The following is a 111,263-nucleotide window of genomic DNA, read 5'->3' on the forward strand; positions in this document are numbered from 1 at the left end:
GTGGTGCAAGGAACCGGTAAAGCTGTTACCCCAGAAAATCTTTATTATTGGAAAGGTGGATATACACAGAGGAGGAGAGACAGAGAGGAAGATCTTCTGTCTGATGGAAGGGGCTGCCGGGATACTAGCACCCGGCACATCCAAGGTGAGGACCACTACACTATCGTGTCGGGCTCTCACCTGCTCTTCTTAAGCACAGGTGATAATCCTGTCTGGTCACCTCCCAGTAGCAGCTCTTATGCACACCAGTGCATTCTTGATCCAGCCTGACTTGGTCTACTTCCTCTTTGATCAGCTAACACACATTCTGGCTCTTATTATTGGGTGCTACAGCCCAAACCTGCCTGGCCCACCCCCATACTCAGCTCTCACATGACTCAGTGGGTGCTAAGACCTGGTCCAGTCTGGCATACCCCGGACTCATTCCACATCTATGCCAAGGGATACCACAGCCTTGTCCAGCCCAGATCACCACTCCCATTCCAGCTCCTGTGCTCACCAGTGGGAACCACAAACCAGCTAGGACACCATTAACTCCTTACCAGGCTTACTCCCACCCACAGATTTTGAACATACCCATAGTTGCTCTAACCCAGACCAATATATAACCCATTCTGTGGCTCAGACTTTGTTATCAGATGATGCAGCCTGGTCTGGCCTGACCTACCCATAGGTTAAACTCTCACTGGAGAGTACTGCTGTTTAGCCATGCCCAGTCTGTCCACATTTCAAGATTCCATGCAAACCAGTAGTTATGAAAGCCTTACCCAGCATGGCCTACACCTGATTCTGACACCTGCGTATGTCAGTCTGCTATGGATGAGCCATGGTGCGACTCTTCCTCCACTTACCCCTCCTCCCCAGCCAACAAACATACTTATCTACAAGTGGAGTAGCCTTTCCTGAACTGACCAACCTCCAGTCTTGACTCACGTACTTACCAGTGGCAGATATGCATCACCAGCGGGAGCTATGGTGCACCGGGGGAGTTCCCCAAGTTCCCCACCAGGGCATGCCCATAGACATGTAAGATACCAGGTAGAAGGATGAGATTGGTATGGGTGCTGTGGGAGTGCCACTGCTGGGCCGCTCCACCTGCTGGCTAGCATAAAAGCTGGGACTGGGGACAGACCAGGGTAGGCAGGGCTAAGTGGTCATATACACTGGTGCATGCATGAAGCAGAGTAAGTACAGGTTGGTCAGGCTTTACCCATAGCATCAGCTCACACATGCTGGGACTGGGAACAAGCTCTGTCAACCAAGACTGCAGAACTAGTCTTGGTGAACTAGACTGCAACACTATTGCTATGTATGAAAGCTGAATAGGATGTGGGATGAACTGGACCAGCACAAACCAGCATGTGCTTGTATTTCTCCTCATTGCTGAAACCAGTGAAGTGGACACCTGCTCATATGACATGGGGGATTTCACAGTTAATTGCGGCCTGCCAAGGAAATCTAGTAAATAGCAGAGGATGGAAAACAGAACAAATTGTACAACTCTCCCAGCCAAATACTTCAAAAATAGACAAGTGTGACTGATCAAAATAGATGCAAAAATTTTCATCATTATACACGTAGTATCAATCCTACGAAACATCAACAAAGTGGCACATAATAAATGACCAGGATGCATCTAGCCTGTGCATGTAGGAAATGGGCCTATAAATGCAAATCATAATGCAAACATTTTACACAAATAGGATGAAGGATACTCACCATTAAAATCAGTCTACTAGATGTAGAAAGTTTTAAATAATATTCTATATTCATGGGCCTGGTGTGACAGCTCAGTGGCTAAAATCCTTACCTTGCATGTTTTAGGATCCCATTTGGGAGCTAGTTCCTATCCTGGGTGCTCCATTTCCCATTTATTTCCCTGCTTGTGGCCTCGGAAAGCAGTCAAGAATGGCTCAAAGCCTTGGAACCCTGGACCCTATGGGAGACCCAGAAGAAGCTCCTGGCTCCTGATCGGCTCACCTCCAAAAGTTGTGGCCACTTGCAGAGGCGAATCATCAGGCAGAAGATCTTCTTCTCTCCCTTTCCCCTCTCTGCATATCTGACTTTCAAATAAAATAAATCTTTTTTAAAAAGAAAAATTTACACTAGTGTCTGGGCGAGTGGAGACTCTGAGGTGGATTGTGTCAGCGGACTTTGGAAGGACTTCTTCAACCTTGGAGAAACAAAATCAACATCTCAGATCTATCAAAACCACTTGAGGGACCAGCATCCTGGCCTAGCGACTAGTATGGGTGCCGGTTCTGGTCCTGGCAGCTCCACTTCCCATCTAGCTCCCTCCCTGCTTGTGGCCTGGGAAAGTAGTCGAGGACGGCCCAAAGCCTTGGGACCCTGCACCCGCCTGGGAGACCTGGAGGAAATTCCTGGCTCCTGGCTTCAGCTCGGCACAGCACCAGCTGTTGCGCTCACTTGGGGAGTGAATTATCAAACGGAAGATCTTCTCTGTCTCTCCTCCTTTCTGTATGTCTGACTTTGTAATAAAATAAATCTTTTTTAAAAAATCCAGAAATAGTATGGTAAACAAATTCTATAAAAATCACTACCATTCAGGTCCAATCTAATGCACATTCCTCTTGTACTTTTTCTTTTTTATTGTAATTTTTCATGATACAGGTCAATAGGCACAGGGATTCACACCTCCATCTCCAACCTCAGTTTCTTCCCATTTTATTTATAGCGTGCTCCTTCAGCAAGAGCCACAAGACCAACTTTCTGTTACTTGAGTGCATCATGACAGTGGAGGTATGACCAAGGGTAGATAGTCCAGTATCCTATTATCAAGGTATATTTAACAGTTTCATTGAGAATCTTCTTATTCAGAATAGAGATGCATACTGCTACATGTCTTCATTTAAGGAGGAGTCTCTAAACACTTCATGTTGGAAAGGTAGAGAAGAGGCGAGACAGAGAGGAAAAGATCTCCCACCCTCAGATTCATTGCCCAGCAGGCTACAACAGCTGGAGTTGAGCCAGTCAGAAGTCAAGAGCCAAGAATTTCTTCCTGGTCTTCCATACAGGTGCAGGGTCACAGGGTCTCAGCATCCTCCACTGCTTTTCCCAGGCCACATGCAGGGAGTTGATCAGAAGTGGAGCACTTGGGACATGAACCAGCACTGGGATGCCACACTTGGAGGTGGAGGGTCAGCCAGCTGAGCCATTGCGCCTGCCCTATTTCATTCTTTGTAATGGCAGAATCATTTCTCACGGAGTAATTAATGTACTGGCTTCAGTAACCTGCTTAACCAACAAAACTTGACATACTTCAGTTGCTGAAAATATTATTATGGCCAAAGAATAACATCGTAACAGCAAACCTGTTAAATTTAAACTGAAAATTACTTTCTAAACCAGCAAAAATGTTTCCATATGTTTAAATATAAGGGTATAGTTAGGAATTTAAGGAGGTGATACAAAAACAGTAATATCGATGTGAAAATAACCTATTTGACATATACTCTATTTTACATGGCAACAACAACAACAAAAAAGAAGAGGCAGTACATAAAACTAAACCCTTTGTGTATCAAATGACATTCTAAATAAGGTGAAAATAAAGTCAATTTCATAGGAGAAATACTTGCAAATGAATTGATAAAAACATAAATATTGAAATTCTACAACTTCAAAGCAAGAAAGATTAAAAAACAAGGTTTAGGCTTAACAAGGTAAAGGCTTAACTGGCTAATCTTCTACATATCCCATATTGGTGACAATTCATGTCCTGACTGCTTCCCATCCAACTTCCTGCTTGTGGCCTGGGAAGGCACTAGAGGATGACCCAAAGCCTTGGGAGCCTGTATCCTCGTGGGAGACTCAGCAGAATCTCCTGGTTTCAGATCAGATCACGTTGTAGCCACTGAGGTCATTTTGGGAGTGAACCAGCAGACGCAAGATTCTATTCTTTATATCTCCTCCTCACTGTAAGTCTGCCTTTCCAGTAAAAACACACAAATCTAAATAAACAAAAACAAGGCTCAAATACATTTATATAGAATTTATATACATATTATATACATGAGTTTCGCATTTTGTTACAGTAAGTTAAGCTGCCGCTTCCCTTTGTCAGCTATGTATGAATCCCGTATTGTAGTAATATTTTAAAGTTTTATTCTTTCCAATTTTAGTATATGTGCTGCTGAAGTGAGCACAGTTTTATTCTTTCTTATCCAACCCTCTGACAAATTACCTGGAAAGGCAACAGAAGATGGGTCACATATAATGGGGTCCCTGACACATATGGAGACCACCAGGATGAAATTCCTAGCTTCTGGTTTGGGCCTGCTACCGATTTTGCTATTGCAGTCACTGGGGAGTGAACAAGCAGACAGAACAGTCTCTCAATTTCTTTCTCTGTTGCTCTTTCAAATATATAGTAAACCTGTTTTTAAAAAGACTGCTGTGGCAAGCTTTGTTTTGTAGCATGTTCAGCCATCACATTTAGCTTCATGCTTCAGTGATGCCAGTTAAGGTACCCTAAGCCCATTTCAGAAGGCGTGGGTTCAATTCCTAGCTCGGGCTCCTGATTCTAACTTCTAACCAGGCACTTCACCTGAGAATCCCACCCCCAACCTCCCAGCCCCTTCCACAACTCTGCCCGCTTACCAATCATTCTTAGGCAATCACCTATGACAGTCTCAGACGCCAATCCTCGGGGGCCTGCCCTCAGTCCCTCCCAACCCCCGGCCCCTACGCCTTGCAGGCTCACCTGGGTGGCATAGAGGCCCCCAGGCGCGGCTCTGTCTCCCTCTCCTCCTTCTGGCTCCCCCTTTCCTCCCCTTTTTCCTGACTGCTCCTCCGCCACCTCCATTCCGTTCCTGTCCTGCTGGAAGAAACCTCCTAAAGATACTTGTTGCGTCTGGTGTTTCCGGCTCACAGTAAAGAACAAGGCTGCGGGAATTAGCTGTGCGTAATAACATAAAAACCAGAACTTTAACTTTTAAAACAGCTAACGGTAACTATGTACTCTGACAGTATGATTAACGTAGACGGAGCACAAGTATTAAAATTATGCAGAAATACCGTTCATGATACCAGTGTAATGACACCTGGCAAAGCAATATTCATTTTACAATAACCAAATTTTAGGTCAGAATTTTGCAAGAGTTACACGATAGAATATTAAGCAATCTTCAAAACACATTATGCAAAATTTGATGCCCCTAAACAGAGCATCAAATTACACTGGGAAAAAAATGACAGAAAAAAACAGAACATCTATAGTATAAAGTAAAAATGAATACAACATAAATCCAAAGTGCAAGAATCAATTCTGACGTAGCCCTTCAATACCAACCATCTAATTAAACAACTATAAATATGTGGAGATGGGAGGAGGTGAAACCTTATAAAAGCTGACAGGATAAACCCATTCAAATTACTAATGGGATAACGTGCCAGCTTGGGAGGGGTTGTATTTCAAAGAAGCCTCTTACTTTTCTCCTTGGGGCCCTTTCTTTGACCAAGCGGTCCCTGTGTCAACTCCGGCCTCTGCCAAGGTCATCGCCAAGATGAGGCTTCTCCACCTTCCCCAAAGCTCCGAGCCAAACAAAACCTTCTCCGAAAGAACACACAACTCAGCAACACTGCCCCTCGCACGCCCCGGGACACACACACGGACACGCCGTGCCGGGAGCGCTGCCTGGGGAGCCCCGTGGCCCAGCCCGACGCAGCCACGCCTGCACCTGCGGGAACCGAGGCGCAGAGCACCCAGAGCGCACAGCTTCCCCGAGCAGGAACACCGCACAGGAAGCCCCGCCGCCACGCCAACCTCCCCGCGCCGGCGGAGCGGACACGCACCGCACGCACACAGCTGCCCGCACAGCACTCTGCCCTCAGCCGGCGCCCTCCCGGCCGCAGGGGACTCTCCACACACACACTCACCGCCGTCGGACTGCAGCGCGGCCGGGGAACTGCTCAGGGCTCCCTCGGCGTGGGCGTTCTAGAACACTCGCCGGCGGCCGGACCTCAAGAAATGTGGCCACGAGGGGACACAAGATCCCGCGGGATTGCACGGCGTTACTCTGACCCTTCTGATTGGCCGATTTGTCCAGCCAGTAAAAGCAAGACTTCCCAGATGACACAGCCAATCGGAATCGCCTCTGGGATGGGGCGGTCACTTGGTTTGTCCAGGCAAGGGGAGGCTGAGCTGAGGAAACTCTCCCTGCTGTGGTCTGCCGTGCCCAGCAGGTGGCGATGTTCACCAACTGAAGATCCCACTGCCAGAGCATCTTCCTCCCCCACTGATTCTGCTGAGAACTTTCTTCATGAGCTAACGGTTTACACAACCAACAGTGATTTCCTGGTTTAATCCAATTATATATATATGTTAATTTGAAGAAATATTTGCGATAATTGGGCTGGGAACCATGTATCAGTGGCTAAATCCTTGCCTTACAAGCACCTGGATACAATATGGGCGCTTGTTTGTGTCCCAGCTGCTCCACATCCTGTCCAGCTCCCTGTCTGTGGTCTGTGAAAGGAGCATTTGATGGCCAATCTCTGGGATCCTGCAGCTGCATGGGAGATCTAGAAGTGGTTCCTGGCTCCTGGCTTCAAATGGGCTCATCTCTAACTTTGCACCCATTTTAGAATGAGGCTATATATGGAATATGATTCTCTCTGTCTCTCCTCTGTAATCTGCCTTTCCAGTAACTTCTTCCCATTCTGCCCATCCAAGGGCATGCTCTTCCTTGGTTCCCCCCCCGCCTTTTTTAACCCCTAAAGAGCAGCAATTATGCATTGTAGAGGAAGAGTCTATCAGAATGTAAATCCCATCTTCCTGAACCTGCTCCAGGAAAGCCAGAGTCAAAAATGAACTTCAATCCCCATCTCTAAGATATTGTTATGGCCAAAGCATAGATGGGGCCTTGTAAGAATGGGTGGGGGTGGGGGGAGGTTGCTGCCAGTCACACCCTTCTGATGGGTCTTCTTGTTCTGAACAAGGAACTAAATGGGATTATTGCCCATTGTGAATTAGTTCCATTCCTCACACTTTAATTGTCCCCCTCCCTGAGCTGTTGCAAAAAGACACCACTTGCATCCTTTTCTTGAGTCTTTCCTCTCTTCAAGCACATGTAGGGAGCTGGAGGGGAAGTGGAACTGCCAGGATAAGAACTGGCACCCATATAGAATCCTAGCATGTTCAATACGAAGACTTCAGCCACTAAGTCACAGCGCTAGGCCTATTTTATCTTTTAACAAATATTTTCTTTTGCCTCCCCCAAATTCTTCCACACCTGAACCCTTCCCATGTTAACCAGAAGCCCCCATGGTTGTTCATGCTTTTCACCTATATTAATAATATTAAAAGTAAAATTGGAAATTAAAAGAGAGGGGTGCCCAACTGAGTCTGAAGACAGAGGCACAGGTCCTGAACTCTCCCAGCAGTGTGGCCGTTGCTGGAGGGACCCAGGCTGAGCCAGACTCAATTCATGGATTCCTAGCTCTGGGCACAGCTGCCAGGTGGTGGGCAAATGCTGAGTTTGTGTAAGGCCTGAGAAATTCCTCCTCTCACAGCAATTACATTTTGGGCAGATGCAGGACCCTGGCTCCATCCACCACCACCATCCTGGTGGGAGGAGCCCAGGTGAGTCAAGCTGGAGGTACAGGTTTTTGACTCTCCAGATGCTTGGAAACTAGTGGACTTTGCCCGGCAATGTGCTCTGGCATCTTGGTGTTGTGGGCTTACAGGGAGTCTGGGAGATGACACACATGGGCATTACCAAGGACCTTAACGTTCAGGTCAAGGTGAGGATTGACTTCTCTAGAACTTTCATGATCAAGGCTGCTCTATTTGAAGGGCTACAGCATTAAATCTATCAGAGAATATCAGAAAACGGATGCAGGGTCCCAAGGCTTTGGGCCATCCTTGACTGCTTTCCCAGGCCACAGGCAGGGAGCTTGATGGGAAGTGGGGCTGCTGGGATTAAAACTGATGCCCATACAGGATCCTGGCGCATTCAAGACGAGTACTTTAGCTGGTCAAGAAATTGACAAATACTTAAGTGAATCATGTCTGGTCATAGAACTGCAGGGTGATATTTGGGTTCAACCGTGTGGTACTGTGGCTGGGAACAAGCCTGGCTGGGGAGCTAAAGGAACATCCCACCTGGGATGGACTTCCCATCACTGATCACAAGTGCCAGAATTGGTGCATTGTCCTGGGTTGAACATGGTTTCAATCTCCCTCAGCCTGGTGTGGCATGGGTCAGTGGAGGGGCAGGCTGGACCAGGGGTCTCAGTTCCCGCTTAACTATATGAGAGCTGTTTCTGGGTATGGACCAGGTGGGGATCCAGTGGGGCCAGAGTCTCCTGGTCCAGGTTCTAGGGCCTACCTACATATTTGATGTAAGGGCCATGATCCTGAGGGTGCAGAGTCTAGCAGGGCCTGATGTCCTGGCCCCAGTCCTGGCCCCAGTCCTTGCGCCAACCTATGCATTGGGTGCTGAATCCATGAGCTCCAGGTGTGTGGGGCTCACAGGGTCCTGGATCTCCTGGTCCAGGTCACCAAGCCCACCTGAATGGTAGGGGCTGGGTCCATGAGTGCCCAGGGTAGTGGGTCTGGCAGGTCCCAAGTTGCATGGTCCAAAGTGATGGGCCTTCTTGAGAGGTAGTTGTTGAACCCATGAGCCCTGAGGGTCTGGGGTCTGCCATGGCCCAATCACCTGGCTCACATCCATGAGCCCACGCAGGAGTTCGGTCCTCCTCAGTGTGGAGGATGGAGTGCTGGATAGCAGACCATGGTGCACATTGAGGACATGGTAGCTCATTAGGGTCTGCAAAGGACATCTGGTACAATGGCAGAGAATGGAGAACAGAACATGGACAACTACCCCAGTCAAACAAGGACAGCAAATACCAGGGCAATTGGAGGCTGTGAGGTCAATGGTATCAGCCAATGGACATTGGAAGGGATTCCTCACCCATCGATCAGTGAGATAGACAGCGTTTTGAAAATATCGCATCCATACGGGTAGTATGGAAGTCAGTATGCAAAGTGCTAGGAGAATTTAAAATAAACCTGCCATATGACCCAGCAATCCTACTCCTAGGAATATATATAAAGAAAATGAAATTTGCACATGAGAAAGGGATCTGTAAACGAATATATATAGCAGCACAATGTACAATGGCAAAGACACAGATACAAATGAGACACCCATCTAAATAGTGTGTAAAAGACTTGTGTTACATTTACTGCATGGGATATGACTCAGCCATTAAAAATAATGAAATTCTACCATTTGCAAATAAATAGTCCTAATTACAAACCATTTTGCTCAAATAAGTGAAACCCAAAAGGACAAATATTGATACAAGACAACCTTCATGCAAATTATAAGATCAATAACCCCTTCAAAACTGTTTGTGCTTCAACCCATGTGTTTTAATATTTTTGTTTTTAGTTTCATTTTGTCAAAATGGTTTTTTTTTCTTATCAAATTGTTCACTGACCTGTAGATCACACAGCAGTATCAATTTCTCTAATGTTTTTTGTTTTCTTTTTCATTTCTTCATTGACACAGTAGCGTGTTATTTAACTCCATGGTGCTCTAAATATTTTGAACTTTTCTTCTGGTGTTGACTTTTGTTTTATAGCTTCTCATTTAAGGGAATGAATAGTAACTGTGTAATAGAGCCTATCAATTGGAGATGTGAAGTTATAGTGCAGTTTGTATCTCTACTTCCAAATCAAAGATGGAACCCCAATGAAATGGATTGGTATCTGTTACAACAGGATCCTGGACTGTTGGCCTTTGTCCCCACAATGTCAGGATACACTGAAACAGCGAAATATGCTCTTAGGAATGCTTATGATGGACAATATTAGCATGGGGGAGGGCATCTGAGACAATCCCAGAGCCTATGGAACTATACCGTAAAATCAAAAATAAAGCAGAATGAAAAAAGTGCTAAATAAAATTAATTTAAAACACATGCAAAAAACACAGAAAAGGTTTTTCCAGTCTTCACATTCCTGAGATTTCATCCCTGTGTAAACTTTTATGATTGCTTACTTCCGATTGCTGGCAAAATACTGCCCCCCTCTACACCCACGAGAGTTCACCCCTGTGTGAACTTTTTGATGAGCAATCAGAGATGACTTAACACAAAAGCCCAATCCACACTCTTTACATTTAAAAGGTGTTTCCCCTGTATGAATTCTCTGATGTCTAATGAGAGATGGCAAATCATAAAAGGCTCTTCCACACTCTTTACATTTACAAGGTTTCTCACCTGTGTGAATTCTTTGGTGAGTAATAAGAGTGGACTTGACATAAAAGGCACTTCCACACTCTTTACATTCAAAAGGTTTCACCCCTGTGTGGATTATCATATGTTTTCTTACTTGTGACTGCTGATAAAATGCTTTCCCACACTCTTTACACTTAAAAGGTTTCTCCCCTGTGTGAATTCTCTGATGTGCACTGAGAGATGACATGTCATAAAAGGATTTTCCACATTCTTCACATTCATGAGATTTCTTCCCTGTGTGAATTTTCAGATGCTGGCTTACTTGTGATTGCTGGCAAAATGCTTTTCCGCACACTTTACATTTAAAAGGTTTCTCCCCTGTGTGGATTCTTTCATGTCTAATGAGACATGACTTATCACAAAAGGCTTTCCCACACTCTTTACATTTAAACGGTTTCTCCCCTTTGTGATATCTCATATGTATGATTAACTGTGACTGCTGGCAAAACGTTTTTCCACACTCCTTACATTTAAACGGTTTCTCCCCCGTGTGAATTCTCTGGTGTGAAATCAGAGATGATTTATAATGGAAGGCTTTCCCACACTCCTCACATTCATGAGATTTCTTCCCTCTGTGAATTATCAAATGTTTGCTTAGTGCTGGTTGGTGAAAAAATGCTTTTCCACACTCTTTACATTTAAAAGGCTTCTCCCCTGTGTGAATTCTCTGATGTTTAATGAGAGATGAATTATCACAAAAGGCTTTCCCACACTCTTTACATTTAAAAGGTTTCTCCCCTGTGTGAATTCTTTCATGCCTAATGAGACATGACTTATCACAAAAGGCTTTCCCACACTCTTTACATTTAAAAGGTTTCTCCCCTGTGTGAGTTTTCAGATGCCTGCTTAGTTGTGACTGCTGACAAAATGCTTTTCTACATTCTTTACATGTGAAAGGTTTCTCCCCTGTGTGAATTCTCTGATGTCTAATGAGAGATGACTTATATTCAAAGACTTTCCCACACTCTTTGCATTCATGCGATTTTTTGCCTCTGTGAATTTTCAGATGTTTGCCTAGGTGTGATTGCTGGCAAATTCCTTCTCTGCACTCTTTACATTTAAAGGGTTTCTTCCCTGTGTGAATTCTCGGTTGTACAATGAAAGATGACCTCTGGTGAAATGCTTTTGCATGATGTGTAATGAGAGCTGACTTGTCACAAAAGGCTTTCCCACAATCCTTCCATTCATAAGGTTTCTCCTTTCTGTGATTTCTCTGCTGTTGATTGAGGCTTGAGTTGGTGTTTACAACTTTCCTGAGGTTGATTTGACTTTCCTGATTTCCATGCAGTTCATCCTTTTTGTGGGCATCTGAAATGAAGGGTAGAAGCAACTACATCCCTGAATCACATCTCAGTATTTCTTTTCAATTGCTCATGCAGAATCAGTGAAATTTCTTGTTTCTCCAGATGAATCAGATTTTAACACATGAGCGAAAATATGTTCACATCACATTCTTTTTCACTAGTTTTTAATATACTTTTCTGACTACTTAATATTTTACATAACTTGAAATTCTGTATTTTAGGTGGGTGGGGGGAATAAAACAGGACAAAGGATGGTGTACAGAAAGTGAAATCAATGCCCAAGATATCCATACAGCACCAGTTTTGAGTCTTCTCTACTATGCTTCCAGTATAACTTCCAACTAATGGACCTTGGGAGTTAGAAGATAGTTCAAGAGCTTGAGTTCACGTGACAGCCATGAAAGCTCAATATGTGTTTTCATTTTTTTTTTAAAGATTTATTTTATGTTTATTGGAAAGACGGATATACAGAGAGGAGAGACAGAGAGGAAGATCTTCCATCCGATGATTCACTCCCCAAGTGAGCACAACGGCTGATGCTATGCTGATCCAAAAGCCAGGAGCCTCTTCCGGGTCTCCCACGCGGGTGCAGGGTCCCAAAGCTTTGGGTCGTCCTCGACTGTTCTCCCGGGCCACAAGCAGGGAGCTGGATGGGAAGTGGGGTTGCCAGGATTAGAACCGGTGCCCATATGGGATCCCGGGCGTGCAAGGCGAGGACCTTAACCACTTGCGCCACTGTGCCGGGCCCAATATGTGTTTTCATTTTTAAAATTTCATTTTGGTCTAATTCTAACTGTTGATGGCTTCTGAAGAATACATCTGTGGGGGAGGTGGCCAGTGCAATATCATACTGATCCCATATGGTCCCAGTTGCTCCACTGCCCATCCAATTTACTGCTCATAGTCTAGAAAGCAATGGAATGTGGCCAACTCCTTGGGATTCTCCAGCCATGTGGGAGACCCAGAAGAAGCTTCTGGCTCCTGGCTTCAGATCTGCCCAGCTTCAGCCACTGTGGAAGTGAACCAGCAGATGGAAGCTCTTGCTCTCTGTCTCTCCTTCTCTCTGTAAGTCTATATTCCCAATTATACATCCTTTAACAAGGGCTGCAGAATGCCTGTGTCCGATCATGACATGAGCTATCCTTAGAGATAAGACCTAAAATGCAAGAGCTTTTCTGCCCAGCATGTGCTGACTTACCTGAGACTTGTTTGTTGACAGGTTTTTCCACTGTCCATGGCACTGCTCCTTGTTCCAAGATCACACCAGGCTTGCTAATGTAGTATCCTAGTAATGGGACGTTGTGAAATCAATAACTTGGGGACTTAACCTCTTGGTCCCGCAGGAAGGCCGGTATGAATCACTTCCTGCAGCATAGAACTCACATTCTTCATAGCCTCACACACTAGTTCTATCAGGCACTAGATTGTAGGAACTTCTTTCTTTTATCAACAGAATTTCACTCACCCAAGGAGAGCAGATTGCTATAGGTCTCAAGCATCACATCCCTGTACAGGGTCCTCTGAGCAGTGTCCATGATCTTCCATTCCTCCTGGGTGAAGTTCACAACCAGGTCTTCAAATGACACCAGCATCTATAACAGAACATTTCTCTTCAGCTCTGCATCACTAAACATACAGCGTACATTCTTCCGTGTTTACTTAGTTCATATTTTCTATAGATGTAGTTTACTTTGCACTCTATTAGGGAACACAGGGGAAAAATCAAAATGAAAATATCTCGTGCTCCATTCAATTTCCAATAGCAAAACTACAATAGATTTCATCTTATTATTTAAAACTGATCCTTTTCTAGAAAGATTCTGAAATGTGTAATCTGTCAACACAAACAAGACCTAAACAACCCGCTAGATGAGAGACACATGTTTCATATTCACTAGAATAAGAAAATTCTTTAATGATCTGTGAAAACAATTTGATGACACATTCTAATGGATTTTAAAATCTGATTAATATTAATGGAATTCAATTTTCTTATTCCAACTTGGAAAAATAAACACTTGGTAATACTGTTTAAACCAAACTTATATAAAAATTTCCATACTTATATTAGAATTAAATATGTATCTAACAATGCTTATTTTTCTTTGAAAATGCACCTAATAGAATCATTTCTGCTTTCTCTTTCTTACATTTCATGCAATATGTTTCAAATTAAACTGGAATTTTAATTTTATATAACAAATTATAAACTCAGTTGGGAGATAACTACAGTCTGACTCAAAACTAACATCTTCTTTGCACACGCAGTTGCCCCCCCGGACCCAGTCATAGGCTGCCAACTGTGCAGAGAAAATGTGTAAGTTAAACCGTTAGCTATCATCAATCAAGTTGCTTCTGTATATATTTATATATGTATTTTTAAAAAAGATTATTTTAATTTTTATTGGAAAGTCAGACATACAGAGAGGAGGAGAAACAGAGAAAAATCTACCATCCACTGACTCATTCCACAATTGGCCACAATGGCCAGAGCTGCTCTGATCCGAAGCTAGGAGCCTAGAGCCTCTTCAGGTCTCCCACACAGGTGCAGGGTCCCAAGGGTATGGGCCGCTCTCAATTGCTTTCCCAAGCCACAAGCAGGGAGCTGCATGGGAAGCAGGGCCGCTGTGATTTGAACCAGCAGTCATATGGGATCCTGGCGCATGCAAGGTGAGGACTTCAACTGCTAGGCTACTGCACCAGGCTATATATAGATAGACAGATACACAGCAGATACATAGATATAGATATACACACACATATACTTGTTTGGCTAGCACTTTAATAGCTCTACATCATACTCTCTCTTTCTCTACCTCCAAAGTAACTAAACAAATCACACATTTTACAAATGCTAATTATAAAAAGTTGAATTCAATACTATAGTTACAAGTGAAAAATAAACTCCTCAATAAAAAAGAAATAACTGGGCCCGGCGCGGTGGTGCAAGTGGTTAAGGTCCTCGCCTTGCACGCCCGGGATCCCATATGGGCGCCGGTTCTAATCCCAGCAGCCCCGCTTCCCATCCAGCTCCCTGCCTGTGGCCTGGGAAAGCAGTCGAGGACGGCCCAAAGCTTTGGGAACCTGCACCCGCGTGGGAGACCCGGAAGAGGCTCCTGGCTTCGGATCGGCATAGTATCGACCCGTTGCGCTCACTTGGGGAGTGAATCATTGGACGGAAGATCTTCCTCTCTGTCTCTCCTCTCTGTATATCCATCTTTCCAATAAAAAAATAATAAAAATAAATCTTTAAAAAAAAAAGAAGTAACTGATATTCTGATATATTAACAGAAAAAGAAAAAACAAAACAGCAACATTGTGGGATTGGATTATTGTGCACGGCCTTTGTTTAGACTCTTGAGGAATAGTAGGGTTTGTTTTGTTCTGATGATTTCCTAGCTTCCGTGTGTCAATCTCTTTATCAATTGGAGTATTAAGCCTTATATTCTGAAATGAAGTTAAAGTATGCTATTACAAAAACTACAGCTGCCAAAAAGGAGAGTGGGTAGCAAATACAGGCAGGAGACAAAGTAGAAGCAGGAAGTATCACTGGACTAAAATACATATTTTGTTACGTGTGAAATTTGTCCAGTTTCATCAGAATAGATTATATATCTGAATAGCATGAAACAAAGTACACACAACTAAAGAAGAAACTCGAAAAAGATTCCAAGTCTTACAAAATGTGTACTCACTTTGTAGTAACAGAGAATGTAAACTGATAAAAAAGAATACATCAATTGTAAATACAAAACACAAACTATATACATCACTCTGGAACCATGATGAAATGTATACCGAAGCATATATCAAACGTAAGAGCATCAGGATAGTGAAGCAGGATAATCTTCCAGATGTAGTGCTAACATGGCTCATATCTTGGCTGCTCCATTTCTGATCCAGCCTCCCTGTTTATGGTCGAAGGCAGCAGCAGGGAACGGCTCAAGTCTTTGAGACACTGAATTCATGTGGGAAATCTGGAGACAGCTCCTATCACCTAGCTTTGGATCAGCTCGGCTCTGGCCATTGCAGTCATCTGAGAACGGACCTAAGCAAAAACTGTAATATGGGTAACGAAAGAAAATATTGAGAAAACCTCTAAAATTAAAAACTTGTAGGGCCTGGCACGATAGCGTAGTGGTTAAGGTCCTCGCCTTGCAGGCACCAGGGATCCCATATGGGCACCAGCAGCCCTGCTTCCCATCCAGCTCCCTGCTTGTGGCCTGGGAAAACAGCTGAGGATGACCCAAAGCTTTGGGACCCTGCACCCGTGTGGGAGACCTAGAGAAAGTTCCTGGCTCCTGGCTTTGGATTGGCTCAGCTCTAGCCGTTGCGACTGCCTGGGGACTTTCATATTAATGAGCAGATCTAAAAAAAAAAAAAAAAAAAAAAAAAAGAACCTGCATGTGGAGCTGGCATTTCAAACTACCACCTGATCCACCTCCAATCCAGCTCTCTGCTAACTGGAAAACAGTGGACGATGGCCCAGTAATTGGGTGGGAGACTTCTCTGGGAGACCAAGATAAGCACCTGGTTTCTCTCACTGTCCAACCCTGTTGGGTCCAACATTGGACCACTGTGACATCTGGAGAACAAACCAGGAAATGGTAAGGCACGTTCCTTTCGTTTTTGGCACTCAGCCTTTAAAATCAATGAATGAGAAAATGAATCATGAATGAATCATCTTTTAACAAAACCTGTATCAGTTTCTATTCTCCACACATTCCTGTCACAGCTCACGAGCGTAATACAGGCTCCCATATGCTATTGGGAAACACATATTTTATATTTCAGGATTCCAAAAAAATAAAGCCAAAAACTGAAAACTTACTAATTCATTTTTTGTAAGTCTTACCACTTCAAAATGTTGAGTGTTTATTTCCAGGTTGGTACTAAACCACTTAATTATATCACAAGACCAATAAAGACCATTTCAGATTTGATATTACATAAGAATCAACAAATTCTAAGTACCAATTTGAATCAGGCAAAGACAAAACAAGCAAACAAACAAAAAAGCTTGGTTATGGCATCAGAAAACGTGGGGAGATGGTTTCCATCAGGTTTGAGAGCACTAATGTCTTACTCATGACAATTTTAATATACACCTGTTTTTCCATTGTAACTAAAACACCCACATAAAGCTTCTAAAAAGAATGTGAAACAAGTTCAGAAATCAATAACTTACTGTCTGCGTGTTCATTTCCTCTAGCCTTTGAAACATGGAGCAGACTTCAAGGTTATACCTGGAAGAGAAAAGGAGAGTTATTGGTCTGGTTTATTCCTAGTCACCACTGCGCTAGCAATGTCATGATAGAAATGGTTACAGGAGGGCCAGACACGGTAGCCTAGCAGTTAAAGTCCTTTCCTTGTATACGCTGGATCCCATACGGGCTCCAGTTCTATTCCCGGTGCCCCGCTTCCCATCCAGCTCCCTGCTTGTGGCCTGGGAAAGCAGTCGAGGATGGCCCAAAGCCTTGGGACCCTGCACCCGTGTGGGAGATTTGGAAGAGGCTCTGAGCTCGTTGCTTCGGATTGGCACAGCTCCGGCATTGATGCCACCTGGGGAGTGAATCAGGTAATGGAAGAGCTTCCTCTCTGTCTCTCCTCCTCTCTATCTGAATTTCCAGTAAGAATAAGTAAAACTTAAAAAAAAAATGCCAATTTGTATTCTAGCTGCTCCACTTGTTATCCAGATCCCCAATAATGGCCTGAGAAAAGCTACAGAGGATGACACATGTTTGGGCCCCTGCCAGCCACAGGGAAAACCCAAGTGAAGCTCCTGTCCTTGAAGTCAGCCTTGCTCAGTGCTGGCTATTGGGCCATCTGAGGAGTGTTACACACATGACAAATGCCTTGATTTACTCATTAACATTTTATATATTTTGGATGATCATTATTGTGTGTTAACCACAACCCAGTTTTCTCAAAACATATAACTATGCAGTCTCCTAGTAATATTAATATAGTCAGAATACAAGTATTAAATATATGCAGAAATACAGTTCATGATAACATGAGTCTAATTAAACCTGGAAAGCAATATTCATTTTAGAATAATCAATTCTGAGCCAGGCGCAGTAGCCTAGCAGCTAAAGTCCTCGCCTTGCATGCACTGGGATCCTAAATGGGCGCCGGTTCTAATCCTAGTAGCCCTGCTTCCATCCAGCTCCATGCCTGTGGCCTGGGAAAGCAGTCGAGGACAGCCCAACGCTTTGGGACCCTGCACTCACACAGGAGACCCAGAAAAAGCTCCTGGCTCCTACTTCAGATTGGCTCAGCTCCGGCCATTGCAGCCGTTGCAGCCACTTGGGGAGTGAATCATCAGACGGAAGATCTTCCTCTCTGTCTCTCCTCCTCTCTGTATATCTTTCCAAAAAAAAAAAAAAACTGTAAAAAAAAAGTCAATTATTATATAGAAATTTGTAAGAGTTATACAGTGAGATATGAAGCAAATTTTCAAAACACATAATACTAAATTTGGTGCCCCTAAACAGAGCATCAAACTATGTTAGAAAAAAAAATGACAGTAGAAATACAGAATACCTGTAGTACCCAGCAACCATGAATGCAAGATAAATATCCAATCAATGGTAACTGGTACTCAGCAATAAGAAATCACAGGTATATAATTAACACTGGAGGGAGAAAAGAAGGTCCCAAAATAAATATGCATGCATGAAAAAGGAGACAGTTAATCTCAATAACCCCTACTAACTTAGAATTTACCCTAACCTGTGCACAATATTACACCCTTTGTAATACATTCACTGTGCATTTTGACTAGCCTAACAAAAATCAAGACAGTTATTGTAATGAATATCAACAAGTAGAATTGCAGTGTATGTATGTGATGAGACAGCCCAAAGCAACAGCACATATTGGAGAAGAATGAGAAAAATAAAACATCTATTCAGCATACTATAATGGCACAAAATCCTTATATTACTGGGCAAGTTGTCTCATATGGGTGCTGGTTCTAATCCCAGCAGCCCCGCTTCCCATACAGCTCCCAGCTTTTAGCATGGAAGGGCGGTCAAGGATGGCCCAAAACCTTGGGACCCTGCACCCGCGTGGGAGACCCAAATGAGGCTCCTGGCTCTTGGCTTTGGATCAGCTCAGCTCTGACTGTTGGGGCCACTTGGAGAGTGAATCAATGGTTGGAGGACCTTCTTCTCTGTATATCTGACTTTGCAATAAAAATAAATAAATCTTTAAAAAAATTTTTTTAAAAAGCAATGATTCCCACAAAGAAGGTAGGAGGAGGCTGTTGGAAGCAGCCTGCTGACCCACGAGTCCACAGGGACCCCGCACTCAGGCCAGCCATGGTCCCAGACCTGGGAGAGCACTCCTCCTGCGGATACACAGCACTCCTGGATACGCCTAAGGAAAACCTACTCAGCTAGAAAATCGAGTTCTGGGAGAGCCATGCCAACTACTTTCCCCTCCACAACGTCTGGAAAACCTCCCCCGTCCGGGGTCTTAATCTCACTCAACAACGTCAGCTTGAGGCTCTGCTCTGGGGTGTCTTCCTCAGTCCCCACTTCCAGCCAAAACTGCGAGACTGAGCTGAACACCAACCAACTCTCCAACAAGCATGAGCTACAACACAATTCAATTCTGTCACGCGTAGTCAGCAGACACCTTGCAAATTCAGGGCTCATCCCACAGCGCAGTGTCCTGCAGGTGCCAGGCCAACGCATGCATGTGTCCATGTTCTGGTCCCCTGCCCCTTTCTTTACTCATTCAGGAATCCCACCCAGCGTGAGCTCATTAGCAGACCTTCCCTGTGGTTGAAACAGGCAACTGGTGCCACTCCCACCGCACAGGAAATCCCACATTACACTAAACCAATTCTGTGGACACAAAATGAAAGTGCTGCATGCTCAAGTTGTATCTGCTATTCAGTGTCAGTTCCCTTTAGCTGCTGAAAAAGCTAAGAAAATCCAAAGTGCACGAATCATTCCTGACTTATCCCTTCAACACCAACCATCTAATTAAGCAACTACAAATATGTTTCCCACAACTTTTATGTGGCTGAATATCCAATGATTTTTGCAGGAAAGCAATTGGCAGCATAAATTTTGGTGGAATGTTGGGTTTTGCAGCGTAGGATGTAGACATTTATGTGTTCACTGCCAGGGTTAACTGCAAGTCATGGGTAAATTTAACTCCAACTGAGAGATATGTAGAGATAGGAGGAGGTGAGACCTTATAAAAGCTGACAGGATGAACCCATTCACATGGCCAATGGGTTCAACTCCAGCTTCTGAGGGGTCGTATTTCAAAGAAGGCTCTTCCTTCCCTCTTTTGCCCCCTCTCTGACCACGCACTCCCTGGAACTGTTAGTGTTAGTAGAATGTTAGAATGTTAGCGTTTGGGCAGTGTTAGGCCCCTTCGTGCCAAAAACCTGCCACTTTCCTAGGTCAGGATGCATCCGGCCCATGGGAAAACTCCACTTTAGCGATAAATGTGTCCTGCGTTCCTCTGTGGCCTTTGAACAGTGTCCACAAGCTTTATCTATACACCTGGGTGCAGGAGGACAGGGGCGCAATTATCCGGTCCCAGGAACAAAAGGAGCCATAAAGATAGTGTGTCTGGGAATGGGGTGGACTGTTTGCACCTGCAAGCCCTGACGATGACGCGTCTGAAGTTTGTTACTCTTCAAGCTGATTGCTGCGTTTGGATTTGAGCGGACTGCGTTGCGTGTGTAACGGCCGGCCTACATCATCACTGGCTCTTTCTAGTTCGGGGTCCGACCTCTCCTTGGCTGCCCTGCGTGCCCCAAGAACGGTCTGACCCCAGCATGCTGGCACAACAAAATCTGCCTGCTTTTGCATTACCACTGAGACTCTTGGTCGTTTCATGGGAATTGGTTGAACCGGACCTAACAGAACAACTCCGGCCTCTGCCAAGGCCATCGCCAAGATGCTGCTTCTCCACCTTCCCCAAAGCCCCGAGCCAAACAAAACCTTCTCCGAAAGAACACACAACTCAACAACACTGCCCCTCGCACACCCCGGGACACACACACACACACACACGGACACGCCGTGCCGGGAGCGCTGCCTGGGGAGCCCCGTGGCCCAGCCCGACGCAGCCACGCCTGCACCTGCGGGAACCGAGGCGCAGAGCACCCAGAGCGCACAGCTTCCCCAGCAGGAACACCGCACAGGAAGCCCCGCCGCCACGCCAACCTCCCCGCGCCGGCGGAGCGGACACGCACCGCACGCACACAGCTGCCCGCACAGCACTCTGCCCTCAGCCGGCGCCCTCCCGGCCGCAGGGGACTCTCCACACACACACTCACCGCCGTCGGACTGCAGCGCGGCCGGGGAACTGCTCAGGGCTCCCTCGGCGTGGGCGTTCTAGAACACTCGCCGGCGGCCGGACCTCAGGAAATGAGGGTGACCACGAGGAAAAAGAAGATCCCACGGGATTGTACAGCATTACACTAGCTCTTCTGATTGGCCGATTTGCCTTGTCAGTAAAAGCACGTCCCAGATGACACAGCCAATCCGAATCGCCTCAGGGATGGGGCGGTCACTTGGTTTGTCCAGGCAAGGGGAGGCTGAGCTGAGGAAACTCTCCCTGCTGTGGTCTGCCGTGCCCAGCAGGTGGCGATGTTCACCAACTGAAGATCCCACTGCCAGAGCATCTTCCCTGCAGTGGATCTGCCAGCTTTTTTTCCCCCTTATTTATTTTTATTGGAAATTTAGATATACAGAGAGGAGGAGAGACAAAGAGGAAAATCTTCTGTCCGCTAATTTACTCCTCAAATGGCCACAACAGCCCAAGCTAAGCTGATCTGAAGTTTGGAGCCAGGAGTCTCTTCTGGGTCTCCCATGTGGGTGCAGGGTCCCAAAGCTTTGGGCCATCCTCTAGCTGGATGAGTGTACAGATGGAGTCGACCCTTCCACCTGGTGGGGACCTTTACCCTGGTGGAGTACCTGGCTCAAGGCTTCAGCCTGGCCCAGACCTGGTTACTGTGACCACTGGGGGAGTGAACCAGTGCACAGCAGATCTCTCCTTCCCTCTCTCTCTTACTCTGCCTTTCAAATACACATACACACAAAAAATTAGAAATCTAGTTTTTCATAATATACACTATTCCATAAACTTTTCAAAATTCTGTATTTTATGTGGACGTTATGGCAATGCTTTCCTGATCCACTTTATGTATCTGTGAATGAGACAGGGAAGGAGACAAAAAAAATGTTCCCATCTGCTGATTGGCTCCCAAATGCCCACACTGGTTGGGGCTGGGGCTAGACCAAAAGCCAGCAATGCAATCCCAGTTTCCCATGGGGGTGGCAATAACAACTCCATGACCCATCATGTCACAGTCGGGAGTTGGTGTTGGCAATAGAATCCAGTTGCTAGGCGTGGGATACTGTTGCCTTAACTGACATCCTAACTACTGGGCAGTCATCCCTTGCCCGCTAAACCACCCCGAAATGTGACAACATGACAACTGCAACAATCACAAACCAGGCACTTAGCACGAGATGTGGGCATCCCAAGCAGTGTCTTCATTCGTGCCCATTACACAGTCCTCAACAAGCTTTCATTTTAGATACCTGTTGGTGTAACACTCACCTGGAGTATTCTTTTTTCTCATGGCTGAAATTAAATCTTGTTTTTCTCTTCTCTTAGTCAAATTTTAATTTTTATTTATTTAAAAATTTACTTATGTTTATTGGAAGGGCAGATTTACAGATAGAGCAGATTTTCCCATCTTCTGGTTCTTTCCCCCAAATGGCTGCAATGGCTGGAGCCGAGCTGATCCAGAGCCAGGAACCAGAACCTTCTTCCAGGTCTCCCTCGCAGGTGCAGGGTCCCAAGGCTTTGGGCCGTCCTCCACTGCTTTCCCAGGCCACAAGCAGGGAGCTGGATGGGAGGTGGACAACTGGAACACAATCCAGGGCCCATAGTGGACACCCCTATTCATTTTTCACTTCACAGATTTTTTTTTTTAAGAGAGAAAGACAGAAATTTTTCCAGCCACCGGTTCAGTCCCTAAACGGCCTCAGTGCCTACAGCTGAGCTACAGCTGGGAGCCAGGAACTTCTTCATGTCAGGAGCCCTAGGCCTTGGCCCATCCTCATTTGCTTCCCCTGGTGAAGAGCAAGGAGCTCAATCAGCAATGGACCAGCAGTGACTAGGAACAGCGTGAACATGGGCTGCTGGTGATGCACATGCAGGGTTAGAGTGCTGTGCCACCATGCATGCCCTGTGCTATTACTTCTATCACTTAGAAGCACAGATCATATCCAATCACTCAATATTTATAAACTTAAGACCTTTTAATTTGAAAGTCATAGTTACAGCAAGGTGTGGGAGAGAAAGAAAAATGAGGAGAGAGAAGAGAAAGGGAGAGATCTTCCATCCAATAGTTTGCTCCTCAGACAGCCACAATGGACAGGCAGGGAGGGGCTGTCCAGGGCTGGAGCCAGGAGCTTCCCCAGGTCTTACACATAGGTGGCAGGGCCCCAATACTAGACGATCAGGGAAATACCCAGTGGAAAGTGGACGAGCCTCTAGGAAAGGTGATTTGGATGGATTGGGGGTGTCCTTGGAGCCCCCTCACTGAATCCTGGAACCTGCTGCATCTTGTCACATGATGTCCGACCACCCTCACTCACTTCAGCACTGTGAGGTCAGCAAACCCCTTTTCCTTGCATCTGCGTGGCCATGCCACAGCAGGTGGGTGAGGTCTGGGAAGTGGAGGGAGGACTTGTCCTCTTCCCAGCGGAGAATGGCTCAGGTGCCCTCATCCTGCACTTGACCTCTACCTGCCATGGCAGTGGGCTGGTCCCACAGCTGTGCCACCTTCTGCCCAGACAGGATACTGTCCAGGTTCCCTGCTGCATGGCAGTGGGACAGGGGACAGTGAGAAGCGACCATCTGGCTGTGGAGAAGTGAGACAACATGCTGGGAACAGGCGATCCAGCCTGAACCCAATGGGACTCGGCTGCAGGCCTTGCAGGGCGGTGCAGGGGAGGGAAGGAGGAGTGAGGGCGCTGCCCTCCTGGGTCTCTGCCCCGGCAGAAGCTGTGCAAGGAAGTATGGCACAAGGAAGTGCCTTGCTGCTGGTCATGAGGGGCGGGGTGGGGGGTCCACACAGGTCTGGAGCAGGCAGACAGGCAGCAGGTGGGGCCTGCAGGTGGCAGGCAGCTCCAGCAAAGACCCTCGGATGCAGAGACCACAGAGCTGCCCCCCAGTCCTTCTTTCAACAGGAATGTGAACCTCATTCCAACAGTGAACCCATCCACCTCCCACACAGGCACCCAGGCCTGGCCCTTCCTCCCCCTGCCCTCTATGCAAAGCCACTGGGCTGCCCTCCTGGCAGCTTGCTCAGGGCTCCCAACACTTGTCAGTTCTCTGTCAAACCCTAGGCCTTGGCCTCCCCACTCACCTCCCCACCCCTTCTGTTCCGGGCTTCCTGTGATTGCCATCTCTAAAGCCTGGTTATCAGCTTAAAACACCGAGGACTTACACACCTTAAAGTGGAACGTTGCATGAAGAAGTGAAGAGATTCTCCCAAAATCTTGGCCCTCAGGAAGAGCCAGCAGGTGAAGACTCAGTGGGACTCCATGGCTCCCCACGGTGCACCCCACATCTGCAGGGCAACTCCACAGGGGAGGTCCTGCTGTGGCTGGGCCCCAGCACTGGGAGAAAGGACCCAGGCATTCCAGGGGTGCGGTTGCACCCTCAGCACAGGGGTGCTGGTGGCTCGTGGGGCACCCCAATGTCACACAGGTTCTCATGGTTGGGGGGCCTCCCAGCACCCTCTCGCTTCTTGGAGCCTCTGCTGAGACAACAAGCTTGGCTGGGGGAAAGGGGACACTTCCCAATGGCAGATGAGCCCCCCCAGGACCCTGGATGGACACACGGTGGAGGCAAGACACCCAAGGGCCAGTGAGGAGAGAGCAGAACCTGGGCACCAGGGTTTAGAACTTGTGGTTTATTGGCACCTGGGCACGGAGGGCCCTTCTACCCTGGAGTGGGGGACACGGGGCATGACTTCCCCACCGCACCTCACAGGAGACCCCCTCGGATGCGTGCCCATAAACCCTTGGCAAGGCTGGTGGCGGGTATAAGAATGGCAAAGCTGGGCACATTTGGCAAAGCTGTAGGAGCCTTGGTGGGCGGCACAGGGCTACGGGCGCTTCCCCCATTGGGGCGAGAGGCAGCAGGAATATATCAGAAGGAGAAAAAAAAAAAAAAAGCTTATTTGAGTTAGGCTGCCCTGGGAACTCCCAGGGCTGGGGATCCAGGCTCAGGAATGGTCAGGGCTGTCCTGTCAGCCCTGAGAACACTGCTGAGGTAGCCGGGGCACACTGTAAATGGGGGAGGGGAGGCAGGAGGAAACAAGGGCAGGGGCTTGGCATCACTCCCAGGGGACCTCACACCCTGCTGGCCTTCTCCCAGACTTTGTCCCTTCCCTTGAGACACCCACTTGCTATCCTGGGTCCTGAGGGCCAGGTCTGACTGTGGGATTCCTGGGGTGAGGTTGACCCCGTCTTGCCTTCCCTGGGAGCTGTTCTAGAGGTTTGGGGTCTGCAGCCGGAGTACCTGCAATGGCGGGGGCGGGGTTTAACTGCTCTGGGTTCTGTGTGCCACAGAAGGCGCCTGCGATCTGCAGCTCTGTTCTCTTCCAATTCACTTCCTTTTCAGAATGGACGTTAATACTTTATAAACCCTCCCCCTGGGCGGTGGGGGAGGGCCCACCACACTGGCACCGCCCCCTCCCCCCTTTGACAGTGCCCGGTTCACAGGGAATGTGTAACTCCTGAATCCCAGCAGACTTGGGGGGATACCACAGGTGCTCCTCCCACCCCAACCACTGCAGGCCTCACCAAAGGGAAACTGAGACCCAGCGAGAAAACTTGCTCAGCTCTCAAATGAGCCAGTTCGAGAAGGGATTCAGAATATTCCAGAGCAGCATCCCTGGCTGGGGGGCGAGGAGCTTTCCGGCTTTGCCACAGAGGCTGGCCAGCTGGCTGTGGGGAGCAAGGCCACTGGCAGCTTTCCTGGCAAAGCCCAGGAAGGTACAAATCCAGTCTCAGTGACCCAAACTCCTGACAGCATCAAACAGGAAAAGGTTATTAGCAAAAGAAAAAACAGGAGCCCACAGCTTCTTCTCTGACAAGCCATGCCCCAGCTAGGCGTGGCAAGCGAGTGGGGAGTCCCTGTGCTTCCCCCTGCCCTGGCTTCCAGGAGGCAGCAGGGTCCTTAGGTTGGTCTTCATGGGTGGCCAACCGTCTTCTGAACGGAAGATACTTTCCACCAGGAGACACGGAGCCAAGCACTGGGCACCAGCCTGCATCCCTGCTGTGGGGCCTGCGGTGAGCATCACATGCCTTTGATGGCAGCTTTGACCCTGCAGGGAGGGCTGGGCTCCTAAGCCCCTGCCCTTGTGTGAATTCACTGCCTGCAGGTGCTCCCTGCTGGCTTCCAGGGGGCTTCGCGGCCACACCTTCCCTGCACTGCCAGCCTCTCTATCAGCTATGCCACTCAAGGCCCTGCTCCTTAATTCTGCCTTCTCCCAACCTCACCTGTTCAGCATTGCCACTTGTAGCACCTGTGAGCTCCAAGGCATCTGAGGACTGTCACTTGTGAACCTCAGGGACAGCAGGCTCCCATGGCAGCAGGGCAGGGAAGGGCAGGGGCACGGGCGGCCTCTGCCAGCTGCCAGGGCAGGAGCAGGAGTATGGTCTGTCCCCTTGACACTTCCTGACCAACTGAGGCAGGCGGCTGCTGGGTTTACCAGGGCCTCTTGAATTAATGATGCCAGCGGGATTACAAGCACACAAGCCACTCTGGGACCCTCCTGACTCACAGCAGCCAGGTCCCCTGGATGGGTGAGCAGAGGCCATGGCCTCGTGGTGCCTGTCACTCCTCTTCACAAGGCTCCTGACAAAGAGCCACCTAGCCCAAAGGTCTCTAACCCAAACCAGGCCCCCCTATTGACACAAATACGGCTACAGTAGGGACCGTGCCCACAGCTGTGCCAGTCCCCTTGAGGCTGTGTAAGGCACTTGAGTGGCTCATTAACACCCCCTGGAAAAAGTCTATGTCAATCCTGAACCGTTCAGTAATACTGCCAAAAACAATTTTTTTTTTAAAGTTCATACTTAAGTTTTCTAAGGAATAAAAATAAAAGCTAAAAACTCTGCTTAAATTATATGACACAACAGGGTAACGTTGGCACTGAGAAAATATGGATGAAACCTGAAATACTGCTTCTAAATGAGATGCTTCCCTGGAGAGGGCAGAGAGAGAGAAAAAAAAGAAACCCAAACCAAAGACATTATATCTTCGTAGGTTTCCAGCTTCATGCTCCCCAGGAAGGCCTGGCACCTCACGGGTGGCTGTGGAGCAAGCAGGCGGCATGGCCACCGCAGCTACACCCAGCATGCCTTCTCTCCACTGGAAGCTGCTCGCTGCTCTCCCCCTTGGGGGAGCTGGCATGGCCACCCAGGACCCGCTGGCACAGCTCAGACGAGCCCCTCCCCAGCAGTAGCCACAGTCCCGAGGCACTGCATCCCTCCACCCCCACTCCAGCCTGACCCTAGGGTTCCAGTGCCACACCCACCTGCGGTCTGGCTGCTGCTGGCTGCCTAGGCACCTGGGGGAGCTGGGCCCGAGGAGGTAGCCAGCTTCCTGGGCTGCCTCCACCTGCCTGCCATCAGCACAGGCTGAAGCAAACATCCCAAGTGCAGGGGGTGGGGAGAACACTGCAGGCAGGCACCTCCTGTTCAATGCCACCTGTGGGTTCCTAAGGCCTCTGGGGTGGGGACGGGGGACAATCACAAGGATCGGGGAGGGTGGCGGGCCAGGGGGGTTGGGGCACGGATCACACCTAGCTTCGCTGTAGTGTGCTGGGCTCGGGTGAGTCCTGGCTTCCGTCGGCCTGAGAGGCCCCACCCTCCAGCAGCTCGAGGGGGTCCCTGAGGAAGACCACCATGACCGTGATGTTGTCGTGGGAGCCCCGATCCCGGGCAGCAGCTACTAGCTCCTCGGCCACGTGCAGCCCGCTGCCCTGTTGCCTGACCAAGTGGCCCTGGACGAGGCCAGCGACTTCCTGGTGGGGGACGACGTCGAAGAAGCCGTCGCAGGCGAGCACCAGGTAGTCCTCGGAGCCCGTCAGCTCCCGGGAGGCTGCGTCTGCCTCTCCAGACACATAGGGCTTCTGGAAGACATCCCCTGGGCATGGGACACAAGGGCCGGCTGTCAGAGGGCTGGGCAGTCCATTGTTGCTGCCCCACCTGCCTGGGCCCAGGGCCTCCCTCGTGGTCACCATCCTGATGCCACTCCCTTCTACAAGTGTTCCGTGCTGGCCCTGCCTACCTCCCTGCCCTGCTGCAGCCCTTGCAATGGCAATGGTGGCAGAGGGGGTTGTGGGGCAGGTACAGCACTGGCCAAGGAATACGCGGCATCTCAGGAGGGTGGGGTGCAGGTGCCCCATGTCCCAGGAATTAACCAGGGAAGGAACAGCTTGGGACCCCCTGCAGAGGAGAAGGGTGCAGGTGCTGAGCTTTCAGGCCGAGACCCAGGGGTGTCAGGAAAGTGGGACAGTGGAGGAGCCCTTTTTGACATTCTGCACACCCCACCTCCCTGCACCACTCACCTGAGGGCTGAGGTCGCCCTCGCCCGACCCCTGACCATCCTGTACCCTGCTCACCGATGGCCCTGGAGACAGCCAGTGTCCCATTGACTCTCCAGCAGTCCATGTGTGACACGAAGCCACCCAGCGCTTCGATGCGTGCCCTCTCGTCCTGTGGCGGGGGGGGAGGGGGAGAGGACCAGGGTCAGAGGCCGGGGAAACCTGACGATGGAGAGGCTGTGCTGGCTGCTGGGCTGGACTTCAAGCACCAGCAGATTCCGAGACACACCAGAGTCGGGTCTCGTCCCACAGGGTGAGAGGATGGGAATAATCCAAGTATCTGGTCAGGTGTTGTAGGCGTGGCCAAAGAAAATGGTGGTGTGAGCCTCAATGGATGGCCTAGGACTACCAGGTGATGCGTGGGTCCCTGAGCAGAAGGAGCGGAGCCATGCACTCAGGTGGGGCGCTCTGTGGCTCCCTCGTCACTCTCGGGGAGGACAGCCCCTACCCTGAAAGTTACTGGGATGGAGGTGGGTGCAGTAACTTAGTGACTAAAGTCCTTCATCTTGCATGTGCCAAGATCTCCCACGGATGCTGCATTGTGTTCCAGCTGTTCCACTTCCCATCCAGCTCCCTGCTTGTGGCCTGGAAAAGCAGCGGAGGACGGCCCAAATCCTTGGGCCCCTGCACACTTGTGGGAGCTCCTGGATTTGGCTCATTACCAGCTGTTGTGGCCATCTTGGGGGGTACAACAGCGGAGACCTCTCTCTGCATATCTTTAAAAAAGTTACTGGGGGCCTGGCATGGTAACCTAGTGGCTAAAGTCCTCACCTTGCCATGCACTGGGATCCCATATGGGTGCCAGTGAGTGTCCCAGGAGCCTCACTTCCCATCCAGTTCCCTGCTTGTGGCCTGGGAAAGCAGTCAAGGACAGCCCAAACACTTGGACCCCTGTACCCACATGGGAGACCCAGAAGGAGCTCCTGGCTCCTGATCAGCTCAACTCTGGCTGCTGCAGCCACCTGAGGAGTGAATGAGTAGATGGAAGATCTTTCTGTCTCTCTATAAATCTGATTTTCCAATTAAAAAAAAAAATGTATGACATGTGTGGTCTTTATGGAGGCCAACATTGTGGCATGGCAGGTTAAGCCACTGCCTGCCAGGCTGGTATCCTGTATCAGCACACTGGCTGGAGTCCCTGCTACTCAGCTTCTGATCCAGCTCCTTGCTCATACAGCCTGGGAGGCAACAGATGAGTTAGGCCCTTTGGCCCTGACACCCAAGTGGGAGAAGAGAGGGAAGATCTCTCCCTTTTCCCACCACCCTCTGTCTCTGTTTTTTAAGATAAATAATAAATTGTTAGAAAAAAAAAAAGGAAAGAAAGAAAACAAAAGAGAAACCTATCTGGTCCTATAGCTCGCTGCATGGGAACCCGTGCCTGGAGAACTGGGGGTGCTGCACCCCACTTCTTCACACCCCCCAGGTCACCTGTCTGGGCAACCCCACCCTCCAGTTTCACCCTTGGCCCAGTGTGCTTAGGACCGACAGCAGCCAGGTGTGAGGGCTCTGGCGCTCCAGCGACCAGGCTGTCCTGGAGATGCTGGGCGCTGCCAGGGTCCTCGGCTGAGCCTCCTGAGTGTGCGCTTCCCTGCACACACATGTCACACACATGTCACACTCAGGCATGTTTACATACACACGCTCACACACGGGCATGTCCACACACACTGGCTCACACACGGGCATGTCCACACACACTGGCTCACACACGGGCATGTCCACACACATTGCTCACACAGGTATGTTCACACTGCACATGCATGCTCATGCTCATGCTCTGGCATGTTCACACACTGCTCACATGTGTTCACACACAGGCATGGTCATACACACTGCACACACATGCTCACACTCGAGCATGCCCACACACACAGGGGGCAGACACTGGAGGCCAGCAGATCAATGAAAGACTTCAGCTGGAAGTAACCCCAACCTCCTTAAGGGGTCTCTTTCTAGGGGCTTCACTGGGGGCTGTGGGTTATCACGAGCCTGTCTCCATCTGTCTCTCCCATCAACTCTTGCCCTGGGAAGCGTGGGGTCTCCCTCAGGGGGACACCAAATAAGGGCACTTGAACGTGCCAAGTTGCAGAGCCGCCCTTCTGAAAGCCCCTAGACAGACAGCCATGGGGACGGGGCTCAGCTGCAGTCTCAGACGACCGCATAGTGTGGAGGCCCTGCAGACGGCTAGCCAGGTGCACCTCACCCATGTAGGCTGTCCAGCCCCAGAACCTACAGCAGTGGCCCTGAAGCTGGATTGCTTCGTCAGGTCTCGTCCTCTGCCCTGGTCCTGTGCCAGGGTGGAGCGGGGCATTCCTGCTCTCCCTGTGTTGCTCCCAGAGTGTGCGTGCACCAGTCATGGGGGCCTCACCCCATCCCCACGATTGGTGTGTCACCTCCTGTCTCCTTTACTTTCACCCCTTCATCGTCCTCCCCTACCTGGAAGAATTTCTCCCAGATTAGCCACTGCCAGTGCCCTGCCCTGCGCTGCCCAGCGCCACCACCCCTCCAGCACCAGCTTCAGTGGACAACCCCAGCACTGCCTTCTGCATGGCCAGACTGCCTCCATGGACAGCCCTAAGTTCAGTTCCGGGTCACTCTGGAATTGAGGATCTTTACTGGCCCCTCCCCTCCCTGCCTACTTTTTACCACCCAGCCTTCTAGGAAATCCTTTTAGAAACTTCTAGAGCTTTCTTAGGGGAGGTCCTCCTGGTCCAAGGCAGCTCTAGTTCCTCCTGCCATAGGGGCAGAAGGTCAGGGCTTGTTCAATCTGCCCTCTTCCCTAGGGCTCTATGCTTGCCCTCTACCCTGGCCTGCTGAGCTCATTCCTGCCTTCTGGAGTGGGCTCTGAGCCTCGTTCCCATCCATCCCTGTCTGTCGTAGCGTCTCTAGCACACCTCCCACACCCTGCAACCCACTAGCCACCTTGCTCTGCCACCACGCTGAGAACAGAAAATTGCTGGGAGGTGGGGGTTGGGTCCTAATTTAGGATGTGGCTAGCTCAGCACCCTGTCCCCGAGTGCGTGCTGCACCCCCAGCTGCCGTGAGAAACAGGACAATACGGACCCCACTGAAGCTGTCAGAACAGACGTGGCAGGGCCTGTGCTTGTTGGGGAGTCTTTGCTCAGACCTCACTTTCCTCTCTCAGGGAGGATGCCAGGCTGTGCTCAGTATGCCAGGGCAAGGGACAGACGGGCTGGTGGGGCCAGCAGGGCCTGGAAGAGGGGCTGGCAGGGGCAGAGTGTAGCCTCTGCACCAGTGTGAGCCACTAACACACAACACTCGCATGTGGCTCTCTTGCGCAGGCACCGACCTCAGCATTCCACAAGCACAGGGCTCTCCCAACCGTACCCCAACCTCATGGGCCTCATTTGATGGCCAGAGACCTAGAGCTTGCAAGGGTGTGGGTGGCGAGGCCCCCAGTCTCTGCTCTTGGCCATAGCGCCAGCACACAGGACTCCATCAGGATTTGGAACAGGGCCCCTCTTGATGCTGGAGCAGACACAGTAGACTGGACCAAGGTGGCCCAAATAGGAATGCCATCCTCGTATCTAGGTGAGGAACCTGAGTTGCAAACCCAGGTGTGACCTCACAGTCCCAGAGTGGCCTCTGCTGCACAGAGACAGGCTCCTCCAGACCCCTGTGGCCACAGCTCTGGGTCCATGACCCACACTCAGATCAGCCATTGTGTGTGTGTGTGTGTGTGTCCATCCACACTCAGATCAGCCACTCCATGTGTGTCCATCCACGCTCAGATCAGCCACTCCATGCGTGTGTCCATCCACGCTCAGACGAGCCACTCTGTGTGTGTGTGTGTGTGTGTGTGTGTGTGTCCTCCACCAGTGCTTCAGCCACCAGTCAGGGCAGAGCGCCCAGCTCTCCCTGCTCTCCTCCCCTCTCCCACCCAGCTTGGGCCTGCATCACCATGATCCACGGTGTTCTTGGGCCTGGGAGATCACAAGCTTACCTCTCGCTCGGGCTTGTGCGGTTCCATCAGCTTCACCACCTGCCCTTGCTGCACCAGGAGCACCTGGGAGTCCCCAAGCCAGGCCACATGCAGCGTCGTGCCCGCGATGAGTGCACACACGCCGGTGGAGCCGCTCTGCAGCCGCTGCAGACAAAGGACCATGTGGTGTGAGGCAGCCCTCCACACCAGGTGAAGACCTCAGGCAGCACGGGGCTGCCAGGACCCATGTGGCATATGGGAAGGGCAGGGGAACATACATCAAAGCAATGCAGTGTGAAAGGCTGCACCCTGCAGGAGCCCCTTTGTGTCACACCCTGCAAGGGGACTGGCACTGTGGCAGCGAGGGTTAAGCCACCACCACAGGGGTACCAGTTTGAGTCCCAGCTGCCTTACTTCCAATTCAGCTCCCTGCTAATGTACCTAAGACAGCAGAAGAAGATGGTTCGAGTCCATGGATCCTTGCACTCACATGGGAGATTCAGAAGAAGCTCCTGGCTCCTGACTTTAGCCTGGATCATTGTGGCCATTTTGGGGAGTGAACCAGCAGATGGAAGATCTCTCTCCCTCCCTCTCTTCATAATTCTTTCAAATACAATGAAATCTTAAAAAAAAAAAAAAAAACTCCAGAGGAGACAGCACTGTGGTGTGGCACACCGAGCCTCTGCCAGGGATGACAGCATCCTGTATGGGTGCCAGTTCAAAACTTGGGCTGCTCTGCTTCTGATCTAGCTCTTCAGTGAGCCTGGGAAGGCAGTGAAAGATGACCCATATCCCTGAATGCCTACCATCCATGTAGGAGACTCAGAGGAAACTCCAGGCTCCTGCCTTCAACCTAGTCCAATCCTAGTGGCTGCAGCCATTTGGGGAGTGAACAGTGTACGGCAAACTCTTCTCTATAGCTCTTTCAAATAAATAATTGATTAAAGGGGGGGTAAAAAACTATAAGGAGAAAGGGATAAACTCAGTCGTACACCTGCTTCAAAGAATCCTCTCTCTACCCGCCAGGGGCAGCCCTGAGCCCAAGGGCCTTTCTCATGTCTTGGGGTGATACAGGGGCCTGGCAGGGAGGGGCGTCACCTCCAGGTGCTGGACGGACAGGTTCCTGACCGGATGCAGAGGCCATCTCTGCTGGTCCCCATAATGCTCTGTGCTCAGAGGAGGTAACGGTGCCATGTCTCTGTCCGGGCATCTCCTCACCTGCGAACTGAGCCCCAGTTCCCCAGTGTGCAGAATGTCCAGTGCCGAGCGGCCACCTCCGAGGGCTGCCAGGAGCCTTGGGTGAAGGGCAGCCTGTGGGGACTGTGCCCCGAACAGCAAGGGGAGGTGGGTGATCGTGTCAGTGATGTTTTTTTATTTTTCAAATTGTCCTGCAGCTGCTCTTGTTTTGACAGCTTCTGGCCTTGCAGGTCCTTGCTGGTCTCCCAGGTCCAGGGCCAATGCCACCCCAAGGGTGGACCTTTCCCGGGGCAGCTGGCAAGCCGCGTGGAGTTCAAGCCTTGGACATTCCTCTATCCTTCACAGGTAGGCCAAGGTTTCACTGCACCTGTGGCTCAGGGCCCATTGAGGTTCTTGAACCCACCCACTGTGGAGTGGGCTGAGGCTCACCTGCTTGTGGCCTTTCCAGAAGTCATAGACAGCGCCAGCTCCGTGGCCTGTGCCCTCCTTGCTGCCCTGGGTGCTGTCCTTGGTGGCCTCCGTGTGCCCCATCCTTGGGGAACTGTCAGCAGCAAACTCTTCTTCCGCCAAGGCCTTTGTCCCCCTGTCACCCTTTCTTATCAGTTCTCACCAAGACACGGTGCTGGGGACCTCCGTCCGCAAAGCTGCCCTTCCCTAGGTGGCCCCAGCACTCTGGGCAGGGGTGAGGAGTCCCAGTGTGCAACAGCCATTTCTGGCACCACTGCCCACCTCTGTGGAGGCTGGACCCTCCTCCAGCTGTGCCCAGCACCTGTTCCAGATTCTCACCTCTCGCTTAGCTTTCCAGAGAAACATCTCATCGGTGCATCGGAAGGCTTCCCGCAGGGCTCTGGCTGGGTCTGTGGACAGCTCCCGTCGGCGGGCAGCATTGGCGTGCACGTGGACGGCAGCGTACCTCGCGGCATCCACGCCACCATGTCCGTCAAACACGGCGAAGTAGGCACGCTCCACAGCATCCTGGTGGGGGGGATGCAGTGGGAATCACGGGCTGCTGTTGGCCTTGCATCTGTCAGGGGCTGGCTATCTGCCTCCCTCACCTCCCCACCTCGTCCTGTTCTCCCCCAGCCAGCAGCTGTTGCCTGGGACGGTGACAATGCTGGGCTCTGGGTGTTTGTCAGCTGGAACTCACACCTTAAGCCCCCAAGGTTAAGGCTATTCGGAAGAAGGATCGTCAGGGGCCCATTTGGGGAAGGATGGGTCAGAGGGAGTGGTTTTGCTCTAGAGCTTTCTCTCTCTGGCAGCTTTATTGCTCTTGTCACGGGTCAGCCCTGTGACCCTCACGAGATGTCATCCGTTGTCACAGGCACCCAGCAGCCAGCACTGGGAGAAATCCCCGACACACATCCATCACCCAGTCTCAGACGCACTTCCACAACACCAGGAGACACAGCTTTGGGTTGGAGGAATCAGTGGGCCCTTGCCAGTGCAGAGGACACCTAAGAGGATGGATGTTAGAAGGCCAATCCTCAGGAGCCTTGGCCCACCCGAGCCACTACGAGCATAAAACAAGGTGTGAGAGAGGCCCCAAGTGGCCCCGTGTTCTGGAGATCGAGCAGGATTTAGCAATTGGAGCCTGCAGGACTGTGGTACCTGGGGGTCTCCTCTTGTCACAGACTGAGACCACAACCGTAGCCTTTCCTCATTCTTTTGTGAGGAAGGTAAGCTGGTAGCAGGTAGCTGCCTGGGGTCCACAGACACCGGGAGGTGCTTGACAGCCACGGTCAAATCTCTTCCTGTCCCAGCCGTGGCCAGCGGCCCTGGCCCCCAGCCAGTGGAATACTCACCGACAAACCAAAGAGCTGGTTGAAGGCAGGGAGGGACACGTGCCGGTCCTCCATCTTGCGGCGAGTGTTACGGATTGCGTGGATGGAGACCAGCCACTGCCGCTGTGGCAGCCGAGCAGTTGGTGGCACCTGCTTCTGCCACTGGCTGCAGACTGCCCAGAGCGTGTTGAAGAAGCTTCGGGCCAGGCCTTTGGCATCTAGCACTGTTGGGCGATGGAGGAACTGTTAGGGGAAGTAGCTACCAAGTCACCGGGCATCCTGCCCACTGCCCCCGGCATTAGCCCCTCTGCCAGCTACCTGTCCTGGCTAACCACACCTGACAGCCTGCTGTCAATAACCAGAAATATCTGACTGGCCAAGTTATCGCCCAATCTCCTTTCCTATAACTGAGTGAGTTCACTCATGGGGACACATCTTCCACAAAATTATCTACAAAGGAAATTTAACAGCAAATCCCAGAATCCTTCACAACTGCTCATCCAAAGATAAATCACTAATGATGATCATTTTCTCAACAAAGAACTAAGCTGCTATTAAAAAATTTTACTTTCAGGCCCGGTACAATAGCCTAGTGGCTAAATTCCTCTCCTTGCATGTGCCGGGATCACATATGGATTCTGGTTCATATCCTGACTGCTTCACTTCCCATCCAGCTCCCTGCTTGTGGCCTGGGAAAGCAGTGGAGGGCGGCCCAAAGCCTTGGGACCCTGCACATGTGTGGGAGACCTGGAGGAAGTTCCTGGCTCCCAGGCCACAAGCAGGAAGCTGGATGGGAAGTGGAAGTGCCGGGATTAAAACCGGTGCCCATATGGGATCCTAGAGCGTTCAAGGCAAGGACTTTAGCCGCTAGGCCACCGCGCCGGCCCCTAGTATACATTTTTGAAGTGACACAATTCTGGCAATGGAGGAGACTGGCAGCTGCCAATGGTTACAAAACAGTGTAAGGGGTGGCGTGGGGAGTGCTGCGGTGGTAGCAGGAGGGGAACGTGGGGCGCGTCTGTGCTGAGGGCACAGCTCTGTATCCTGATGTTGTGAAGATCTCGGTTCTGGTATTGTCTTAGCTCTCTGTAACTCTGCCTTTCAAGTAAGTAAATCTTAAAAAAAAAGTGGGGGAGGGCAGGCTCAAAGGACATCTCCGGGATGCTGCCTTCAAGGACTGCACTGCCACACGCAAAGCCCTCTTGGGACTCCTGCTGGTCTGAGTGCAGGCAGGCCTGGGCTGCTCACCTAGGAGTGGCAGTCAAGAGGAAGCAACAACACTCAGGGCAGATTCTCGGGCTCACGGGTCACACCAAGCGACAGGGGATGTGGGAGAAGGAAGAGATCCTGGCTGGGGCTGGTGGCTGTGACACAAAGGGAGACGGTCCAAGGCCAGAGTGGAAGAGAGAGGTATGAGCTGGCACGGGCCTGGGAGCACAGAGGCCTTGGGGAGCCTGAGTCCAGGAAAGGGTGCAGGCACCGATGAGGCTACCGCCGCCACACCCAGCACAGGGATCCAGGCCGGCATTTGGCAAGAACTGGGTGACGGGCAGGCCTGGAGCTAGACAGCTGAGGTCACAGAAGGGGCCACAGAGCTGGCGGGGGGCTGGGATTACAGAGGGGGCCTGCGACCGACGTGGAAGGGGCCAGCTCTGAACAGGTGGCTCCATGTGCACTAGACCCAGGTTCCCCACCAACCTTTGCAAACACAGGTACCTTCTAATCCTCATCCTATCCCTCACCCCTTCGCCCGCTCGCCCCAAGAATGCAGGGAGGCGCCCCAGCCTGCTCCCTGACCCGAGGCTGTGCTGTTGTTTTCCATCGGTGGCGTGTTTTGACCTGAACAGGCCGCAGACTCCCCATGCAGTTCTGGCTGCCGGCTCCTGGAGCTCCATGATGATAACTATCACCCAGGAGGTGCTGGCAGCTGGCCACCCAGAGGCTGCAGGCATTTCTCTGCCCTCTGGCGGCGGCGACTCTCATAGTGCCCGTCCTATGTGGTTTGGGCAAGAATGGCTTCAGAGACCAGAGACTTTATCCCCCTACCTATTTTTCTGTGTTCTTGTTCCCACGGCAGGGAGGACGTGATCCGTGTGGGCCACTAGCCCAGGCCTGTGTGCAAGCATCTCTCAAGCCCTTCCTTCCTTTCCTCCCAGGCCTGCAGGGCTGCTCTGGTGCCAGGCTGGCACTTCCCCATCCCCACCAGCAGGTGTCGCTGCACACCAGCCAGCCCTGCCAGGCTGGGCGCAGTGGGAAGTGAGAGCTCTCCTTTTGTGTGACCCTGGGAATGGCAGCAGCTGCTACCGGCAGGAAACCAGACTGGCTCTGCCGGGAACAATGGCTGCCTGACACGGGACAACCGCTGGAATGGAGGAAGGGAAGGGCCCAGCACTCACTAATGTTGGAAGCTCTGTGGAGCCTTTTCTTTCCCTCATCTTGTCCCATCAAATACACCTGCTAATTCTAGGGAATGAAGCCGAGGAAGGGAAAATTGGCCAAGATGCCCACTTATTCAGAGAGGTTTTGTCCGGAGAGAGAAATTTCCAGCTGGGTGGGCCTGGGCTGCTGTCTGCCACTCTCCCTGTCCATTTTGGTCCAACAGGAATCAACCTTTAGGTGACAGACAGTGAAGAGGAATCACCAGGAAAACAAAGGCATGCAGAATAAAAGCTGCCTTGTTTTAATGGCTCGGTGTCTGCCGATGGCTCTGGAGGCCTCCCCTTCCCCACAGCACCTGCAGTACCCTGCGGGGGTCCGGTGCTCTGCTGCCAACTCCTTCGGTGCCCTTCTAAGCAGCCTTCAGTGGGGTCACCTGAGAGGAAATAAAACTTACAGGTCACAGCAGCCTTCTCCTGCTCTTCCTCCTCATCCTCCTCCTCTTCTTCTTCCTCTTGCTGTCTGGGCAACTTCTGAAATTCAGAAAGGTCTGTCTGAAGAAACTGGGCAAGCGCCTCGTGGGTCAGGGATGCAGCAAGCGGCAGCGGAGCATTCCTGGGGGGTTGGAAAATGAGAAGTGAGGCCAGGGGCCCAGTTCCCCACCGAGGCACACCCCCTCCCTGCTAGCCCTGAGTCTTCTCCACAGGGGCTGTGGCTTCCCATGCCCTGCTGAGGGGCCCACTACAAGTAGGACAGCCCTCTATCCTTGGGGCATTGCAGGGAGATATTCACACAACACGCCAGAGGCTGCTGGGGGAGGAGGCACTGTAGGGACGTGAGCTATGGCCTTGCCCTGGTGGCCCTGGTAGTGGCTGGGCACCAACCTTCCTAACTACCAAGCTGAGGCTGCACGCGGGGCTCCCTATACCAAGGAAGTCAGCGGGAGGGTGCACCAAAGGGACCCCAGCCCAGAATTCCTCAGCCAAAGGCCTAACTCTCGGTGCCTCTGGGTGGGATCCTTGTAGGCAGAATTCACTTGGATGAGGTCATGCTGGAGCAGGGTGGAGAAGGGTATTCCAATGAGATGAATGAGCTCACAGGAAAAGTGGACACACGTGCACACGGAAGAGGCTATGGGAACGGAAGCTGACATCCTGGGATGGGGCTGCAGGCCCAGGGCAGTCTGTCTGCAGACCAGCAGAGAGCCGGGTCCTGTGGCCCTGGGTTTGTCTCCAGAACGGTGTGGCAGGATGCTCCTGTGTCTGGCCTGCCTGTCTCCAGCTCCCCTAAGGGGGCATGGGACCTGGGTTGCGCCTTGGAAGAACAAAAACTAAACTCGAGTTGGGGAGGCACAGTGAAGCCATTGCTTGAAATACCCACGTCCCAAGTTGGGGTGCCTGGTGGGAACCGGCTCCCCCGCTTCTGATCCCGTAAGGGAGGCAGCAGATGATGGCCCAATGACACATGGAGTTTGAGCTCCTGGTTCAGTCAGGCCCAACTCTCGACTGTCATGGGCATTTGGGGATTGAACCAGCGATGGAAGGCCTCTCCCTGCCTGTCACATCAACCAACCTTATACATAAGAGCTGTGTTTAATTAGGAGGGGGTGTGGCTGTGTACAGCTCACGGGGCCACTGGGTTCCCACACCTCTTGAACACGAGTATGGCTGGCGGGCTGAAGGTCAATCCGGAGGGGACCACAGTCCGGGGAGGTGCAGGCAGGCAAGGGGGCTGTAGTGACGGACAGGAGAAGCAGAGCAATATTGGAGGAGGCTGACTGGGGCAGGGCAGGGCAGTCCCCAAGAATCTGCTCTAAGGGGATGCCGTGCCACAAGTAAACCTGGTAGAACACAGCAGAACTGGAGAACTAGAGAGGGGACCAGGGTGAGCACCAGGTACCACTGGAGTCAGGTCACCCGGCAGGTGGCCAAACTGTGGGCTGGAGAAGGGGGAGGCTAGGAAGTGGCTAAAGGGCATGACCCTGAAGTTAGCCTCTGCAGGGGAGGGTGAGCCCTGAAGACCCAGTTCTGCTAAACTGCCACCTTGATGAGCTGCCTGGAAAAAAAAAAATCACAGGGGAAGCTGAAGAGGGGAGAGGATGCAGGGGGCTGAAGGCAGGGACAGGAGTGCAAAGCCTTGGTCACGGGTCTCGGCAGGCCGTGAGGTGCCAGGAGAGATGGGTTTGGGTGAGGCGAGAAGGGGAGACTGCTGGATAGAGGAAGGCAGTGAGATGGTATCCATCCTGTGTCAAATGGGCCCTGGCACCACACCCCAAGGAACCCCCCCCTCCCTAGGCTGCCGCTCCAGGGGAAGCATTCCTTGGCTCTCTGGGCAGGTGGATAGCTCTGCCTGGGGCCCCAAAGGCTTCTGCCACATACACTAGACCCCTGGATCTGGCCTTCACGCCGGGGTCCCTGGAAGCTGCAGGATGTCCATTTGTGGCCCCTCTGTGTCTGTCCCCAAGGATGGGGGTGGCAGGCTTGTGGGTGGCTGGCTGACCCCTCTGAGCTGGCACTCTCAGCTTTCACCATCTGGCTAACTGGCAGGCCCATGGGTCACACTCCTTTGGGGGGCTGGGCACCTTAGGCATCCACTGCTGCTCTCAGCAATCTGCCAGGATGAATTCCTGATTTTTTTGTTTGTTTTTAATTTAATTCAGAAACAGCAGAGGGTGACTCACTGGAGAAGCTTCTGGAACTGCCTTGGAAAAACCCACCACTCCAACTTCAGAGATGAGTCGCTCTGCCCAACCACTGGGGGGAGGAAGGGGCCTGAGCCCTGGGTCCTGCTGAGGTCATGTGTCAGCTTCCTTTTGGCATGGCTGCCCATGGGGGCAGGGCAGCAGCTTCCGGCCAGTGGGACCCAGACAATGGATGGCTGCGAGCCACACGTATCCCTTTCCTGGACCCTGCAGCCCCTCCTCCGATGGTCCCGCCCCTATCCTGTGGATCCTGGAGATAAAGTGGGGAACAAGCCGGTTGGAGCTCTGAAACACCAGCAGAGGACGTCCCCCAGCATGGTCTCAGGGACAGCAGTCTAGACTAACAACGAGAATGAAAACCGCATACATACAATCGCAGGGAAAGCCGTGTTCGATGGTGGGGCCTATGGACAGGACACAAACCACCAACGGGGCTGGCTCTGGGACGCGGTAAGCTAAGCCACTGCCTGCAATGCCAGCATCCCTCTTTAGGTCCCGGCTGCTCCACTTTCGATCCACTTCCCAGCCAATGCACCTGGGAAAGCAGTCAGGCCTGGACCGATGCCTTGGGACCAACCTGAAAGATCTAAAAGAAGCTCCGAGTTTCAGCTCAGCTCAGCTCTGGCCGCTGCAGCCATTTGGGGAGTGAACTAGTGAATCAAAGATTCTCTGTCTTTCCTCTCTCTGTAATTCTGTTTTTCAAGTCCAATATCTTTGAAAAAAAAAAGAAGATCCTCTCCCCACAACAGAGTTCAAGTGCGAAGCCAGCGGGGGCCCAGGATGGGGCCCATGTGGGAACTAGTCTTTGCCGGCCTAAGCAGCTATGGTTGATGAGGTCATCCCTCCTGCAGCGGGTCGGCCCCTCCAGGCATCCTGTACGAGAGCAGTGGTGACTCAGACAGACTAGGGGCCTGGCATGCAGGCAGCCTGTGAGATGGGAGCCAAGGAATGCTGAGACACCCATGCCAACTGCCAGGGCAAGCCCTGAGATGGGGCGTCCTCATGGCCTTCCCTCCAGAGAGCAGACGACACGGCCTCCTGACTCGGAGAGGGCACATTTCTGTTGTTTTCAGTCCCCACTGGATGGCACCTCAGAAAGCAAGCTGGCAGCATTACCTGAGGTCTCACCTCCTGTAGTCAGCCCTGGCTACAAACCATGCTGCCCTGGGGGCCAGCATAGTGGCTCAACAGGCATTAGCACCAAGCACCAAGTTCCTATGTGGGTGCCAGTTCATGTCCCAGCTGCTCCACTTCCCATCCAGCTCCCTGCTTGTGGCCTGAGAAAGTAGTCGAGGACAGCACAAAGCCTTGGGACCTTGCACCCACTTGGGAGACCCGCAAGGAAGTTCCTGGCTCCTAGTTTTGGATCAGCTCAGCTCCAGCCGTTGCAGCCACTTGGGAAGTGAATCAACCAACAAAAGATCTTTATGTCTCTCCTTCTCTCCTAGTAGCTAAAGTCCTCGCCTTGAACGCGCCAGGATCCCATATGGGCACCAGTTCTAATTCCGGCAGCTCCACTTCCCATCCAGCTCCCTACTTGTGGCCTGGAAGCAGTCGAGGACGGCCCAAAGCTTTGGAACCTGCACCTGTGTGGGAGACCCAGAAGAAGTTCCTGGATCCTGGCTTCGGCTCGGCATAGCATCGGCCGTTGTGCTCACTTAGGGAGTGAATCAGTGGACGGAAGATCTTCCTCTCTGTCTCTCCTCCTCTCTGTATATCTGACTTTGCAATAAATAAATAAAGCTTTTAAAAAAAACTAATAAAAAAAAAAAGACCCAAATTGGGTTAAAAAAAAAATCATGTTACCCTGTTCTACTGTGACCTGGATGTGTGGAATCTGTCCCCTGGCCCAGTCCATCTATTGTGTATACACTACCTGCCCGTCAGTGGTTAAAGTCTGATTTCAGCCATCCAATCAGCTGCTGTGCTACCGTAACCCCTGTTCACAGTGGCCATCATTTTTGCTTTTTGGTGGATTCTTCTACTGTTCTCTTAATAGTTCTGGTGCTAGTTCTTTTTTTGTTTGTTTGTTTTTTAATACTTATTTTTATTGGGATGTCAGATTTACAGAGAGAAGGAGAGACAGACCGACCTTCCACCCACTGGCTCACTTCCCAAGTGGCTGCAATGGCTGAAGCTAAGATGATAAGGAGCCAGGAGCTTCTTCCAGTCTCCCACACAGGTATGGGATCCAAAGTCTTTGGGCCGTTCTCAACTGCTTTTCTAGACTAAAAGCAGGGAGCTGGATGGGAAGCAGAGCCACCAGGACACAAACTGCCACTCATACGGGATCCTAGTGCTGCAAGGCAAGGACTTCAGCCACCAGGCTACTGTGCTGGGCCCCAGTATTAGATCTTACTCAGCTCTGTTTATCTTACAAGCTACCTTTTACCAATGTATATAGATGACAAGCATGGTATCTGTATAAAGTTATTATAAGGATCAGTAGTAGCCATGGTTCCAGCCCTCATAGACAAAGAGGGTGGGAGATTACGAGACAGGGCTGTCCCTTTGGTGCCACCCCAGGAATCTGGCAGCCATGCACAGTGTTGGATGTGTGTGGGAGTAGACATAACACCCTGCACGTTACCCAGGGCCTACCTGCTGACCAGGAAGCCCAGCGCCAGCTCTGCCAGCTCGCCCTCCACCTCGTCCTGGCTCAGCGTCGTCCCCGGGACCTTCCACGGCAAAGGGCTCTCGGGGCTCAGCGGGGTGGGGAAGTCACGGAGGAGCTGGTCCAGGAAGCTGGGGATCTCCTCTGTGCTGCAGGCCGGCGGGCTGCTTCTCTGCGGGGCTCCTGAGGCCATGGCCAGAACATCCCGGGCTACGGGGCTTGCAGCCAGGGCCTGGGGCCAGAGGATCTCCCCCTCCAGTCAGTCTTGGCTCTGTGGAGACACAGAGGAGGCTATGAGGCCACAGGATGTAGATGTTTGGTGCCTTCTCCCCTGCAAGCCTGGCATGTCAGGTGCTCCTAGCCCACCCAGTCTGCAGTGGAGGGCACAAGGAAGCAGAGCGATGCCCAGAAGCTGGTATGTCCTGGCCTGGGTCCCAGTGCCCAGAGACGCAGCTACAGAGGACACACGCAGTGAAGACACCCCAAAAGAGAAACAACAGAGGAGTGTTCCCCGACAAGGCCGCACAGTATAGCCAGAGGCAGGCGGCAAGGGACATGGCGCAGAGGGAAAGCAGCCAACCTGATTCCGGGACCCGGCAACCAAGGAGGGTTTGCAAGGTGAGGAAGCAATGCCAGCAGACCTGAGGGCCTGGGAGTCGTGGCCAGAGAAGAGGAGGAACATCTGCTGGGGCGACAGTGGTAGGGTTAGGGCAGGGAAAGGCTGCTGCCCCCCGCCCAGAAGGTCTGTGGAGGGTGTTCTGTAGACAGACCAGAGTGGGAGCAGGCAGCAGTTCTGCAGAGGCCCCAGACCCAGGGTTGACCAGGGGCCCCCAGACCCAGGTTGACCAGATGCCTGTGTGTTCTCCTGCAGCAAGGGGTGGAGTCTGTGAGCTCAGAATGGCTCATGCTCCCACCGCCCAGCCTGGCAGTACCCACAAGAGAGGTCCAACTTTGGCTGCTGTGGCTGCAGACCCCAGGACCTAGCAGCCAGATCTCCCTCCTGGGAAAACTCACTATTGTTAGGCCCCTTGTGGCGAGGTCAAACTAAGAACCCTGAGGCTTGGTGTGGCATGGCCTTCATCTGGCAGGCAGTAGGGGGTGTCTCAGGACGGAAGATGTGTGGGACCTGGGGCAGGGTCTAGAGCCTGGGTTCACCCCCACTCCTTACCCACCCCGGGACAGGCCAGCAGCTACACAGTGCCTGAGGGCCTTTAAGCCTGCCCGCCTCCCAGGTCCACGAGTCAATGATCTCCTTAGTCAGAACACAGCACCCCAGCCCCAAACGTCAGGGCCTTTCTCCGACCTCCATGACCTGCCTCAGGCTACCCACTTCTCACCATGCACGCATGGGCCATCATGGGCTCAGCTCTGCCCTTCTTTCTCCCAGCAGGCGCTCTGCAGGCAGGAGTGTGGCCAGCTACTCCACATCAGACCCTGCTACACAGCTGCGATCCCCTCTGGGCTCTGGAAAGCACCCCACCCACTCACCACCCCCTGACAAAGTGACCGCTGGATGGGAGGTTCCGGGGAACACCCCAAATTCTAGGTGGCAGAATCTGGGCACCAGCAGCACCAGCAGCCTGCTCCCTTTCTGGGTCCTTCTGGGAGCAGATCCCTGTGCAGAGAAGGCAAAAGAGCACCTAAGAAGCTTCCAGCATCACCAGGTTGAGGAGTTCCGGGCTGGACCTCCAAACCCAGCGGGGTGGAGGGCTGAGGGAGGTGTGAAGTTGAAGGGGTGAAGCTGCTGGTGGGGGGTGTGGGGCCTGAGTTTGTCCAGCGCTATTCACTGAGGAAAACTCTTCCGGATGCACCAGGATGAAAGCCCAAGAGGCACGGAGAGGGAGGTCCCCCCGCCAAGTCAGATGTCTCACCTGGGACAGCCATGGGGCATAAGGGATAAGTAGAAAAAAATAAATAAAACCCACAAAACCTCTCCCTTCTTCTAGCAACAGGAACCCAATGTTTATTTCAGCATACAAATAATACAGAAATACGGGCAACTTGGGACTGGCAGTAGCATGGCAAGTAAAACCTCTGGGCTTCCAGCATTACATATAGGTGCCAGTTTGAGTCTTGGATGCCCCGCTTCTGATCCAGCTCCCAGCTAATGCACCTGGGAGAAACAGCAGGAAGATGGCCCAAGGGCTTGGGTCCCTGCCACCCCGTGGGAGAGCCAGCTGAAGCTCATGGCTGCCGCCTGGTTCAGCCCTGGATGTTGTGGCCCTCTTGGAGAGTGAATCAGTGGAGGAATGGTCTCTGTTTCCTCTGTAACTCTGACCTTCATATACATACATATATATATATTTTATTATTATATAAATATAATATATTTACATACTACAAATATATAATATTTGTGTGGGAGACTCGGAAGGAAGTTCCTGGCTCCTGGCTTCAGATCGGTGCAGCACCAGCCGTTGCTCTCACTTGGGGAGTGAATCATCGGACGTAAGATCTTCCTCTCTATCTCTCCTCCTCTCTCTATATCTGACTTTATAATAAAAATAAATCTTTAAAAAATTTAAAAAAAATAAAGAAGATTTATTTATTTTTATTGCAAAGTCAGATATACAGAGAGGAAGATCTTCCGTCCGATGATTCACTCCCCAAGTGACTGCACTGGCAGGAGCTAAGTTGATGAGGAGCCAGGAGCCAGGAACTTCTTCTAGATCTTCCACATGGATGCAGGATCCCAATGCTGTAGGCTGGCCTCAACAGATTTTCCAGACCACAAGCCGGGAGCTGGATGGGAAGTGGAGCTGCTGGGATTAGAACCGACGCCCATGTGGGATCCCAGTGCATTCAAGGCGAGGATTCACCAGCTAGGCCACTTTGCTGGGCCCTATTTTTTAAAAGAAAGAAACTGCGGCACTCTGACGGACAAGGAAATAAAGACAGACTCTGCTGCTGCCCTCCACATCTACTCACAAGCGAATCCAACGGAGGGAAGTTGGGTTTGTGTAGGAGACGGCCAGTCAAAAAACTCAATGTGGAAGTGGGGAGGGCAGCGGCCTTCTAAGCACAAAGCTAAGACCCTGTGGGCGGGAGCAGTGACAGCCAGCTGGGGGTGGGAGCTGCGGGGACGGCGACTGAGAAGGGAGGGCAGGCCGTGCATACTCAGCAATGACAACAGGGGCCCCAGAAAACTCTCCCAGTGTGCTGGGGCAGGGCTGGGAGCAGAGCCCACAGCCAAGTCCCTCCTGTGCCCGCAGAGCTGCTCTCGCCTGCTGAGGCAGAAAACAGGAGAGCCAGCACCCAACCGAGCTACCCTTCCAGGAAGCACGAGGCCGGGCCTTGGTACCCTGTCACCTGGGGCACTGCTACCTTGGGCCGTGCTAATTTGCGTGCGTTTGATGAGGACCCAAAAGGAAAACACACCCCCTACCAACCAGCATCCCCCCCTTACTTAGAGGATACTCCATGTTCAGGTGCCAAGCCCCATCTGGACCGCAGCTGGCAAATGATGTCTGCTCATCAGACATCCAGGAAGGAAGGCACCTCTGCTTCCAGCTCCAGGCCTCCTTGGGATGCTGTTTCAGGTGCCCCGGGCACTCCTCACACCCCCAGCCTGTAGCTGAAAGCCTGCACAAGAAATTGGGAATGGGGTAGGGCAGGCAAGGACCAGCCTGGCTACTTCTCGGGGCTGTGCCAGCCAGCTCTCCAGGGCAGAGGAACCCCAGCCATAGCCTTCCTCCCCTGGGACCCTTCTCGCCTTGGTCTCTTTCAGGAAGTGCCTGAATCTGACCACAGTGTGACATGGATTACCTAGAAGGAAAGGCAAAGTCAGTGGTGGTGGGGGGGAGCAGGACGCGGAAGGGGCAGGGGCTGCTTCGGTTCAAGGACTCGAGCTGCCTCCTTGTTCTCCACGCCCTCTTCTAAACCTTCCCCCCCCCCACCACATTTCAAATGCAGGGCTCAGCCAAGGGCCCTTGCCCAGCGGCAGCTCACATTAGGCAACCCGGACTTTCACCAACAAACGTTTCCTGCCCCTGGCCCACAGCCTGTGGCTCCAGTAGGTATGGGCCCTCCCTGACTTCTAGTGCCTCCAAAGCCTCTGCTCACCACCTCACCCTAGATCTGCTGGGTTTTTTTTTTTTAATGTAGTTATTTTTTTAATTTGGAAGGCAGATTTTACAGAGAAAGAGAAGGTCTTCCATCTGCTCGTTCACTTAACCGCCATGACCAGAGCTGAGTTGATCCAAAGCCAGAACCAGGCACCTCCTCTAAGTCTTTCACATGGGGGCAGGGCCCCAAGCATGTGAGCCAGCCTTGCTGCTTTGGCAGGCCATAAGCAGTGAGGTGCATAGGAAGAACATAAATCAGCCCCATGTGGGATGCAGGTGCCGCAGGGCCCAGGATTAGCCTGGGCCACCATGGCTGATCATTTTTTTAAATATATTTATGGGATGCTGATGTTGTGGTCTAGTGAGTCAAGGTGCCACCTGCAGTGCTGGCATCCCATATGGGCATCAATTCTAGCCCCAGTTGTCCCATTTCCAATCCAGCTCCCTGCTAATGTGCCTGGGAAAGCAGTCGAGGATGGTCCCTGCATCCACATGGGACACCTGGCTCCCGGCTCCAGCTGGCTCAGCTCCAGCCATCTGGGACTATTTGGGGAGTGAACCAGCAGATGAAAGAGTCCTCTCCATCTCTCTTTCTATGCAACTCTAACTCTAATAAACTTAAAAAAATAAATCCTAAAAGTGTTCATTGATTTTTTTTCTTTAAATTCACAACTTGGAGAGAACAGGGAAGGCATGCTACACCCACTTCACTCCCCGAGCTTTGGGAACAGGGACCTGGCTTCTCACATGGGCGAATGCCCCCTCCACACCCTTACCCTCTGCCCAGGTTGGCATCAGGAGGCAGCTAAGCCCTGGGCAGCAGTCTCAAATCCCTCAGCTCAGGCCTATCCCCACCCTCACTGCCCATTTTAAAATTCCCCTGAAACTTCCTCACCCCTCACTTCCTGCCCTTGACAAAACTCTAAAAAAACCATTTTTTAAAATTTTTTTCCACGTGTGTGCAATGCCTTTTTCCCTTATGGCCGGCTCAAAAGCCTTCCTGAGTTTTGCTTCAGCTGGACCCTGGGTTAAGGAGCCGCCCTCCGCAAGGAAATGGCATCATTGTTACAAAAGTCAAGTGCCTACTGTTGAGATGATCTTTCCCCTCTGTGGGGAATCTCTTCTCCATTCATGAAAAAGAGGGAGCAGCCTAGCTCTTTCCCTATATATACATAGTATTATTTCTTTCAGAACGGCAAAAACTACTCACTCTCTGGCTGAGACTCGGGGTGATAACATTGGGGAGCGGAGCATGAAGCCCTCAACTAAAAGGGATACTCAAGCTGCCTCAGAGGAGCAGTAGCCACCATCCCCGCTCCCTGGGGTGGGGTTGCGGGAAAGAGGTGAGAAAATGGCAAAGAGGGCCTCAATCCCGGGCAGGGTAGGGGGTGTCTTCTGAGCGCCCCCCCCCCACATACACACACACATCCTTTGCCTTTGGCCACTTGGACCCAGCTTAGACAAAAGAGAGTGGGGCTGGATGGATGGACAGGAATATGGAAGAAAAGGCCACAAAGAGAGCTGGACAGGGTCTGGGCGCTGGCCAGCTCCCTGCCGGCGGGATTTTCCCCGAGGCCGGGCAGCTACAGGGAAGCCCTGCCCCTCTTCCTTTCTCCTCCCCCTGCTGGCCCCCGGGGCCACGGATCCCACCCTGGCACAGAGCTGCAGGGGGAAGCTGCAGGCCCGGGCTTCTGAGCAAGCAAGCTTCAGGCTCTGTGTACCCAAGTGCCCCAGGCACTGTTTACCGAATCCGCTTTACAGCAGGTGCAGCCCGAGCTCCCGCTGCAACTAAAACAGCTTAAATACAGCGGGTGGGGGCGGGGAGGCGGCGACGCAGTGGGGGGACCCCATGCGCACACACACAATACACCCGCAAAGGTGCAAGGGGATGGTCAGGACCTGAGCACACGCTCCTAGAGGTGTGCGTGTGGGGAGGGATGGCGGGGGGTAGACACTTCACTCCCTCAGCGTCCCCCGTTCAGCCTCACGACCCCCTCGGTTCCTGCACCCCACCGCTGCCTCGGCCGGCCACACCCCCCTCCCCGCAAGCAGCCGATCCCGGTTGTGCACGCGCGGCTCCCCACCAGCCCCCCGCGCCCAGCTCCGAGCGGCCGCCCCGCGTCCAGCTCCTCACCCCCCGCGCCACGCCCCGCGCCTCGGGGCCCCCCAGTCACGGCCTCCCCAGACGCCCCGTTCCGCTTCCCTCGGCCCCAGCTCCGCCTCGCGCGCTCCGGCCCCGCATCCCGCACACCCTTGTCCCCGGCCTCCTCACCTCCGCGTCCCCCGCGGGCCTCACCTGCTGCCCCGCACTCGGCGCCCCGCGCCCCGCCGGCCCTGCCCACTTCCCGTCCCCGGCCGCCACGGGCGCCGCGCAGGCGCAGTCGGGCCCCCGGGGCCTCTGCCGCCCCCTGGCGGGCTTGCCCTGGGCTTTGAGTTCTCCGGCCCGGCAGGCAGGCAGGCTGGCAGGGAGGCAGGCACGCGCTGGGCGGCTGCAGGTGAAGGAAAGCGATCCTTGGCTCTCCTTGCTGAGTGGGAGAGCCAAGATACCAGCCCAAGCTGCTCAGAGCCACGCAGCAGCCAAGCCAAGCCAAGCCGGAGGCTAGGAATCGCAGGGTGCGTTCTGCTGGAGGTGCCGGAGGACACCCCATCCCCAGCTTGTCAAGACCCTTTGTTCCAGCTTCCAGGCCAGCATAGCCAAGCCCAGTCCGGGAACTGAGATCACTTGCGACTCTGTTCCTCAAACTGGGGGGTTTGGGCTGTCTGGACTGCCTCTCCTCACTCCGGGACTCCCTCTTCCTAGAGCCTGCAAGAGCAAGGTGAAAAACTGTTTTTTGCAACCTAAGACCCCAGAACATGCTCCTTCATTTCCTGCGGTAGGCCTAGGGTCACCATCCTCGAGTGGGGTGCAAGTTGGAGAGCTGAGCAGGCAGGAGGCGGTGGCCTGGAGAAAGCTTGCCCCCTCAGGACTCTGACCACCACGTGGCTTCTGTCCAGACTTTGTCTACATTATCCACATTCCATCACGCCTCAGCTCCAGGCCTCTGAAGGAGGGCAAGCATACACTGTCCCCTCCCTCACTCCCTGTAAGCTTCTGAACTCTCCCTCCTCTGCCTCTCCCTAGACCAGGCAGCCTGGGCCCTGCCCCCACCATTCCAGTGGTCCCATTCTGATGGCCTGCCCCAACCCCCATGATCTCTTGACAGTGGCCACAGGTGGGTGGTGCCTTCCTCTTCCAGCCCCTCCTCTCCGTGCCACAGCCCTGCAGGGGTGCTACACTGCAGAGCCATACAGGGCCCCATGACCCCTGTCAGCACATGCTGGCACGAGGCGGCAGGCATGGGCTCAGGGCAGTGGTCTGTGTCCTGCCGATTCAGCTGAACAGGTCATTAGGGTCAGCTCTGGGAGCCACGTGCAGAGACCTGCCTCCCTCACAGCAGCTGGCCAGAAGGGACAGAAGGGACAGTGGCGAGAACAGCACTGGCCTCCACAGCTCCCCAGGCTAGCTCCCCAGTGATGGGGGGTGGGGCCTGGAAGCTTCTGGAAGGTGTACGGACCCAGCGTAGTAGCCAAAACCATGCAGGAGATACACACATGAGGGGCAGCGGTAGGATCATGGCACTTGTCGCCCTCAGCCTGGCTCATGGCTGGGGTCTCCGCGTGGAATCCAGCTCAGGAGGCGGCACCTGGGATTAAAGCCAAGGGGAAGTTCTCTTTGCCTTAGAGTTCAAACTCACCGCAGTTACCTCCCTGTGAAGGACAAGGCGCCAGGTCATGCATGGTGACCAGCAGTCACAACCTGGGGCTCAGGAGCCCACCCAACGACAGCTTGAGCACGCTCTCTCAGGCCAGCTTCCCGGGAGCTGGCTCTCAGGGCGGCCAGCACTAAGTAAGTGGCAGCTCATATGTCATTTCTGTTCACTCTGCGTTTTTTCTCATCTTCTGGCATGGTTTCCACACAGTGTTCCAGGGAACCCTGAGGCTGGCTCCTTAGGGCCTTGGGAGGGTCAGGGACTGCGGGGAGCACCCGCGAATTCCACGCTTCTCCAGAGAAACTTGTGGTGGGGCACAGCCAGCTGCTGCACAGGCAAGTGCCCCATGCAGCAATCTGGAAAGTTCTCTCACAAGCACCTGTCACCACAGACCTACTATAGGGGGTCCCCCTTTGGGCTGCCGTGGGCCACCTCCTGAGCAGGTGTGCAAATAGTTGTCCCTGGTGTGCAACAAGAATTGTGATAGGCCCTGGCAGGCTGACAGGTGCACAGGCAGGCACCACGCATAGGCAGGTCAGGAGGGTGAGCAGCAGCTAGGACTTGGCCAAGTTTTGTCCACTCCACTGTAGGGAGTCTCTCTGTAACTGTCACCCAGCCTCCCAGGACACAGCTGCATGGCCTGAGCATGGTCCCAGATGCTGAGGTGAGGGCAGCGAGGCCTGGCTGTGTTGCTCTGGCAGCCTCCCTTGCAGGTGCCACACAGGCATGGGCAGGGCAGGCATGCCCTGGCTGTGTGCACAGAACAGAGAGCAGGGGGAAGTGGCAGCAGGAAGCAGGGCCCAGGATCCCCAGGGAAGTACCCCGTACTGCACCACCAGTTGAAGGTCCCCGGCTCCAGGCTCTGGACACAACGCGTTTAATGGTTTCAGGGGCCCAAAGGACAATCATGTGAGGGAGGAAATAGGGTCGTCATACGAAGTAGGCAGCCAGGGCTGACATCTTGTCCTTGGGCCGCCGGGGATTGGGCTTCCCAGGAGGCCGCCGGCCCCGGGCCCGCCCCCGGCCCTGTCTCCTTCCCGGGCCACCACGGTGCATGGGGTGACAAGAGGCAGCATGCTTCAGCTCCACCAACTCCTGGAAGATGGGATCACAGAACACGCAGCCTGTATGCTGGGTCTCGTCCCCTGGCAGGGGACACTTAGCCTTATTGAAGTCCACGTGCAGCAGGGCGGCCTCGCAGGAGGTGCAGGTGTCGGCCGAGACCCGCACGCGGTGCGCGTTTTCAAAGCAGTGTGCTACCACATTGCACTTGTTGCATGCCACCTTCCACTTGGGGCCCGAGGTGGGGTCAAGCACCAGCACCCCGTTCTCGCACTCCACGCACTGGCCGATGCCCAGCATGCTTAGGGAGTGCTGGCAGGTGGGGTGTGTGCACTCGTTACAGCCCATGCCTGGGGGAGGAGAAGAGACGGGGAGCCCAATGAGACAGCCTGCCCTGCCCACCTCCTCCCTGTAGCTCTGTCTGTTGTCAGCACCGCACGGCAGGATGTGTTCTGCTCCACCTGGCTCTTGGGTACACCTTGGAGGCCATGCCAGCCCTGGCCTTCCTGGTCTCTGTCAGCTTTTAAGGCACCCCAGCCTGACCATGATGAATGCCCCACCCTCGTGGGTTCCTGTGCCGGAGCTGGTACGGCCCGAGGAGGGGTGGACTAGGCTCACCCTTCTTCATGTCCCGGAACGGCGGGTGGTTGTAGCAGTAGGGGCACAGCGGGTAGGCCTTGCCACGAGAGCCTGAGGACCACAGCACCAGTTCAAAGTCGTCCAGCGGGCAGCGCAGTTCCTTGTAGAGCTTGATGGTGCCGTTCTGGGGCAGCGTGTAGGTCTCATCACAGTGCGAGCAGTGCAGGCGGCTTGGCTTAGCCTGCAGTGAGGCCAGGGCACAGAGTCAGGGCTGCTGCTGTGGCCGCCAAGCCTCAGGCCCATGTTCCATGTTACCCCCATTGTAGGGAACATGCAGGCAGCAGACGAAGCACAAAAAACAGCACCCACCCTGGCCATGAGCCCAGGGCCTGAGATCCACATGTAAGGAAAGGACGTTCTAAAGCCCCTGCATGGAGGGTCCTGATGACCACAGCCAAGGATGGGGCATGCCTAAGTGGCCTTACATGGCCTTGGGGTTCCCCTGAGTCACAGGACACTGAGTGTGGGTGCTGGTGAGGCTGCCCCGGCCTATGCCATGACGCAGCCTGGTTGTGTGACTGCTCAATGCTAAATGTGTGACCGTGGGATGCTAGATGCACCTGCCCACAGCCACCATCCCCGCCTACCTGGATGTACTTCATGAAGCGGTGGCACTTCCCGCAACGTGACAGGGGCTTGCCCGTGGCCGCCAGGGGTGAAAAGGACACCTCCATCAGCTCATCCATGCCTGTGGGGCAAGTGGGCAGGAGTCACAGTGGGTGGGAGTTGGCATGCAGGTCTCAGCTGGCCCATGGCCTCTGTGACAGGGAGCTGGAGAGGAGGGCTAAGGGTCTGAGGATGACCCTGCCCTGTGCACAGGCTGCTGCGTGTGGAGCAGCAGCCAGCAGCCCTGAAACACCTCGCCTCTGGCCTCCTGCTCTTTGATCCTAACTATGACCCAGTGACGAGGCATCACTGCTGTGGCCCACAGAGGCCTGGAGCCCAGATGTTCTGGGAGCTGGTCTTACAGGAGTGGGGCTGGTCCCATGGCAGGGCAGCCCTGGCAGCAGGGCCTCTCTCTGGGCCTTACCAGCAATGGAGTCCACAAAGTAGTGGAACTTGCGCTTGAAGATGTCCAGGGTGTGGCCCAGGACCTGGCGGTAGTCGGCCTTGCCTTGGGCGATCAGGTTCAGCTGCTTCTCAACAGCACTACGGATGGTGGGCAGCACCAGCTCTGCGTCTGCAGGCAGGAGACACGCAGCTGCAAGCCAGTGTGCCATGCTGGGCTGCCTCACCCGGCAGGGCCATGCCCTGGGTGCGTCCCCCTCCACCTCCAGCTGGCCCTGTCTATACAGACGGGATCCTATGGCCCTCCAGATCTTGCCCAGTTTCCACCCAGAAATCTTGAGCAAGGAGGACAGGTCACAGATGAGCTCCTGGTCATCCAGGCACACGCCCCATGGCAAGAGCTCCAGGCCAACTAGAGCTAGTCCAAGGCAACAAGCTCCTTTCCCTCTCCCTATCGCAAGCACCCCTGCCCCAGCCCCTGCTCTGCGTGGGCCCTGGGGGTGTAGTGGTGCTGATGGAGAGCGGGCCCAGAGGAGCCCTGGGAAGGCAGGGCCAAGGGGCTCACCGATCTTGTAGTAGCCATGCACCAGGACGATGCCGAGGTTGGTGGGCCTGAGCCGGCGCCCACTCTCCACGGTGACGTAGTTACGTTGGCAGATGTTGTTGATGTGCACGGGAATGCTGGCATCGGTGCCTGAGCCACAGCAAGGTCCTCGTCTCTGGGCCTGCCCTCAAGTCACAATCCGCCCCCCCAAACATACCCTGCACCGAACCAAGGTACATGAGGAGGAGGGAGGCTCTCATGTCTTGGCCGGTGGGCACAAGGTGCTTACACCCACTTGCCCTTTAAGGGTCACAGGTCAGAGGTTAGGGAACGCTGTCCCAGGCTGTGCCTGTAGGTGTAACCTCCTTGGCCCCAGGGCCTGGGACAGCAGCAGGTGCACCCACCAATGCCGTGCTTCTCCATGAGTGTGATGAGCTCAGCCTCGGTCAGGTAGTCGGGCGGGTTGGTCTGTTTCTCCAGCATCTTGACCTCTGCCACGGGGAAGATGTCGCCCCTTTGGCAGGTGGGCAGGCTCTCCTCCAGGGGCACGCTCTGCCAGGGCATGATCTCTGTGAAGCCTGGGGAGATACAGTGTGGCTTGGCGAGGACTGTGGCCTCTTGCCTCCGGCCCCGCACAGGACATGTGGTTGGCAGGAGGGTGCAGAGTGAGTCCCTGGGGTACATGGCCCTACCTGGGGAGAGGACAGTCTTCCCTGAGCAGGTAAAGAGCTCGGGCCCGATCCGGAAGGAAATTGTGGTCTGCAGGTACTTGCAGTCATAACTGACCGTGGCAATGAAGTGCCGGGTGATATACTCGTATAGTCGCCACGCGTCCCCACCTGTAATGGGCCAGGATGGCATGGATTATCCTGGGGTCAGGTGGGGGTACCTAAGCCTGAGGAACAGGAAGGGAGAGGGGCTCCCTGTGCCCAGCTGCCATCCTGACCTGGTCCCCTGACAATGGCATAAACTACGTGACTCCATGGCTGCAGCCACAGTGGAGCCTGGTCATCTGGGGTTGGGGTGGTGCAGTTATGGCTTCCAGCTCTTCCTGGGCTTGGAGGGACATGTGGAGTGGGCACAGGCCAGAGTGGGACTGGGGGTAGGGAAGGCAACTGGTACCTAATTCCGCCTCTGTGGCAGACCTCATGGGCGTGATAGGGGGGTGGTCGCCAGCATCGTGGCCCTTGCGTGGGCGGTTGATGCCTTCTGCTAACAGCCGTTTCACCTGTGTGGGAGGACAGAGCCGAGTCCAGGCTGGTGCCAGGGTTTGGTACCATGCCTGAGCGTGGTCCTGAAGCTTCAGTTCAGTGGCTCAGCGCATGCCAGGGCCACTTACCGTGTCAGCCCAGTAGGGGTGATTGGCCTGCTGCCGCAGGCAACCCTTGAGGTCGAAGTTCTCGGGATAGTGGGTGGTCTCCGTGCGTGGGTAGCTGATGTAGCCCTGCGTGTAAAGTCGTTCAGCCGTCTGCATGGCGTGCTGTGGGCCCATGCCTGTGAGAGACGGGGCCTCAACACCCTCGCAAGGATGTGCATGTGGTCCCATGGGCCAGGGGCCCAGGGCCCCACCCTATTTGTGCCTTTTGGAGGGGCGAGGGTGGCTCTCAGCACCTGGATACCCTATGCCAGACAGCCTTGTCAGAGGCTGACCCCTGAACCAGGAAGAGGTTGGAGTGCAACGGGTCAACCCTTCATGGCACAGGCAGGGGGACTAGATGCAGTCTCGAGTCTCCTGCACACCCTGGCTCCCTGGCTGTGGGGGTGACATGCCTCCCAGTGTGCTGGTGTCCACATGGAACCAGCAGCTGGCGTGGGTGCTAAGCCTTGTGGGGGAAGGGAGGTTGTGTTCCCAGGATGTCACTTCTGAGGCACTTTCCCATCACTTGATCCTCTTGATAACTTTAAAAACAACAACAAAAAACACAGGGGAAGATCATCGCCCCACTTCTCCTAAGGAAACTGGGGCTCAGGATAGAGGAAGTGACCAAACTGGGGCCTGGACCTTAGTTGGCTGTGGAGCTGACCCTCTAGGGCTCACACCGTCTCTGAGTTAGAAGACACATGAGGGCCGATTCCCATATGTTCAGTCCTGGCAGCAGCTGCCCAGGCACTGGAAACCCTGTGCTGTAGTGGGGCTAGTGGCCCCAAGAAGTCCCTGCCACGTACCCAGAGAAGAGCTGGCCACCCGCAGCATCTCCACGGTGTTCAGGGCGAGCGGCCTCTGCTTGGCCTTCTCCTTCCTGCTCGTGGCCTCCACCTGTGCGATAGGATGGCCGTGGGGAACCGGCAGCAGGCCGGCCTGAGCAGATAGTCAAGGAGATGCAGGGACGGGCAGGGCAGGGGCGTTGCACTTCATCTGTCTTGCAGCTTCTCATACCTCCTCCCAACCTCCTGCTGTCTTCTCAGGGTTCATTTAGGGACCAGGGAGGGACAAACTACTACCATTATTTCCAGGACAATTTTCTAGGAAAGAGAATTCAGGAGCAATGAGCATGAGGGGTGGCAGATGTAGCCAGGCCCTGAGAACAGGTGGATCCCACGTGGGGCGTGCTAGTCCAGCCTGCTATGTCTCAGTTGTCAGTTTTGGAAGAAAGTGGCAGCCAGGATTTCTCTGACATCACATGAGTGAGTGTTCGATGTCGGGAGCTCTTTTGAAACTTGTATCAACACCGTGCAGGTCAGATGGAACCTGTCTGTTGTTGGTGTTGGGTGGTGAGCCATCCCTTTCCACTGCTGGCAGAAACAACTCCACAGCTCAGAGCCCAGGCCTGGCCTTGGCCTTGGCCAATGCCCCAGAGACTGGCCAGGCCACAGATTCCAGACCTACAAATATAGGTGCTGCTGTAGGAAGAGCCAGAGGTCGAGATGGTGTGTCTGCAGAAACATGGCCAAGGTGATGGCCATTTCCAGAGTCTGAGACAAACTAAGTGTGGGTGGGACGGTAGATACCAGGGAGAGCCCAAGAAAGCCGCGGGGACGGTGGCTGATGAAGGCCTAGCCACACCTCAATGATCCTGGTACTTTTCAGGACTGTGAAACATTTTTGGTTGGTTACCCCTGGCTGCCAGCCCCATGCCAGCAGCCACGCCCTCTTCACCACAGCCAGGCTGCAGTCCTTTCAATTCACACAAACTCCAAGAAGGAAATACAACATCATGAGGTTGCAAAGGCTGGTGAGTCTCAGACCAGGCCCCCGTCAGCCAAGTTCATCAACAGGCACTTGTTCCTCTGCAGCTGCTGGCTTTCAAGAGCACAGAAAAGGGACAGTGGTGACATGTGTCCACTGGGGCTTCATGGGAAGGGCCTGGCAGGTCACAATTGTGGACGTATCTGGGACACACTGGGCAGATGTATCCCACAGCCACTGCATCAGGTGGGAATCTCCCAGGAGTGTGTGTCAGTAACCACTCCTCTCCAGGAGGAGGATATTTTTGGTAGAAAGGGTGGGGGAGAAAGGCCTGTGGTGCAGGGTCCCTCACTCCACCTCCCACCTGAGGCTTCCAAGCCCAGCCCCCAGGCCAGTGCGACAGGTGTGGGCAGCACGGGCATACCTTGGCTTCCTTCTCCTGCTTGGTCAGGTTTAGAAACATCTGCGCAATCTCCCTGTCGAACACTCTCACGCGGTCCCAGTCCAGGAGGAGAGTTCGGTCTTTATCGGCGTTAACCTGCCGGAGGGAGGAGGGTGAACCCAGAGGCTGGGGACACAATCAGCCAGACGTTCCCTCCACATACACCCTACAGTGTCTGCACCTGCTCAAGCGTGCTGGTCCTGACCTGACACCAACATCACCCCTTCCTTCTGCCGCCACTCCCCCTCCCCAGCTCCCCCACTGGCCTCTGCTGCTCACGCCTTTCCCAGGGACCCTGCATCAACCATAGCAGCTCTGTGCTATGCTTTCAATCTCCCAGCAAACGTCTGTGGAAGATTTAATTTGAAGAAAAAAGTTCTAGACCGTTCTTTATTTAAAGGTATTTTTCTTTTGTTTGAAAGCCAGGGAGGGAGACAGACAAGCTCTCGCATCCACTCTTTAAATGCCTGCAAAGGCCCAGGGCTGGACCAGGCTGAAGCCCGGGGTCAGAAATTCCACTGGGTCTCCCATGTGGGTGGCAGGAAACCCAGCTACTTCTGCCATGCCGCTGCTGCCTCCAATGGTGGGCACCAGCAGGAAGCTGGAACTGGGACTTGAACCAGGCTCTGTGATGTGCAATGTGGGTGGCCCCAGGTATTGTCTTAACTGCTGTGTCAAGTGCCCTCCCCAAGCTTCCTGTGAAGCCCAGGGCCGCAGCCCCAGGCTAGCTGTGAACCCCAACCTCCAGGGCCACAGCTGAGCTCCTCATCCAAACCCAGCACACCCAGGGCCAGCCCCAGTTCTCCCTGGAGGTCCCTTCCAGGGTCACCGCACACCACTCCTATGAGTGCCCTCGGCCCTGGGCTGCAGGGAGAGTGACAATGGTTGATGCTACAAGGATCTCTAAAGCGTTCACACCTCAGAACCCCCAGGCCCAGCATGAACACAGAAGACAAGGAACCTTGGCCTGCAGCACCCAGTAGGTCTCCGGCTTGAACGACTGGATTTTATCATGTCTCTCCACGCAGAAGCCCAGGGTGGGGGTTTGGCACGGCCCAAAGGAAATAAGAGAGCTGTCCAAATCGCCGTATTTCCCCTGGAAGTATTTCGTCTGAAACCTACAGGCAAGAAGGGCGAGCAGGGGAGAGTGTGGGAGAGAAAGGGAATCTGGTCAAGGATTCATCTATGACCCCACTGTCGACATCACACGAGTGGGTACACCCTGGGATGGAGCTGGTCAGCTGCATGCCACCCTCTGTGGAAGAGGTGGCAGAAGAGCCGGGGGGAGGAGCCACGTGCTCAAAGGCGGAGCAAGGAGGCAGAGGCTGGGAACCCCACTACCCACCACACACTTTTTCCAGGACCCCCAAAGGCTAACAAGCACCGTCAGCGTTTTTGTTTGTTTTTATCATAGGTATTTTTTAACAGCTGCTGGACAGTGGCCTGAGCAGCCAAGGGACCACGAGGTCCAGCAACACTGGGGCGGCACTGGGCCAGCACCTGGTGAACGCACAGCCGATGCGCAGGTCCAGCTCCTGGCGGGCGTCCACTGACAGCGCCTCGTTGTGGTCCGGCTCCCCCAGGCGGGCCATGGCGTTACAGATGTCTGTGTCTGTGATGGAGCTGAACCTGGCCCGGAATACTGTCTTCTCGCTGCCATGGGCCTTATTCATGACGGGCAGGACAGCATCAAGGACCTGGCAGGAAGTCCTCCAGTTCAGCCATGTGTGTGAGCTTGAACCCCCTCCACAGGACCCCTGCCCTCTTCTTGCTTTTCCAGAAACCTCATCTCTCTCCAGACTCACTAATGACTTTCCCTTCTTCCAGCAACAAGACTGTTTCAGCCATGTGAGTGACCCCAGAATCCCCTCCCTCTCAGGGGAGGGGACCCCAGCTGTGGTGTAGGGAAGGGGGCTAGGGTCACTGCCGGCCAGAGGTATGCAGCTCATTTCCAAAAGGGGAGAGCCCCATGAGCTAGTCCAGAGGCCAGGGCTTCGGGGGAGCAGCCAGGTCAGGAAAGGACAGCCTGCCAGCCAAGCCTGCTTTCCGGGAGAGTTATCTCCTGCGTCCTCAGGCATGGAAGCCCTGGAGCCACAGGTGAGCTGCAGGGGCCGCAGCCTGAGGGGCATGGGGTGAGGACATGACCTCCCTGTAGGGAGAGCTTGGCAGGCAGAGGCCAGGGGTGTAGGAGGTGGGAAGATGAGGCCAGCTAAAAACCACCTGCTTTCCCGGAGTCCCCCACTCGGAGACCAGCCACCAATCCAACAAACTCTGTCCCTTCTGTGCTTGCTTACCCACAACCCCAGCAAGGGCACACATAGATTTTCCAAAAGAACAGAGGTCAATATGGTTTATCCCTTACTTCAGCCCTGGGACTGGGTGATGGTGAGCATCAGTTCAGAGCAGGTGTGCAGGGGTGGGAGGGGAGCAGAAAGGCCAGCAGTGAGCCCGAAGCAGGCACCACACTCACCTCAAAGCAGATGTTCTCCCCTTCCTTGTCGCAGTCCAGCCACAGCACGATGTAGTCACAACCTCTGCCCTCCACCTGCCACACAGCACAAGTGAACGGGCACCTGCCACAGACCCTGTCTCCAATCGAGCTGTCCATGGGGCATGCCAGCTGGGACAAGAGGTGGTGCCCAAGTTCCAGGCCGGGAACATGGGACGCCCAGACAGTGCCAGGCATCTGCTGGGCCTCTCAGAGAAGAATCTGGTTCACACCTGCTGGTTTGGGGTGTTGGGGACGACCCTGGCATCTCTCACGGGCACCGGTTTGTATCCTGGCTGTTCTACTTCCAACCCAGCTCCCTGCTAACAGCCTGGGAAACCAGTGGTAAGTTGGCCCAAGTGTTAGGGCCCCTATACCCATATGGAAGACCAAGATGAGGCTCCTGGCTCCTGCCTTTGGCCAGTCTCAGACCTGGCTGTTGCAGCTATGTGGGGAGTGAACTGGCAGATAGATCACCCTCTCTCCCATTCTCTGACTTCCAAATAGAGAAATAATCTTAATTTTTTTTTTTTTTTGTAATCTTAACCTTAAAATTTCATTTTGTAAACAAAAATGAGGTTTGAATAACTCTATGATCTGAACTCCCAAGATCACCTGGAGCAAGGGCTGGGTGAGGTCTCCCTGAACACTGGCCAAGGCCCCGTGGATGCTGAGACCAGGAGACGGTCTCTTCCTTTTCCTACCCTAGAAGCCTCCAATTTCCCATCACGTGAATGTACCTGTTTTAGCATTAGGGAAGAAAGCTGGAGCACACTGGTGACTGTGTTTCTAAAAGCAGAGTTGGGGCAGACGCCAGCCTGGAGGGCCTTGGGTCAAGGCCCAGCCCTGCTCTCCATGTCAGCCCCCTCTGTCCACACACTCTAGGGAGCAGCAGCTGATGGCCCAAGCAGAGGGACACCAGTCTGCAGCAGCTGGATCCTGTTTCTGGTCTGGCCTGGACAGACAGCTGGGGGGTGGACCAGTGGATAGGAGCTCTCTCTGCTGTTCTGCCTTTCAAATAAATAAACTTCAGTAAATAAAAGGCTTGGTGCTGCAGTGTGGTGATACTGCATGGACTGCCCATACTGGAGGGCTAGTTCAAGTCTCCAAGCCTCTCTCCTCTCTCAGCTTCCGGCACCCTGGGAGATAACAGGTGATGGCTCAAGTGCCTGGGCCCCTGCCACCCACAGGAGAGATCCGAGTGGGGTTCTGGGATCCTGGCCGGGGCCTGGCTACCGGGGGAACATGGGGGTGGAAGATCATTCTGTCTCTATCGCCCTCCTTCACAAGCAGATGGCACTCAGTAAGCCTTAGCAACAGTGACCACCATAAAGCAGAATGTTCTCTCTTAGGACCAAGGAGCACCTGGCCTGAAGGCGTTCTGGGCACCAGCAGGGGGCACAGCAAAGGGACAGAAATGGGGTGGGCAGCCCCTACCAGTGCCTTTTGCACACACCTGCAGGAACTTCACCATGTTCAGCTTGGGGTTAGCTTCCTTCTTTTCTGTCGGGGCTTGGCTGAACAGCTCCGCAGGGTCCACCTTGTCCCACTTGTTGTACTTTCCTACAAACCAAGCCCCGGTAACACTGAGTCACATCACAGTTCATGAGGTGGGGGCAGCGGGTAGGATCTGGGGGCTTCAGGCTCTGAGACCTCCTGACCTCAGAGGCAGGTGATGCTGTCTTTCAAAGGAGAAGTGTGGCAGCTTGGAGGGAGACTGGCCCAGAGAGCCCCCAGACACCTACCTTGTCTTCCTTCCGTCAGGCATTGAGCTGACACCACACCCCAGCCCCCTATGGAAGCTAAGCAAGCTCTTGGCCTCACTTCTGGGGTTTCCCCATGGCTGGAGGCACCAGGCCTGGGCTGGCTCACTTTGTTAGAGCACAAAAAGCAGACAGTCTGGGCGCCTGGTAACTGAAGTCCCCGCCGTGCACTCTTGGGAAGCCATAAGGGCGCTGGTTTGTGTCGCTGATACTCCACTTCCCATCCAGCTCCCTGCTTGTGGCCTGGGAAAGCAGTCAAGGATGGCCCCAAAGCCTTGGGACCCTGCACTCACATTAGAGACCCAGAAAAAGCTCCAGGCTCCTGGCTTTGGATCAGCTCAGCTCCAGCCGTTGTGATCACTTGAGGAGTCAATCATCGGATGCAAGATCTTCCACTCTGTCTCTCCTCCTCTCTGTATATCTGACTTTCCAATAAAAATAAATAAATATTAAAAAATAAAAATTTAGGGCCCAGAGCTGATTCTTATCCCGGCAGCCCTGCTTCCCATCTAGCTCAGACACTCACAGCAGCTGGATCTGGCTCAGAGTTCTGTTGTCCGCACTGGCCTTGAGCCATGATACCAGGGGCAGCAGGGCCAGGCACCAGGCATCTGCTGGCAACAGGGGTGCTCTGTGGAGAGGTGTACCTAGCCCTGGCCTGCGCTTCAAAGTGCTCCTGACAGCAAGGTGGAGGGAGAAGGGTGTACTTACCTAGGAAGTCCAGGGTCATCACGTGACCACAGACGGATGTCATCTTGAAGCGGACAGACTGGCCAGCGAAGGTCCCAGTGTACTCATGGATGGAGCAGGCCCCGTTCAGTCCTTTGTGGGAGGACATGTTCCCTGGGGGAAAGAGCAGCTCACGGTGACGGTTGCTCCGGGCCAGCCTGGGCCTCCACTGCCCCCATATCCTCACGCCCCTGGCTGCTAGGCCAAGCAAGAGGAGGGGATTCTTGGAGAGCAGGAGCCCGCGGTGTCCGAGCCACTGCCCAGGAAGCGGTGTACCCAAAGGTACTGGCTGCCACGACATGGCCTCAGCAGATCTGGACCAGGGTCAGATCATGACCGCATCTTGTTCCTTCTGGGCTGGGCTTCTGTTGCATGGGGTCAGCACTCCAGCCAGCATGGCACTCCGACAAGGGGCACCCATACAGGCCCATGGCCCACGGTCACTAAGGCAGTGTGGTGCTGCTGCCTCAGCACCTGCTGAACGTGCAGCACAATGACCCCAGCCAGGGGCAGACAGCCATGTCTCGGAAAGCAGGAAGCACCAGGCCCAGGCTCTCGGACCAGAGCGATGAGGGAGCTCGGGGCCAGCTCCGCCTACCTCGGGAGAGGATCCTGGCGATGGATTGCGCCAGGGAGGGCTTTTCGGCCACCATGAACACAGTCTTCATCCTGGCGTGGGACCTTCAGGCTCCTCGGCCCTGCCCTTCGCAGCTGCAGGACAACAGTGAGGGCAACGTGATGACAGCCAGGAGCTCGGGCCCACCGTCCAGGCCTAGGCCGACACCCTAAGAGAAGACGACAGTGAAAAACGGCAACGCTTCCCATGCCAAGCCACCTGCCCGCAGGAAGCTCCCCTGGAACGAAACCAAGGAGACAAGAAGCCCGTGCGAAGAACCGGGCAACAGGGGAACTGCTCAGCTCCCAGGGAGAGGCGTCATGGTCCCTCTCCACGTGCCTCTGTCCTGCTGGCCCCATGGGCTGACAGTGGAGCACCCCAAGTCCTTCTGGGCCATGCTGGAGCCCAAGGCCTACTGGCTGCAGGCTCTGTTCAAGTATGGGCACTTTCTCTTCCTCTCTTTAAAGATATAAGGAAAGGCAGTGTCTCTCTCTCATACATACACACACACACAGCCTAAACAGTCAATCCATCTTTCATTGTTTCATCATGTTGGTATGCTCCCCAGCTGGCCGCAACCAGGGCTGAACCAGGCTGAAGCCAGAAACCAGGAACTCTATCCAGGTTGCCCACATGGATGGCTGGGCCCAAGCACACGGGCCATCCTCTGCTGCCTTCCCACAAGCATTATCAGGCAGCTGGGCCAGAAGTGAAACAGTCAGGACTTAAACTGGCACTCTGAAATGAGATGCTGGTGTCACAGGCAGCAGCTTAACCTGCAGTGCCACAGTGTCAGCCCCTTAGCATGGTATCTTTGACAGTAGTCTTGTATTGAAACAACTGGGCTGGGCAAATGAAATGAACAGACATTTTTCAAAAGAACAGATTCAAATGGCTAACAGACATATGAAAAGATGCTCAGGCTCCCTAACAATCAAGGAGATACAAATGAAAACCACACTGGGAACTGGAACTACCTAACTCCAGTGAGGTTGGCCTACATTCAGAACTCCACTAACAACACCTGCTGGCATGGATGTGGGGAGAAAGACACCCCACTTCACTGCTGGTGAGAGTGCAGGCTAACACAACCACTATGGAAATCAGAGTGGAGAGTACTTAGAGAATTGCAAATAAACCTGCCATATGACCCAGCTATCCCGCTGCTAGGGATATACCCAAAGGAAATCAAACTGCATATGAGAAGGGGATCTGTAATCCTATATTTACAGCAGCACAATCCACAATAGCAAAGACATGGAAACAATCCAGATGCCCATCCAAAGAGGAGTGGTTAAAGAAACTGTGGTACAGGGTACATCTACTCCATGGAATACTACTCGGCCATTAAAAATAATGAAAGTCTACCATTTGCAACTAGATGGTCCCAACTAGAGACCATCATGCTCAGTGAAAAGGACAAGTACCATATGTTCTCTCTAATATAAGGAAACCATCATGTAAATTGTAAGAGGCCCAAGCACTTGGGCCATCTTCTGCTGCCTTCCCAGACACACGGGAAGGAAGTTTGGATTGAAAGTGAAATATCCAAGATTTCAACTGGTGTTGACTTGAGATGCCAGTGCCACTGGTGGAGGATTAACCTGTGACCTACTGGCCCCAGTTTGCATGAACTTTTAAAGTCCTCTCCTAATTCTCTCATTAGAGTCTGGGAGGTGTGGAACATCAACCAGAACTGCCACCTTTAAGTACAGCCACATGATGGCGCCTCTCCAGGCACTGCTACCTCTAGGAATGAATTCAGTCCTGTGTCTCCAGGTCTCAAACTGGTTAGGGGAGAGGAACAAGGCTGGGCCAAGGGCTCCTTGGGGAGCAGTCCAGCTGGAAGGAGCAGGGCATAGCTGGGCAGGTAGGCGACAATGAGAACGCTTGTGGGGCTGCCTCTGGGGATGGGGGCGGGGCTATGGCATGTCCCACAGGGCTCCTCCTGGGCTCTGAAATGTCACAGTGCCAACGACAGGAGACAGGCCAGGAGGAGGCAGGAGGAGGAGGAACTACAGCTCAGATCAGGGCGGCCTCTGAGACCTGCCTAGGGGACTCTGAGAGGAGCGGCTGGCTGAAGCAAGGAGCTCAGGGAGCAGATGAGAGGAGGTTGTGCTTTGTGGCTTCATTTTAAGAAGGAAGACACCCCAGGAGGCTTGCATGGCCTGGGGGTTGAGGGGGTGGCTGCCCCACAGAGAAGGCACTAGAGGAGATGCAGCAGCAGGAGGGAACTGCAGGTGTGATGGGTCACATGGCCTGAGAGGCAGCCCTGGAGCGAGGGATGGATGCCAGCAAGGCTGCCCGCGTGCACACTGAACAAGAACCCTGACAGACCAGTGCTGGGAGCGGGGCTCCTCCAGTGGGGCAGGGCACCGACTAAATGGGGGTGGGGGTGGGTGACGGGGGGTGGGGGCCTCAGAGGTCACCCTCACCCCCACAGACACAATCTTCACTCCTGGCAGTCTGAGCATTTTCAGCCACTTGGGGAGTGAATCAATGGATGGAAGATCTCTTTTTGTCACTCTGCCTTTCAAACAAAAAAGTAAATCTTAAAAAATAAAACAAAACACACTTTCAATTAGGTTTCTAAACTTTAAAAGCTGATTTTCGGGCCGGTTTGGTAACATAGTGCACTAATTCTCCGCCTGCGGTGCTAACATCCCACATGGGTGCCTGTTTATGTCCTGGCTGCTCTACTTCCAATCCACCTATACACTTCACACACCTGGGAAAGCAGTCGAAGACAGCCCAGAGCCTTGGGATCCTGCACCCGCATGGGAGACCCAGAGGAAGCATCTGGTTCCAGGCTTTGGATCAGCTCAGCTCCTCTGGCAATTGCAGTTATTTGGGGAGTGAACCAACAGATGAAAGATCTCTGTTAACTCTACCTTTCAAATAAAAATCAACACACACACACATATTTTATATAGAGATAGATAGATAGATAGATAGATATAGACAGAAGACTGGTGGGGCTGCCTCTGGGGACGGGGGTGTGGCTGTATCTATATTGATATACATCTGTATCTGTGTGTGTGTGTATATTGATTTTAAATCTGTAAAGCCATTGAAAATACTTCCCCTTGGCAGTGTTTCCCTCTATGGTGCCAAGGATGCCGAGACTTTCCCGTCTCTACCATTTCCTTCCTACCCAAGATCTTGAGTTTTCTGATGAATAGTGAATAGGCTGACAAGTCACCTCCAGGAGACCCAGCCTCCCTTGGGGCCGGAGATGGTCTCAGTCACCAGGAGCAGGCCTGACGCTGGGCAGCGCACGCTGGGGCCCATGAGGAACACCCAGTTTCAGAGCACGTGTCCACCTGGCATCCTGAGCAACAGCTAGTCAGTCACCTTGGCCAGGCACCTGTAAGCGTGGGCTCCACAGACACACGTGCTCCTGGGGTAGCTGTGCCGCCCAGTGGTTAGGCCACTCGAGGCTCCACGTCTGAATGCCTGGATTCAAGTCCTGGTTCGGGCTCCGAATTCTAGCTTCCTGCTGATGCAGGCCCTGGGAGGCCCTGGGGATGGTAATCGGGTTTCTGCCACCCACAGGGCGCTCCACTCCTGGCTCCCAGTTTCGGCCTGGCTTGGCTGGTCTAGCCCTGGCCATTGCGGCCATTTGGGTGTAGGGAGTGTACTGGTAGATGGCAGTTCATGCTCTCTGTTGGTCTTTTTTTTTTTTTTTTTAAAGATTTATTTATTTTGGGGCCCAGCGCAGTAGCCTAGCGGCTAAAGTCCTCACCTTGCTTGTGCCAGGATTCCAAATGGGCACCGGTCTGTGTCTCAGCTGCTCTTCTTCCCTTCCAGCTCTCTGCCTGTAGCCTGAGAAGGCAGTACACGATGGTCCAAAGCCTTGAGACCCTGTATCCATGTGGGACCCAAAAGAAGCTCCTGACTTCTGGCTTCAAATTAACCCAGCCCCAGCCGTTTGTGGCCACTTGGGGAGGGAACCAGCAGATGGAAGATCTTTTTCTCTGTCTCTCTTCTCTGTAAATCTGTTTTTCCAATAAACCTAAATATCTTAAAAATAAAATGGTGCTCCAGCTCTGCCACAGAACGTTAAACAACTGAGAATCACAAATGCAGCAAACCTCACGAGTCTATGGGACATTAGGAAAGCAGTCAGTTCAGGAGAAGACATGAAAGGACCCAGGACGACAGATGGAGGTCACTTTGTCACTCAGCTGCCTCCTCGGGAAAGACTGTACACCCCTGGTACTCTGCCAAGGAGGCACCGAGAGGTGGGACCTGCCTACTGGGATACAACCCAGTGCAGGAGGCACCTGCTCCCCCAACACCTGCTCCCCGCAAGACGGCGATCGACAAAGTCTCGTTTTGCCTGCACTTGCTTAGTCCATTTCTTGTGTGAGTCCCCACATCACATGCCTAGAAATCTCATTTCCCACGCCCACACCGGCCATACACCCAGTGTCCTTTACAGGGGTGGGACGTGGGGTGGGGGACTGTCATTGCTTCAGACCACCAGTAACGTGAGTAGTGTCCGGTGACTTTGGTCAGTGCGCCCAGCTGGGACTGGCGGGTGGGTGTAAGGGACAAAACGTGGCCTCTTCTCCAGCCTGGGCTGGGACCAGCATGGGGGGGGGGGCTTGGTATTCCTCCCTGGAAGCCTCCATTCAACCTTGCCCGCATCAGCCAGGGGGCGGGCAAGCCGGGTTTGCCATCCCTGCGGACACTTGGCCCCTCCGAGGCCACGCACCGCCTCCCTGGGCCACCTCGGTCAGACCCCGGGAGAGGGGACTGTGTCCTCAGCCGGGCCACCCTGGCCAGCCCCCCGAGGGGACCGTGTCCTCAGTCGGGTCAGCCCGGCCAGCCCCCCGGGGGGACCGTGTCCTCAGCCGGGCCACCCTGGCCAGCCCCCCGGGGGACCGTGTCCCCTGCCCGCGCCAAGCACTCGGGGCCAAACCTGCGCGTCCCGCCTCCGCGAGCAGCCCCTCGCCCTCCCGGGCTCCCTTCTCAGTCGCTGCCCCACGAGCAGCCCCTTGCTCTCCCCTCGCCCTCCCGGGGTTCCACCCGCGGTCCCCACTCACCCGCCGTCCCCTCTCGCTGACCGCGGTTCTGGCTCCTGCTTCCCCAGGCGGCCACTGCCACCCTCCACTTCCGGGTCCGGCTGTTTCTGGCGTCCCCCGCGCCCGGCGTGCCAGGAAGCTCCCTCCGACGCTCGTGAAGCCAGTGCGTGTGGGTTCCGCCGCTCCAGCGTTCCGGGAGCGCCCTCTCTTGTCTCTCGACCCCCCAACTCCAGTCCGGCCGGTGTCCTCGGGCTGTGGGAGATCGGGGTTGCGGATCCCAGACGTCGCCATCCGGACAAGAATGACAACCACCATGACGGCGATGATTACACCTACAGACGTGTGTAGCAGACTCCCTTTCCTTGGGATCAGCATTTGCGGAAGGAACGAATGGGTGCTGCGTGCAATATGAAATGCAACGTCAAAAAGCGCTTGGGGCCGGCGTTTGTGGCACAGCGAGTCGAGTCAAATCGGCCCAGGCTGCCACCAGTCTCCAGAAGGCTGTGGGAATTGCCTGCTGTGTCCTTCCAACAACCTCCCAGCCAGGCCCCACTCAGTTGGCTTGGGCTCTTGGAAAGCAGGTCTTCTGGGCCTGACACCGTAGCCTAATGGCTAAAGTCCTCTCCTTGTATGTGCTGCTGCTATCCCATATAGGCATGGGTTCGTATCCTGGCTGCTCCACTTCCCATCCAGCTCCCTGCTTGTAGCCTGCACCTTGGGACCCTGAATCTAGGTGGGAGACCTGGAAGAAGCTCCTGGCTCTTGGCTTCAGATTATCTTAGCTCCACTTGGGGAGTGAACAGCAGATGGAAGATCTCTCTTCTCAGTAAATCTGACTTTCCAATTAGAACAAATAAATCTTTAAAAGAAGAAGAAAGTGTTTTTTCCCAGGTTTCTTGGCAGAAGCCTGGTCCTCTTTGCCTGTGTCTCTTCTGAGCATACGACTTGCTTTGCACACACCTGCAGCTCTGCCAGGCAGGGGACAATGCAAAGCAACGAGAGACTGGGGCACAGATGGCTCGTATGACTGGCAGATCCAGTACGCCTAACCCCATGCTAAGCTTCACACACACTCTCCCAGAGCAGCAGGAGGGTCTCAGGGAAATCCGTGTCTCACTAAGTTAGCAACAGGCAACAGGGACTGGGGGCAGCAGAAAGGAAACAACAGGGCAGGGTCATGGCTGGCAATGTCACCAAGGATTCCCAGCAGGCAGCAGTGATGCCAGTATACCCTGGGGAAGGTGTCGCCAGAGGTTGGCTGCAAGGGATGGTGTTGTGGCAGGTACACAGACCAACAGCCATTACATGCCCGCCTGGCTGTGTCACAGGAGAGTTGGGTTGGACTGGAATCAGAGCCAAGGTCTGGGGACGTGCATGAATCTTAAGCACAGGCAAGGCTATGCATCCTGCCCCAAGCCAATGTTTCCAAGTCACAGAGTTCCTCCAAAACACACCTGCTCGGTCCTTTGCCTGGAGAAAATGGCTCCCCTTCTGGTCTCTGCCCACATGCCCACACGGGCAAACTCATAGCCACCTTGCCCTGCCTCTTTCAGGAATCTCTCCCAACTCCACACCACACCTGCAGGCTCCGAGGCCTGACCTTGATCTGCCAGTCTGCTCACGTGCAAGCAGCACTGGGGACTCGGCCTTCACTGTGCTGTGTCCTTGGCCCTTGCGGAAATACCTGGGGTTCGACAAATGGCTCGCATGACCAGCCAAGATGGCTGCAGGGTCTTTGAGCGGGTCCTCAGTGTGTGTGGCTGGTGAATGGAGCGATAAGAGGATGGGGGTGCATGAGGACCTCCGCCACTGTGTCCCCAGCAGGAGTCCCTCTCCTAGCCTGCACGGGACTCTGTAGGGCTTGGGGGAACCAGCAGAGGGGCTGAGCCTGCCATGGGCTGCATCCTGGTGGGAGACCGAGGCCAGCGTCTTTACATGTCCTTGGCGCCTAGGCTGGTGACTAAGAGGGGCTCTTTGGCAAAGATGGGGGTGGGGGTGGTGGAAGGTCACAGGCAGACCAGGACTCTTGGGCAGCTCTGGTGTGGGTTCTGGTCCCTCCCAAGTCCTCCCCCTCCTTCTCCTTGGGTCTCCTGCAGGAGTCAGCCTCGACTGTACACCCCCCCATGTGGCCCTGGCAAGCTACACAGGGTAACTCCAAACTCACTGGCCCAAAGTGTGCCCATATCCAGATGTCCCCCCACTGCCTCTGCAGCAGCTGGCCTCAGCTCAGCTGTCTCTGACCCGGAAGTACTTCTTTGCCATCCCCATCCCCGCCAAACTCACTGGCGCTTTTTCTGTGACTGGACCCTGCTGCATGGACATCCTAGCGGATGTGTGCCAGGCCAATGCCAGCAGTTCCACGAGGCCTGGGACACACTCAGGGACCACCCAAAGAATTCTCAGGCTACCTTGGCCCCTCCTTACCCAGGGGGTTGGCAGGAGGTCAGATGATGACCCAGAAACTGGGCAGGTCACTCAGGGTCCAATTTCATTCTATCCAGAAGCAGAGGAAATCAGCAAGATTGCGTGTGGCCAGAAGGAAGGGGTAGTGAAGGGCAGGGGCACTGGACTGAGAGGGGAATGGGCACAGGAAGAAGCCAAGAAAGCAGCACTGGACAGCTCCCCCGCACGGTTCTTTTATGTTCCCGGCAACCAATCCGCGTCCAGCCAGGAGGCCTGGGGCCTCCCTGCCACCCTCACGCCTGGCCCTCAGTCAAGCTGCACCAGCCGCACGGGCAGGGGCGAGGGCAGCGGGGGGCTCCACTGCATGTCGGTACGCTGCACAGCCTGTAGCAGCGCCTGCATCTCGGCCTGCACCTGGCCCAGCTTGTCCTTGTTGACCGGCCCCCACGAGAGGCCATGCAGGTACACACAGCACTCGACTGGGATCGGGTAGAGCACCCGTTTAAGCTCCCGCAGGCCAGTGGCCGTGTGCTCCAACAGGCTCAGGAGGCCGACCCGCGACACAGGGTTGTCAGACAGTCCCAGGGAGCTGAGGTGGGAGCAGCGGCACAGGGTTGGCAGGATAGCGCCCAGGTGGGAATCTTTCAGCCGGCAGTGGTTTAGGTCCAGGTGCTCTAGCGTCCCTGACACCTTAGCCAGCAGGGGCTCTAAGGGCCCAGGCACCATATAGGACAGGTTGTTGCCACTCAGATCCAGTTTCGTCAAGCAGGTGGTATGCAGGCTCTGGGCCAGGTAGGTGATGTCTGTGTCCAGGAGGGTGCAGGAACGGATCTCCAGGGTGTGCAGTGGGGCCTGCAGGCAGCTGTGAAGGGAAGGCGGCTGATTCAGGGGTGCACCCACATCCTCCTTCCCAGAGGGAAGTCACTGAGCAGCGCTGGCATCCCTTAAGGGCGCCAGTTCAAGTCCTGGCTGCTCCATTTCAGATCCAGCCAGCTCCCTGCTAATGCTTCTCTGGAAGGCAGTGGAGGATGGCTCAAGTGCCTGGGCCCCTGCTGTCCACGCTGGAGATCTGGCTGGAGTTCTACATTCCCGACTTGGGCCTGACCCTGTAGTGAGCATTTGTGAAAGAAAGCAGTAGATGGAAGATTCTCTCTCTCTCTCTCTCTCTCTCTCTCTCTCTCTGTCCGTTTGTCTCTCTGTCTTTCTCACACACTCTCTCTGTAACTTAGCCTTTCAAATAAATAAAGGAGACTTCAAGTTACGAGAGGTCTCATTTCTCAAAAAGATTGATTTATTTAAAAGACACACAGAGAGATCATCCATCTACCAGTTCACTCCCCAGATGGCCTCCCGAGACAGGGCTGGGCCAGGCCAAAGCCAAGTGCCTGGAACGCCACCCAGATTGTTCAGGTGGATGGCAAGGACCATCTTTTGCCACCTTTCCTAGCTTAATGGCCAGGACTCCAACTGGCACGCAGGCAGGGGATACCACGGACACACAGGGTGGCTTAACCTGCTACAAGGCCTGTTGTTCTGGACCAGGCTCCCAGCACCAGGTCCCAGCAGACTGGACCAAACTAGAGTAGAACTGATGTGGCTAAGGGCTACCTGACCTTGGTTTTCTGCAAACCCAAGAAGGCTCATAGCTGGTGGGTGGAAGAGGCTGGACTAACCAGAGCCGGCCTGAGGAGTAAGCCCCTGGGATTTGGCCCAGCACCACCTTCTAGAGCCAATTTGCTCTCCATTTCCTGTTACTGCTTTCTCCAAGCCACACAGTCACTTCCTGGCTCAGAGTCCGCTCTGACTCCCCCAGTTGTCAGTAAAAGCCAGCAGGATCTTTAAATTTGTTGCAATTTTGTTTTGCTTTGTTTTTAGTAGCAGTGCCTACTAATATGCATATTTCCCCATGGAGCAAAGGAGAATGGCCCAAAGCATTGGACCCCTGCATGCACCTGGGAGATCCAGAAGAAGATCCTGGCTCCTGGCTTTGGATCAGCTCAGTTCTGGCTGTTGCAGCCATTTGGGGGGTGAACCATTGGATGGGAGATATTTCTCTCTCTCTTTTTCTCATAAAATCTGCCTTTTCAATTAAAATAAAAGCTTCAAAGCCAGGAGCCAGGAGATTCTTCTGTCTTTCAGGGTGCAGGAGCCCAAGGCTTTGGACCATCCTCAGTGGCTTTCCCACGCCACAAGCAGGGACCTGTATGGGAAGTAGAGCAACTGGGACATGAACAGGTGCCCATGTGGGATCCTGGTGTTTGGGAAGGGAAGGTTAGCCAATTGAACCATTGCCTAAACCCTATATAAATCTTAAAAAGAATGGGTTTGTCTCTTCCCATGATTTGCTTTGGGAGAGTGGGGGACTCCTGGGAAGCCCCTGCCCACCCCGGTTCACCTGAGCACTTGGTGGAGGTTGCCAGAGAGATAGGAGTAGGAGAGATGAAGCTTCTGCAGGTGGCCCAGCTTGCTGAGCTGGGACAGGAAGTAGCTGGAGGACTGCTCATCCTCAGGGGAGAAGGTCCAGTGGTAGTAGGCCAGCTTGAGGCTGTGCAGGTTGCAGATCCTGCCCAGCTGTGTGGCAAAGAGACTCTGCTCAGAGAGCGCCCGGAACCAGTCGAAGACCTCCAGCTCGTGGATGCAGTCCAGCTGCAGCGTCTTCAGGATGCCGATGAGACTGCTGAAGGGCATCTCCTCGATGTGCAGCTTCCGGCAGCACAGGAGCAGTGCCCCGCAGCTCCGCTCCACCTTGCTCAGCAGGCCAGAGAGGAAGGTGTCCAGCTTGAAGGGGCCTCGCAGGAACAGGTCAATGTGCAGCTCCACAGGTTCCCACGGCTGCTTCCGGCCTCTCCTCATGTTCTCGCCCAGCTTGGGCCCGGCTGCCGGCTGGGACGCCTCCGCCTTAACGGTGGACGGCAGCCAGAAGGGGAACCTGGCCAAGGCCTCTGTGGCCCCTTTGCTCTGGACCTGCTCGAAGTCAAGGGTCAGATCCAGCACCCGCAGTTCTGATCTGCTGCATAGAGGGGCAGGGATGAGAGGATGGGGCAGGTGGGGAGGGACAGTGTAGCAGGAGGATGCCCAGGGCCTGCCCTCAGATCCCAGCATCCTCTGCTCTGGGCCCCTCCTCAGCCCCCTGCCTCTCACATTACCTGCACCACAGTCCCCGGGGGGGGGGGGGCGGGTGACAAGCCCATCCCTCACAGACTCCCCGCTTCCCAGGATTCTAGGCCATGCCTCACCTGGGCCAAGCCCCAGGGCTGGGGTCAGGGCAAGGCGAGTCTTCCAGGCCATCCAACACAGCCTGCAGGCTGTCCTGGTTAGGCCACTGCACGATCAGAGAACCCAGGCGCAGGAAGGGGAAGGGCCATGCCCGCACCAGGGCCTTCAGGGCCTGTTTGTGACCCCTGGCAAAGGCTGCGGTGAGCAGTGGGGGGAACAGGTCCACCGTGAACTCCTCCAAGGCAGGGATTCCCGGGGCCTTGCTGCTCAGCAGGCTGTGGGCTGCCAGGTCCAAGAGCTTGGGGAGGGCCGGGCTACTCATCTCCATGAGCCTGGGGCAGAGGCAGGAGCGGTCAGACTCCCTGGGGTCAGTGTCTGTCCCTGACTGGCCATCACAACACCTGACACTGGCTCCACCCTCCATTCATGACCTAGTTCCCACCTTCAGGCCTTGGTCAGTCTGAAGCTCAGGGACCCCTCAGACCTGGGTTGGGGGTGGGGCTGGTGAGTCCAGACCATCAGGTTATTTTAGAAATAACTCTTGCTGGAGCCGCCAAAGCTTTAATGTGGTCCATGTTCTCCTACTGTGCCTTTGATATCAAGGTTGCCGTGGGCACCTGCCTTGGCAGCTGTACCCAAACACAATCACGTCTGAGACACATCTGAGATCTGCCTCTGGACACTTAACGCCTTGACCAAACCACCTGCTTGTTTTTTGCTCCGCCCCCCCCCCCCCTAAAATACACCGGGAAGTTTTATACAACTAAGTGCATCTTCTCATTCTGCTTTCCCCACCAACTAAGGAAACATTTGTTATATATTCTATTTGAGGGGCAGAGAGGCAGGCAGAGAACTTCCTCTGGTCCATTCTCCAGATGCCTGGGAACAAGGAATTCCATCCAGGTCTCCCCTGTGAGTGGCAGGGACCTGACCGCAGGAACCATCATCCGCTGCTTCCCAGGATGTGCCTGGCCGGAAGCCAGGACCTGAACCCCAACACTCTGGGGGCGTATGTGTTCCAAGTGGTGTCTTTTATTACTGTTATTTTTTTTAAAGATTGGTTGATGTGAAATGCAGAGTTACACAGAGAGAGAGAGAGCTTCTATCTGCTGGTTTACTCCAGGAATGGCTACAACGGCTGTGACGGTCAGGGCTACGCCAAGCAGAAGCCAAGAGCATCAGCCAAATCCCCAATGGCGGCACCAAGGACTTGGACTATCCTCCGCTGCTTTTCCCAAGATGTCAACAAGGATGCTGGTTTGGATGTGAAGCAGTTGGTACACCGACCGGTGCCCATATGGGATGCTAGCATTACAGCATTTACCTGCTCTGCCATTGTGCCGGGCCCCCAGGGGGGCTTAACGCTTCATGGAAGAGAAGATTTTATTTAGCTGTTGCACGAGAGAGAGAGAGAGAGAGAGAGAGAGAGAGAGCGCTTCACATCACAAGGTCGGAGTGTCTTGGACTGCTAGTTCCATTTTGGACTTCATAGCAAGGAGGCCCACAAGTGGCACATGGGTTTGTTTTGCAAGCAGGAAGTCTCAGTTATCCAAACCACAAACGCCTTCCTCTGTACGTCGTCTCCGGGGGGATAAACATTGACAGTTTCAGCTAACCAAGAAGGTGTAGTTGGAGCATCTGTGTTTAAGACCTCATCAAAAGGGTGTGTATTTGACCTTGCCCCAGACAAGCTAGAGAGGTGCCCTTGACTCTTGGGGGTGAGCAGGGGGTGGACAGTGGATCTTACGTCAGTCCTATGTGGGAAGGACAGTTCGCGGAGGGAAGCTGTTTTGAGGAGCTTGGGGTGCTGGTGGTTGAGGGTTGGAGTAAGAGAGGTATGAGAGAAAAAAGGACGGGGGTGCAAGGAGCGCAGATGGAGTTCCGTGCTATTATCAGGCTGCGGTTAACAGGGCTGGATACCTCAGGGACTGCTGGTACCTCGTTGTCTGGGGACACACACACGGTGCCCACAAACCTATCAAATATCAGCGCTCTGAGAGTTTCCCATAAAAATGCATGCATCTTAAAAAAAAAAAAAGATAGTAGACAAGGTCCCGGTGCGATAGCCTAGTGGCTAAAGTCCTCGCTGTGCATGTGCCAGGATCCCATATGGGTGCCGGTTCTAATCCTGACGGCCTCACTTCCCATCCAGCTCCCTTATTGTGGCCTGGGGAAGTAGTTGAGGACGGCCCAAGGCCATGGGATCCTGCACCTACGTCGGAGACCTGGAAGAAGCTCCTGGCTCTTGGCTTTTGATCGGTTCAGCTTTGGCCGTTGTGACCACTTGGGGAGTAAATTACTGGACATAAGATCTTCTTCTCTGTATATCTGACTTTCCAATAAATAAATAAAACTTAAAAAAAGAATAGTAGACAAATTCAGTAAAGTTGGAGAGTATAAGGTCAAAATACGAAGAACAATCATATTTATAAACCAACGAATTATCCAAAAAGGAAATGAAGAAAATCTGATTCACTGAATTCACTCAGTAGCACCAAAAAGGATAAAATTCTGAAGAATATGGGCCCGGCGCGGTGGCGCAAGTGGTTAAAGGTCCTCGCCTTGCACGCCCGGGATCCCATATGGGCGCCGGTTCTAATCCCGGCAGCCCTGCTTCCCTTCCAGCTCCCTGCCTGTGGCCTGGGAAAGCAGTCGAGGACAGCCCAAGGCTTTGGGAACCTGCACCCGCGTGGGAGACCCGGAAGAGGCTCCTGGCTTCGGATCGGCATAGTATCGGCCCGTTGCGCTCACTTGGGGAGTGAATCATCGGACGGAAGACCTTCCTCTCTGTCTCTCCTCTCTGTATATCTGCCTTTCCAATGAAAAAATAATAAAAATAAATCTTTAAAAAAAAAAAATTCTGAAGAATAAACTAACAAAAGTGAAGAGCTGCACACCGACAGCTGCTGAATGTCAACCGAAAAACGTCTGAGTAGACAGAAAAGAACCTTGTGACCCCATGGCCGAAAAATTACTAAGACGGAGGCAGGCCCAGTGGCTTAGGGGGCTAATCCTCCACCTGCAGCACTGGCATCCCATATAGGCACCAATGTGTACCTGGCGGTGCCCTACTAACGCACCTGGGAAAGCAGCAAGGATGGCTCAAGTCCTTGGGCCCCTGCACCCATGTGGGAGACCCAGAAGCAACTCCTGGCTTCAGATCAGCTCATCTCCAGCCATTTAGACCATTTGGGGAGTGAAACAGTGGATGGAAGATCTTTTTCATTCTCCGTCTCTCCCTCTGTAACTTTCAAAAATCAATATAAAGTTTTAAAAAGGTAAAAAAAAAAAAAAAAGATGGCAGGGTGGAAGAAGGCACAGACATTAGGTGTGTATGAAGCAGGCCTTCTCTGCCATTGAACTATGGATAGGAAAGTTATTTCTGTGGGGTTCAGCTCCCTCGGGGTGGGGACGAATTGCACTCACTCCCAAGAGGGATCTGAGCCCACCCTCCAGCCTGCCCTCCTGGCCCCCAGCCCGAGAGCTTCCTCCAGCAGGTGCTTCCTCCCCAAAGGCACCTCGGGAACTGTTCCTACAACCACAGCTGCTAAGCCAAGGAAGCCTGGGATGGCGGCCACCAGGAATGGGGCGTGCCCAATGGGGCGTGCCCCTCAGAGCAGGGAGGAGGATGCTGGCTTGGCCAGGAGACGTGGCTGCAGGACATCGCACTCTGCAGGTCGCCACCATGTCCTGGACTCCGATCTTGCTCCTGCTGCTTGCCCACTGCACCGGTGAGGGAACTCTTAGAACCCAAGACCCCCCTTTGCCTCCTTTGTCTTGGTCTGGCCCTTCCCCCACCGTGCCTCTTTGCCCCCCTAGGTGGTGATCCCCAGCCGGCACTGCACCAGCCGCCCGCCGTGTCCTCGGCCCTGGGCACCACGGTCCGCCTCTCCTGCACTCTGAGCCGTGACCACAGTGTGGCCCTTCACAGCATCTACTGGTACCAGCAGAAGCCAGGCCACCCGCCTCGATTCCTGCTGAAGCACTTCACGAACACCAATCAGGAACGCGGCCCCCAGGTGCCCCCTCGCTTCTCAGGCTCTAAGGATTTGGACAGCAACAGGGGCTACCTGACCATCTCTGACCTGCGGCCCGAGGATGAGGCCGTGTACTTCTGCGCAGTGGGAAGCCTTGAGACTGAGATGGAGAGGCGGGAGGAAGAGCAGCCTGCTGCCTCTGGGTCCTGGGCCCCCTGGGACAGCTCGCCTTGACGCAGTCCCTGCAGGGGTTTGGCACACACTTGGCTTGGAAAGGAGGAGGTGGCAGACGCCTGGGATGGGGGATATTGCTCAGCTTCTCCTCTGGTCTCCCCACCCCACCCCCATCATGTTGGAGACAGGGTTCAGGATTAAAGCTGCCATATCTTACAAAGTTATCTGTGATGTGGGTTTGTGTGTGTATGTTTCCTTCTGGAAATACCCCAAAGAGTACATATTTATTCATTTCTTTTTTTAAGATTTATTTTTTTATTTTTGTTTTTATTGCAAAGTCAGATACAGAGAGGACGAGAGACAGAGAGGAAGATCTTCCATCCACTAAGTCACTCCCCAAGTGACCGCAATGGCCGAAGCTGAGCCAATCCGAAGCCAGGAGATTCTTCTAGTTCTCCCACGCAGGTGCGGGGTCCCAAGGCTTTGGGCCGTCCTCGACTGCTTTCCCAGGCCACAAGCAGGGAACTGAATGGGAAGCAGGGCTGCTGGGATTAGAACTGGTGCCCCTATTGGATCCCGGCAGTGTAAGGTGAGGACTTTAGCTGTTAGGTTATCGTGCCGGGCCCAATATGTTTCTGACTTCACTGTAGATATTCAGTTTTCAAGTCCTGGCTGCAAAAAATCCACAGTTGGTCTGTGAACCGGTCGGGTGCCTGCATGGCTTCACACAGGCAGGTAGAGTTGGGCTGAGATCCAGAACTCCTGGGCCTTGACTGGCCATGCCCCACTCTGGAGAATCCTCCCAGGTCCCGCCGCTAGGCTTCCGCCTCCTCCGGGTACATGGTGGTGATGGTGGTGGTGGTGGTAGGGTGGCAGTTTATCAAGATCCCCCTCAACTCCTCCTGCAACCCCAAAACTGGGGCATGATGTTTGTTGGTATGCCTGAGAAGTCCCCAAAGGGCTCCCCATTTCCAACCCTCCCTGGTTGCCACAGGAGATAGACAGGAGTCAATGTCAGCTGGTTCCCACGCGCAGTGGTCTGCCAGCCTCTGCTGGGGCTCTGTGCTTTCATATACTCAAATGCCCATGATTCTTGCTGCCTTTCCCTCCCCTCCCCCTCACCCTTTCATCCTTTGCCCTTCCAGGACTCTGTGCTAGGAAGGGAAGAAATCAAGGAAGCATGCTGTCCAGTGGACAGCTCCACTCTCTTTTCCAGCCCACCCTGCTGGCTCCATGGAGGGTAGCACCTAGGATCGGTGGCTTTTTTTTTTTTTTTTTTCCTTTTGGGTTTGAGTCACATCTCACCTCAGCCAACATCTGACCTCTGGCTGCAGCCTGTCTCCCTGCAGGCCTCAAGGGCACAGCTTCTCAATCCAGCCTTACCTGTGTGCCACCTCTCTGATGCCCATCCACCCGCCAAAGACGCTCTAAGTGGCTATAAAGCGTGTCTATTTCCCTTGACCTTGCAGTCATGTCAGAGGTCAAGTTCTGCGTGTAGGGCTGTAAGCAGTGCCTCAGGTCATGGGTAGGTAAGGGGTGAGCTATGCCCACCAGCTAACAGGCAGGGGCACAGGGGCAATTGCCCATACTGTGTCACAGCGGCTGTGGGAGTGGTCTAATGCTGCCAATGGCATCTGGGCTAATGCGACTTCTAGCTGGAGAATGCCCACATCGGTGCCATCCTGCCAGCCCTGGACTGCACTTTCATGCCCCTTACCCCTCAGCCAGCCAGCCTATGGGTGAGCCCGCACTGGTGATGTGAGAGCTGAAGTGTGAAGTGTCCTCTCCTTGGCGAAGGCTTTGGACATGTGGGTGACCACCCGACCAGGGCTAATCTATTTTGAAGCAAAACTATGGACACGTGTATGCTAGCCAGCACCTGCTTCCTCAGGAATAAGGCCTGTGGGTGGGTCCTGCTGAGGTCTGAAAGCCACTTGGACATCCTTTAACCTCAGTGTGTAGTATGTGACAGCCAGACAAGCAGAGATGCCCTAGGGAAGTGGCCAGGGGTCTCCCCCTGTGGACACATCCTGGCGGCTTTCGCCCCGGCCAAGGCTTGGCTCTTCATCACAAGGATATTCTGTTGGGTTACAGGTGGCTGTGTGCACTGTGGCTTTGGGCCCCACATTCAGGTTGATGACCTTGAGGGCAGCAAGGTGCTGCCAGCCATGTGGCAGCCTGGCATGGAGTTGGGAACTTCTGCCCTCCTGCCTCTGACATGTGTAGAGCAAGCATGATACGGGGCACACTGGATTTGAAGAATAACCTTAACTTTCAAAATAAGTGATCTGATGGCTGTGTCTCATCTAAATGATATTTAAATCTTCGGATTTCAGACTGAAATTTGAGAATTTAGGGGATGCTTCCTCCACACGGTAGCTGGCCATGGTTGTTCTGGATGCTGGGAGTAAGGACCCAGGAGATGCTCTCCCAAAGGATCCCCTGGGACAGGCACCCCTCAGCTCTGTTACTGAGCCCAGAGACAGGTCTTTAAAAACTTATGTGGAAAGAGGCTCTGCTCCTTCCCCAGGCTCTGCAGTCACAGACGTCAAGGGACACATGTGGTTCTTGAATTCAAGATAGAGACAAGTGGCTCAGGCCAAGTTGGCAAGTTACTACAGCAAGACAACTGCAAATAGCTGGCATCCAAACAAAATGCGATGAAGATCACCGGGTGGAGGGGAGTATGGGTAAAGCAATGTATGCCCGGGTGGCCTGGAAATGGCCTCTAGTGGTGATGGCCTGAGTAGTCAGACCCCTGCTGCCCACATGGGAATTCTGATTGGGTTTCCAGCTCCTGGCTTTGGCCCCTGACCGGCTGGCTCCATTCCCTTCTGAATCAGTGGGCAGTTTGTGCTCTCTTTTACTCCCTCTCTCTCTCTCTCTTCACTCTGCCTTCCAGGTAAGTAACTTTTATTGGCAAAACATTTACGTGTAACCTACATACCCCCTCCATACACTTCCTGCTCATAGCTAATACAGTGTAACAGGTGCTGTGGATGTACTGGACATACTACGTTGTCTAGGGATTGATGACAAGTAAGCAAAATGGCTCTCAGATTCAATGCTGCACAGAGGCGGCCACGGACACTTCACTGCAAAGCACACAGCACCTACAGGTGGCTGAATCCCCAGATACGGACATCCCATATGCAGAAGTTCAACCACATGTATTTAGTGCCTTCTCGCACAACAGACTAGACAAGGAGCAGTGGGGGGAAATGATTGAAGAGGAGACAGAATAAAGAGGAAACAGTGAGGTGGAAAATTATTAATCAAATCATGTTTGTTCCATTATATGGAGATAATCTAAAAGAACACTCAATGCAGAGGTTATCTGGTTGCACAAAAAAGCAAGAGCCAACTATATGGCAACTACCAATCACCCCAAGTTAAATACAGAGACAAAAGTAGGGTTAAAATGAAAAGATGGGAAAAGACATTCAACATGAATGTTATAGTGCTAAAGAGTTGCAGTTGGGCAGCAGTGTGGGCAGTGGTTCACAGCCTGGTATCACTATTGATGCCACATTGTGTCCTGGCTGCTCCACTTGTTTTATTACTATTTTATTTTATTTTGATAATCTTTACATAGTTGATTAGGGCACCAAGGGTCGAGGGCTACAGGAAAGTGGGTAAGACCATTGTTTCCACATTCTTTCTCTCGCTTTTTAAAAAAATTTTCTGGGGCCCGGCGCGGTGGCGCAAGTGGTTAAAGGTCCTCACCTTGCACGCCCGGGATCCCATATGGGCACCGGTTCTAATCCCGGCAGCCCCGCTTCCCTTCCAGCTCCCTGCCTGTGGCCTGGGAAAGCAGTGGAGGACGGCCCAAAGCTTTGGGACCCTGCACCCGTGTGGGAGACCCGGAAGAGGCTCCTGGCTTTGGATCGGCATAGTATCGGCCCGTTGTGCTCACTTGGGGAGTGAATCATCGGACGGAAGGTCTTCCTCTCTGTCTCTTCTCTCTGTATATACACCTTTCCAATGAAAAAATAATAAAAATAAATCTTTAAAAAAAATTTTCTGTTTCTGGGGTAAGGAGGGAGATAAAGGGAGAAGCCCACCCAACCTCCCGCCCATCCCATCCCATGTCCCTGATGTGGGGAATGCTCCAAGGGCACTGCTCAAGCAGTTTTGATAGTTCAACACTTCTAAATTGCTGCCAATCTCGCCATTCCAAGGATGATTAAAACTCTCCAGAATCCATTGGCTGACATAGTCCACTTTAGAGTCTCCATTTGCCCAGATTTTCACTGCCAACACATGGCTGGGGTAGATGATTGATTTTTCTGTCCTCCATCCTCTGCTGTGGTACCAGGTGTCCTCTGCAGGTTCCGACAGACTGCCATATCCTCCAGCGCACCTGGAGATGCTGTCCACTGCTCTGTCTGAGCCTCTGAGGAGGCTCAGCTTTGATACATGCACTTCATGGTCAGACCATGGAAGCTACACTTCTCTTCATGGTTGGAGTTGTGACATCAGCAGTTCAGCTGGAGGAATCCCCAAGGAAACTTCATCAAGGTGATCCTAGACCTGATTCTTGTGTGGGCATGCCAGTATAGCGACCGGCAAAGTCCGTTGCCTCAGTCAGCTTATGCATGTGCTGGTGGTTGCAATTGCTGGGTCAGTTCTGTCTCCAGCCCTGTCTTCCACATAACCAATGGGTGTTGGAGAACAGCCTGATACTGTCCACCACATACTTGGCCTCACATAAACCAGTGAGAGCTGCAGTCTAGTTGGAGTGATTCACAAAAACCCCCACTAGGCCCACCCCTGCCCTGGTTTCCATGCTTGCCAGCATGTACAGCAGACTGGTCCAGTCTGTCCCACATCCCATTCAGTGCTCATACATGTCAATGGACATTGAAGTCTAGTTCAACCCAAGCAGCCCTACTATTCGGCCCGCACACATGACGGTGGGTGCCGTTCTATCTAGCCATGTCTGCCCCAATCTTGGTTTTCATGCTCTTCAGTGGGAGTGGCAACCCAAGAGGGAGGTGCCCACCATTTCCCTACTGTGCCCACTCCCACTCCTGTGGCTGCTCCACTTCTGACCCAGCTCCCTTTCAATGTGCCTGGGAATACAGCAGAAGATGGCTTGGATCCCTGCACCCAGGTGGAGATCCACAAAGAGCTCCTGGCTCCTGGCTTTGGACTAGCTCAGCCCCAGCCCTTTGAGCCATTTGGAGAGTGAACCAGCAGATGGAAGATCTCTGTCTCTCACTCACTTTCTCTGTAACTCTGCCTTTCCACCAGTAAGTAAATAAATCTTAAAATGTTTTTCTTACTTTTATTGAAGTTTTATATTTATTATATTTGTATTAGCATTGTAAATAAGATGTTAATATATAGAACAGCATCTGGCCCATGTCTCGACCCTCCCCGCCCTAACTGGTAGTAGTCAGATTAGCTCAACTCCGGCTGTTGAGGCCATTTGGGGAATAAACCAGCAGCTGGAAGATCTTCCTCGCTCTTCTTCTCTATTCAATAAATTCAATAACAATAATAAATCTTTTTTTAAAAAAGTCTTAGATTTCAGGGCATTTTGGATTTCAAATTCTTGTACCAGACACTTGACCTGAATTTTCATTTAATTCATTATGTTTGGTAGTTCATCTGTCATCTATTCCTCTACAATGTCTTTGTGATTTTTCTTTTTTTTGCAGCGATACAGCTGATTCTCTTCATCCTTTTTGTATCTACTACAGGTTTCTATTTGTGGTTACCTCAAACCTTGCTTAGAACATATTGTTAAAACAACCTATTTTGAGCTGATAACAACCTCAAACTCAGAGAAAAAGTAAAAATTCACCACTCTTCCCCACATGTTATGTTACTGGTGTTGGAACTTATTTATTTTTAGACTGTTTCCATTAAACAGTTTTTCCGTATAGTTGGTCTTTTTTTTTCTCTCTCTCTTTCTTAAATAAAGGCTGATCTATTTTAAAAGCAGAGTGATGCACACAGAGTGAGATCTGCCACCTGCTAGCTTACTCCCCAGATAGGCACAACACCTGGAACTGGAACAGTAGGCAGGAATTCCAACCTGGTTTCCCACCTGGGTGGCAGGGACTCGAGTACCTGGGCCGTTAGTTGCTGCCTCCCAGGTGTATCAGCAGGGAGCTGAATCAGGAGCAGAGTAAATGGGGCCTGAAGCAGCACTGCAATATGGGATGTAGGTGCCACAAGCAGAGGTTTAGCTTGCTGTTCCACAACACTGAACTCTCTGATTATAGTGATTCTTAGAGAGAGAGAAAGAGAGAAGAGAGAGAAAGCTTTCACATACTGGCCTATTCCTTAAATGTCAGCAAAACTACAGTTGGACCAGACTAAAGGCAATAGCCAGGAACTCACTCTGGGTCTCCCAGATGGGTGGCAGCGACCCAAGTACTTGAGCTGTTTTCTGTCTGTTGCGTCCCAGGGTGCACATTAGCAAGAAGCCAGATTAGAAGTGTAGCTCACACTTGATATCAGGCACTCTGCTATGAGAGCTTCTTAACCACTGTGCCAAAGGATCACCCCCTCCTTTTTCTTCAGTCTAATACTCTCAACTGAGCTATTTCAGCTTGTTCACCCCCTCCTCTAAAAAAAAAATCATACCCCCCGTATATATATTAGATTGTAAAAATTGACTGGTATGATCTGAGAGACAACCAGACATGTGGTTGTCTTTGCTATCATACTGTATCATTTTGAATGGTATCTCCAAACCTAATGTATAAACCATCGCTCAAAAAGTAAACGGAGTCTATTTAAGGCACGACAAAGGAAAGATAACTTCAAAATGTTCACAGAACTGATAGAATTTCATGTCACAATTATTTGAGTAAATCTGTCCATTATAGATTTCAGCCAGAATTCAGCCCTCAGTGCCTCACAGAACAATGTGCTGCTCTTCAAGGGAGACAAAGCAAATACCAAAGACGATCATTCTGTCAATGCTTGGGGCACATTATCGGGAGCTGTAGAGACTACACAATCCAACTTATATATATGTTGTTTTCATCTCCTTGAAAGGCAGAATGAGAGAGAGAGAGAGACACTGTGAGAAGGGTATCTTCCATCTACGGGTTCACTCTCCAACTGCATGGATCAGCCAAAACTGGAACGCAGTCTGGGTCTCACTTGAGTGTCAGGGACCAAACACTTAAGCCACCCTCTGCTGGGTCCCAAGTGGCAACAGCCTAAAGCTGGATCAGAAGTGAAATAGAGGGAGCTGTTGTGGGGTAAGTGGGTAAAAGCCACCTGCAAAGCTGGGATCCCATATGGATCCCTGCTGTTGTACTTCTGGTGCAGCTTCCAGCTAACATGCATAGGAAAGAAGGGAAGATGGTCTAAGGACTTGGGCCTCTGTACTCATGTGGAAGACCTGGAAGAAGCTCCTGATTTTAATCTGTCCCAGCCCTGGCCCTTGTGGCCATTTAGAAAGTGACCTCTGTATGTTTTCTCACTCTCTCTAACTCCACTTTTCATATGATTAAGCTAAACCTGAAAAAAAAAAAGTAGTGAGGATTTGAACTGGACAACCCAAGGTGGCAGGTGTTTGGTAGCTTTGTGGTGGCTGGTTGTTTCCTTATAGCAGTCTGAATACTCCACCTCCCTCCTGAGCTCAAATGGTTGTGTGGAGAAATCCAATGACCCATCCAGTCTTGTGGACATCCCCTTTTATGGGATAATGGCAGAGGAGAAACTAAAACTGGGTTGACTTGGGTTGGGTTTGCATTTTTTTCAGAGGTCAACAGAGAGGAAAAGAAGGTTCCAGAAAACGTGAAGAATGATGTCCATAGTGAGGGGCATACTGTCTGCACCCAGAAGGTGGTGTTGGCAGCAGCCATGGCAAACACTGGCCTCACTGGGCCAGCAGCAGGAAGCAGCTGCCGGAGCAATATCCTGGTGCCAGGTGTAGCCGTTGGCTCCATCACTGGTCCCTGAGGAGGAACGTGCAGCCCAACCCTCCCTGGGACCAGCAGGAGGTTGTCTTCAGGGACCCAGTGGTGATCCCCGGGGGCAGGTCCACATATCATTTTCTGTCTTCTCTCTAAGACTTGGGCTGTCTTTGGTAGGTAAAACCATGGCTTCTTGGACTCTGTGGGCCGTGACTGTCACAACTTCAGCATAGATTCAAGTCCCCAAGACACAAGGAGACCAATGTCAGGGGCAGGAGCAGGGGAGGAATGATTTCTGTGGACTTCCACAGACCAGGCCACCACACTTGCAGGTAGGTGAGGGAGCTCAGACCAGATGGTTCAGAGGGGAGAAACTGGAGGGCATGTCTGGGTCAGGCCAAAGCAGCTGCCCACTAGGGAGAACTGGGCTGGGCTAAATGCCATCACCTGCCCCCTCTGGTGCATATAAAAGCTGGGACTGTGGGGTATGCCTGATTGGACTAGGCCATAGTAACCACCTGCAAGTGTTAAAACAGGGAATGGGCCATGTCAGACTGGGCTGCAGCACCCACCAGAACATGAGAGAACCAGATATGGGGGTAGATTATTTAAGGGGCTGTGGGCTTGCCTCTGTGGGTCTGTAGCACCCACTGCAGGGGAACTTGGGGAACTTCCCTACTAAGTTGTAGTTCCTATTGGTAAGCATGAGAGCTGGAGCTACGGGAAGGCCAGGCCAGGCTGGGCTATTGCATCTGTCAGCATAAGCATGAATCAGATCTGGAGGCCAGCTGGGCTGGGGCAGTTCACAGCACGACCAAGAGCCAGGATGGAATACAGGCCAGGCTGGGCTGGATTGCAATACCCACAACGTCACATGAGGGTTTGGGTTGGGTTAGGCTAGGCTACCAATGAAAGCTAGGGTTGAGGGTGTGCCAGAATGGGCCAGGCTGTAGCACCGCTGGTGAATGTTAAGACAAGGGGTGGGCCGTCTCAGACCAGGCCACAACACCTACTGGCATGTACAAGATCTAGGGCTAGGAGTGGGCCTAATAGGAGAACTTCAGGGATTAGCTTGCTGGCTTACTGCTTCCATTGGTAGAGTAAGATCTGGGACTGGGCATGGGCCAGTCTTAGGGCAAGCCAGGCTGGGCTAGGCTGCTGTACCCACTAGTAAACACAAGAGCCAGAATGGGTGCAAGCCTGCTGGGCTAGACCACAGCACCCGCTGGCAAGTGCCAGGGCTGGGTGTGAATCATGCCAGGCTGGACTACAGTACCTCATGGAAGGCCCAAGATTCAGGGCTGAGAGCGGGGCTGGTAGGTGAACACAACTCCCAGCCACCTCCTTGTCCAGAGTCTCTCTCTCTCTCTGGACAACTGCAGCCTCATTCCACAAAGCATCATCACTGCTCCCCTTCTCTGCGATGCTGGCTGCAACCAGCAGAGATGGGTTTACTACCACCACAACCCCAGCTCCAACACAAATGTGCAAAGTGGGCACTTGAGGTATCATCGAGGGACGAATTCATGTCCTGATGGCAAGCTGTTTCTCCTAAGCTCCACCAATCATGTGTGCCAGCTGGCACCAAGTCGTCTGGAGGACCCTAACACACACAGCACTTTCCAGTTTAAGAAACCCTGTCAATGGCCACACTGGAGGCTGCAAGGGGGTACGGGGAGAGTTGTTGTTCAGTGGACCCGTGGTTTGAGTTTTGTAAGAAGAACAAGTTCTGGAGGAGGGACGGCGGTAACGTGCATGATTAAAAGACGTGGTCAAGGGCCCGGCGCGGTGGCGCAAGTGGTTAAAGGTCCTCGCCTTGCACGCCCGGGATCCCATATGGGCGCCGGTTCTAATCCCGGCAGCCCCGCTTCCCTTCCAGCTCCCTGCCTGTGGCCTGGGAAAGCAGTGGAGGACGGCCCAAAGCTTTGGGAACCTGCACCCGTGTGGGAGACCCGGAAGAGGCTCCTGGCTTCGGATCAGCATAGTATCGGCCCGTTGCGCTCACTTGGGGAGTGAATCATCGGACGGAAGATCTTCCTCTCTGTCTCTCCTCTCTGTATATCCGCCTTTCCAATGAAAAAAATAATAAAAATAAATCTTAAAAAAAAAAAAAGACGTGGTCAAGATGGAGATTTTACGCTACCTGCATTGGATCACAAACGGAAAAAGACAAGAATCCCCTTTCACATTCATTGTCTCCCAACACCTGACCATGGTACCTGGGAAGTAAGCAGAAAGGAGGAGGGGCACTCCCAGCATCACCCATCCAGGAGAGGATGGGGAGCCTGCAGTCCCATGTGACCTGAGGTGTTGCTTCTGCCAGCACTTTCCAGGAGCTGAGCCCTTGGCCAACTCCCCCTCCAGCCCCATGCAGGTACCAGGCCCCTCCTTACTGCCTCCTGACCACCAGGGCCAAGTGGCTTCTAGGGCAGGAAGAGGGCCAAGATGCATGACTCTGTGGTGTCATGGGGGGTGACACCGATCTGTGGTGATGACTACTGCACAGTTAAAAACGCTGCAGAGTAATAACAGGAACTTACATTCGAGGGCTTCTGCATGTCAGTCCCCTCAATCAAATCCCCCCACAATGTATGCATCACCTTGTACACTGTGAGTGCATCATCTAAATGTGTGAGTTGCACCTTAATATGAGGGTGGGAGAATTGATAAAGATATGTGGTATGTGGTGTGTGTGTGTGTGTGAGAGAGAGAGAGAGAAAGAGAGAGAGAGAGAGGAGACAGAACTGTGTATGGTGCCTTAAACACTGTTCTTATCTTTGAAGTGCAAGTCTTGGACTGCAGCAAGTAGCTTTCTTATTAAACCTGTCCACCCTCACTCCATGGCCAGCTGCCCTGAACCCCTAAGAAGCTCCTATTCCACAGCTGAACCCGCTCTCCAGGGCCCCTGTGGCCCAAGGTCATGCTCCAAAACCCAGGGTGCCCTTGGGGATTGGCGAAGGTGAAGAAGGCAGGTCATGTGTGCCAGGCCCTTGGCTGGCTGGGAGACGGTTAAGCTGGAGGGTCCTGACCACAGCATGGCAGTTGGCAGATGTTTCTCTGTGAGACAGCCCTGGGGAGTGGAGGGGGACAGCCTGGATTCAGAGCTGGCCCGAGGGGAGGACAAGGCCTCTTGACTGACTGGTACTGGGGCAGCTGAACAAGAGGGAAGGCACCCTCTAGGCATCTCATACTTCAAGTCCAGACAGAGGCATCTTTGACCTTGAGGGTGGATGAAACCTAGGGGTGATCAGGTGGGGCCTGGGCCTGGCCCCAGGCTGCACTGGGTTCTGCTGCTGCTGCTAGAGCTGGTGGCAGGTACCCAGGACCTGTTGAGCCCAGACGCAGCACCGCGGAGCAAGTCCCTGGGACCCAGAGCACCTGCAGGAAGCAGCCACTTCAGCCCACAGAGCCCGTGGCACAGGTAAGGGGCAAGGTGGGGGAGGGGTTAATTGGGTCCTTGCGGGTGGAGCCCAGGAGTGGACAGAAGGGTGAGAAAGATCCTCCCCAGAGGAGGGGCTGGGCAGACTTGTCTATCACAGATACATCTGCATTCATTTTATTGTTAGTATTCCTTACGCTCAAGTATTAGTTCTCTTGAGTCCTAAGTTTTGGGGCCCACAAGAGCTATCACCTCACTGATCTCCCCCTCAGTCCTCTGGGCAGGTGTGGAAGTCTGCAGCAGGAGCTGGCCTCTTACCTCCAGCTGCAGATGGAACCCCTCTTCCTTCTGTCACTCCCTGGCTGCCTCCTGGCCGTCACTCTTATCAGGCAGAAATCACTTGGCCTGGCTCAGCTGATATTCTATGGCTGCCCTCCTTGGGGTCCCTGGGTCCTCAGACCCACAGTCAAGGACCATCTGTCAGGGTCGCCCCAGGCACAGGTCCCCCCACCCAGGAGACCAAGCCTATGCGGATGCAGGCATCTGCAAGGGAAGTGCCCAGGTGGAGTCTGGACAGGGAGCCGGACACGGTGCACTATGGCCAGCCTCCCTCCTTTTTGCTTGGTGTGAAATCCCTGGATGAAGCTCAGAGCCTCTAGGCCTGCTTATGATCCTAGCGGCACCGACCACGCACAGCTCTTAGCGGGTGCTGGGCTCTGAGTGCCCTGCAAAGCAGTTCCTGCTCTCTCCCCATTTCATAGACAGGAATGAAGGCCCAGAGGGGTGAGGAGACCTGCCCAGGGTAACACAGCACAAGGTTCCTAGGCAGTCTCGCGACTGTGAGAGAACCCAGTGACCCCAGCAGTAGGTCCTGTATCTTTAAACAAGAGAAGGAAGCCGGGGGCAGGCTCCCTCTCCTCCACGGACATGCACTCAGAGACTTGTCCAAACAGGTGTACTGGGTCACTTCCCAATTGCCCAAAATGGCCAAGCTCGCCGAAAGCCAAAACCAATAAGGGACTCCATCCAGGTGTCTCCCACTGCTGCCTCTTAGGGTCTCTGCATCAGCAGGAAGCTGGGGGTGGGAGCTTGCAGAGGTGAGGGGCGGGAGGTGGATCAAACACTTAACCACCAGGCTAAGCACTCATCTGGAGCCTGTGCCTTTTTACACCCCGGAAAGCAATGTACAAGAATTTGAATTGCTCTGCTTCCTTTCCAACACTTGTTTAAAAAAAAAATATCTGAGGGTCTGACATGGTGGCACAGCAAGTTAAACTGCTGCTTGGGATGCCCACATCTTACCCCCAAGTGCTGGCTGCTCTGCTTCTCATCTAGCTTTCTGCTCATGCATTCTGGGAGTCAGCAGATGGCAGCTTTAAGGCGTTGGGCCCCTTGCCACCCATGTGGGAGATCCAGGTGTGGCTCCGGGCTCCTGGCCCAGGCCTGGCTTTGTGGGAATTGGGGGGAAAGCACCAGAGGATGGAGGATCTCTCTCCTCACTCTGCCTTTCAAAGTAGATGACAACGAACAATGAAAAAATGTTGGTGATAAAAACTCATATAAAAATAGTTGGGTCCCTGCTACCCAACTGAGCTCCAAGCTCCTGGCTTTGGCCTGGCCCAGACCTGGATACTGTGGGACTTGGGGAGCAAAGAAATTGAGACAAGCAGAAAGAGACAATTATTGTATGTTACTTAAACAGACAGGTACAGACCCAGGAAATAAAGTAGAGGTGACCAGGGCCAGAGGAATATTTGAAAGGCTGAGCTACAGAGTGGGAGGGGTGCACGGAAGAGACAGAGATCTTTCATCTGCTGATTCATTCTCCAAAAGGTTGTAACAGTTGGGGGCTAGGCCAGGCTAAAGTGAGGAGCCAGGAGCTTCATTTGGGTCTCCCACATAGATGCAGAGACCCACGAACTTGGGCTATCTTCTGTTGCTTTCCCAAGTGCGTTAGCAGGCAGCTGCATTGGAAGTGGAGCGGCCGGGACATGAACCAGCATCCTGAGGGGATAGCAGTGCTGCAGAGGGCATCTGTACCCATTATGCCACAGTGCTGGCCCTAAAATCCACCTTTTTAAAAATGCATTAATTTTCAATGGAAAGTCAGATATACAGAGAGGAGGAGAGACAGAGAAGATCTTCCATCTGATGATTCAATCCCCAAATGGATGCAATGGCTGGAGCTGTGCCAATCCGAAGCCAGGATCCAGGAACTTCTTCCAGGATTCCCACGCGGGTGCAGGATCCAAAGGCTTTGGGCCGTCCTCGACTGCTTTCCCAGGCCACAGGCAGGGAGCTGGATGGGAAGCAGGGCTGCCAGGGTTAGAACTGGCGCCCATATGGGATCCTGGTGTGTGTAAGGCGAGGACTTTAGCCACTAGGCTACCCTGGGCCCCTAAAATACACTTTTACACTGTTTAGTTTTGCTATTATATAAACTTTAAAACTGTAAAGTTTTTTTTTTTTAAGTCAAAGAAAAATGTTCCCTTTTCCATTATAAAAGCAGCCACCACTCATTTGGCTCACCTCTTAAGGCAGGACACAATGGATCTGACCCTGACAGGGCACCCGTACCCAGTAGGCACTAACATGCCATGTTCTTGTTTGAAGCAGTACAGGTAGCGCCCCGGGGCTTCTTGTGGTTTAGGGACAACAGAAGGTACTTCTGCTTTTTCTCAGTGATTTTGAGCCTGTTTTAAAGGACTGAGGAATGTTTAGAGACAACATCAGGATGCAGACACGGTTCCACCCTGGAGGTGATGTCATTCAGGCGAAAGTAACCCCAGCTCCCCACCGCCAAAGGGAGTGCACTCAGAGGCAGGCACAAAGACTGGGCCAGGGCAGATGGCTAGAGCATCCAGCTGCAGGGGTTGGGGGACAGTCAGTAGTTTTGGTGGGGTCCAGGAGAGGGCTTACAACTGGGAGAGGTCTCGCCATATGGGCAGCAGCGGGAGTGCACAGCATGGGCAGGTGGCAAAGTAGGAGGACTCAGAGGGAGGGCATAGGTCAGGAGAGGAGGGCATGGGCCAGGGAGAAAGGGAAGCCAGGGAAGGAGAAAAGTGAGCGGTGTCAGAGACCAAGGCAAAGAGAGGTGCTAGAAAGACATGGACGCCATGTTGCACCCTGAAGAGACAATCAGGAACGGCAGGAACTAGGGAGGAACCTCAGACTTGACCCTGATGAGGGCCTTGTTGACCTTGACTAATTTCAGAAAGAAACAGGGATGAGAGTCAGAGGGACCTTGTCGTGTCCCCAGAATCACCAGCCAATGCCTGGCGTAGACAGCGTGGATACAGAGATGTACAGACAGATGGAGGAACAGGTAGATGAACAAATGGACGGATGCACACACAGACAGATGACGTGAGAATGCATGCGCACGCTGATGGACAGGGCAAGCAGACACTGGAAAGAATAGTCAGGCAAGGCTGCATGAACTAGGCGGGGCTGATCTGCACCTCCAGGAGACAACACAAAAGCAAAGACATGCACAAGCACTCTGAGTCAGGCATGGCTCAGCATCCTTTGGTCCACAGACATCAGCCTGGCTGGACCTTGCAAGAGAAAGAAAAGACTTGCAGACCCTAAAAGAAAGCCACATCACTCAAGGATTGGCTGAGCTCCTGCTGTGCACATCGGGGCAGCCAATACTAACAGCCTGGGGTGGGCGGAGGACACACTTGGTTACGCCAAGACTGAGCAACACCTGTCTTAGACAGGGGTACAGGCCCCTGGGAGCCAGCTGCCCACCTGTCCTGTGTTGAGGATGCAACCCTGCCTGCTGAGCCTATACTTGTAACACCCCACAGATCACCGCTCCAGCCTGGCCCCCGGGACGCAGGCCCCAGGTGTTGGCCTCACGGGTTTTGGTCTGACTCTCAGTCACACTGGTATATCTTCAGCAGCGGGACCAGACTCACCGTCACAGGTAAGTGGCTCTTTCCACACTCCTGCCACCCTACTTCCTGCCTCTGCAAAGCCCATTTTCTTGCTCTGGTGCTCTCTGCCCACCCTAGCTTTAGGGACCAGTCCCTTACTTTTCTCCATGGGTTCTGGGGTAGGCAGGTGGTCTCAGGGGAGCCCACAGGAAGGGCCCCACAGTGGGAGCCTTCCTAGTCCGACAGCCGGACACAACTGGGTCCAAGGATAATTGAAGGACAAGGGCTCCTTCCCTCTTTCAGGGCTGGTCCCTGCAAGGAGGCAGAGGCCAGTTCTGGTGAGGGGCTCCGGGAGGCTTTAGGGATGGTTCCTGTGGCTCCAGGTCTGGGTTGAAGGCCTGAGGATCATCCAGGCTGGGAGAGCTACCCAGAAGGCCGGGGGCCGCGGCTGGGCTGTGATCCCAGCCTGTCGGAGCACAGGTTCCCCAAGAACAAGGGAGGATGGAGAAGGCTCCGACTGGTGCTAGCCTGTGCTAGGCTCTGCTGGACCATGAAGATACTGGGACACAGAGGGACAGGTCAGAGTGGCAAGGTGACCAGAGCCCACTGTGACTACAGTCAGAAAGGGCTGGTCCTGGGCCAGGGCTCCTGCTGTACCCAAAGGGTATGTTAGACTCAGGGCCCTGGAAGCCGGAGCAGAGAGCGGTTCAGAGAACCTCTGGCTGCTGGGTGAAAATGAGAGGCTGATGGTAAGGCCGTGGATCACTGTGCCCCTAGTCTGGGGGGAGCAGTCCCAAGAGCCAGGGCAAAGGGTCCCATGGGGACAGGGCGATGGCAGATCCAGTCCATGTCTGGGCGATGTCCACTCCTCACAGGGACGAAGGGAGGAAGGCTCTGGGCTGGAGCTGGAGATCAGGGCCACGTTCTAAACTCAGCCTCCGGGGGGCCAGAGGAGCGAGATCGCCCTGGTGACAAAGGGGAAACTGAGGCTGCAGAGGGGGAGGGCTGGGTCAGCTTATCCGAGAGGAGACTTGGAGGGTGCAAGACCCCAGGGGAAAGAGGAAGAGGAGGGTCCCAGGGTCGGGGGACAGACAGCCACAGTGTGAACAGGACCGGGGGCAGTGAGCTCCCCAGGGCACAACTCGCTTCTGCTCTCACATCCTTCTGTCCCTGCAGGTCAGCCAGTGGTGGCCCCCACGGTCACTTTGTTCCCGCCCTCCCCCGAGGAACTCAAGGGCAGCAGGGCCACCCTGGTGTGTCTCATCAACGACTTCTACCCGGGTGAAGTGACAGTGACCTGGAAGGCAGATGGCACCACTGTCACCCAGGGTGTGGACACCACCAAGCCCTTAAAACACAGCAACCACAAGTACACGGCCAGCAGCTTCCTTAGCCTGTCACATAGACAGTGGACACTGCACAGTCGCTTCACCTGCCAGGTCACACACAAGGGGAAAACCGTGGAGAAGAGCGTGGCCCCTGCACACTGTCTGTAGGGCCCCATCTTCACCCAGTTCTGGGGGATGAAGGGATGCAGGACCCCAGGAAAAGGTCTTGCCTCCTGACCCCTTCTCCCTGCATCCAATAAACTCTCACGAAACAGCCTCATTGTCAACCACATCTCCTGTTCACTTTCTCTTATTTCCAATCTGCAGCCCTCCTGGGGTCCTCTGCCTGGGGGACTGCCTGGCACCCAGTGAGGGGGTACCCCAAGGGCAAAGGCTCATCGTCTCACTGGGGTCTCCCACAGGAAACAGACTAAGCATGTGCAGTCTGGCCACTGACGTCAGGGCCTCCACCCTACCTTTTCTCCATTCCTCCTCCCAGCACAGTGCCCCCACCGCCACCACCCCAGAATAGAGGCATCCTTACCCCAGACCTGCCCTGGATGAGACCTCCCACCCCTGTCCCAGCTCTTCTTCCTCTGGCCGGCTCAGTTCCTGCCTGCCCTCCTCCCTGGCCTGGCTTGCTCATGATCTGGACAGGCCTCATGGCCCAGGAAGCTGCCCAGCTGCGGGCTTCACAGGAGATTTTCAGTTCGGGGACCACCTTGTGTCTTCACTCCAGAACAGGCTCAGAGGTATAAGAGGGACGAACACAAAAGATGGAAACACGTGTCTCACAAAATGTCCTGCCAGGGAGGAGGCACCTGAAGGGCCTGGCCTGACTCGGGCACCAGTTCCGGAAGTAGATGGTAGAGCTTCCGGAGAACCGGGTCAGGATCTCCAGGCTTTGTGGGGGACATGTCCAGGATCCTCCTCCTCCAGTGAGAACTGGCAGTGTCAGGGAGGCTGTGCCGTGAGATGTGCACGAGGTGGGCTGGGCCTTTAGGTGCTGGGTGCTGCTCTAGGACTGGGTGAATGAGGGCACTGCCAGCAGCTGTGTTCACCTGAGCTGCAGTGGAAACCACTGATTTAACAATAAACCCAAACAGCTCCTACTACTTACATGTATTAGCAAGGAAAATGTCCACAATGTAGATAAAATTAAATCTAGGTATTCTATTTCATCATACAGCATTATATATTCTGTTATATTAACATGCCATTTTGTGTAGTTTGGATACATCCAAGACATTTTCTTAGTATGTTTTATCTATACTGACACAAGTACTATAACCCTATATTATCTACATAATTGTGTATAAAGCAGTCACTTTATTTCTTTGTTTGAAAGGTAGGTTTACAGAGAGAAGGAGACACACAGACACAGAGGGATTTTCCATCTGCTGGTTTACAACAAATGGCCCCACTGGCCAGAGCTAGACTGATCCGAATTCAGGAGCCAGGAACTTCTTCCTGGGCTCCCAAGAAGGTGCAGAGTCCCAAGGACTCTGAAGGGCCATACGAAGCAAGCTGGATGGGAAGTGGAGCAGCTAAGACTAGAACTGGTGCCCACATGTAATGCTGGCGCTGCAGGGTGGAGGATCAGCCTATTGAGCCACCATGCCAGTCCCAAGACTTCACTCTTTTTTTTTTTTTAAGATTTATTTTTATGAGAAACTCAGATTTACAGAGAAACAGAGAGAAAGATCTTCCAACCACTGATTCACTCCCCAAGGGGCTGCAACTGCCGGCTCTGCGCCGATCTGAAGCCAGGAGCTTCTTCCAGATCTCTCATGTGGGTGCAGGGCCCCAGGGCTTTGGGCTAGTCTTTACTGCTTTCCCAGGCCACAAGCAGGGAGCTGGATGGGAAGTGGGACAGCCAGAACTCGAACCTGTGACCATATGGGATCCTGGCTCATGCAAGGCAAGAATTTTAGCCGCTAGGCTACTGTGCTGGGCCCACCAAGACTTCACTCTTGATCTTTGGCTGTGCTAGATATAAATACTTCATACTTTAGAGGATAAAACTCTGATTTAACATCCAGACACTTTTGATATCCGAATCTCCCACTGTTATTCACTCTGAACTAACCCAGGAAACGAATCCTCCCTCCCTGGCTTTAGTGACAGATTGAATACGTTCAGGGAGACCAGTGAGCAGCACATTTGCTCAGGAATCACGCTGCCAGGGTCTAAAGCAAGAGAAGGAAATGACCTGAGCTGTGTCCACCATTCTTTAATGAGACAGATTTCTTATCTTGCTTCTATGGCTAATCAATGATTAGGAAGAATGAAGGTTACTGTTGGCGTGTTCTGTTCAACAATTAAAAGTAACATAGTTGGAGTGAAAAGAAGATTTTTAAAAGAAATTCAGAAAGAAAAACGCCCAGTCCAATTTTCTTTTTAAAAAAGTGAACAACTTGAGCCGTCCGTGGGTTTGCATCACCTTCACGCACAGCGGTGGTGGGAAAGGCATAAGGCACAGCCGCCTGCCTCTGAGGGCAGCGGAGCCACGCAGAGACCCGCCTGCTCTGTCTGTGCCGACGGCTGTGTGCGGGCACGCAGATGCAACCACATGTAATCAAACACATAATGCAGCCACACACCCACATGCAACTGCACACCCACACACCCACAGGCACTCACACACCCACAGGCACCAACATACCCACACACCCGCAGACACCCACACACCCACAAACACCCACACACCCACAGGCACCAACATACCCACACACCCGCAGACACCCACACACCCACAAGCACCCACACACCCGCAGGCACCCGCACACAAACAGGCACCCACACACCCGCAGGCACTCACACACCCACAGGCACCCACATCAACACAAGGTCACACACCTTCATGTGCCCACAGATGTGTGTCCATCTCCAACCATCAATAGTCACACCTTAGCCATGCCTGCCCCACCCCCATTGTTCATATGGATTATGGACACATATGGCCCAGAGCAAACCATTTCAAAACAGACTCTGGTCATGTCATGCTGAACAGCACACAGCTTGAGGTCCTAGGAAGGGCCTGGCCCTCCTGGAGACACTGTCAGGCTCTGGGCAATACAAGATGGATGGGGAAGAGCAGGGCGTCTAGACCCCAGCAACAAGAAGGTGCAGGGACCCTTCAGAGCCCCCCGGGGTCAGGCTGAGCTGGAACAGCCCCAGCTGACCCCACAGTCTTACATTCTTGCCTTGAGCTTTTCCTGACCCGACCCTTCCCAATCCCCACAACTTCCTCCCGAAAGTCCTCCTTCCAGTGTGGGAATCTTTCATGGGAGAATTGCCACTGGAGCCCTCAGAAAGCCCTGGGCTCTCACAGAAGCTTCTGAGGGTCTGGGCTGAGCCATCTAGAGTCAGGTAGGGAGGCAACTGGGGAGTGGGAGCCGGAGGGGTCACAGCACTTCTTTCCGTGGAAAGCATTTGTTGGAGGGACACAGACAGACAGGCAGAGAGAGCTCCCACCTGCTGGTCTGCTTGCTTGCTTGCTGCAGGCCGACAGTGAGAGGGAGAGGGCTGGGCTGAAGCAGGGACTTGGGGACTCAAGCCAGGTCGTGTGTCGGGGGTGGGGGGCACACATTTATTTCAGCCATTAACCATTCAGGGTGTATATTAGCAGGAAGCGCAAGCCAACAGGTGTTTCTGGGACTGGGACCCAGGGATCCCAGTTTGGGACACGAGGCTACAGGACCTTGTACTTCTGCTGGCCAGGCACATTCCTAGATTGTTAGCACTTCTCTTACACATGGCACAGTGAAGGAAGCCAGTTCCTGTGATGAGACTGGCACAGGTCGGGACACAGAGAGTAGAGGGGCTGGACTTAGCCCCAAGCTATCTTGCTGCACAGCTGGCAGATCTGAAACTAGGCCACGTGTTCTGCTTGGATATCTTAAACCCTCACAGGCCTACAGGGTGGTAGGACAATAAGTCCTGACTTTGGCCAACAACTGGGGAAATGACTCAACATCTCATTGGCCACGCACCAGACAACCAGAACCGGGAGGCCCTGACTCCGAGCCGCATGGGGCATTTCCTAAGGAGGAGTGGTGGCTGGGCCATGCCGTGGCTCCGGCTCTCATCTCACACCTCCCTGCTGGAGACCTCATGCGGCCACACACCCCGCTCTGTCGATGCCATAGCACTGGAAGCCAGGTTCCTTTACTGCCCAGATGGAATCACCTGTTTTCTCCATGCTTCCAACTAGCCCCCCATCCTCTGCTTTGTGTACAATAATAGTACAGAAAGAGCAATAAAGATACATTCTTTCTCATGTGTATTTCAAATGCATTATCTGCAGACAACACATGTTGAGAGACAATCATTCATTCACTGATTTGAAACAATCTGACCTTTTCCTCCTTACAAATCACCTCAACATACAGTTTGATATTTCGCAGTACTGTCCCTGCAATTACAAAGTTGAATCACAACCGGACCACTATCGTTAACACTTTTTCTTTGTTATTGAGGGAACACAGTTAACATGAATGCCACCATCATGACAGCATGATTAAAAAGTTACAGTGACTGAAGCAAAGACATAGCACACTAAGCCTCTGGCTGTGGTGCAGGCATTCCGTATAGGCACCATGCAGTCCTGGCTGTTCCACTTCTAATCTAGCTCCACGTGGGATACACGGAGGAAGCTCCTGGCTCGAGACTGGTCCAGTGCTGGCCAATGCGGCCAGGTGGGCAGTGAAACACAAGGCTGAAGGTCTCTCTCCTCCTCTCTCTGTAGCTCTGCCTTTCCAATAAAATTATCTTTAAAAACAAAGTTACAGAAAGCTGTTCAACAGATATCTAGAATGCTCCTTTCTTGTGTAAATGAAGCTTTATTCTGGAGGAACACCAAGTCTCCATTTCCACCCCCAGCCCCAATCAGGCCCCTGCTTATTCTGTTTCTATGAGACTACTGGATGAAATATCTCACGCATGTCTAACGGGCATCACAGGACCCTGGCCAATGTCACTTAGCATGACCCAGCAGTCCCACTTTTGGATACATGTTAAGAAGAACTGAACTTGGGGTGGAAAGATCTATGCACTTCCATGGTCACTGCAGCATCATCCACAACACCTGAGGCACGGAAACAACCCCACACCCACTGATGGATGAAGGAACAGGCACTGCAGTGCAGGGATCCAAGGAACACCAGCTTCCCTTCAGTGAGCAACAAATCTTGCCCCTCCCCCAACACAAGACACACCCGTGGGAGAGTAGCTACAGTGTTTGCAAGGGCCAAGGTGGAGAGTCCCACAGGACCTAACTCACAGACTGCACCTCATGACAGAGGGCACGTCCTTGAACTGCCTGAGGAGGCGCCAGAGAGGAGCAGACAGGGAAGGAAGTCCCAATATAAGGAACATCCTGAGATGGGCAGGGTGGGGTTCTCTCACTTCCTCCCGGCTTCCTCCAAAGCAGCTGAAGTCCTGCAACCAGAGATAGGGAAACCATGGGTAAAACCCTGTTCCCTCCAGACAAATGAGAAGAGGAACTCGGTGTATCAAAGAAGAGGTCATACCTGTTTTTGCTCCTTTCCCACCAGTGACAAAGCTGCCCTAACCCTCAGCAGTGGCACAGGGACCTAACCTTGAAAACTACTTATTTTACTGCCTGAAGGAACAGTAAGAATTGTGTTGCCCGAGGACTAGGAGGAAACTCTTAGTGTTCCTGTGTTGTTTCCCTCACAGGTGGTCTTCCTGTGGGACTGCAAACAGCTCAGTGGGATAAACACCCGTGAGAGGACCAGAGGAGAGCGGCCCTGGTCAGGCCAGAACTGTGCCAGGGAGAGAGCAGCAGGGGATGATCAGAGTCTGCAGAGGAACCGGCATGCACTGTGGGCTCTCCCTGAGCTGCACATGCAAGGGCCACACCAAGGGACAGGAAAGGCCTTGACAGCTGAGCCATCCGGAACCCAAGCCCTTGACATCCAGGAGACTCCCGCAAGGTACAAGGTCCACGTGGATGCAACTCTTTGAAAATGTGTTGGAAACTGCATTGAGAGTGCACCAGCTGGGGACAGGAGGCAGCACAATGGGCAGTTGGATCTGGGCTTTGTGGGTCACTTCACAAAACAACAGAAAAGGAAACATTCTTCTGAGGTTTGACACAGTCTTACCACGCTGCCCAGGATACCATGAAAATGTACACATGCAACACACAGACGGATCAGTTCCCCACGTGGAGGAATGATGAGACAGCATCTCCTCCAACCATCAGCCAAGGGAAGGCTTCAGAAATTAATAGGGAAAAAATCCTGAGCAGAGAAAGACAATGGCAAGATCACGGCTGAATGTGGAACATTCAAACAGAAATGCAATGTGCGGATTCAGTTCCAGGAGGGAGGAGAAAGGGGAAAGACCTGATGATGGCGGTTAACAGAGGAGTGCAAGCAGGAGAACAAAGGGAGAAGGAAGAAGCTTCACCACGTGACTGCAGCCTAGAGATGTGTGAGTTCTAACTCTGCGGAGGATGAAGGAGGGAGCGGGTAGTGAAGGACAAAGTATTGAAGGCAGACGATGGCTGTGAACATCATCCTTTTAGACAGACAGCCCCAAGCCGCTCAGAAGCCTCACACGGACACCTGAACAATCCACAAGAAAGAAGAAAAATCTGGAAATCACCCAGAGCCACAGATATGCTCTTTAACAACGAATGGGATCCAATTCTCATCAGAAAATACTGAGGTCAGAATAGGTTGGAATCCTGTCCCCAAATGTGGAAAGACCGCCCCAGGATTCTCCAGGCAGCCAAGACACCGTGAAGAGTGATGGAGATGAAGGAACACTGAGAGAAACCATCATGAGACACTTGCCATCAACACAGGAGTGTGTGGGAGCAATTCTGAGGCCGAAGTGCAGTGCCACACCAGGGAAGGCTGGTACACAGCATCAAGGAGGAGCAAGGGAAACCAAGTCTTTAGTCACTGTGCCCTGGGCTGCACTGTCCTTCCTCCAGGCCCTAACAGGGACCTGACCTGAGAAACAAACTGTAGAGCACAGTCTCCGAGGGTGGTGAGCCATTCACAGAAAGGCTGCACCAGGAGGAACATTCAACACGGAGCAAGAAAGGTTGGGCCTGAGGTTTCTCTCCTCCACTGCCTAAAGAAAGAGGGACTCCAATTAGAGTGGGAAAGCATCAGGATGCACAGTGCTACCTCCAGGACAACTGAAAGACAAAGGCAAATTCAAGAAAAGCTGCATCCCCTCAGGACCTACAACATGAACCGGAGCAGCGCCAAGATGCCACACGGGAAACTGGCAGGAATGGGATCTTGGGTCATATGGCAGGGCTGTCCCTCCCAGCAGCCCACCACCTCAGCTGCCAGCCCAGCAGGTTCTGACGGGCTCCTGCCTTTCTGTTCTGAGGACTCTCCTCAGTGTTCCCAGCCAGGGCAGGAGGACACAGAGGCTGACCCTAATGCTGCCACCTTCTGCGGGACCTGCTTGTCAGGAGGACTACTCCCCAGCATTCCCCGACCTGAGCTGTGGCCCGGGCCCTGCTTAAGTGTTGATGGGATTGTGGTCCTACAGGAGCCCATGGCACTAAAGGCAAACACCCTCCACCCTCTGCAGGAAACTGACATGGTACGTCCAGAGGGGATCCGCAGCCTTTATTGGCAGCACTTTCTTATCATTTGCGGGCGGGCCACCCCATGACATCTGTGTCTCACACCATTCTTGGCCTGGGCCCTGGGCGTGCCCGCTGCTTAGGAACCAGTCTCTGTGATGCGGTTCTGTGACCCGTACCACTCTGTGATCCAAGTTCCATAGTTGCGCCTGGCATTCTCTACTTAGTCTTTCTTTGCGGCAAGCAGCTGAAGGCTAAGGCTCTGTGTCCCATAACTGTGGGAAACCTTTCTTTGAGTTTTTTATCTCAAATACATTGTGTGTGGGGGGGTAAAATTTACTCCTCTCACCACACCCCAGTAATGGGGGGTGGCCACCGGCCAAAAGGGCTCATGTGCCCAGGTCGGGGTCATGCTTGCTTCTCTGGCCGCAGACCAAATGGTCAATGGCCAAACCATCGGAGGGCCTTAAGGATCAAGCAACAGTCCCAGAGACCCTCTCTCAAAAAACCCTGTCCTTTCCTCAAATCGCTGAGCGCCATCCTGGCCCTGCTCATTTCCATCTGTGGGCCCAGGAAGAGACACCCCATCAGGTGCTCAGGCGTAGGGAGCACAGGGAAAAAGACCACTCCGCCATCGCAACAGCCAGGTACCTGGGGCCAGGGATTAAAACAAGAACCTTGTAGGAGAGGGTGTCCTGCAAGATAACTCTGTGGGGGAGGGGGTCCTACAGGATAACTCTGTGGGGGAGGGGGTCCTGCAGGGGTGCTCTGTGGGGGAGGGGGTCCTGAAGAGGAGTTCCATGGGGAAGGGGGTCCTGCAGGGGAGCTCTGTATTCACACAGCAGGGGAAGCCGCTGGCCCAGGACACCAGACTCCCGTAAGTACTGGGCTGAGTCCCAATTGCTCAGCCTCTGATCCAGCTCCTTGCTCTGTTCCTGGGAAGGCTGACAAAGATGGCTCAAGTACTTAGGCCTCTGCCACCCAGGTGGAAGACCCTGGAGTTCCAGGCTCCTGGCGTCAGTCTGGCCCAGTGCTGGCCTTGCAGCCATTAGGGGAGGGAGCCAGTGGATAAAGAAAATCCCTCTCTTACTCTTGGCCTCTGAATTCTAACTGCCTATCAAAAAATACAAGTCTTTAAATCCAAAAAGAAAGCTCTGTGGGTGAGGTCAAGGTCATCGTGAACAGAGTACCCAGCCCTCCTGTCCCCTGTGCCTCTGCAGGAACTGTTCCTCCAACACCTGCTCCTTTGGGGCCCAGTCGCCCCGGGAAGCGGAGAAGGCAAGCCTGCACAACTGATGGCGCAAAGTGCCTTCCATCCAAGGAAGAGCAAATGGATGATGTGGAGCCCATGGACACCTCGTCACCTCCAACAGAAGATCTCTGGGAGGCGATGGACACGTCGCCTCCGTACATGGAAGAGGATGAGGCGATGGACACGTCCCCCCCATTCATTGAGGATGCAGAGGAGCCAATGGATACAAGTCCATACATCATGGATATGGACGAAGCAATGGACACAACACCACCACCTGAGCCCCAGCGCACTCCACCTGCTGGCTTCTGGGCGAGTTTTACACCTGCCCTTTCTGCTCATCCATGGACCTTGAGATCCGATTCCCCAGAACCCATGGATGTTGACCCTCCCGTGTGACCTGCCCTGCCTTCCCCAAACCCACCCCACCGCACCCCACCCCACCCAGTAGCATGCTACATCTCCTCCCTCTGGCCAACTACTTTTCAGCTGGCTCCTCATCACATGATACTGCAAACCGTGTACACATTAAAGCCACTGGGCTCTCTTGTTCTTTTGTATATCTCTGTGTTCTGTAGACTGAGTGGTGCACTGGTTTGAGTGAGTGCTGACCAGCAAGAAAACTGATCCTATGGGCCCATTTCCTCTGGTGAAGCTAACTGAGGCTGGTGAGGTGAACAACTCATGGCTGTGATGACTGGCACCTGAGCAGGAAGGCTGTGGCTGGAACTGAAGCTATGGGGGCCAGGACCCAGGGAACCCAGGGCAGGAGGAGATAGCAGGGTTCATCCTTGCTGTGGGAGCTGCCACTTCTCATCTCCTGCCTGACCTCCAGCCACATCACCCACTGCACACCCCAGGAGTCTACACCACACATGCACACTTGGGAAAATCCCTACACACATCACAGCCAGAGAGGATGGAGGCAGCTGGCATCCAAGCTCACAGCCCGGGATGGACAGGGAAAGAAAGCTCCCGCTGCTCAGCCACCCAGGCCAGCTTTAAGAAATGAAGGATTTGGGGCATTCCACTTGCCAAAGCGAGAGCTCTATGAATGCCCTCTTCCATTCTGTTCAGGAAATGGGTGTAAATGAGTATCCGCAGTGGAAACTGGCCAAGTTAGATGCCCATTATTTAAAAGGGACTTGGAGCCAGAGATGTGGGGTTACCACTGAAGTCACCACTGGCAACACTGGCATCCGAAGTGTGCACCAGTTCAAGTTACTGCTGTTTCACTCCCAATCCAGTTCTGCCATAAGTAAAGGGCGAAGCAGCAGTTGGTGGCCTACTTCTTACAGGAGGCCAGGATGGAGTTCCTGGCTCCTGCCTTCAGTCTTGGCCCAGCTTGGCTGTTGTAGGCCTTTGGCAGTGAACCAGTGGACAGAAAGTCTCTTTCTGCATCTCCCCCACTCTCTACTTTTTCAAAGAAACTATTTCTAAAGAGGCAATAATAGATTTCCATAGAATTGGCCATTATGTGTGAAGCATTGATGGCTAGCACCCCAGACTCCCAAGAGGAAATTTGACAACCTGAAAATTAACAACTCTTGGATGTATCAGAGAAGTGAAGTCATGGACACATCTCCAAAAATTGGCATGAGCCACAGGTGCAGAGCGTCGCAGCTTCTCTGAGATGCCTGCCCTGTTTGCCTCTAGCTTTTAAAAAAAAAAAAAAAAAAACTCCATAAACTATAGAAACAGCAACCCCAGCACCATGAGCAAAGCTTCCCTTCAGTGGGTACTCGCACATGACAAAGCCACACCGAGTCCCTGTGCACAGTTATCTGAGCTGTCCCCAGTAGCAGCAGATGACACGATCACCTGCAGACTCAACAGAGGTGCCACATCCAAGAAGCTGCATCTCCCTGGGGAAGCGCTCTCCCAAACTCAGAACCACAAAACAGAAGGAAAAGTCTGGTTGGACCCATTCCTGACTCTGCAGTTGGCACACCTGGCACCTCCCATCCTCACTGTTCTCCCTGGAAGTGTGTGTGTGACACACAAGCTTGGGGACTCCTTCATTATGAAGCTCACAACCACATTTACCTCATAATCCAAGACAGACCGTGTCTAATCTGAAGCCAGGGAAGAAAAACAATCCAGAGATGAGATCATGACCAACAAGTCCCCTCTAACTTTGTAAGTCACTGCAATGAAGCAAAGGCGGCAGGCCCTTGAATCCTGTCAAGTATGTAAACATCTGCAACAAAGTGTAGCTTAACCTAGCTCACATGGGAGAGCGCTCATGCAAACTACAGTTACCTGAACTAAAACAGTTACATACAAATAAAAGCAGAGCAGATAGAAACTATGTGCTGACTACAGATACAGAAGCTGTATTCTCTGGGAAACATGAACGAACCACATCAGGCCAAAAAGGTTTAGCACACTTTTTGAATAATGAATTAACTGAAGTTATTTTCATTAAACAGAGCTAAAAGTCGCACACCAAACCAGCTATTCCTGGGCAGCCTCAAGGGTGACCTCATCTACATGGCAAAACACAAGTAGAGATGACGAAAAGCAAATGGAGTCGCAGCTGACTCCCCAGAAGAGAATCCCGGGTCAAGTGTAAATGCATCTACAGGGACAGTAATGGCCGTGGTTAGGGGGCACTGTTGGCACGGCAGGTAAGACCCCACTTGGGATGCCTGCCTCCCACGGCAGACTGTCTGGTCTAAGGCCAGGCTCCTCTGCTTCTGGTCGACCTTCCTGTGACACACTCGCGGAGCTGCAGCGAGCCGTGGATCAAGTCCTTGGGATCCTGCCACCCGGGAAGGAGACCAGGACTGAATTCCTGGCTCCAACCGGGGCCAGATCCAGCTGCCGCAGGTACTGGGGGGCAGTGGGGAGGGGCCAACCAGCAGCCAGAAGAGTCTGTCTCTCTGCTCGTCAAATAAGAATGTGAAAATTAACATTTTAAATAACCTAAAGGTCATTACATAAATATAAATGTTAACTTTGAGAGGGACAGCAGGCTAGACACAGGAAACAACCTCTGTCACAGAGTAAATGGGTTGATGTCCACACTGGCCCTAAAAAGCAGCCACCAGGTAAGAAAGCATGCAAAGGAAACAGTCACTTTAACTTCATCCCAGTCATCACAACAAACTCCCACACACTCCAGCAAACCAGTCTGTTCGCTAGAAGATGAAATAATGTCAATGTCAATAACAACATTTATATTCCCTTTACATAAGCCATACCTTCTGAATGTTCACCTATAGTTAAGAAAATTAAACAAAAGAATTAGAATTATTATTTTTTTAAAGATTTATTTTTATTACAAAGTCAGATATACAGAGAGGAGGAGAGACAGAGAGGAAGATCTTCCGTCCGATGATTCACTCCCCAAGTGACCACAACGGCCGATGCTATGCTGATCCGAAGCTGGGAACCAGGAACCTCTTCTGGATCTCCCAAATGGGTACACGGTCCCAAAGCTTTGGAGCCATCCTTGACTGCTTTCCCAGGCCACAGGCAGGGAGCTGGATGGGAAGTGGGGCCACTGGGACAAGAACCTGTACCCATATGGGATCCTGACACGTTGAAGGCCAGCAGGACTTTAGCCACTAGAATTATTAAGGAAGTTGTTAAACCAGTACAGGCATATAATTAAGGAGAGATTTCAAATTGAAACGAGTTCAACACAGGGCCGTTACTGTGGTGTAACAAGCTAAGCTTCTGTCTGTCTGCAGCACAGAATCCCATATGGGTCCCAGCTTCCAGTCCTAGCTGCTCCACTTCCCATCCAGCAGCAGAGGATGACCCAAGGCCTTGGGCCCCTGCACCCACGTGGGAGACCTGGAGGTCTCCCTGGCTCCTGGCTTTGGGTCGGCACAGCACTGGCCATTGTGGTCACTTGGGGAGTGAATCATTGGACAGAAGATATTTTTCTCTGTCTCTCCTCCTCTCTCTATAGATCTGATTTTGCAATAAAAATAAGTAAATCTTAAGAAAAGGTCAACAGACACTAGCCTTTATACATATATGTATTAATTTTTAAAAAGGATTTACTTATAGTCCCTGCAGGCACTAAGGTCCTCCCGCGGCCCTCTCCTGCACTGCCCCCTGCTGACGGACAACCCGGGTTCCCTGCGCTTCTCCGAAACGACAGCGACACCTGGTGGCCAAGCCAGGCACCCCCAGCCCACGTAGAGAAGGTCTCCCTGTGCAGGGAAGGTGCAGCAATGACACTTCTCCACTTCCCTCTTCTCCCTGAAGCAATCCCGGCCCTTTGGCTTCCAGGGAAGACACAGAGCCCAGGCAGTATCCACGGGTGTTTCTCACAGCCCTCCTTCCTGGAGTCTGAGGCTGAAGCAACAGGGGACCACAGCCTGCCTGCAGACCTCCTGCAGCCTGCCTCCTGGCAGAGTCACCATCAGGCACCCCTGGCATTCTGGAACAACTCTCAGCCAAAGCAGAGGCAGAACCCTGCAGGGGCAACAGTGTATGTGTGTGTCTGTGTATGTGGGAGGGTATTTACCAAACCCCAATTTCCTGGCTGGCATTCCTATAGACTGGCACCTGCTGCATCCTCAGGTGGACAGCTCGGTACCCCAGAAGCTGCCCACACCTCCCACACGGACAGGCCACTCTGTGGACCAGCTCCAACCTTGGCCTTGGGCAATAACCATCCCTACCCTGGACGGCACTGCCACATACGCTGAGACACATACGCTGTCCCTGCACAGCCACGCTCTCCCAGAAAAGACACGAATCTGGGCCACACAGCCACGTGTGCAGCCCCCCTCCTGAGCTCCTGGCTCTCTCACCACACGGCCTCACGGTGCAGCTTCCCTCGGCACCTGCCACTAGCTGCTTCCTGAATCTGCTACTAATGGCCTTCCTAGTCTCCTTCTTAATTATCTTTTTTCCCTAGTTAACAGCTGGGTGACAGGAAAGGTTACCATTCAAGTCACTGCTGTGGCTTGCCTCCTGACGCAACCTCAGTTGACAAGAAGAGGGTTAAATCAGATGGCCAGGGGAGGGCCTTTGGCACTGCCACTGAGACATCACTTGGGGGGCAAAGGACAGCCCTGGGTGGGACCACACCACTGCTGTGGTCCTGGAGCCACCAGGCTGTGCAACACGGGCGCTGCAGATTGCCTGGGGTAGGCGAACTGGGGATGCCTCAAGATAGGGGCCACTGAGGGAGTGTGGGATAGGTATGGGGTGACTTCTGAAGACCAGGCTCTTACACTAACAAGTACTCAGGGACCTGAGACAGCGTCATCCAGAAAGGGGAATCCGGAGGCAAGTCTGGGCCACGAGAAGGCCCCAGGCCACATGGGAGACCTGGTCTGGGCTGGTAGCATTGCCCACTGGTGAGTGTTGGGTCAGAGGGTGGGTCACATCAGACTGGGCCGCAACACCCACCAGCAAGAACTGGGACTGGGGTCAGACTGGGCTGGGTCAGGCTGTAGCACCTGCTGGTGAGAGCTGAGATTAGCAGTGGGCCATGCTTGGCTGAATCGAAACATCTGCCAGCTGTGTCAGATCCAGGGTTGGGAGCAGGCCTTGTAGGGGAATTCTGAGGACTTCCCTGCTGAACTGTAGCTCCTGCTGGTGAATGTGGGAGAGCCAGAGCTGGGGGCAGACAAGGCTGTAGCACCTCTTCGCATGCATATTGGCTGGGACTGGGGACAGGCTAGGTGGTAGCACTCAAGCGTATGCATGAGAGCTGGACAGGATGTAGGATGGACTGGGCTGGGTTATAGCACCTGCTGGCGCATGTGAACACTGAGTCTGGGAGCGAGCCTGTTGGGAGTGATTGAGTGTTGCTCCAGGATGCAGCACCCACTGGTATGCAGAGGGCTGGGCCTGTGATGGCCTGGACTGGGCTAGAATGCATCACCTGCTGGTGTGCCTGAGAGATGGAGCTGGGAGAGGAACTGACCAGGTGACTGCCCCTACTGGTACGCATGTTGGCTAGTGTGAGTGACACCCTGAGCCTGACACTGTTCTGACTGCAGCACACAAGAGTCAAGTCTGAGGTCAGTTCCAGCAAGGTTTCTTAGGGGGACTCCACCACTAGATTGCTGGACTCAAACCCTGGCCTCAGGAACATCACAGGATAGGTGATCCCATCCTGGAGTATGGGTACCAGGACTAGGCCTCTTCAGTTGCCGACACTCATGGGTGGAGAACATACCCAGATGCACATGAAAGCCATGACAGCCAGCTCACGTAAGCCAACAGAAGACATGGGATACCTCTTGAAAAGATGGAAAGCAGAACAGATTGGACAGCTGTCTCGGCCAGGCCCTGCAGCAAATGTCTAGGTCTGTGGACATGCTGAAGTGGACCTGGGAAACCAGCAGACCCTGGAAAGACTCCCTCAACCCTGGTCCAACAAAACCGATGGTGTCTTAGAACAGCCAAGACCACTGACTCAGTACCCTTGGAGCATTCTTCCTCACCTTGGGGTCCCTAAGCTGACATCACATGACCATCTCCACTCCCGAGCGCTGATGTAGTCTGACAGCAAGGCGCACACCCCTTTCCCCACCCTGAGGACATAGGAATGAAAGAGAGAGAGAGAGAGAGAACTAAGGCATCTATCTCACCTTCCTTTCTCCATACCTCGGCCTCCCCAACCCTCATCAGAGGCCTACACAGGCATGCATCCCCTTCAACATTTTTAACATTTTTAAATTAAAAAAAAAAGTGTTGAAATTATCTGATAGCTCCCTGCATTTCACAACCTTGCTCACCCTTCATAAGTATCTCCATAATGTACTCACAAAATCCTTTCTCTCTCATAAATCTCTATTTTCTATGTTCCAAATACTAAAGATAAAAAAAGTTATTTAAAAAAAATCACTGGGGAGGGGTGCAGGGGACAGCACCATGGCACATTCATGCCCTGGTTGCCCCACTTCCCATGCAGCTCCCTGCTAGCTGCCTGGGAAAGCAGCCACTTTGGTTACAGGTCCTGGGCCCCTGCACCCGCGTGGGAGACCCAGAGGTAGCTCCTGGTGCCCAGCTTTGCACCGACCCAGCTCTGGCCATTGTGAACACTTGGGGGTGAGCCAGTGGCTGGGATACTGCTTTCCGTCTCCCCTCTCCCTCCGTAACTCTTTCAATTAAGAGAAATAAACCTTTGTTTTTAGAGACATCCCCTGGGATACCAGCATTCCACACTGGAATGCCGGGATTCCAATTCCAGCTTCCCTTCTGATCTCAGCTCCCTGCCTCTCCCTGTGAGACTCCCAGGCTGTGCCTTCAGCCTGGGCCTGTGTCCTGGCTGCTGCCGCAGGTGCCTGGCGAGCGAACCAGCTCATGGAAGATCTTGGCCCCTCTGTCTTTCAAGGACTCTTGAAAATGACCCAGGTCCACTCTGAATGGTGGCCGTGACTGACCACATGGAAAAGTCTTCTTCCAGAAGAAGCAGGTGGGGAATGGGTGGCACCCTCGGGGGCAGGAGCTCAGGTTCTACAGCGGCATCTTGCTCCCCTGTGCCCCCTGCAGCCAGCTACAGCCTACAGGAAATAGGGGAGGAACAGGAGGAAGAGGAATCCAATCATATACCCCACTCGGGGGAACAAGAATAAATTGGCCACGGTTAGCTAGTCACCTCAACAAAGCTGCCTACTCAACCAGAGGACTAGAGGTTCATGGTTTTGGGGTGGTCTTTATCCAAGGCGCCCCGAGCAACTGCCTTCCTGATGAACAATGTGCCAATACTTTGCTGTTGGCACTTCCAGAGCCTTCTGGGCTCAACCCCTCCGCTCCGTTCCACACCCTCCGGTTCCCTCTGCACAGGGACAGCAGAGGGCAGCGCGCTGAGCAGGTAGCCCCAAGAGCGGGTCATCACCTTCCAGGAGCAGGGTTAACCTGGGCGGCAAAGACAGCAGCCAGCAGGAAGTGACAGACATTGGGATGCTCTCCCCTGAACCGTGAGCAGCTGGGTGAGGGGCAAAAGCCGGCCTGTCTGTGCGTCTCACGTATGTTGGGGAGGGTGAGGGAAGGAGAGAAGTGGTGCCAAGAGATCACCCATATAATCCCCGCCCAAGTGCGCTATGCAGAAACTGCCCGCTAGGTGGCGTAAGCGCAGCAAAC

At 53.2% G+C, this 111,263-nt stretch overlaps 4 protein-coding genes, 1 long non-coding RNA gene and 1 gene segment (V, D, J or C); 2 read left to right on the forward strand and 4 right to left on the reverse strand.

Annotated features, from left to right (window-relative positions):
* Nucleotides 1-12,774: 12,774 nt before the first annotated feature.
* LOC121172103 lies at nt 12,775-16,822 on the reverse strand. Its single transcript, XR_005886201.1, has 3 exons — nt 16,765-16,822; nt 13,042-13,168; nt 12,775-12,861 (listed from the first exon to the last, which is right to left on the reverse strand). It is a non-coding gene; the product is annotated as an uncharacterized LOC121172103 (long non-coding RNA).
* A 7,714-nt stretch (nt 16,823-24,536) lies between these two features.
* Nucleotides 24,537-49,229, reverse strand: PPM1F (protein phosphatase, Mg2+/Mn2+ dependent 1F). 2 transcript variants are annotated; one of them, XM_041003739.1, is made up of 8 exons: nt 49,197-49,229; nt 42,848-43,131; nt 38,003-38,160; nt 35,191-35,393; nt 34,175-34,363; nt 32,213-32,356; nt 28,267-28,360; nt 24,537-27,788 (listed from the first exon to the last, which is right to left on the reverse strand). In XM_041003739.1, exons 2-8 carry the CDS (start codon nt 43,051-43,053, stop codon nt 27,445-27,447), a joined length of 1,338 nt encoding a protein of 445 aa, XP_040859673.1. In that variant the 5' UTR covers nt 43,054-43,131; nt 49,197-49,229; the 3' UTR covers nt 24,537-27,444. The 2 variants fall into 2 exon arrangements, with proteins under 2 accessions (XP_040859673.1, XP_040859672.1); XM_041003738.1 differs by lacking the exon at nt 49,197-49,229 and adding an exon at nt 43,441-43,656.
* Nucleotides 49,230-51,536: 2,307 nt separating this feature from the next.
* On the reverse strand, nt 51,537-68,192 carry TOP3B (DNA topoisomerase III beta). The gene is made up of 18 exons (XM_041003772.1): nt 68,143-68,192; nt 63,074-63,260; nt 62,458-62,589; nt 61,440-61,546; nt 59,966-60,040; nt 58,996-59,192; nt 58,457-58,613; nt 57,478-57,591; nt 56,093-56,183; nt 55,266-55,420; nt 55,049-55,154; nt 54,619-54,765; nt 54,331-54,504; nt 53,948-54,076; nt 53,405-53,554; nt 52,962-53,062; nt 52,354-52,555; nt 51,537-52,085 (listed from the first exon to the last, which is right to left on the reverse strand). The coding sequence occupies exons 2-18, from the start codon at nt 63,141-63,143 to the stop codon at nt 51,604-51,606; spliced, it is 2,589 nt and encodes an 862-aa protein (XP_040859706.1). The 5' UTR covers nt 63,144-63,260; nt 68,143-68,192; the 3' UTR covers nt 51,537-51,603.
* A 2,638-nt stretch (nt 68,193-70,830) lies between these two features.
* Nucleotides 70,831-74,062, reverse strand: PRAME (PRAME nuclear receptor transcriptional regulator). Its single transcript, XM_041003578.1, has 3 exons — nt 73,761-74,062; nt 72,920-73,531; nt 70,831-71,386 (listed from the first exon to the last, which is right to left on the reverse strand). Exons 1-3 carry the CDS (start codon nt 74,060-74,062, stop codon nt 70,831-70,833), a joined length of 1,470 nt encoding a protein of 489 aa, XP_040859512.1.
* A 3,363-nt stretch (nt 74,063-77,425) lies between these two features.
* On the forward strand, nt 77,426-77,951 carry VPREB1 (V-set pre-B cell surrogate light chain 1). Its single transcript, XM_041003641.1, has 2 exons — nt 77,426-77,471; nt 77,560-77,951. The coding sequence occupies exons 1-2, from the start codon at nt 77,426-77,428 to the stop codon at nt 77,949-77,951; spliced, it is 438 nt and encodes a 145-aa protein (XP_040859575.1).
* Nucleotides 77,952-78,731: 780 nt separating this feature from the next.
* On the forward strand, nt 78,732-94,533 carry LOC121171868. The segment is given in 3 exon segments: nt 78,732-78,755; nt 93,042-93,087; nt 94,214-94,533. Coding segments are annotated over 3 exon segments (390 nt in total).
* Nucleotides 94,534-111,263: the final 16,730 nt, after the last annotated feature.

Source organism: Ochotona curzoniae, unplaced genomic scaffold, assembly GCF_017591425.1.
Source record: "Ochotona curzoniae isolate NIBS_2020 unplaced genomic scaffold, NIBS_Ocur_1.0 scaffold_274, whole genome shotgun sequence".
NCBI lineage: Eukaryota > Metazoa > Chordata > Mammalia > Lagomorpha > Ochotonidae > Ochotona > Ochotona curzoniae.

Excerpts from the sequence above, each read along its gene's own strand:
- PPM1F (XM_041003739.1), bottom strand. The coding sequence starts at position 43,053 with ATGGCCTCAGGAGCCCCGCAGAGAAGCAGCCCGCCGGCCTGCAGCACA. Across the intron at positions 38,161-42,847 it reads CTGGGCTTCCTGGTCAGCAG|GAATGCTCCGCTGCCGCTTG; the intron begins GTAGGCCCTGGG and ends CCAACCCCCCAG. Across the intron at positions 28,361-32,212 it reads CGCACAAGCCCGAGCGAGAG|GACGAGAGGGCACGCATCGA; the intron begins GTAAGCTTGTGA and ends CCCCCGCCACAG.
- TOP3B (XM_041003772.1), bottom strand. The coding sequence starts at position 63,143 with ATGAAGACTGTGTTCATGGTGGCCGAAAAGCCCTCCCTGGCGCAATCC. Across the intron at positions 58,614-58,995 it reads ATCGGCTGTGCGTTCACCAG|GTTTCAGACGAAATACTTCC; the intron begins GTGCTGGCCCAG and ends TCTTGCCTGTAG. Across the intron at positions 53,555-53,947 it reads GCATGGCTACTACAAGATCG|ACGCAGAGCTGGTGCTGCCC; the intron begins GTGAGCCCCTTG and ends TCCTGCCTGCAG.
- PRAME (XM_041003578.1), bottom strand. The coding sequence starts at position 74,062 with ATGAGTAGCCCGGCCCTCCCCAAGCTCTTGGACCTGGCAGCCCACAGC. Across the intron at positions 73,532-73,760 it reads AGCCCTGGGGCTTGGCCCAG|ATCAGAACTGCGGGTGCTGG; the intron begins GTGAGGCATGGC and ends TCTATGCAGCAG. Across the intron at positions 71,387-72,919 it reads AACCTCCACCAAGTGCTCAG|CTGCCTGCAGGCCCCACTGC; the intron begins GTGAACCGGGGT and ends TTCCCTTCACAG.
- VPREB1 (XM_041003641.1), top strand. The coding sequence starts at position 77,426 with ATGTCCTGGACTCCGATCTTGCTCCTGCTGCTTGCCCACTGCACCG. Across the intron at positions 77,472-77,559 it reads GCTGCTTGCCCACTGCACCG|GTGGTGATCCCCAGCCGGCA; the intron begins GTGAGGGAACTC and ends TTGCCCCCCTAG.